Raw genomic sequence first — 114,825 nt, 5'->3', positions numbered from 1 at the left:
GCCAGCGGTAAAATACAGAGCATATGGGTTGCTAATGTCTAGTTGCACCGTGATTGTCTCAGTGTTCTGTCACTCATGGGGACACTAAGTCACCGCAAAATCTACGGGTAGAGCTCGAAAATTCAATCCCATTTGGGTGCTGCCATAGAGTTATAGTGGGAAACAAAGTATGTGAACTCTTTAGAATTACCTGGATTTCTGCAGAAGTTGGTCATAAATTTTATCTGATCTTCAAAGTCATAACAATAGACAAACAGTCTGCTTAAACTAATAACACACAATTATAATTTTTCATGTCTTTATTTATTGTAAACATTCATCGTGCAGGTTGGAACAAGTATGTGAACAGGTTGACCCTCCTTTCTCAACTTTGAGAAAGAAAAAAAAACTAATCGGAGTTGTCCCTGTGGGAGCTTGACAGCCTGCCGTTCCGCTCTGTGGACAACGAATCCCATTGTTAGGGTGGAGACACAAGCAACTCGTCATTACAGTATATCCAGTATCTCTGATGACCTCGTAATTAAAATCTGCTATCTTTATGCATGTTCTCCATTGTTATTAGACAGAGCTACTGCATGAGAGCTACTTCATGTAAAGTGCTGCTTTTCCTTTTGTAAAGAGCATGCAATATGTGATATGCCAAATCACAAATCTGTCCATATTTTAGATTTCCCCTAATGACAATCATCACCTAGAGAAATGGAAAGTTTCAATGACAGTGCCTATGACAACAGCATGAACTAAACCTGTAAACCAGCAAATTAAAGTCCTTAAGCCTGTGAAGCTAAATGGATGTTCTGTATTCACTCACAGACCAGTTAACTCTTGCTTTAAACCAATGTACTGACAGCTTGACAAGCTCAACGGCAATACAAGGATTACAAGCGTGTTTAATATGTTCATGAAATGTTCATGAAATAATTGAATTAATGTTCAATGCATTGCAGTGAAAATGTATAGATGTATTTTTTAATAACATGAATTATTTCAAATGAACCTGTAAATCTTTGAAAATTACAATAAAAACATTGAAAAGAAAATTGAGTGTATGCATTGTGTTTCTTATTTATACCAATATTCTACTGTATTTTTCCTGCAATTACACATGACTGTGCATTGTTGCTGTGTTTGACATTGCTTTTTCTTTGTCTTTGCATAGTGCTATGACAGGTTATCAAATTATCAACACCTGATGGAGATAAGCCTATGAAAGATTAATGTATAAACCTGTGAAGGGTCAAGTAAAGGGCATGTATGAGCCGCCTAGTGGCCTTCACATCTGCAACATGCTGTTTTATACAACAAGTGGGTCTAATCCTGAATGCTGATTGGTTAAAACCTCATTCCAGCCGGTGTCTATTCCACAAATTACCTCCGGTTAAATCCATGACATTTAAATGCCTATTTACTCTGTCCATCAACCCAGTCATGCAATGTATAAACTTGATCTCCACTATAAAAGCATTTAGACATTATCTCACATTACTTTTAGACTAACATTTAGTTTTCAACAGCGGATATGTGTATCTCCGACATTTGCAACTTTGTTTAAATATTTAAATTCGATCGCCAGTTTTCGCATAGTAATGAACGTGTCAGGATTCGAGATCAGACAGACATGCAGGCAGCGTTTCTCAGCCATTCGAAATCATGAATCAGCATCATTTTTATGGATATATACATAGGAATATCAATAGAAAACAGGTCAAATGAAACAAAGTGCAGCTAGTTTGCAGTCTTTCCAGCTTCACTTTGAAGTGATTATGTTAGCTGTGTTGTTGGCTAGCTCCTCTGGACAGCTGTGTTCTGACGAGAGCACATTTTCAATGCCAGGTGAAATCGCTCATTGTTATAGATGTATCCAAATAAATGTCACTAGAAAAAAGCTTAAACAAATACAAATAGAGCTACGTTGTTGTTTTCTGGCTGCACTGTCTGACATGACTATAAATTACCCGTAGTTAGCTAGCAAGCAAGGGATAAGAACGTTGCCAGCCAGTATGGAAGTAGAACATTTTGAACGAACGATTCGGTCGCGTCCATTGATACCGAACAAAAAGACTTGACTGGGTCACGTCTCTGGCAACCAAACCGATAGAACGACCATTCAGCTTGGGTAGCAACCCAAGATTTGTGTCGGGACTATATCTTGTGGTAGTAAGAATGTTTTATAAAAATATGTAAATCATTATTTGAATATGTTGGTAACCCATTATATAAAAGTGATGTGATAACGCCCTCGAAGCCGGTGTTTGGAGGAAATATTTGCAGTGTGCCGGCCCTCGAGGATGCGCCAATATATCCTCCTAACACCGGCTTCTCTGACAATGTCATTTAAATAATTCACACTAAGGTCATCAACAACTTGCTGGCATCCTGTTCCTTGAGGGAGTGCTGTTCTTGCATTATGCATATTGACACATGATAGCTTAATACAAAACACTTCAAAAAAGGTATAAAGCTTGATACATTTTTTCATATAAAATAATTACTGATATTTAATGACTGAAATGTTAGTGTTTGCCAAATAAATAAACATACATTTAGAGCATGTATAAACTTATTGCAATTAGGCAATAGCAGTGCTATCTCAGTATTTTGCAAGTGTATAAAAAAAATGTACACTGAACAAAAATTAACAAGTAACAATTTCAACGTTTTCCTGAGTTATAGTTCATATTAGTAAATCAGTCAATTCAAATAAATTCATTTGGCCCTAATCTATGGATTTCACATGACTGGGAATACAGATATTCATCTATTGGTCACAGATCTTTTTTTTAAATGTAAAGGTAGGGGCGTGGATCGGAAAACCAGTCAGTATCTGGTGTGACCACCAATTGCCTCATGCAGCGCGACACATCTCCTTTACATAGAGCCATACACACTGTCTACCATATGCCCAGTCTGTTGATTGTGGCCTGTGGAATGTTGTCCCACTCCTCTTTAATGGCTGTGTAAAGTTGCTGGATATTGTCTGGAACTGGAACACATCATTGATCCAGAGCATCCCAAACATGCTCAATTTGTGACATGTCTGGTGAATATGCAGGCCATGGAAGAATTGGGACATTTTCAGCTTCCAAGGATTGTGTACAGATCCTTGCATCATGGGGCAGTACATTATAATGCTGAAACATGAGGTGATAGCGGCAGATGAATGGCATGACAATGGGCCTCGGGATCTCCTCACGGTATCTCTGTGCATTCAAATTGCCATCGATAAAATGCAATTGTGTTCGTTGTCCGTAGCTTATGCCTGCCCATACCATAAACCCCATCGCCACCATGGGGTACTCTGTTCACAACATTGACATCAAATCTGAAATGTAAAAAATGTAAAAATCAGCAAACCACTCACCCACAAGATGCCATACACACTGTCTGCCATATGCCCAGTACAGTTGATACTGGGATTCATCCATGAAGAACACACTTCTCCAGCATGCCAGTGGCCATCGAAGGTGAGTATTTGCCCACTGAAGTAGGTTACGAATGCAAACTTCAGTCCGGTCAAGACCCTGGTTAGGACTACGAGCATGCAGGTGAGATTCCCTGAGACGGTTTCTGATAGTTTGTGCAGAAATCCTTCGGTTGTGCAAACCCACAGTTTCATCAGCTGTCCGGGTGGCCATTCTCAGTTCTTTAAAGTGACTTTGGAAGTGGCTTTTTGTAGAGAAATGGCAAAAGCTCTAGTGGAGCATGCCAATTGCACGCTCCCTCAAAACATCTGTGGCGTTGTGTGACAAATCAGCACATTTTAGAGTGGCCCTTTATTAATCTCAGCACAAGGTCCACCTGTGTAATGATCATTCTGTTTAATCATCTTGATATGCCACACTTGTCAGGTGGATTGATTATCTTGGCAAATGAGAAATGGTCACTAACAGGGATGTAATTTGTGCACAAAATGTGAAATATCAAAAGAGAAATAAGCTTTATGTGGTTATGGAACATTTGTGATATTTCCTTTCAGCTCATGAAACATGAGACCAACACTTTGCATGTTGCATTTATATGTTTGTTCAGTTTAGATGCAAGCATCAATAGCAAAATACTTGGTCAACATGTGCATTATGTCACCTTGATGTGCACATGTACGTGTGAAAATAAAAATGTAAAGATCTAAAGATACAATATGTACATTTAACAGCCTGACCCTTCCACGTTGTGACTGATGGATGGAAAAATACAGTGGGGCAAGAAAGTATTTAGTCAGCCACCAATTGTGCAAGTTCTCCCACTTAAAAAGATGAGAGAGGCCTGTAATTTTCATCATAGGTACACTTAAACTATGATAATACTGATAACAAGTTCAAACAGGTGCCATTAATACAGGTAACGAGTGGAGGACCGAGGAGCCTCTTAAAGAAGTTGTTACAGGTCTGTGAGAGCCAGAAGTCTTGCTTGTTTGTAGGTGACCAAATACTTATTTTCCACCATAATTTGCAAATAAATTCATTAAAAATCCTACAATGTGATTTTCTGGATTTTTTCTCTCTTTTGTCTGTCATAGTTGAAGTGTACCTATGATGAAAATTACAGGCCTCTCTCATCTTTTTAAGTGGGAGAACTTGCACAATTGGTGGCTGACTAAATACTTTTTTGCCCCACTGTAACCGATTTGACAAAAAAATGGTCCCAGTATTTATTTTCAAATCTTTAAACAACAACATGACGTTAGAGCGAAAGAACATATATTGATGACTATCACTGCACTGCTCAATAAATGAACCCCTGTGACATCTCGGCACCGGGCCCCTCCCTCCCCGAACCGTTAACGGGGACGGAACTGCGCGACCTAATCTCTGACCTGAAAAAACGAGTTATTTCCGTGGCTGTCGACACGGTAATCTGTCCAGTCCTCAACGAGGTTTTGGCAGGAGAGTCCGAGAAGAGCTACCTTCAGCACCTACAGTATCTCACTGGTAAGTCAAAGAGAAATCCGCTCCGCCAGGGTAGACTAAACTGCCTCCAGTAGGTCTATCTCATTCATGGAAGTCGGTCCATTAGTGCTTCTCGGTCTGAATTGAAGGATTGCCGCCACGTCCTAGAATATAGCTGGTGGGTTTTCATATTAAAAAGGTAGTTTCAACATAATATTGTTTTGCCTAATGATAGACTATTCTGCGTGTGGATGATATTCAGATCAAAAAGGCTCATAGACCTACAACTCAAGTTAAATAATGTATCTGTAAAAAGATTGAGATTGTATTACAATCAGAAAAGTGTCAAATAAGATGTTTTTAAACAGGCTAATTCGAGTGATTGCGCAGGTGATGCTGCAGCCAACTTGGTCCATCGAGCGGCTTTGAGTGCACAGAAAAAAAACACTGGATGTGCGACGTCCCAGCGAATGTCGGTCTTTAAATACAAAAGAACACTCAGTCCTCTCGCATTTTCCCACGGCGTTTTCTACCAGTGTTGTCCTTGCATTGGCCGGACTGCCTGCATCCCTAAAGGCAAAACTACCTGTGGCTTGAGTTGTTATAAACTTTCAGGTAAGGCAGTCCGCTTTAAAAAACACCGTCTGAGAACTGTCTTTAAAGTTTAAACTTACCAAGAATTTAAAGTAGCCTAATGTGATGATCAATAGATTTACAACATCCGTTTAGAGATTTTTTGTCTTATAGCAAGGATTGATACTAAGGATTGTATACTCTGTATTTATTTAATTCTGGGAAAAAAATAGTTATATTATATTTTATTCTGGAATTGTGTGTACCATAACAGATGTCTGAAGCTGCATATCTATCTTATGACATGGTATAATTCTATGTTTACGCTGAAACACTGTACTGTTCCATGGATGTACTGAACCTGCACGGATCTGGAAGTACTGATGTCGCTGCTTGGGCTGTATAATGCCCACATAATGACAACATATTGATGTGGGTAGACAGAGGACTTTACAGTGTGATGTCAGGGAGACAAAGGAACAAAAGCATGACAGGTGGCTGTGGGAGAGAGACTGAGAGGGACCAGACAGGGACAGAGCTTAATCTTTTATCATAGTTGGTAGTAGCCAGAATTCTAGACATGAGAGGAGTGGAATAGTTGTTCAACATTTTGGCTTTAGCGTATACTTAAAAATAAATAATCTTATGCTTGTCATGTGGCTACTGTATTACCTGAGTGACAGGATTTGACAGATAATTTGTCCGACAGTCTTAACAGGTTCAGAGAATTTTTCATTTGTCTACTATGGTTTTGTCTATTTGGATATCAATGGAACCGACTTCCGAAGAAGATAGTTGGGAAGGAAATGTGAGAGGTAGTGATGTCAAATTTGCTTCCTACTTTCAAGACGGTTCCCTTTGTTTGTCTAGTTTCACATAGGAAAATCATCTTGCTTGTTTGTTACCATGTTCAGGATATTGTTTTTCTTTGGTCTAACAGCTACACTTTATTTCCCAAGGGTTGTTTTACATGTGGAAATGGATTGTTAATTCTGTCAAGCGCTCTGGACATGTTCCATAAATGATTGAATCCTGTCCTTGGCTTGGTTTGCCTCTTACACTGTGACTATTCCTGGCAAGGTCAGGGTCTACGGATCAGAAGTTTGTAATCTCTTATAGAACGGAAACGAGGCAAAGCTACAGGGTAACTTGGCTGCATAAACTAGGCCTACCATAGCAGTAATCTTTCCCAAACAGTTTTGGTTGATCAGCCACGTTACCTAATTCTGAACAGCAAAAAATAAATACGTCAGCTAACCTCTGTAGATATTGCATCTACGGCTGGTTTGGATGTTCACTCTGAGTTCATCTCAGAGTAATAGAGAATAATGGATGCTGAATGATTTTACCATTGTCTATGTCAATCATCTCTCAATCAGATAACTAATGATTTAGCAGCCTTGTTAGACAGACAGCGGTGTCAGATTGTCTGGCATTATGGTGTGCTGTACACGGGCCAATGGAATACAGACATTTAACCTGTGTGGCTGCAGACAATGTGTTGATTTCTCATGACTCTGAGAAATGTCATAATCCAACAGGACATTGTGAGAGTGTATGGGTGTGGATACAGAAATTATTATTTTGGGGTTTCGCAATGGCACTGCAGAACATATGTGAGTAGGAATCTAGGCAACATTATTATACTAGATTCTGAAAACTGGTGTTTAATGACATTCCTCTGTTTTTTCCCATTGTTACAGAAATCCCTTTTAAAGAAGCAGACATGGGTCGTAAAGAAGCCGAATTTGACTGGAAGAAGACCACTGACAACATTCAGGAGGTGTTTGACTTCATGGAGGTTCTTGGATCGTAAGTACAGCCCACACCCACCTACCTACCAAAGGACCATTTTCCCTACCTCCTTAGAACATGCATGTGACCTCATTGAGGAAAGAGAGAGAGTGACCCTCATGACTATCCACTGGCTGAGGTGCATATCATGCAGTAGGTGTGATTGGATTACCACGAGACCTGCTTTGCAGGTGTCTTATAGACAAGTCACTGTGGCAGCGCTGAGGGTATCAGTCCTAGACCTTCTGATGACATCTAGTACATCAGATGGCTCATCAGATCATTTACAAAATGGCCAATAGAAGTCATCTATGGAGCCATCTTTTGCTTGATATTCATTCAGTTTCAAATTCAAAACTGGATTTTGATTGTCTTTGGTACAATCTTTACAAAATTCCACAATAACTCTTCAAAGATTTTTTCCCCAGACGTTTTTGATGGCCTTGTAGAAAATGTGAGTTATTGTAACCAGTTGTGTAAAGTACTTTACATAAAAAATACTTTAAAGTACTACTGAAGTAGTTTTTTGGGGATATCTGTACTTTATTTTACTATTTATATTTTGGACTATTTTTACTTTTACTTCAATTTGTTTTTTACTCCATACATTTTCCCTGACACCCAAAAGTACTTGTTACATTTGGAATGCTTAGCAGGACAGGAAGATGGTACAATTCACAAACTTATCAAGAGAACATCCCTGGTTATCCCTACTGCCTCTGATCTGGCAGACTCACTAAACACAAATGTTTTGATTGTGAATTATGTCTGAGTGTTGTAGTGTGCCCTGGCTATTCGTAAATTTAAAAAACAATTTCAAAAGAAAATAGAGCCGTCTGGTTTGCTTAATACAAGGAATGTGAAATTATTTTATACTTTTACTTTTGATACTTACAGTAAGTATATTTTAGCAATTACATTTACTTTTGATACTTTATTATTTAAAAGCAAATACTTTTAGACTTACTCAAGTAGTATTTTACTGGGTGACTTTTACTTGTAGTTCTCTATTAAATTATCTTAACTTTTACTCAAGTATGACAGTTGGGTACTTTTCCCACCACTGACTGTAACTAAGTAATTTGAGTAAATGTAACTAACAGTTTCAAACGATTTAGATAGTTTGTGTTGGATAAATATTTTATATGCGCAATTGATTTTGCACCAGTCAAAATTGCCTCATTTTAGTGCGTCAACCACCATGACTTAATCCATGGGGTCAATCAAATGTTCTTGACTGAGCTGTCCGGTCTTACTGAAACGGTCATGTTGAGAGGCTTAGGAAGCGGTGGTGGTGGATAATGAATCTGGGGCTGGGCCAGAGGTAAATAAAGGTGTGTAGGCTACTGCTGCCTAGAGGTCTGACATCACTGTACTGTGGGAACACAGACTTGGCTGGACCGAGGATTGGATATGCAGATATGAGAGGAAGCCATGTAGACAAACAACATGTGTGTGAACATATGTTTTGGAGATCATCGCCTCTTAACTAAGAATGGATGTTCTTTTGGAATTTTCCTGAATGGAATCTTGATGTTAAAGGAAAAAAAATGTATGGCAGAATGAAGGCACGTTGACTTATTGTTGCATGATAAGTGATGTAGGTGTAACTTGTTCTCAGCAGAGACCTACTTCAAAAAGTGACAGATCACATCTGGGGAAAATATTACAAAACAGAAACGTATAAAAATAAGTAAAATATGGGGAAAGCATAATACAAGAATAAAAGTAGCATTATTTTCTCAGAATTATACAACTCTCTTCTCTTAGGGCAGGGTGATAGCTTTGCCTAGTCAGGAGGGGTTAGCTTTGTTCTGCTGGTGTCAGGCTAAGGGTGATCAGGTGAAGGGCAGACTGACACTGATAATCTTTCTCTCAGATTGGAATAAGGATCAATGAGCAGAAAGAACAGGTAAACGGATGGAGAAAGCTTGGACAGGTGCTCTATAGATCCGATTACTGTACAGTGAAACACCTGTATGTAAACCAAGGCCCCGTGTTGTTGGTTCTCTTGTTTCCTCTCTATAGGCCTAATTTATATAATTAGCATGCACACAGAGTGGTTTCTAGACTACGGTGTTTGACGATCAACATATCACCATAACAAATGAGCGCAGAGCAGTCCCTACTGTATTTCCTTCCTATGTTCCATCACAAGGATCTATCTCGGGGAATTAGGGAGATCCATTGGATGAGGCTTTATAAAGCTGAAACCCACAGAACACAACAAAAACACAATCTAGTTCCCTGGCAATCTGACATACAGTACAGACGCTTGCAGTCTGTCGTTACACACCCGTCTCTCATGTAGATATCGTCCCTATCCTGATCGGTCCCTTTATCGTGGCTTATTTCAGCAGTTGATGGTGTATTCTGTCATTTGTGTTTTCCAACTGTACATGAGGAGACAACAAGCTGACAACGAGTCTGACAACAAGCTTACTAATAGCTGTCTTGCATCCCAATTCCTTTCCACGGATGCTGTTTGATTGATAATATCCCTTGTGGGTCATAAGGAGAATCATGGGGTTCTCTGGGAGAAGATGCTGCGTAGTTTGGGAGAACATAAAGACGTCAGCGTGTCTGACTTACGTCCTGGGGCCTACCTCTGTGCTCCATTTGAATTTAATGAGACATTATGACAGCTGTGTCTCACACTAACTCTGCCTGCGTCCATGCTGTAAGACACGTTGGGACACGTTGGGACTGTCTGCTGCAGTTGAAGCAATCTCTGCTAATTATCTTTAGAATTAAGTTGGTTCAATCATTTGACCTTGCAGTGCTCTCATCCTTATACCTTCTTCAGTGGTGTAACCCAACAGAAAGGGGGCAGCACTTTTGCGGTACAGCGTCTTCTGTCAGCCTCTCTCTCCAGGTTGTGTGTGATCCAATATATGATCTGGCCGCTGCTTGGGGTAGAGGTCTGTTTGTGATGGCCGCATATGCTCCCGTTTGTCCACACCTCAAGCCTGCCTGCCACAGTGTCTGTTGCGTAAGGGATAATCAGGCTCATCCCAGACAATGCTGAAGATAGCTCGGAAACTGTACAGAACACTTAATTGAGTGAGCCCTTAAGCCACTCAATCCCGTCTTAGGCCTCAATAGGACCTTTTTCCACAGTATTCTGTTTTGATATCCTGCACCTCTCTCTGCTCTAAAATCAAAGGGTGCATGTAGGCCACCTGATACCCGAAGAACAATAGAAACCATCAACAGTGTATTGCAAACATTTATAACCTACTGCAGGTCCACGATAACTGTAGCCTACATCACAGCAAAATGTAGCAATTTTGATGAAATTACAGAAAAGGAGAAGATTAATGTCAGAAAATACATCTCAGTATCTCATTTCACATCCAGCATCACTTCAGTTTTATAACATCACACCCATGAGGGCCTGACTAACGGTGCCCTTCATATTTTCTTCTGGAAAATGTCAATCCTCCTAATAGGGTAATAAGCTGATTATAATTATTATTATAATAATAATGGAACCAACACTTTGCCTATGTGTTTGTGTGTTCATCCAGGGGCGCGTTCTCCGAGGTGTTCATGGTGAAGGAGAGGAAGACAGGCAAGCTGTTTGCCATGAAGTGTGTGAAGAAGAAGCAGAAGAGTATTCAGAATCTGGAGAACGAGATTGCCGTGTTGAGAAAGTAGGAGTTCAAAAAAACGTTCAATTGTCATTCAGTCCCATTTCAAATTGGATGACTCTTCCATACAGCTACTGTGTGTGGTTCATTGTATTTTCATCTCACATTCTAAACATGACCTATATCTTCTCACTCCCAGGATCAAACACGATAATGTTGTTGGGCTGGAGGATTTCTATGAAAGTCGTTCTCATTACTACCTTGTCATGCAACTGTAAGTTCGACATGTTTTACCTTCTATTACAGTAGAATGGAGAAAATATTATGATAGTTATTTCTTATAAAACCCTTGTGTACGCACAAACTCCACAAATAATAGTTATTGCATATTGATTTAATGACAGCCACAATGTTCTGCCTGTCTGAGTTTGGGATCAGACAGCAACTTAGCACTCAAGTCACACGGAGAAGCATCATGCTGAATGTTCCCAATGCTGAGCCTGAACATGAGCAGAAGCTCATGGATTGAAGAGCATATGTCATCCACAAATGTTAGGCTGAGCAATGTTTCCGACAATCACTTCATGGTTAAGGTTAGGTTGAGTCAGCTTTAAGGGCTCAAGGTTAATGGCTGTTGTTCTTCTACCGGTAGCGTTGCTGGGGGTGAGCTGTTTGACCGTATCCTGGACCGGGGGATGTACTCAGAGAAGGATGCCAGCAGGGTCATACAACAGGTGCTCCAGGCTGTACAATACCTCCATCAGAATGGCATCGTACACCGTGACCTCAAGCCGGAGAACCTGCTGTATTACAGCCAGGATGAGAGCTCCAAGATCATGATCAGTGACTTTGGCCTGTCCAAGATGGAGGACAACGGTGTTATGTCCACAGCCTGCGGCACTCCAGGATATGTGGGTAAGGAAGGAGACGTTTGGCCTCTACGGATAATTAACTGTGTGTACGGGTGATACACTGGGTCAAAAGAACCACATTCAAACACATAAGGGAGACAACAAAGACATTACGAAACCTAATAGCCTGTCAAATACCATACAACACTAGTTGAGGAAAATGAACTGAACTTGGAGAATTGTTCTTACTCACTATGTTTCCCAACCTCCAGCCCCTGAAGTCTTGGCCCAGAAACCCTACAGCAAGGCAGTGGACTGCTGGTCTATTGGAGTAATCACCTATATCCTGTGAGTATTGCTCTCATTGATGACCTCCGGATATGTCAATATTGGACCAGGTCTATCTTGGAAAAGAGATGTTATCTCATTGAGAAAAACCTGTATAAATAAAAGGTAAAATCAATTTAAAACAGTCTACTGTAAGGTATAGTTGATTGCATGTAAAGACTATGTATCTGACCAGGCAAGAGTGCATTTTGGGTTTTAACCCTTGATTAGACTAACAAGCTTGATCTTTAGCATGATGAAGGCATCGTCATACTAATTCATTAGTGGCACTGGGCCGTTCCCTCAACATATACTGTTACAGTGGTGGAGTTAAAGCTCCACCTTGTGGACATTTAACACAGAGACAAACACACACACACTATAATTTCGTAAAGACACAAACTTACACAGCATTATTATTTGGTTTCTCTAGTCTCTGTGGATATCCCCCTTTCTATGAGGACACTGAGACACGACTGTTCTCTAAGATCATGAAGGCACAGTATGAGTTTGACTCTCCCTTCTGGGATGACATCTCTGAATCAGCCAAAGATTTTATCCGCAACATGATGCAGAAGAACCCGAAGATGCGCTTCACCACAGAGCAGGCTCTCAGGCATCCCTGGTGAGTGTCATGATCAACAACATTATTGCTTCATCTATTTTTGTCTGTAACATCTACAACAACATTCTCTGTGGTGTCCAGTGTGAGGTGTATTCAGGCTAGCCTGGAAACAGTTTCAGTTTCAATGACAGGAATCCCAGACTGAATTAGTGAGCTGAAACAAAGGTGAAATATAGCAGGATTTAGTTTAGATTACAAGGCTAGATTCAGGCTAAAACCTGTCAGGAGATTACAATGTTCTTTTCGGTTGTCTCTCCTTCAGGATCATTGGAAATACCGCACGGAGCCAGGATATCTACCACTCTGTCAGTGTCCAGATCCAGAAGAACTTTGCCAAGACCAAGTGGAAGGTGAGCCTTCCTCCCATACCGCTCAGAAAGGGTTCTGGCTCTCTCCCCCATTTTAGACATAATCCCAGTGTGTTGTTTGTGTGTACGACACATCTGATCTTTTTCCTGATTTAAGGGCCATGAAATACTGTAAACATCTAGGTGTTATTCAACATCTCTGATTACTCATAATCAAGTCAATATCAAGACCACTATAAAAGATTCTATGCCCAAGCTTTTCCCAAATAAAACCACATCGCCTAACTCATGATGATGGCTGTCACCTTGGGAGCGCATACAGTACTTTTTCTCTTAGCATGTTTCTCATCAACTGTTGTCGGTGTGTCGTTACAGCAAGCCTTTAACGCCACCGTGGCCATCAATCACATGAAGAAGCTCCAGCTGGCCCACTCTGAGCTGGTGGTCAAGGCGCAGACCCTCAACATGCCCACCATCCAGGTTATCGACGTCTCCTCCCCCGCCAATTCCCACAACCCCCCGGATCCCGATAGGCTGGAACCCAAAGGGAACCAAATTACCCTACCAATCAGCTCCAGAGACACGAAGAGCCACCAGCCCTTAAAGATCAGCCAAAGCGAGCCGGCACACGCCCATACCCTCGCAGAGACGGGCAAATACGCCTACCACTCTGAGCCTGCGAACCTTAATACGTAAGGACTAACCCAAACTCCCATATTTTCCTAAAAAGACAACTAGCCTCCATTCACTGTGCCTGAATGACCATTAAACAGTGGGGAATTTCCCCGATTTTAGCCTTTGCGCCATCCTCTGTAACTATCTGATGGATGACTTTGCTTCCCCTTGTTTTAGGTACAGGGCAACGGCCAACCGCAATGGCCAAGTTCTCCAGACTGGAGTGTGCTCTGTCATGTGAAGGATCTTTGGAAGGACTTTGCGTGGAATTTTTTTACTAGGTAAATATTGAACTATTACACATTGCTCTTTATTTTAGTGCTGTAACGAGGTTGCGTTATGGTAGTTTATTTCTTATTAGTAATAGATATAGATCATCTGAAGGTGGGATTGTGTTTGACTAAGTGTGTGTCCCTCCTCTCAAGGTCAGTCAGCTGACTTGGTCATGTCTGCTTCCTTCCTCTGGGCCAGCCCAGGCACTGATACTGACAAGTGGATTCTCAGGATGGCCAGTGAGATCCAGAATCCGCCGGGTTTCTGAAAATAATTCTGAACAGTGCCTAGAAACCTCCTTGAACACATTCTGGACATACTGCACACCGACAGACGTTCACACACATACATGTATATAACAAGGTATTCCACGATGTCCAGAATCCCAGGGAGGAGGGGCACTATGCTCACTAGGGACTGGGCGATGTATGTATTATACCATGAAGAAACAATTATTCACATAAGAATTTGTGTTATAACCCTTGAAGAAGGAGTTGATGTCAGGGAAAGGTTTGTTTGCGTCATGATGCGAAGTGGTGAAGTGGAGCAAAGTTGAAAGTTGAAAGACAGCTAAAGAAGAAATAGGACTACTGTGTACATGACTATAAGACTGACTTAAGTGGTTGTGCTGTTCCATGGTGTGGGGAGATGTTCGAAACAGAAGGCAGGTTTTGATGTGGAATATATGACCAAGCAGGATTTTATCCCTATGTACATTGATGGGGGAAGTTGATGGGGAACATTGAGTAACTAAACAATAGTGTTATCCATGTGCTCACTGTCAACTCATTACCAGTGTAAATACCACTCTTAATGATTTGCCAACTCACCAGCACTCATATTAATGAAAGTTGAGATTGTAAATCTAATTTATCCTTGTGCTGAAGAGATTTGGATACTATTATGATTTTATTACTGTATTGATAATATTATGTCTCCTTTTAATACAAGGAGGTGAGTTGCTTCTGTCCCAAGCTCAGCAGAGCTTGCCGTTGGTGTTTTGTAAATATTCTAGATTGGAGTTTTTTTCTCTGTAGCTTCATTGTAAATAAATAAAATATGTACACAAACACTGTCTTTGCTTTTTTCCCCTCTCTCTACGCTCGGTCATGTGACGCAATTCAGTGACCTAGGGCTTCCAAACTTTTTTTTCTCCAGCACCCCTTATAAATCTGTTATTGAGATAGCCTATATTAAATAGACCTCCAGCTTGATTTAGTTTAATCTGAAGTCTCAGAATAGATCATACAGTATGGTCGGCTGAGCTGCAGAGGATAACACCAGGGGTTATTGATGAGACTGGATCAATGGCTTAGCCAGATAACTTCATATTATGAAACAAGTCTATAAAGAGGTGTACACATTCTTATTGTTAAATTGGCTAAACTATAATTAAGCAATAAGGCCCGGGAGGGTATATGGCCAATATACCATGGCTAAGGGCTGTTCTTATGAGCAATGCGGAGTGGCCATATACTGCAAACCCCCAAGGTGCCTTATTTCTATTATAAACTGGTTACCAACGTAATTAGAATAATAACTTTGTTTTTTGTTATACCAGTGGTACATGGGCTGATATAACACGGCTTTCAGCCAATCAGCATTCAGGGTTCAAACCACCCAGTTTATAGTTATTAATTCATTTCACAGGGGCTACAAGTGAAGGAGAAAGTGGTACAGCAGCAATACAGGACACTTTTATTATCAGAAAACGCATATGAAAGATGTTATTTGTCCCTATTATAATGTCCACCAAGTCCCTCACTTTAAAAATGGGAGTTTGTGGTATATGGCCAATATACCACAGCTAAGGGCTGTCTCCAGGCACACCGCGTTGCTCATAAGAACAACCCTTAGCCATGGTATATTGGGAAATCTTGGCCAATATACCATGGCTAAGGGCTGTTCTTAAGAGCAACGCGGAGTGCCTGGAGACAGCCCTTAGCCGTGGTATTTTGGCCATATACCACAAACCCCAAGGTGCCTTTTGCGATTATAAACTGGTTACCAACGTAATTAGAACAATACGTTTGTTTTTTGTTATACCAGTGGTATACGGGCTGATATAACACGGCTTTCAGCCAATCAGCATTCAGGGCTCGAACCACCCAGTTTATAATTAGTAATTCATTTCACAGGGGCTACAAGTGAAGGAGAAAGTGGTATAGCAGCAATACAGGACACTTTTAGTATCAGAAAACACATATGGAAGATGTTATTTGTCCCTACTACACTGTCCACCAAATCCCCCCTTTTAAAAATGCTCCTTTAAAGCAGCTAGCTAATGCAATGTGAAATGACTTTTTGCCTTTCCTCTCATGTGGTACAGATGAGAAGGTCCTCACACGAGTGCTACATGCAGCGTGTTAGCTTTCTTACCCACCCTTCCACCCCACCAACCACAAGATAGTTGACTTGGAGCACAGATAGCCAAGACAGATTGCCTATTCAGGCAAAAGAGCGTGGCACAGAACCTAGAAATATGGGGCAAAAGTCCCCAAACAGTCTAGCAGTTTTCCTAAAGTAGCAAACATGCCAGTCCAAAGCCACAGCCTACTGAAACAGGGAGTCTGTGTAGTCGGTGTGGTTCTCACCTCACACGTAATGGTCTTCCTGAAAGTGTAATTGCAGCCATATTACGCACCATCACTTCAAGGAAGACTGCCACGGCCAAGAACCATAAAGAGGGGAAAGGTTGAGTCTACTTTGCAAATGGCATGAGAATACAGAACATGAGTGGGAATCCCAGGATTCCAGATAGTGATATGTGACAATGGAATTTTATAGTGGACTTTACAACCTTGGTCTGACTGGCAGTCACATTTTGAAGAATGTGAGTGAGACTGGAGTGTGAAAAGTAGCCTGTTTAACAGTCACAAAGGTCTGAAAATGTGACACGTATTTTATTATTGCCATTTCAGTATTGCCGAAATGACAACACATGGCACTCTGTGACTAGTGACCAGATTATTTCACAACAGAACCAGACGACTGCCTTCCTCCTCTTGTCCTGCTTTGGGAAATCATGTCAAAGGGCATGGTGCTTCGCACGAGCGCGCGCACACACACACACACACACACACACACACGCGCTTATCTAGAGCAACTTACAGGGGCAATTATGGTTAAGTGCCTTGCTCAAGGGCACATTGACAGATTTTTCACCTTGTCGGCTCAGGGATTCAAACCAACGACCTTTCGGAAACTGGCCAAACGCTCTTAACCGCTAGGCTACCTGTCACCCCACATCCAATTTAACTTCATCAATGTATCAACAATGTCAATATATACTGTAAATCCATTTGTTGTGGACACCCATAGGCTAAAGCACTGAAGGTCTAAGAGGCATTGGGACTTCCATAAAGCTCTCTGTACTACTTTGTTTGATTAGGAATTAACCTAACACTGCAGCCGGGGCATTCCAACCAATAAAGTGGTGGTACAGAGATAAATTGATTGAGGGGGTAGTACTCTAACATTAAATAATTCTCATTGGATACAGGTCAACCTCTCCTGATGGTGTTTAATGTACACAACACTGGGCATAAACCAACCAACCACACATGATGGTCAATGTTCAGCAACATGTGTATAGTGTTAGTCTTAGCTCTCTTTATTCTTCATTGTGGAGTTGTCAATTCCCTAATATAAAATAATAGTAGACACTTTGCAAAGACTCAGGAGATTGGAAGTGGGTTCAATACGATACGAATTGTATGATATGTTACAAATTCCAATTCGTTCAATATGTTACAAATTATGTGTACAGTATGTTACAAATTTGTAAGTGCTTAGGATCCCGGAATGGATCTTTAATAAGTATAGTAGTGCTGTATAGGCTACTGTATTACTGCAGTATTATAACGTGAAAAGCATTCATCACAATTTTCGGGGACCGTTTTGGCTCGTGAGCACGACTTTCAAAACAACTGGCTGAAATTATACAAAAGCTCTACAAAAGCACACAATTGTACCACTGTTTCATGACTAAAACACATGTGACTCACGTGATATTACTTGCACAATATATTTTGGCAAGTTGGGGTTTTTTCAGTGACCTTGCCTTTGTACCGACTCTTGGCTGTTTCCAAAACAGCCCTGGATGCCATTATAGAGTGCATCAGATATTGAAGACATTGCCTCAAAGCAGTTGACTCCAACACTGCGCTTCCTCAACACCCATCGTCATGAATATTCATAATTTGACACTTTGTGGGAGTTGATGTGGATCTCCTTGTGTATAAAACCCAGCACCTCTCATTGCATCTTTGCTTGGGGATGCTTGACTAAGACGAAATCTAAGGAAAGCATTTAACAGGTCCCTATACAGGTAAGTGCATTTAAATATTTTCAGCTCTGTTCTGTGCAGTCTTCATTCAATCTTATTCAGAATTGAAGAGTGTAATCTACATTGTCTGAATATATTATCAGTGATATATTATTTAATACATTATGATTATCATAAAATGTACAGCGGTCAGTACTAATAATTACGCTAATTCGTTTTAGTTTAATTACCACATTTGCAGAGTCATTAAACAGCCTATTAATTATGACATTTCCTTTTCCCTCAATAGACTGAACTTAAGACAATGGAGACCATAAACGAGATCATTCCATTCGCTAAGGAGATGCTGAGCCAGAGGCCCAGTCGAGGCATGATGAAGGTGTACCTGCTGGGTTCTACCCTGGCGTTTTTTGGAGTGGTCGGTGGGCTGGTGGAAACGGTCTGCATGCCATTTTGTGAACAGGAGCCATTAGATGAGGAAATGATCAAGCTGATCACAGAGGAGAAGAAGAGGCAAATGCTGGAGCCAGAGATAACCACTGTCGAGCCTGATGTTGTGGATGAGTTGCAAACAGAGATTGATGCTAAGAAGCCACTGGAAGGTCGTCAGAGGAGGGCGTCTATCAGGTCACCTGCCTGTTGAAGATGCACTGCAACAACCTCTCATGTTACACACACTAATGAAACCAACACTCAGAACACAAAATGTGGTGAAATAAGCTGTCAACCAGGCAATCAAAAGAGATTGCACTTGGTGATTTTTGTCATGATAATTTGGCCATGTTTAGGGACCCCTTGACTTATTATTAATGAGAAGAGAAGAGGCTGAATGGATGGATGGACGGATGCAACAACAAGCTACAGTGATGACTGGCTGCTGGGCAGCAGAAGCTCTGTGACTGATTGAGAATTTGTATTTTCTTTTGGCTTCCTAATAAACCTATTTTAGGTTACCACTGGGTCATGAACTGGTTAATGTCAAACAGTGCTGTGAGTAGTCTACTGTAGCCTATCTAATTATTTATATAAACCCTAGATGACCGTTTTAAAGCCACTGCACAGCTATTTTTGTACTCCATTGTAAAAAATATTTTGGAAGCTATAGAAATGCATTTATAAATGTGTATATTCGTTTTTGCTAAGTATATTCTATTACATACACATTGATGCATACCTTTCAATTGTATTATGTGAACTGAACATAAAAACCAAAAAATAAAGACATTAATAAAAACATTTTCCTTAAAGGAGTTTTTTCTACCGGAAATGATGCCAGCGTTTTGTTTTTCTGTCTGTCGTGTGCCTAGCAAGCTAGGCGAACACTTTTGTTGTCAGAAAGGTGTGACTTTGTGAAATAACGATTTGGGAACAAATAAACAACCTACCGTGCAGATGGCGGACCCTGCGGTGATGGCGGGTGGATTCAGTGCTATAGTAGGGGTAAATAAGATTGTCATATGTAAGCTAACTTGGCTACAATGTTAGCTATCATCCAGGCTAGCTTGTCAACATAACGTTAGGTTAACTACAATGGTTGTAAATCGCCTGTCTCTGTCCAAATTAAACTAGCACATTAAAACACATTTTGCCTCCTCAAATGACATCCATTAGCTAGCTAAGTTTAAACGAATGTTTTTTTTAAAGGAAAGTCGGTTAAGAACAAATTCTTATTTACAATGGCGGCCTAGGAACAGTGGGTTAACTGCCTTGTTCAGGGGCAGAACGACAGATTTTTACCTTGTCAGCTCGGGGATTCGATCTCACGTAAACTCGTACATCGCCTTGGTCGGTACAATTGCCCTTATTTTAGCGCCCCAAAAACGTAATAATTCCAGATCAACTGTAATGTCAATACCATTGTAAAGCACAATTTCTCCCCTTTCCAACATAATCAATCACATGACCTAAACGCCGCCCGTTTCTGCATATTTCAAGCAGCACTCCAATGAGCCCCATCGGGTCTTTTTAAAAATGGCGGATGGGGAAGCGAAACTAATGCGTGATAGTGAGGAGAGATGTGTGAAAAAAATGGCCTTTTTTCACTCGCCTCTAAAATGTAAATAAAACACTAAAGAGTTTATATAATGTGCCATTACATACCTATTTGAAGGTTTGTGTCGAATTTGAATCAGGTTTTTAGGGCGGTGCTAAAGTGATCGTATACGTAAACAGCGGCTTTGAGAATGATGATCGCATGCAATGATGACGAAAAAAATGACGAGGTCACTGTCCATTTCTTGTTTTTAAAGGATGATAGAAGTGCTACACCTGGTGGAGAGAGATTGTAAGACAGAAATAGTTGCTTTATGCGTGCTGTACGTTACGACATGACACGTCAAGATGTAATGGAGGTCTGTTTTTTCAACTTTTCTCCAATACTATAGTCATTACCATGTCGATCAACGCTTGAATAGAAACCTAGTTCACACCCCCGATTTTGACATCAACACACAGTCCCATTAGTTTTCTTTGTAGCCTCGTTTGAATGTTGCGGTTGCGCACATTTGTACGAATGGGGAGAGTTTACTTTGCAACCTTTCGGTTACTCGCCCAACGCTCTAACCACTAGGCTACTTCCCACCCCCGGTTGACTTGCTGTTCACAATCACGTCATGCCATTTGCAAACTGGGGTCGTTAATCCTGTATAAGCCTCTAGGTAGCTAGTTGGTTAACCATGAGAGAAAGTGTTTTCACACTGACATCTGTATGTTTTACAGCGTTCTGGGTGTGGTAAGGCGACGTCCAGCCCGGCAGAGAATTACCAGCTTGCCCGGCGTCGCACCCTCCAAGTGGTAGTGAGCTCTCTGCTGACAGAGTGTGGATTCGAGAGCGCAGAGAAGGCCACCGTGGAATCACTGACTGAGATGATCCAGAGCTGTATGTAACCATTGTGTATTGATGTTTTTGAAAATGTAATTCATACATGTTTTGGATTAAACTAATAACCCTTTGCTGGCTTGAATTAAACAACATGCCATGTCAAGTGACTAGCCCTTCATGAAATCACCACAATTGTCTGTATTACTGACCTCTCATCTGTGTCTATTCCCTGTACTTTTTCAGACATATCTGAAGTAGGTCGTTGTGCCAAGGCATACTGTGAACACACAGCTCGAATCACGCCCACCCTCTCTGACACTGTGGTCACACTCAATGAAATGGGTTAGTTTAACCTCAGGAAAGATGCAAAATAATTACAGCTTGAAATAGGATTGGGCGGTATACTGTATTTTATGATATACCGGTATTGATGCAGGGACCAGTTTGGGTTTTTACTTTACCGGTATTTGAATGTTTGGTTTGTTAAATGTGATACGCCATGTGTAATCAATTTTTATAGTTTACTTCACTACTTGAGTCATCTCTCTCCGTGCCACTTTCCACACAGACCTTGCCACGCCCCTGTCACTCAAGGAGCACTTTTGATGTTCCTCAACCATGAGATACTTGTGTTCAGTCTGCATGGTCAACGCAGCACATGCAACAATGTTGATGACAACAATGCTGTTTTCAATTTGCTTCTTAATATAAATCCACAAGCGTTCTATAATGACACTATTAGTTTGTGTTTCTTACATCAGCAAACAGCTAGTTTGTCTTTTCTTAGCAAGTTGCCCTAAATCTTGTGAGACGCTAATTGTTAGCCGCTAATAAATGTACTGAGTAAGAGCAAACGTAGCTAGCTAATACAGCTTGATAATACCAGTGATGGTGTAGACTTAAATCAGCATGTTTGTGCAACAGTATCTTCTAAATCAAAGAGAAATATGCAAAGCAAGAATATGTTAGCTACATGAAGTAGCTAAGAGAAAACATTCAATGTAGCCAAAGCTTTTAGGGTCCACTAGGAAACACTTAACACTTTAGTTCCTAACCTCTCCTAAATTCGTTGTCATCTCAAATCACAATATTCAAAGTGCCCACTTATATTCTAACTATAGAATTTGAAAAGTCATTATATTTCCATGATTCCAACAGTTTTGCTCTAATTGGCCAGTCAAATCGCAATTGCAACATTTGGTTAAAAATAAGTCCTAGATTATTTGCCCATATCGTGCAGCCCTATGTGGCAGTGTGGACCTTCTCAATTGAGCAGTGGTGTAAAGATACTTTCAAGTAGTTTTTTTTTGTTGGTATCTGTATTTTGCTTAATTTTTTAACAATTTTTGACAACTTTTACTTTACTACATTCCTAAAGAGAAAAACTGTACTTTTTACTCCATGCATTTTCCCTGACACCTAAAGGTACTTGTTACATTTTGAATGCTTAGCAGGACAGGAAAATGGTCCGATTCACACACTTGTCAAGAGAACATCCCTGGTCATCTACTGGCTCTGATCTGGGGGACTCACTAAACACGCATGCTTTGTTTGTAAATTATGTCTGAGTGTTGGAGTGTGCCCCTGGCTATCCGTAAATAAATAAAAACAAGAAAATGGTGCCATCTGGTTTGCTTAATATAAGGAATTTGAAATGATTTATACTTTTACTTTTGATACTTAAGTATATTTAAAACCAAATACTTTTAGACTTTTACTCAAGTGGTGTTTTAGTGGGGGACTTTCACTTTTACTTGAGTAATTTTCTATTAACGTATCTTTACTTTTACTCATGTATGACAATAGGCTACTTTTTCCACCACTGCAATTGAGTGCAGGAAATACAGAAATGATAAGTGCTGAAATTTGTTTTGGTTGAATTAAACAGTATAAAACAATCAATGGAGAAAGACTCATTGAAATCACTTAATGTATGCGTTGCCACCCTAGGATCACTCACTACTCATAAAGCAAATGTAGAACTTGTATTATTCATAAACTAAAAATACCGTCATACTGTAAAAAAACAACTTTTAAATACCATGATATAATATTTGGGCCATATCGCCCAGCCCTAGCTTGAATATGAAATCTCTATTTAACTGGTCTTCATTAACTTATTTGTTTCACGTACCACCACAGGTTTCAATGTGGACACTCTGCCAGGGTATGCCAAGAGATCACAGAGGATGGTTATAACTGCTCGTGAGTCTTTCCTGTTAGTAGACCCTCAAGAGGCTGGTATTTACCCTGCACCGAAGAGGCTGCTGCCCTATATACATAGACATGGAATCACTGACCACATTAATAATGGCACACTAGTCACTGTAATAATGTTTACATAGTGCTTTACTCATCTCATATGTATATACTGTATTCTATTCTACTGTATTTTAGTCAATGCCACTCCTGACATTGCTTCTCCTAATATTTATATTTCTTAATTCCATTCTTTTACTTTTAGATTTGTGTATTGTTGTGAATTGTTAGATATTACTGCACTGTTGGAGCTAGGAACACAATCATTTCGCTACACCCGCAATAACATCTGCTAAATATGTGTATGTGACCAATACCATTTGATTTAGACTACAACTGAGGACAAAACACAAGAACACTATAGAGAAAGCTAGTAACTGGTCTTAGAATGAAAGTAGAAAGACGCTTAACTGGCAATCTGTGTGTATTTTTCAGCTCCAGTGACGAATGCTCCTGTGATCCCAAAGGCCTTGATTGCTGGACAGAAACGCACTCATCCCTCCCACATCCCCAGCCACTTCCCGGAGTTCCCCGATCCTCACACTTACATCAAAACTCCAGTGAGTCAACCACACTTCTTACCGTTTTCCAAGCCAGAAACATACTTGACTTAGTATTTATATACTGACACTTTTCCGAGTGGTCTAGTGAAAAGATTTTTAAGATGAACAAATTGGTGAGTTTCCTCGGTTGTCTTTCTATCAGACGTTTCGGGAGCCTGTGTCAGATTACCAGGTGGTGCGAGAGAAGGCAGCTTCTCAGAGAAGAGATGTAGAGCGAGCACTCACACGCTTCATGGCCAAGACTGGAGAAACACAGAGCCTCTTCAAGGATGATGTCACTGCCTTCCCATGTGAGCGAGTGCTCGTTGTTGTCAAGCATGATTCTCATTCATGCTGTTGAATTGAATAATCTGCACAAAAATGCTTCTAATATGGAACAGAAGTTCTGTTCCCGTTGATCTTATTTCCTACTAGAGAGTGTTGGGTACCTGTGTTTACATGGGTAATAATACTGATGTCTTTGTGGTTGCCAGTGATCGCAGAGCGGCCCAGCTCCATCCCGTACCTCAGTGCCCTGCTGCCCTCAGAACTGGAGCTGCAGACTCTGGAGGAGACAGACTCCTCTGAACAGGACGATCAGACCGACAGCGAGAACACGCCAGTCAACAACCTCAATGTGAGTCAGGGACATGGGCCAAAGGAAATATTCAACCTTGAGTCTTTATGATCTGCAGTGCAATGTGGTTTGGCCTATACACAATGAACTTCAATAGAATAATCAAGGCCCTCCTAATGAGGGTGTTTACAAAGCCATTCATTGTTAAGAGCAAATCTATATTAAAATGTACCTGGTGTGTTGATTGCTACAAAAAAAACATTTGTGAAATTAAGTTTGTTTTCCTCATCTATGCCTTTAATCAAATTTAGGATGATCCTGGAGCTGATAAGGAGAATTCTGTGCTTCTTGCTGGGAGCGTGGTTCCCTTGGTGAAGGTCAGTGAAGAAAGCATGATTGACAACCCATACTTGAGGCCAGTCAAGAAACCCAAAGTGAGGAGGAAGAAGTGAGAGTTTACTACACTTAGCTACTAATTTGGACTTCTGTCAGCCACAACGAAGAGTGAATTGTAAAGAAGCAGTCAACAGCTCTGTGCTTCTGAGAAGTGGACCCACGTGGACATCTGAGGTCAGGGACTCCAACCTTTCAACTTCCTACATGGCAAATACTGCTCATTATGACACCCTTCACCAGTTACATTCATGAGAAAACAGACATTTGCTAAATGTAATATTTTTCAAACTTGTGGAATGGTTCTGTCGTGAAAGAAAATGTAACATTTGCTAAAATGTTATTTTTACCCATTTCCGAATTATGATTTCAGTCGTTTGTGAATAATGAACAGGAAATAAAATGTTTTGATTTGTAATTTTAACATTAATTTACCCAAATGACACATTTTAGCTTATCGCCAAATATACACTGAACAAAAAAATAAACGCAACATGTAAAGTGTTGGTCCCTTGTTTCATGATCTGAAATAAAACATGTCCCAGTTCTTCCATGGCCTGCATACTCACCAGAAATGTCACCCATTGAGCATGTTTGGGAGGCTCTGGATCGATGTGTACGGCAGCGTGTTCCAGTTCTCGCCAATATCCAGCAACAACTTTAGTATCTGGTGTGATACTGCCATTGAAGAAGAGTGGGGCAACATTCCACAAGCCACAATCAACAGCCTGATCAACTATGCGCTGCATGCGACAAATGGTAGTCACACCAGATACTGACTGGTTTTCTGATCCACGCCCCTACCTTTAAGGTATCTGAACAGATGCATATCTGTATTCCCAGTTGTGAAATCCATAGATTAGGGCCTTATTTATTTATAATGTAGTAGTTCCTTATATGAATTGTAACTCTGAAAAATCTTCAAAATTGTTCAAATCAAATCAAATTTTATTTGTCACATACACATGGTTAGCAGATGTTAATGCGAGTGTAGCGAAATGCTTGTGCTTCTAGTTCCGACAGTGCAGTAATAACCAACAAGTAATCTAACTAACAATTCCAAAACTACTGTCTTATACACAGTGTAAGGGGATAAAGAATATGTACATAAGGATATATGAATGAGTGATGGTACAGAGCAGCATAGGCAAGATACAGTAGATGGTATCGAGTACAGTATATACATATGAGATGAGTATGTAAACAAAGTGGCATAGTTAAAGTGGCTAGTGATACATGTTTTACATAAAGATGCAGTCGATGATATAGAGTACAGTATATACGTATGCATATGAGATGAATAATGTAGGGTAAGTAACATTATATAAGGTAGCATTGTTTAAAGTGGCTAGTGATATATTTACATCATTTCCCATCAATTCCCATTATTAAAGTGGCTGGAGTTGAGTCAGTGTCAGTGTGTTGGCAGCAGCCACTCAATGTTAGTGGTGGCTGTTTAACAGTCTGATGGCCTTGAGATAGAAGCTGTTTTTCAGTCTCTCGGTCCCAGCTTTGATGCACCTGTACTGACCTCGCCTTCTGGATGATAGCGGGGTGAACAGGCAGTGGCTCGGGTGGTTGATGTCCTTGATGATCTTTATGGCCTTCCTGTAACATCGGGTGGTGTAGGTGTCCTGGAGGGCAGGTAGTTTGCCCCCGGTGATGCGTGGTGCAGACCTCACTACCCTCTGGAGAGCCTTACGGTTGAGGGCGGAGCAGTTGCCGTACCAGGTGGTGATACAGCCCGCCAGGATGCTCTCGATTGTGCATCTGTAGAAGTTTGTGAGTGCTTTTGGTGACAAGCCGAATTTCTTCAGCCTCCTGAGGTTGAAGAGGCGCTGCTGCGCCTTCTTCACGATGCTGTCTGTGTGAGTGGACCAATTCAGTTTGTCTGTGATGTGTATGCCGAGGAACTTAAAACTTGCTACCCTCTCCACTACTGTTCCATCGATGTGGATAGGGGGGTGTTCCCTCTGCTGTTTCCTGAAGTCCACAATCATCTCCTTAGTTTTGTTGATGTTGAGTGTGAGGTTATTTTCCTGACACCACACTCTGAGGGCCCTCACCTCCTCCCTGTAGGCCGTCTCGTCGTTGTTGGTAATCAAGCCTACCACTGTTGTGTCGTCCGCAAACTTGATGATTGAGTTGGAGGCGTGCGTGGCCACGCAGTCATGGGTGAACAGGGAGTACAGGAGAGGGCTCAGAACGCACCCTTGTGGGGCCCCAGTGTTGAGGATCAGCGGGGAGGAGATGTTGTTGCCTACCCTCACCACCTGGGGGCGGCCCGTCAGGAAGTCCAGTACCCAGTTGTACAGGGCGGGGTCGAGACCCAGGGTCTCAAGCTTGATGACGAGCTTGGAGGGTACTATGGTGTTGAATGCCGAGCTGTAGTCGATGAACAGCATTCTCACATAGGTATTCCTCTTGTCCAGATGGGTTCGGGCAGTGTGCAGTGTGGTTGAGATTGCATCGTCTGTGGACCTATTTGGGCGGTAAGCAAATTGGAGTGGGTCTAGGGTGTCAGGTAGGGTGGAGGTGATATGGTCCTTGACTAGTCTCTCAAAGCACTTCATGATGACGGAAGTGAGTGCTACGGGGCGGTAGTCGTTTAGCTCAGTTACCTTAGCTTTCTTGGGAACAGGAACAATGGTGGCCCTCTTGAAGCATGTGGGAACAGCAGACTGGTATAGGGATTGATTGAATATGTCCGTAAACACACCGGCCAGCTGGTCTGCGCATGCTCTGAGGGCGCGGCTGGGGATGCCGTCTGGGCCTGCAGCCTTGCGAGGGTTAACACGTTTAAATGTCTTACTCACCTCGGCTGCAGTGAAGGAGAGACCGCATGTTTTCGTTGCAGGCCGTGTCAGTGGCACTGTATTGTCCTCAAAGCGGGCAAAAAAGTTATTTAGTCTGCCTGGGAGCAAGACATCCTGGTCCGTGACTGGGCTGGATTTCTTCCTGTAGTCCGTGATTGACTGTAGACCCTGCCACATACCTCTTGTGTCTGAGCCGTTGAATTGAGATTCTACTTTGTCTCTGTACTGACGCTTAGCTTGTTTGATAGCCTTGCGGAGGGAATAGCTGCACTGTTTGTATTCGGTCATGTTACCAGACACCTTGCCCTGATTAAAAGCAGTGGTTCGCGCTTTCAGTTTCACGCGAATGCTGCCATCAATCCACGGTTTCTGGTTAGGGAATGTTTTAATCGTTGCTATGGGAACGACATCTTCAACGCACGTTCTAATGAACTCGCACACCGAATCAGCGTATTCGTCAATATTGTTATCTGACGCAATACGAAACATCTCCCAGTCCACGTGATGGAAGCAGTCTTGGAGTGTGGAGTCAGCTTGGTCAGACCAGCGTTGGACAGACCTCAGCGTGGGAGCCTCTTGTTTTAGTTTCTGTCTGTAGGCAGGGATCAACAAAATGGAGTCGTGGTCAGCTTTTCCGAAAGGGGGGCGGGGCAGGGCCTTATATGCTTCGCGGAAGTTAGGGTAACAATGATCCAAGGTCTTTCCACCCCTGGTTGCGCAATCGATATGCTGATAAAATTTAGGGAGTCTTGTTTTCAGATTAGCCTTGTTAAAATCCCCAGCTTCAATGAATGCAGCCTCCGGATATATAGTTTCCAGTTTGCAGAGAGTTAAATAAAGTTTGTTCAGAGCCATCGATGTGTCTGCTTGGGGGGGGATATATACGGCTGTGATTATAATCGAAGAGAATTCTCTTGGTAGATAATGCGGTCTACATTTGATTGTGAGGAATTCTAAATCAGGTGAACAGAAGGATTTGAGTTCCTGTATGTTTCTTTCATCACACCATGTCACGTTAGCCATAAGGCATACGCCCCTGCCCCTCTTCTTTACCAGAAAGATGTTTGTTTCTGTCGGCGCGATGCGTGGAGAAACCCGCTGGCTGCACCGCCTCGGATAGCGTCTCTCCAGTGAGCCATGTTTCCGTGAAGCAAAGAACGTTACAGTCTCTGATGTCCCTCTGGAATGCTACCCTTGCTCGGATTTCATCAACCTTGTTGTCAAGAGACTGGACATTGGCGAGAAGAATGCTAGGGAGTGGTGCACGGTGTGCCCATCTCCGGAGTCTGACCAGAAGACCGCCTCGTTTCCCTCTTTTTCGGAGTCGTTTTTTTGGGTCGCTGCATGGAATCCACTCCGTTGTCCTGTTTGTAAGGCAGAACACAGGATCCGCGTCGCGAAAAACATATTCTTGGTCGTACTGATGGTGAGTTGACGCTGATCTTATATTCAGTAGTTCTTCTCGACTGTATGTAATGAAACCTAAGATGACCTGGGGTACTAATGTAAGAAATAACACGTCCTAACGTTGGTTACATTTCGATTTTTGTTCAGCGTACATGAGGCAAGAATTAGGCAACTTCACTCCCCACTTCGTATACCTTGAGATATTGGTCAATTGTGAGGCTATATTAAAGCTGAGAAATAAAATCACTTTATTTATGCTTACATCAGATTGATCTCCAGAAGAGTCAGGAGTAGAACAACTGTAGATATGCCACCCGACTTCTTTGCTTCACAAACTCCTTATCACAAAGCAGCTATGTATGACAAAAATGAAACGCATGTTATTGCTGACAATACCGGTATACATCTCCATATTACTTTGTATAGTAATGCAAAGTCAAAATTATAAACCCACCTCTGTCCTCAAGGCTTTCCTCTCTAATGTGGGCAGTCTACCCCAGTCTGGGGAACCAAATTTCATAGGCCATGACACCTTCTGGTTCAGAGTAGTATCATGAGCATATGTCCCTGGGCTGCATCATAAAAACAGATGTTAGTAGTCAATCAATTTGAAGAATGATACATGCAATATACATATATACGATATTCCTCAAACTCAACTCTGGACTTTGAAGACAGTTCCAATGCTTTTTACCCCCCATTGTTCCCCTCTAATCAGGGACTGATTTTGACCAGGTGGGTGCAATTAATAATCAGATGGAACAGAAAACCAGCAGGCTCCGAACCTCATAGTGTAAGAGTTGAATACCCCTGCAAGAGATAATCAGTGTTTTCCTATAATGGACAGTTTGGAAAGGGTGCCACTCCCAATTAGCATTCACTCACCCTGGTTTGAAGTCAGCTGTAACAGGCTTGGTCCTGAACCTCTTTGTGGTGGAGCTGAAGGGGATTCTGCCAGGAGGGTATACTTTAGACCAGGTTCTGTCCTGCTGATACCTCTGAGGGGAAGGACTGATTGTCTGGGTGGTGGGAGGAAAACATTTAAATGAGAGAAGGATATTCAGAGACCTAAAAATAGAAGTAAATGTTACAATATGCCTATAAGAAGATCATTTTTCAAATTGCTTTCAATGTAATGGCAATAGGTTGACTAATTTCTCACGTCGTTAGATAAACCTTAAGATTTTTCAAAAACAGGTTGGCTATCAACATAAATCATGCATATTCTCATAAGGCTTTAACATCATACCTGAGCACAGGGCAGAAACCGTGCAGACGTCCTTGCAGCAAGAGTGTATCCTTTCTTACTCTCAGGTCTCTTCTGTACATCATATAGAATGGTACCAACCTGTTGGAACAATGACTAACATGAAAATCCTCAAGAGAATGTAAGGATTTCCTAATGTTATTTGAACTGGCTGTTTGAGTAGCTTCTGCAATGCATTATTTATTACCATGCGGAAAATAACCAAATTGGTCTATTTGAGATCAACAGGATAACAGATCTTTATGAAGAGTGTGGATAGAAGGGCATTGAAAGAACATGACAGTAAGCTGCTCAGAAAAACTCACATGATTGTCATAGCAGCCGGGGCCACGGTGTGGGGCTCCCTCAAGTGACAGCTTATTGCCCAGCCGGTTAGGTGCACAGTGGGTCGGAAACAACTTCCGTTCCTGGCAGCTGCCAAAGGCAACGCACCGCAGGGGAGCTATAAATTCAGAGATAAGATTGGACATTTTTAATTGACGCTAATAGATAAAAACGCAATGGGTGGACGCTAATAATTTTACCTGCATCCAGTGCCGCCATGTTCCCTCTTCCTTTTGTTTACATTCTTACCGGTAACGATGGGAACCAGGTGGATGGATGTTATAGAAGGGATCCAGTTTTTGTCAAATTAACGTCAAAGGTAGATTTTTTTTGGTGCGTGGGGATTTAAACTAACCCTAAGTAAACCCTTTTCTTAACCTACTAACCTGCTACGAAAAGTCAAATCTGACGTTATTTTGACAAAAACTGGATCCTTCCAGCCATGACAGGATGGATGCGCGGTAAATTATGCAAATACTTGGCTGGAAACTTCAGGTTGACGTTAATGGCTACTCTATTCTCCACTTTCAACGAATGAGAATACTTTTGCAATTTAATAATGTGACCATAATGCAATATTCATGTGATAATTATAATCAAACATATGTTATTTGGGGGCAATGTTTGGACAGTGTGACCAGACAAATACAAAACCTGGTTACACCTGTTTAAGCCAAGTTTGTGGGACATTTTAAACTACCAAAGCAGCCGTTTTTATCTCAATATCAAATCATTTCTAGCTAACAGTTAAGTACCTTACTGTGATTGTTTTCAATAAAAATTGTCAAAAAGAAAAAATATATATATTCTTAGCAAAGAGCAATTTCTCAAGCAAGAATTTTGCTAGGACTGTCTGGGAATGTTCTGAGTGGGAGGGGAAAACTGAAAACTAGCTGTTATTGGCAGAGAGGTTTGGAACTCTATTAACCAATGATGGTGATGACATCAAGCAGGCCAAAACTCCATCCACCAAAACAGGCTGGAATTTCAGGCAGTCTTTTCAAGCAACTCTTACACTAAAAAGGCATGTATTATTTCAGTATTATTCCAACCTCATAGTGGATATATACATTAAAAAAACAGGAAAAACACTTTTGACTCTACTGGGCCTTAAAGGATAGTGTTTAAGAGGCACCTTTTTTATTCTTAATAAATTACATTAGTGGCTTCATGATGGCAAAGCATTGGATTTGAGTATACATTTGGTACTGTATGTGTAGGGGCATGAGGGTCCCTGATAGTTTTGACATTTCATGTCATTTCAGCATAACTTCACACGTATCAATAATAATAAAACACAGGCCAGCATTGTTGTGTATTGTTGCATTGTTGTCTTTTTGGAACAAAGTTATACAAAACAATTTGCACAGCATTCTGTGATCTCCAATTCATCCCACTGGCATTCCCAACAGCAATATTTAGGGTAGGGATTTGTCAATAGCATAAGTCTGCACACATACGTTCAACTTCATATGTACATGCAATTCTTTCATTATTATTGTTATCTTTTTAAATTACACAGCTGAGAAACTTACAAAGCAAGTGAAATACAACTAAATCAGTCCCACAACATGCTACAATCACATTCATTAAATTGGCAACAAAAGCTTCTCTCTGACAATTAGCAGTATTACTTGTACAAACAAACCCCTTAATTGGCACTCATTGAAACATGCGTGATCTGATAATTTATCAAGGCAAAAGAGAAGTATTGACAGTACATCACACAGTTTCCTTTGGGCAAGTGCAGATGAAGAGAGGCTATGGAATGTACCGCATTGTAAGATAAAAGGGTAACACAGACATAGAAACACATGGATGGTGTCAGAGGAACACAGGCCGTGTCAGGGGAAGGCCCTAAAAATTGTCAGACTCCAACTACCCAAGTCATAGACTGGTTCTCTCTGCTACAGCACGGCAAGCGTTACCGACGTACCAAGTTTGGAACCAACAGCTACCTGGCCTATCTGCATTGACCCTTTTTGCACTAACTCATATGACTGATCACATAAGCTGCTGCTAATGTTGACTATCTATCCTGTTGCCTAGTCATTTTATCCCTACCTATACGTACACATTTACTTCATACCCCTGCTTATCTACTCAGTACTGGTACCCAGGTTATCATTACTTGCTGTGTATTTATTCCATTATTATTTCTCTCTGCATTGTTGGGAAGGGCCCATAAGAAAGCATTTCACTGTTAGTCTATACCTGTTGTTTACGAACAATGTGACGAATACAATGTGATTTGACAAATGCTAAGAGGATGGGAATGCTCAAGGCTGACAATCAGAGAACAGGGTGGAGGTGGCTAAAATAAGTAAGTAAGCAAATGACAATAGAACATATCGAATAATTCATGAGCAAATCAATGTGGAGGGAACATAAGTTAGGGGAGTGGAGGGGTTAGCCTGGTTCCAGATCTGTTTGTGTCGTCTTGCCAACTCACATTGTTACATGGTCAATGTCACACGACAATGACCATAGGGGTAGGCAAGACAGCACAAACGGATCTGGGACCAGGCTCAGGGCCGTTCTCTTGTCTTCATTACTCCGACTGAGGCACTGAGATTGAGGGGCCTTTAGGGTCGTCAAAGCGGTCCATGGAGCGTAGCTGCATGATCATGTGCATGCCGTAGGTGAGGATTAGCAGCATCAGCAGAGAGGTGATCAGGCCCATCCAGATCCCTGGTGTGAAGAAGCCAGCACAGTCACTGGCATAGGAGAAATCTGTTGTCCTGTTCAGTATACTGAAGCCTTGGATCTAGATGGGGAATGGGGGGAATAAGCCAAATGAGTAACAAGGAATAAGAGAGTAAAGACTGAACACTTTTTGTTCAATGAACCCTCTAGAACACTGCTTATTGAAAGGCGCTTTCTTTTCCGACATTCATGCATCAGTACCTGGAAGTCGGTGAAGAGAATCCTCCACTGGGTAGCATTCGGAGTGCGGGGCACAAGCAGTGCATTACGGAAGTTGTTGACATTCTGGCAGTGGAAGGAGTACTCTGCGGGGGCGTAGATGCCCCGGCTGCCATTGTAGATGGCTGTATCGGCATTGAATAGCAGTTCCACTGTGTCCAGGGTGAACCAGTTTCGTGCAGACACGGGGTAGCGCCGCTGGCTCATGGAGAAGCTAGAGAAGATGAGACTTGGTGAGGGTCATGCTTTAATTAAGCAATAAGGCCCGGGGGGGTGTGGTATATGGACAATATACCACGGCTAAGGGCTGTTCTTATGCACAACACAACACAGAGTGCCTGGATACAGCCCGTAGCCGTGGTATATTAGCAATATACCACAAACCTTGAGGTGCCTCATTGCTATTATAAACTGGCCAATTAGAGCAGTAAAAATAAATGATTTGTCATACCCGTGGTATACAGTCTGATATACCACGGCTTTCAGCCAATCAGCATTCAGGGCTCAAACCCCCCAGTTATGACACATTTAATGTTTGTAACCACATGCTTAATATAGGAGTGAGAATGTACAGGAATTCATTGTTTATACATTGGACAGATCGATACATGCAAGAGCAAGGTGGTGTATTTTCATAGGAACTGATGCTCTGCACTTTGGTGTAATTTTTTACAATACTTGTTTTGCGTATTATCGTGATATAACTACATTATAATACTTACATGAGACGGAAGAGATTGTATGTTGGAACAGAACTTCCATAATCAAGGACAAGCCTGAGAAAGACGAGCACACGTTGTATTCAAAACATCCACCATTATTGCATTGCGTAATAGTGTCACCAATAAACAAATCCCAATTTATTAAATCAACACACAATTGGGTAATTTGATAGTGCTAAGAGATGTAACACTTGTACCATAAGACACTAATCAACAGTGGGACTATACTTTGTATAGTACCAGTCAAAGGTTTGGACACCTACTCATTCCTGGGTTTTACTTTATTTGGACTATTTTCTACATTGTAGAATAATAATGAAGAAATCAAAACTATGAAATAACATTTAGTAACCAAAAAAAGTGTTCAATAAAAATATATTTTATATTTGAGATTCTTCAAAGTAGCCACCCTTTACCTTGATGACAGCTTTGCACACTCTTGGCATTCTCTCAACCAGCTTCACCTGGAATGCTTTCCCAACAGTCTTGAAGGAGTTCCCATATATGCTGAGCACTTGTTGGCTGGTTTTTCTTTACTCTGCGGTCCAACTCATCCCAAACCATCTCAATTGGGTTGAGATTGGGTGATTGTGGAGACCCGGGTTACTTTATTGGTTAGTACATGATTCCATGTGTTATTTCATAGTTTTGATGTCTTCACTATTATTCTACAATGTAGAAAATAGTAAAAATAAAGAAAAAGCCTTGAATGAATAGGTGTGTCCAAACTCTTGACTGGTACAGTAGTACATAACAGCAAGTGTCATGTCATAGTTAAAAAAATAAATTTAAAAAAAGAGTATGAAACTCACCGTGAATTTGTTTCATTACAGAAGGACATAGCCGTGCTCACAGAGCCACCTGGAGCAAAGGTCAATGGACCGAGGTCAATCCATTCCAGGTTATTAAAGCTGACGTTGAGATTCTGGGCCCAGAGCATGATGCAAGGGCCACTAGTAGTGTTAAACATCAAAGGAGGTTTGACCTCATCAACAACCGCCTGCAGCAAGGACCGGCCCATAGAAGACTGGCCAACCATGGATGGCTCCTCAATCACCTAGGGAACAAGAAGGTAAGTAGAACACAATAACATTTTTTTTTTTTTTAAATACAACTTTATTGATAAGGCGAGTAGAACATAAAAGAACACCACATCACTTTATTTTAAGTCAGGTGAGAGACAATAGAAACTACAATGCTGAAAACGTGCTTATACACATCATGTAGATTAGAAGCATATGTTTGATTATTTTAAAGTTACTTACTCGTGAGGGCTTGAGTCCAGTGTAAATAGCAGTGTAGGGAACACCCTGGGCTTTCATGATGCTCAGAACTTTACCAATGACCTCATCTAAGCAGATAGGAAAATGCACCACTCAAACATACTGTATGACACATTGAGTCACATAAATAAGTAGTTATTGAATACATAAATACCAATATATAAAACAGGATTTGGACAAGAACAATAAATGGTCAAAACTTCAACTTACCATTGCTACGCAGGACTTCCTTACAGGACAGATAAGCACTGGAACATAAACAAAGAGCATGAATATACATGCTTAAGTTACTGTACGATTGTGAATCAATCAAATAGTATTTTTCCCAAAACACTGGACTCTAGAAACATTTGGTTGAATTGTATTACCCAGTAGAATAGGGCAGGATGATAAGCAGCAGAGTGTTGTCTGATGCATTGAGTCGGAGATGCGCCAGTGTGTCTGGGTCTACGCTGAGTGGGGAGACACCCAGCTTCTCCTGTAGCAGACCTGGGACTGCACTAGCACCAAGCCATGACAGGGCAGGCAGCACCAATGGTGAAGAGGAAGACTGTAATGCAGACTGGGAGAGAGAAAGGTCAAAGTTAGTTATCAACCTACATCTGGGTCTGAATTTATAAAGTGACTCAAAGTAGCACTGCTGATGTAGGATTAGATCCCCACTGTCCATGTTATCGTACTCATTGTGATCTAAAACCTCTCCTCTGAGACCCCCCCAGCTGTTCCCTGTAATGATCTATTCCAGAGCCAGCACACCTGATTTAGCTTGTCAACTAATCATCAAGCCATTGAATAGGTGAATCAGGTGAGCTAGTTCAGGGCTACAACAAAATTGTGAAACGTCTGGGGTCCCAGAGTAGAGGTTTGAGAACCACTGATCATACATCACCACTCCAACACTGAGATGACACTTTATGAATATGGGCACTGATCATATTAGTATCCCAATACCCCGCCTCACCTCAAAAGGATAGAATTACTTACCTCCAGGTTGGGAAAGGCACTCTCATGATTGTTTCCAAAAACGCCCCCATACCTTGTGAAGTCATCTTTGCTCAGCTATGTTAAAAAACAAAACGCATATCAACAACGTCAGTGTCACCTGCTTCAGAGTTTGACATTCATTAAAAACAGTACAATATAAAAAGCTAAAACCCTTGAGCATAGTATCATTATTACTACATATCTAAAAACGGGATGGTCTGAGAATGGGAAGTAGTAAAGGGGAAGTGGTGCTGTGGCGCATTGTCACACCAGAATGAGAAACACCAGGCCAGGGCATCACGGGCTTCATTGCATTTCCATACAGGATTCACCCGTGTTTTACCCAAAAGGCACAGACTTTTCTGTTTCCATCTATGTGGGCTGGCACCCGTGCTCACGGGGCCCATGGCTCCGGCAGACCTGCTCTCACTTCGGGCCAAAGACTGTCCCCTGGTACTTTTCAGCTGACATTTACATAACAATAGCTAACTGTGAACAATAGCTAACGGAACTCTTTACAAGTCCTCACAGTCAGCCCTAGCTATGGAAACAATTTCCCTAGTATACACTAGTGTCTACCTCTATCACTCCAGTGTCCCTGCAGATTGTAAATATGCTACTGGAATGTACTGACCCCGTATATAGTACGCTTACTTTCTCATGTTCTTCTTATTGTGTGTCTCTGTTCTACCTTATGTTATGTTTAGTATTATATTGTTATTGATTACTGCATTGTTGGGTTTAGAGCTAACAAGAAAGGCATTTCACTGTACTTGTGCACGTGACATTAAAACAACTAATTACAGTTAAAAAGCATACTGCACTTTAGGTGGCCTAGCTCTGCACTACTGTTCTCTAAAGCAGGAGTACAGTAGGTTATTGAAATTTGATATTACATACTAACACTGGCATTGATCAGGCTTCAAATAGTATTTGCCAAGTAGTAGACCATTTTTCATGGTACAACTGAATACAATTATGATTTATCTCAGGCCTGACCTTGTCCTGTAGGAAGAGAAGCACGTTGTGTGGGGCAGACCCCAGAGCAGAATTTAGGTAGGACACCAGCTGGTCATTAGATATTATGTGACCAGCAGCTGGAGATGCCATGGGTGGCAAGGTGTACCTGGAAATATGAACAAAATAGTTTTATATCAATATAATAACAAGACATCTAACTACTACAGTTGGACATAAATCAACAACTAACATGTCAATGATTAGAAATACCTAATAAAGATCCAACTTTTTAAGAAAGGATAAATGCATTTACCCTGATAACGTTATACGTCTTATAAAACTGAATATAGCTACAAGGCTAGCTAGCAATCCAGCTGGAATGGTTCGTTTAGCATGCTAGCTAAACTAGCACAGTGTTTAAAATCCCTTCGCTTTCAAACTAATAATACATATTTACCCTTCACTGGACCACATTAAAAGTGGTACTTGACTGCTGCAATGTCCAGTAGATAACAGGGCAAATAAAAGAGCAATAAAGGCCATGATAGTACGCAATTTACTTGACGACTCAGATCCTGCCATGGTAGGTTTTCTTTTCCGTAAAGTCCAAGTCACGTGGGGTAAATCAGCTGACTGTCATGGGAGTCAATTGAACACTTCCTTCCTTCTCACGCAGCCTGCTCTGACCCATCTTTTCACAAAGACCACATTGAGCTTTGATCAATTATTTACAGCGAATGGGAAATAATAACTCAATTCAATCTTAACCGTTTTCGGGGCCAAGCAATGTCACAAGTTGCAATATGCAAAGACATGTGTTTTTACCAATAAAGCCTGATATCTTGTGGCAATTTATTTAGCACCACAATTCGATAAAGATCTGTACATTATAGAATCTCATTAGGTTATGGTTAGTTTATTTAAGTCGTAGCAGATGTATAGGCCTGTGATTGTATCAACTGTCTATCTGTGAACACCTGACAAAGTAATTGCAAGACTGTTTATGCCTAATCTCAGAATGTTGGTGAATATGATGTGGGACTTTCAAAGTTAAACGGGCGCTATATTGTCCGAGAAACCTTTTGCGCTCTCCGTGGTCCTGAAACTTGAACCTGAGTAGCCTGTCAGAACGGGTTAAACGTTCCAACAATTAACTTGGCATCGGTCCATGGTGCAGATATGGGTGACAGCTATCGTGCGCATGTTTCCGGCCTTCATTTTCGGTCCATACAATGGAATAGGCCATATAGTAGGCTATACATACATAGGCTAGGCAGTTGGACGTTTTCAGGCGTGTCTAATCTTGAGGATATAGTCTATAGGGCTAAAATGAATGGTTTTTATATGCCACCCAAATCAGGTTGATGAACGATTAATAGGCTACACAAAGTAGCCAACATAATGCCTAAATCAACAAGATGAATGTTATGTAACACTTCGCACAGCTGATGTTATACACAGGCTAAATACATAACTATTTTCATAGTCTATCTGAGCTTTTTCATAACAGCGGTGTTGGCGGAGGAATACCAGTGCATCCGCAATTGCTGCACTACTTCAATGAAAAAAGGACTGAATGGGGAAATAAAAATTAAAAGTCTAATCAGTCAATAGAAGATAATTGAAAAATGTTAAACCTCCGGGAACATCATAGCATATTTATGAATACGCAAGCCTTTAATAGCATAAGCATTTAATCTTGAGTGTAGTGTGAGGAGCAGACGGAAGGGATGTGCACTACTTTCAGACGCGAAGGTATCGTTGCTGTTCCACAGCGTTCCACGGTTAGGGCCATTTTTGGTAGTTCTCGCCGGTGACAGTGTGTGGACCAGATTCCACTTATAAATTAAAACTGTTTATAAATAAATAAATACAAACTTAAAACGGCATACACTTGCTCAAAAGAAACGGAGATAAATTGCGTTCGTTCTTCCATTGGGTTTCTTTTCCTGTCAATTTCCCTGAAATTTCACAAGGCAAAAGAGGGCGAGACAGGAGAGACGGTGATACAACATGGATGAGGAATATGACGTGATCGTTTTGGGAACCGGACTCACAGTAAGTGCTTCATATTAGGGCTTGGCTTGGTGATGTTGCATACTAAACTTAACATTTATGAAGTTTGCCTATGGTCCCTTACTCATCCAATAATGCAATGGATCAGAGCAACTGCGTCCATGGCTGACTTTAAGGAAATGTGATGATAAATAGCCTATATGCACAAAAGCTGATACGATATCTTTCAATAATAAATAAAACGATATAGCTAGGCTATTTATTTGGATACATTTGTGTTGTCAATGCATTCTTCATTCGTTGTGCAGCATCTTTAGGCGTAACCCCTGTGTGATGGTGTAGTGGGCCTTCATTGAACAGTATTTGAGCAGGCCTGCGAACGGTTTTAATTAATAGAACCTCTCCGAAGAACTGTATAATGTTATCGCACAATGTGTACCGACTTTACAATGACAAAGCCGACATCTTACGATGGATGTACAATGTCATATTTTAGTTTTTGTTTTGTTTAGACAAGTTAATGACATAGCCTGAGTGAATATTAACAATATAATATCCAGTACATATGCAAAGAGAGCACAAGTTTATTTTCTTTATTTACATTCCAATGATTTGTTTTTATGAGTAGGATTATTAGTATTATTCTTATGGATGAGACATCCGCTCACGTGTGCCCACATCTTGTCCCTCCCTCCTCCTTTATCTCACTACTTCCTCTCTGTCTCTCTCTCTCACACACACACACACACACACACACACACACACACACACACACACACACACACACACACACACACACACACATTCTTTCTCACTCTTTCTATCTCTCTCTCACACACAAACACACACACACACACACACACACACACACAAAATTGCTTTTCCAATATGAATGTTGATTCATATTTTGCTTTTCGTTTAAGGAATGCATCCTCTCTGGGATCATGTCTGTGAATGGAAAGAAAGTGCTGCACATGGACAGGAACCCCTACTATGGAGGTGAAAGCTCCTCCATCACCCCTCTGGAAGAGGTAAGGGCAGGGAACATTGTGGAGCTAATGGTCATCACTTTATGTGTCAATATCTATTCAAATATTCAATCATATTTAATGTATTCCAATGTTTCACTCAACCCTCCATGGTCTATGTCAAATACTTATTCTCTTGTACTTTACTTTTATTTCTGCCCCCAGGTTAATAGTTTGCAATTTGTTAGAAAAATAATAGTCTTCATTGATGTTTTCACTCAAGCATACATTTTCCTTCCATAGCTGTACAAGCGCTTTGAGCTGACCGACAGCCCTCCAGAGTCTATGGGTCGTGGAAGAGACTGGAATGTGGACCTCATCCCCAAATTTCTAATGGCCAATGGTCAGTTGTGGGATTTGTTTTTAGTTTACACATGAGAGAGAGATACCATTTAAACCATTAAAATCATGAATATTACCATTAGCAAAACCAACCAGTACACCAACAGCCTCAATCATGACTCCTGTTGCTCACCACAAGGCAGGGATCATTAACTAGATTCAAGCCGGGGGGGCGATATTTTTCTTCAGCGGATGGTTAGGGGGCCAGACTTTGGAACAGATTTCCAAAATTAAAGTCACTTGGAGCTGATTTGATGGTGTTTTGAGAGTCTTTCATGTCCAACAATAATATAAACAAATTATATATATTTACACAAAAGTTATATATACCAGTCAAATGTTTGGACACACCTACTCATTCAAGGGTTTTTCTTTATTTTTACTATTTTCTACATTGTAGAATAATATTGAAGACATCACAACTATGAAATAACACATATGGAATCATGTAGTAACCAAAAAAGTGTTAAACAAATCAAAATGTATTTTATATTTGAGATTCTTCAAATAGCCACCCTTTGCATTGATGACAGGTTTGCACACTCTTGGCATTCTCTCAACCAGCTTCACCTGGAATGCTTTTCCAACTGTCTTGAATGAGATCCCACATATGCTGAGCACTTGTTGGATGCTTTTCCGGGTGACTGTGGAGGCCAGATCAACTGATGCAGCACTCCATCACTCTCCTTCTTGGTCAAATAGCCCTTACACAGCCTGGAGGTGTGTTTTGGGTCATTGTCCTGTTGAAAAACAAATGATAGTCCCACTAAGCGCAAACCAGATGGGATATCACTGCAGAATGCTGTGGTAGCCATGCTGGTTAAGTGTGTCTTGAATTCTAAATAATTCACTGACAGTGTCACCACCAAAGCATCACACATCCTCCTCCATGCTTCACAGTGGGAACCACACATGCAGAGATCATCTGTTCACCTACTCTGCGTCTCACAACGATACGATGGTTGGAACCACCGGGAGGCTGGCATCTAGTCAGAATTCTTCTGTCCAGTGTCTGCCTTCTAAATCTTTTCTTTTTATTGGCCAGTCTGAGATATGGCATTTACTTTGCAACTCTGCCTAGAAGGCCAGCATCCCGGAGTCGCCTCTTCACTATTGACGTTGAGACTGGTGTTTTGCGGGTACTATTTAACGAAGCTGCCAGTTGAGGACTTGTGAGGCGGCATCTGTTTCTCAAACTAGATACTCTAATGTCCTCTTGCTCAGTTGTGCACAGGGGCCTCCCACTTCTCTTTCTATTCTGGTTAGAGCCAGTTTGTGTTGTTCTGTGAAGGGAGTAGTACAGAGTGTTGTACAAGATCTTCAGTTTATTGGCAATTTCTTGCATGGAATAGACTTCATTTCTCAGTACATGAATAGACTAACGAGTTTCAGAAGAAAGTACTTTGTTTCTGGTCAATTTGAGCCTGTAATCGAACCCACAAATGCTGATGCTCCAGATACTCAACTAGTCTAAATATGGTTAGTTTTATTGCTTCTTTAATCGGAAACAACAGTTTCCAGCTGTGCTATCATAATTGCAAAAGGGTTTTCTAATGATCAATTAACCTTTTAAAATTATAAACTTGGATTAGCTAACACAACGTGCCATTGGAACACAGGAGTGATGGTTGCTGATAATGGGCCTTTGTACGCCTATGTAGATATTCCATTAAAAATCAGCCATTACCAGCTACAATAGTCATTTACAACATTAACAATGTCTACACTGTATTTCTGATCAATTTGATGTTATTTTAATGGACAAAAAGTGTACTTTTCTATATATATATATGTATATATGCACATTATATATATATTTATTTTATTTTTTCTTCTCAGAAAACTTTGGGGCCAAATCAAAATCACCCGCCAGTTGGGGAACCCTGTTACAGGGTGACCAGACGTCCCCAATTTCTGGGGATAGTCCCCAGATTTTGGTGTCCTCTCCCCGGCTAGAGCTGTGTCTGGAAATGTCCCAGATTAGCCCTCAGAATAACACAACTCTGAAGTTATATTGAGGCTGATTTTTCAATAATCAAAAGGTGTATCCAATCAGGCATGCATGTGAAAAATGTTACCTGTCCCTGCAACAAACTTTTTTGCTCCTGCAGCTTTGCCTTGGACCTCATGAGAATATTTGATAAGTGATACATTGTAACCATCACATGGACAACCATGGTCATGGCAACAAAAAAAAAGAAGCAAAGGCTAACAAACTTGGATCATTCTAAAATTACTAGATAGGCTAAGATTAAGGAAACTGTCGAGGGATAATCTATTTCTGTGTTAAAACTAATAAAACTATTTGAAAGGCCTATGGCGAAAAGTGATAGTCAAATATAGTTCCATACAAACCCCAAAATTGTTCTGCTTAGCCCCCCCGCCCCTCATTTCCAAATATGGTCACCTTAGCTACTAGCCTTAGCTACTAGCCTTACTCACCATACCCATATGCAGACCGTCACCACATCATAGGGATAAGATGGGAGATGTCAATCTTCATCTCCATCGTGCCTGTTGATGAAACACGGTGAAATCTTGGAGTAATTAAATGAAGACCACCCTTTCTTGTATGTGAATCCAATAAAAACAGGTCAGCTTGTGAAGATGCTGCTATACACCGAGGTGACAAGATACCTGGACTTCAAAGTAGTGGAGGGTAGTTTTGTGTACAAGGGAGGAAAAATCTACAAAGTGCCCTCAACTGAGACTGAGGCACTAGCTTCAAGTAAGTTTCAATGTGCTATAGATTGTGATGTGTGTTCACTATATGTACTACAAAATCTGTGATTTTATGCTTTGTGATCTTTAATTTGTATTGTTCTGCTTTGTACAGTATAGTATATTATGTCTTTGTCTTCACTACTTGTCCAGATCTTATGGGTATGTTTGAGAAGAGAAGGTTCCGGAAATTCTTAGTGTTTGTGGCTAACTTTGACGAGAACGACCCTAAGACCTTCGAGGGCGTCGACCCCAAAGTCACCACCATGAAAGATGTGTACAAGAAGTTTGACCTTGGTCAGGATGTCATCGACTTCACTGGCCACGCCCTGGCCCTCTACAGGACAGACGAGTAAGAGCACTTAAATCTATTACTAATCACTAATCTCCTAATAAGATGAGGCACTATCATCCCTATCAGGAAGTAAACTGACATTCCAATTCAACATTTATGCATTGGAATTTCAGTTTACTTCTTGAATTGAAATGGAATTGACCCCAACCCTGACTCTTATTGATCATGTGTCTCTCTCTCTATCCCCCAACTCTAGCTACCTTGATGTGCCCTGTTTGGAGACCATCAACCGCATCAAGCTGTACAGTGAATCCCTGGCCCGATATGGGAAGAGCCCCTACCTGTACCCCCTCTATGGCCTCGGGGAGCTGCCTCAAGGATTCGCCAGGTCTGTGTGTAAAATGTGTAATCCCTAAATCCTTATGGCCTGTCTTTAGTTAGACAAAGCTCTTCATGTTGAATTCTGATCACTCTGTCACAGGATAAAATGATCTAACTGACTAAATTGTAAATGTAAAATGTCTTCAATAGTGTAGAGTATTTTTGCCATATTTGATAATATAGTATAAATCATAGTCTCTCTCTCTCATATATTTTTAGGTTAAGTGCAATTTATGGAGGAACCTACATGCTCAACAAACCAGTGGAGGAGATAGTAATGGAGGATGGCCATGTGGTGGGAGTGAAGTCTGAGGGAGAGGTAAAATCGCAATTGCATCTGTTTTATAAAATCACAATCTCTTGACTATATAGTAAAGTGGTCAAGACTATTGATAATACACTGAGGGAAACATACAATTGGTAGAAGAGGGAAAATACATTATGTGAATATATTCGATTGACATTGTCTTCTATATTGTCCCTCCCCTGTCAGGTGGCTCGGTGCAAACAGCTGATCTGTGACCCCAGCTACATCCAGGACCGAGTGCGTAAGGCAGGTCAGGTGATCAGGGTCATCTGTATCCTCAGCCACCCCATCAAGAACACCAACGACGCCAACTCCTGTCAGATCATCATCCCTCAGAACCAGGTCAACCGCAAGTCAGGTGAGGAGTGGACCAAGTACAGGTTTACTAAGATGGGATGTTTCTGACTTCCTTTTGTCATGATGTAGAGATTTTCCCTCTAACAGTAAGTCTACCTCACAGAGACGATTATAAAAGCAGTTTTTGTAGAGGGGAAAAAGAGAGGAAAAGATAGTTGGAGAGAGGAATGTCCAATTGTAAAATCTGAATTGAATACTCAATGTTCTAACGTGTGTTCTCTCCTCCAGACATCTACGTGTGTATGATCTCCTACGCCCACAACGTGGCGGCCCAGGGAAAGTACATCGCCATCGTCAGCACCACCGTGGAGACCAGTGAACCTGAGGCTGAGATAGAACCTGCTCTGGAGCTGCTGGAGCCCATTGACCAGAAGTACGTTTCTTCTCCCTCTTCTTCTCCCCTTCTCCCTCTTCTTTTACCCTTCTCCCTCTTCTTCTACTCTTCTCCCTCTTCTTCTACTCTTCTCCCTCTTCTTCTACTCTTCTCCCTCTTCTTCTACTCTTCTCCCTCCTCTTCTACCCTTCTCCCTCTTCTTCTACTCTTCTCTTCCTCCTCCCTCTTCTTCTACTCTTCTCCTACTCTTCTTCTACTCTTCTCCCTCTTCTTCTACTCTTCTCCCTCTTCTTCTACTCTTCTCCCTCTTCTTCTCCCTCTTCTCCCTCCTCTTCTACCCTTCTCCCCCTTCTCCCTCCTATTCTACCACTCTTCTCCCTCCTCTTCTACCCTTCTCCCTCTTCTTCTACTCTTCTCCCTCCTCTTCTACTCTTTTCCCTCTTCTCTGATTGTCTTGTATTGTCCAAAACTGTCTTAGCTCGTACAATGTGTGCTATAACAAATTAATGAAATGAATAGCAGTAAGGACGTTTTTGTGAAATAATAACTGATGTCTCCCCTCTTTATCTGCAGGTTTGTGTCCCTCAGTGACCTCTATGAGCCCACAGATGACGGTACTGAGAGCCAGGTGAGTCAAACACATCTAGATATACACTACCTTCTATATTTCTACACAACTATTTATGAGACATGTTTTAGGACAAGGCATTGGAGTGAAAGAAAACCTGTGGGATTTTGTGTCTCGTTCAGATATTCGCCTCGTCAGCCTACGATGCCACCACTCACTTCGAGACCACCTGCAACGACATCAAGGACATCTACAAGCGTATGACAGGCAGCGACTTTGACTTTGAGAACATGAAGCGCAAACAGAACGATGTGTTTGGGGAGGATGAGCAATGAGGAGGGAGGAGCATCAGGGAAAGGGAGAGGCGGAGAGAGGAGTGAGAAGGGGTTTTTAAATAGAAAAGAGGCCATATCATAGAGGGTAGGACGGTACAAAGATAGGGCTAGGGTACTGTAGGGGTAGTGTATTAAGCTGGGTACTGTATTTGGGAGATAGTGGGGGAGTCTGAATAAGTGAAGGTTCTAGGTAGTGGGTGGTGATGGATCTAGGGAGTTCTAGGAGGTTCTAGGTTCCGTGTGTGTGGTTCTGACTCCTTTTGCTCATGTCCCTCCCTTTCCTGAGGTCTCCGTACTCAAACACGTTTGAAACACTCACACACATCGTTCCAAGACTCACATTCCCTATATCTATCACTGAAATGCAGGGTTGATATGGTCTTTCATTCCATTTTTGATTATCTATAAACTACATGTCTAAACTATTATCATTAGAGGTAGACTGATTCATTGTTGTGGCAATTTCAAAGTATTTTTCTCATATCAAGGTCAATGACATTGCAAGAATGTCTGAATTCTGATGTAAAATGAATGAATGACTAACTGTAGAAAATTTGAAGTGGAAACTGTTTTTGAAAAGACAGTTTGGTCATAAATAGTGATTTGCCTCTGCTCTGGATGTGTCACCTCTAATCGACATGCATGCATATTTTACACATAGTAGGATTGTATATAGAACATGATGACACAGCAGCGTTCTGAAGGCTGGGCCATTCTCACACTGATCATTCCATCCTGTCAACCCTGCTTTCACTCTCATCTAACTTACTGGTCTGTTGCCCATCTTACTTATTTACATAGATTGCTCCTTTTTCAGCAAATATCTCTCTCGGTCAGACAAAATGTTTAAAAATGAAAAGTTATTGATATATCAATGGGCTGTTCTGTCAAACTGATAGTGCTCACTTTGCAGTGCTGTTGTGTTCCCTGCACTAGCAGACAAGCTAACCGGTGGCTAACTACGTTTTGTTTCTCTTGTCTGTTGTGTGATGTCCAAGGTACAGTTTTGAACGGTTTACGTTTGTATTTACACCATTATGAGTTTTATTTCGTAATATTTGGTGCACATTTTCACTTGCTGAAGTTATGAAGTTTACTGAATTTGAAACGGAAACATGGACGGATACACCCCGAAGTGGACTTTGAGGTCAAACACTGAAAAAAGGTCAATTGTGGTGCAGAAAAGCGAGAGAGATTTAACTGTGAGGGTCTGTCCGGAGATTAGGCATGTTGGTGAGGTTTTATGAGTAAGTATGGAAGAGTTTGTCATGGAATGAGAGCGTTTTAATAAAAAAAAGGGAGGTCCGATCAGATCACGACACGTTGAGATGCGAGGAAGGTGATAAGAACCAATGTAGCTCGGGAATGTCGCAGACTTGAGATCAGGAAAGTGTCACTTTTGTGTTAAAGACGGCAGACTGAACTCTCGGCTTTGTCGTGAAAGGAAGCACCAGATCATGTTATGATCAAACTAACCCTTGTTGTGTATGTCACACAGAGCGACTAATTCCCTTTGAACTCCTGCCAGGCAACCTTACAGTAGCTAGTGGAGGGAAAAACTGACACTCCCAAAATGTTAAACACTTAACAGGATGCAGTATTACAAAACGTCCTGAGGCCATGGTATAAAGTGCCTCCCCAGAGTATGAACCAATATGCTTTTACTTGGTTTTAGCCTTAATTTGGGGTCTTATTCAATATGTTCGGGTTCTCTAAAAATGCGATCGTTTCATTCTATTTAAGAACAATGTAATCTGCCGATTATTCCTGTCCTTCCAGCGATAATTGATGTCAGTTGATTGACTTGATGCAGCAAATGTCCTGTGTATTTCATGACTGCTAACTGTGCACATTGTATTTCCACTAACTACTACCCACATAACTACTACCCACACATTATTACATAGAGATAGAATCTTTAGAATTCCAGTCCATCTATTCACATGGTATAATAACTCCAGTGGCCCTGTGGACTTGGCTGTGCTCCTACGTCAGTCTCCCCCCATTGTAGCTTCCCTTAACCGCCATTCTGTCTGATCCTTTGGAGTTAGCGGTGTTTTTCTTCATCTATGTTTCCATGTGTGACATTGTTTTGAGGTGTGGATCAGCGGCGTGGTTACTTATTTACAGTACAGTACATATCAAATGGTGGGCGGCAAACCTTACCCTTCAAACATGATGACAGTAACACGGTGGAAGCTAGTGTGAACGATTGCCTCTCCCTTCCTGTCGTCCCCCCATAACTATATCTCTAAACGACACAGTTATCACAAGTTCGGGGTGGCTTTATGTGTCTTATTATTATAATGGTCTTTTTTATTTATTTCATTTCACTTATTCAACGTGTTCTTGTGGTGGAAGGTTTAAGTGCAACGCTGACTCTGCTTCTCTGCTATTCATTTGTTATATTATCATAACGGAACTGATCTGAGAGGGATGCATATATGCAGATGTCATTGTTTTTGCTTTGTTGTTGTTTACTGTGTCATGTTTCACCTGATTTAGTGGTTATTATTAGTGTTACGTGGGTTAAGCATTATTAACAGGTCTTATAACAGGTTGGGATGGATAACGGTAGGACGATAGCAACAGTCTCTGGCCCTCGATCATCGGGTCCATTTCACGCTTTTAACCTTTCGGACACACGTCTGCAGACTGTGCACAGTTTACATTTTGTGTGAATTTCATTCTGGAATCATGTTATCTTGGTGATTACTGGAATAGTGTTAAGTTTACTCTGCAAGCTTATCTAGTTATATTTGAACCTTTTTCCCCTTCCTCACCACCCAGATGTTGTCTTCTCTTTTTTTTTCTTTTTTTTTAAACAAACGCCTACAATGTGGTTGTACTGTATTAATTTAAGAGTTTTTGCCTTTGACAAATGTTATATCGATGATATACCTTGACATTGACGAAAACATCGGTCAGTCTGAGTAGCAGACAACTTACAGTCCTTTGTTTGATCACTAGTATGTGAACAATGCCTAATAATGTATTGTGTAACAAACAAATAAAATTAAACTATGAACGAAATGACAGAAAAAAAATAATAAAAGCACATGGCAAAACCTGAAAAGTCAAATCCAAAGTGTCTGTGTTTCAACAGAAGTAAAGGATTTTGTGTAAAACTACTCCGATAACACCACGACGAGTTCCATAGACAATTTTTTTTAAATAAGATTTAGTCCTTTTATAACTTATACTTCACAATAAAACTGAAACAATTAAAATACAACTCTGACCCTCTATATAAAATGACACATTGCTAAAAATCAAATGATCTATTCATATATTTGTTATAACATTGGAATTATAAATTGTCCTTATGAAGCATATGATTTTTTGCAAATGAGAGTTTGGATTTAGCTGTATGTCAAGATCAAGAAGCATTTGTCTGCAGAGGTATAGAGACAATTAACATATCTAACTGTTGCCACGTTAACAGCAGAAGAAGTCTATCCCCTGTTGTTATTTCAGAAAGACATCCCATCTCCTATATTATCTTTCCATGTCTGACACCTATGAGAATTACCTCATCATTCTTTAGATTTCTTACTGGACTCAATCTCTGTCTCTCTCTCTCTATTTCTCTCGCTCTTTTGTCTTTGTTTGTCGTTGTATCTGTCTCTCTTTGTGTCCCTCTCTCTGTCTCTCTCTCATTTTCATAATCATGAACATGAATTCATGCACACTTTCAGAGGAGAGAGAGTAATAACCCACTATGTGATGTTGGTATTGAAGGCTAGCCAGCAGCACACTAGTCACAGTGCTGTTTGTCCTTGCAGAGACACTGTATTTTCCCATTGGCCTGAGCTGCCCAGCTTTGAGGTGTTGGTAGCTAGATGAGTGGCTCGGTTCCAATCTCTATACTAGCATACCACTTAGTATGAAGCAATGTACTAGGCATGTGTATTCTAAGTGGAGTGCTAATACTGGATGGACATTTGAAAAGAGTATTTACATGTTATCCACCAGGTAGCTCTGGTATGGATGACCCAACAGTTTCTCCACCTGTGCCTTGGGCACAACCCAACACCTGCCCAGGTGACGTTTCCTCACTGTGTCCTTCAGGGTCTTGTCCTGTAGGCTGATGGGTACGTGTATCGCCCCCCACCTCAGCACCCCCCTGGACAGGACCCCCTCTTTACTAGGCTGGGGCGGTGTGTCACTAGCGTCCTTCACCGGCGTCACACTGATGTCCGCATGCTGGAACTGGCCTGTTGGAAAGAGGGGACAATGAGAGAGCAGTCAATCACAACATATGTATAGTATTTCCCCATAGCCTTTTATACAGCAACACTTTAGGACCAGATGTATATAACAAGTCAAGGAAACTGGTTTAAAGACATTAAAGACAACGTACCCAGTAGGCCTTGGGTTGAAGGAGAGAGGCCTTGTCCATCAGTGATATAGAACCCGAGGTGCGCCATCTGCAGGTAGCTGGGCTGTTTGTAGTGGTGGAACAGAACCAGGAAACAAATATCCTTCGCCAGCTCGATCCGACAGCTCTGATGGATGTCATCTGTGGTGTCCACGGATACCGCCACGTCCTGCCTCGTTACAGATCCCTGCAGATTAGTGGGTAGGGTGTCCCGTCCCTCCCCTTCCACCACCACGGCGTCCAATGAGAGTGTGATCACTATGCCACCCAGCCCGCCGTGCCCGCCCATGGCAGCGGAGATGGTTATCTTGTCAAAGTAAGTGCGGGAGCGGTCATCTACGTCTTGCTTGGACGGAGCCCACATGAGATGGCCGTACACCGTGATACCTTGAGGGGAAGAGGAAGGCATGGGTTAGCTGTGTGTGTGCGCGCATGCGTGTGCGTTCCAACTTACAGAATGTAGGTGTTCTTTAATGTGATCCCATTTGTAATATACTGTATGCCTATAAAATGTCATGGTCCTTCTAAAGTAGATTATACGGCACATTTCTTAAATTCATTGACATGCCACTAATATAAGACTACCGTTCTGGACTTTTGTTTGTGGTAGTCTGTGCTGACTAACCTCTCTCTGGGTCTTCCAGCAGTCTCAGTACGTCGTTGGCCCTGCCATCCACCGTGAAACACAGATTCTGTTTCAGTTTGGGGAGCTGGACCATAAAATGAGGGTCTCCATCAACTAAAATAAAAAACATTGAACATAAAGACAAAGGTGAGAAACAGATTTTACAGTTATATGTTACATTATTGGTTATGTTATGTTACTGGTTAAAGTGTAAGCACCTTACCAGAAGAGGAGAAGACTCTGACAGAACTCAGTCTGGAGGTGGGGCCTGGCACTGGAAGGACAATAGGTACAACTGAGACTGCGTGTTATCTTTCTGAAGCACTGAAACCAATGACAGATCAGAGCCTACTAACATCTCTGAAGTACATTGATCTTATGCTAGACTACACAGAAAAACAATGAAATACTTACAAAGATTTGATGCTGATTCATCCCCTGAAAAGATACAAATTCCGAAAGCGTGTTAAATATCTGTATCAACTGAGGAACGTACAAAGTATCCCTATTGCCAACACAACTAAATAGTTCTACTTATTAGTCAACTGTGACTTACAGGAATCATAGTTGAGGTCGTAGTCTTTGTCGTAGGTTGCATCATAATCTAAAAGATCCAATCATATGGTCATCATTAGACACCTGACAGACACAGTTTAAAAAAAAAATCCTCTCCCTGAGTTGGTCTGAGGGGCTTTCATCAGAATCTCTATAGGAGGAAACGACAGCTTTGAAGATACAACAACATACATGCTGTTGCAATGAATTGGTTTGTCAATGCAGGGAAGTAAGAGAGGAACTCACCTTTATCTAGGTCCATATCTAAGGTAGAGAGACATGGAGAAAACACAGATTGACACAGTGATACACTCAAGGACTACTTCATCACTTTTTAACCTCCTACCCATTATCTCTGTATTCAAATACAGCATGTATCCCTTTCAAGAATTATATTTCAGGACATTTGTGCAACAGAGCTGAAACAGACTGATGAAATCTTCTGGTATGGTTGATTCACCTTTTCTATGGATCTGGATGGATGTGGAGACATCTGGTGGAAAGAAGAGGAACATGTCACAATTCATCCAGAAATGGTGGATTGATAGTGCCGGTGCTGCATTCAATTGTACTAATATTTACAGGTACAAGATATGGACTGGAAGTTCAATACCTGATGCAACACAATTCATATAATATGCAATACTGTTATTTAATTAAAAATGTATCCTTTAAGACAAGTATTATTCAACTTTACTTTGCATTGTAGTAGTTGACGTTCCAAGTGAGATTGACAGAGAGCGAGAACCAATCTCATAAATGGTATCGTAGCACCTGTCAACAGACTGTGGGACGCAATGACTAACAAGGAATATTGTTCTGGTGGGCTGGTTTTTGTAATTTATGATTTGGATAAATCACGATATCACAGTGGCTCACATCTTTAACATTTTGGAAGAGGAGGGGACATTTAGCCCTTACACTTGCAGAGAGAGAGAGGGATGGCGCTACCACCCTACTTACGCCCTTTTCTAAAACATCTGCCCTCAGAACTTAATCAAGCACCTGTGAGATTTTAGTTCTGGGTTTCCAAGATTAGTGGAATACCAACCCAGTAGTCCTGCAGCCTCCCACAATTTAGGCCCGTCTGTGATACCTGGCATCGGGGCAAATGTGGCAGAGACAAAGGTGGCAATCTGGTCCACATCTGAGACTGGGTCTGTGTTACGGCCCTGTGGAGCTGGAGTAGGGGCGATGGACAGAACACTGTACAGGAATGTGGTAACCTGAGGTGGATGGGCATCAGTGGCAGACATGGTGGCATTCTCCGAAGAGGAGGAGGAGAGGGCTATTCTAACTGGAGGGAGGACTGTTCTAACAGAGATGGGAAGGGGCGTGGCGGGTTTCCAAGGCTGTAGAGCAGGGGTTGGATCGGTTCTGACTGAGGTGGGGGTGGTAGTGGAGGTAGTGGTTTTCACAGTTGTAGGGACTGTAGTCTTAACTGTGGTGGGTGATGTGGTAGGGACGGTCTTTACTATGTTGGGTGGAGGGGTGGTTGTGGTTTTCCCAGGTGCAGGAGCGGCAGCTGTTTTGAGCGAGTTGGCCAGGGGGGTAGAGAATATCCTGGCGGGAGGGGCAGGGGCAGTTTTAGGAGAGCTGGGAGGAGGGGTGGGGTTTTTTCCCGAGAGAGGGGCAAGGACGGTTTTGGCGGCACTGGGGCTGGGGGTGCTAGTCTTAGTGGTTTTCTTGGGGGATGGTGGAGCCACTGTTTTTGCTGGGGTGGGTGGGGTGGAGGCCTTTCTGGGTTGAGGTGGAGGTTGGGGAGGTGGATGCTTGGTGACAAGAGGGTCTGGCTTAGCTTCGTTACTCCTGGGCTTTTTCACAAGGATGGGGGAGGCTATTTCGGTGGCAGTAGTTTGGGCAACTGTGGTTGTTGTAGTAGCTCTACTCGTGGTGTTGATGGTGGTGGGCTTGGTGGTGGTTGTGGTGGCGGGTTGAGCTGTCATAGTTGACGCTGTGGTAGGAATTTCATCTGCATCAGGCTTGACTACAACAAGGGAAGTAACAGGCGTGACAAAGTTGAACTTGAGGGAGAGGTTGGTTGCCTTCTCGCCCAGCAGTTTCTGCATGACCAGGTCGGTGCTGTTCAGTTTGGCCAGCAGCAGCTCTTTGATCGTGAAGTAAGCCCAGAGACGACGTACGAAGCTGGAGATCCCACCCATGCCGCCAGGGCAGCCCATGGAGTAGGCTGTCCCATTCTCCTCTCCTTTAGACACCAACACGTCGTTCTCGATCTTCACTTTCTGCTTAGAGTCACTGGCTGTCAGAGACACCTAAGAAGAGAATAGAAGAGAAGCAAGGAGAGGAGAAGGGAAGAGAAGAGAGGAGAGGAGAAGGGAAGAGAAATGAAGAGAAGAGAAGAGAAGCAAATAAAACAAAAGCTTTATCAATATCAATATTTCCCCCAAAATTAAATGTTCCATCAACTCATGGTAAAAACAATGGACAATTACAACATGATGTGATACCAACCTTCAGATTCCTGACCCCTGGCTTGACCTTCCCAGTGACCACCAGCTCTGAGCCCTGGAAGTAGTTAGGGAAGAGGGAGCGGGTGACGTCGAAGGCCTGGTCGTCCAAGTAGGTCAGCTGGATGTCTGACAGTAGCGGGCTGGCTACCTCATCGTAGAATCCCTTCAACTGGAGTGCGGCGTCTGTGTCCTCGTACACCATCCTCGCCATGCCACGGTTGTCCAGTGCCAGGCGCCGCAGCAAGGGGAAGTCGGCGTCGTCTCCGAAGGCCAGGCCAAACAGAGAGGCGGAACCCAGAGAGCTCTTAGCGTTGCTAAGGATAGAGTCCCCGGACGTCACGCCGATGGTAGCTTCACCGTCCGTCAAGAAGATGACCAAAGGGACCCGACGGAAGCCACCGGAAGAGGACGAGGAAGAGGCAGAGGGGTTGACCAGTTGGGCGGCTGAGAGGAGGGCCGCGTTGATGTTGGTCCCTGGAGGATGAGAGAGGGAAGGTGGCGTGGAGAAGAGAGGGAGGTGTGGAGGAGGTGGAGGAAATGGAGGAGAGAGGATGCAGAAGAGGAGACAGAAGATGGAATACAGACCGTGTTTTAGCGGTCTTGTCAGGTTGCTGCAGATATAATGCAATTCGAGCACATCAGACTCAATCCCACTCACATCCCTCGGCAATGATCCTCTTGACAAATTCCTTAGCGTCTCGTACGTTATTCCGCGTGGCCCTCACTGTGCGACCCTTCTTCCAGGTGAGGACCTTGTCTGAGAAGGTGATGATGTTGAAGTGGTCCCCTTCACGAAGATCTCCCAGGATAGTGGACATTGCCTGCTTTGTCTGGTCCACACCAATACAGAGCGAGAAGAGAAATTATCATTTTATTGATATAATGTAGTGTCAATGTTGTCATTCTTGTCTAAATGAATACCTGTACCTGTTTGATCTTGGTGCCAATCATGGAGCCACTGACATCAATGACAAAGATGACATCCTTGGGGACCACAGGAAGCCCCCGAGGTGCAAAGTAATGGGCAAAGTATCCATCAAATACCTGAGGCAGGCCAACAGAAGAGAAGAATCCCTCATTGGATTAGATGATTGCCTCGCTAGATAACGTCTTTGTACAGTATTTGTTGTGTTTGGGCCTACACAGTGTGTAGTGCTTGCGCGTATGTGTGTTTTGTGCGCTGACCTGGATGTCTCCCATGAGGTCGCTGAGCTCTACATCGTACTGGATGATGTAGTCAGCGTTGAGTCCCTTCGAGGAGACACTGCTCTGCTGCTGCAGGCTGGGGTTGTAATGAACACGGGCACAACAAGGGTTCTGCTGGATCTCAGTGGAGGCTGGGGCTTCTGTCTCACCTGGATGGGAGAGGAAGACCAGAGAACACCCATGTCAATGTGCATGTTTGAGGTGTACTACATATACGTTGCATCCTACTATACAATACCTACTCATTACTGTGATCCAGATGAGTGATCATGCAACTTGCCTTGTTCAAACGGATCCCCTCAAACACGCTGCTTGTGTCAAAACTAGCACTGCTTACTTTGACGATAAACAATAACTGCTGCCTTTTCCTATGTTACCTGTGACAGTGTTGGAGAGCCGTCGGCTGAACTTCAGCGGGAGGACCTTGACGAAGCGGAGTCCCGTCCTCTCTGCTATGCTGACATCCAGGGTGAGATTAGTGACCAGTCCTCCAGGCCTCAGGCCCAGGATCAGTTCATAGCGACCCAACCTGCGGGGCAGCAGCTCCTCGTAGGACAGCGAGAAGGAAATCCGGCTCCCTGAGGGAACACTCACCGCCATGCGGAACTTCTCGATCTCCCTCTCCCTGAGATGAAGACACAGCAAGAGAGAGGTATTGGAGTGGTGGCGGTGGTAACTGGTGAAAGAATGACTTGGAAAACCGTGGTGAAATGGAAAGAATTTGAAGCAGGAAAGTACAACTGATCTGAGTAGAAGTGCTAAAAGATTTAAATGAGTGTGGTGGGTGACGGGTGTTCATACGTCTACAATACAGATGCGTTGTTGTACTTTTCCCCACATAAAACAAAGAAATCCGAAATAAAACACATATCAAAGGTGGATTGTGGTATGAAATACTTTCTCAGACTGACTTGGTGGCAACGAGTCCAGCTGTTTTCCCTTGCTTCTTGGCTGCGTCATAGATCTTCCTGGCCACACTCCTCTCCTTCACCTGGGCGATGTGCACTTTGCCATTGGAGGTGCTGGGGGCAGAGGGAAGGATGAGGTAACACGTGTAACTCGCAATGGTCAGACTATGTTAAGGAACATGCATTGGCCTCATGGACGGAAAATATCTAGGTTTATTTGCGGTAAACAAACCTTCCTTGACGGCAACTACTTACACAATTAGTCACACGTTACAAGGCAACAGCGTACTTCACCGCATTTGTGTTAGATGGAGGACAAACGTGTATCGTGCTGGTTCACAGATTAAGTTCAAAACATGCTAGAGAGGAAAGGTAGGGTGAAGCGAAGGGTGAGAGGAGGGAGTCATTCCCCTCTGAAAATAGGAGCTCTGTGAGCTCTGGTCCATGATTTGGTTGGGAAATGGTTCGGTGTAGGTTCTGCGGAGGCCATGAAAGGGTCTCAGGGCGTTATAATATCTCTTTTCAGTAACCATTTTTGCATCCCAAATGACACCCTATTCCATATAGTAGACTACTATGACCGTTATGTGTTTGGATAGGAGACGCACTCATGATAACTGAAAAATAACACTCGGAAACCCCCTCCATGGCCCCTGGAGAACCTACTCCATACCCAACCGTTCCCCAACCATTTCCCAACCAAACTGGACCAGAGCTCACACACCCAAATCCACACCATACAGTTCCTAAATTCTCACCGCCTTTCTGTCATCATGTGATGAAGTGCTAAAATAAGGTCATGTCCTTTGAATTTTTTTTTTTTAAATAAAAACCAACAGGGACCAACCAAAATAAATCTCCAGCCTTGAAGCAGGTCTTGTTCCGGACACAGAGCAGAAGGAAATGGTGGGTTTAGCAGGGTGGAAAATAGAGGGGCCTGTATGTATGTGTGGCTGAGAGGGAGTGGGAAATGGGAACGGCTGCACATGAGTGACCTACACACAGAACACAAGGCCCCTCAGTCTCACGTTGTGAAACGCCACTGAACTAAAGAAACACATTCACCACAGTTATTTTCCTTCTGGGTTAATTGGTGAAGTGTCGTGTGTGTGTGTTCCAGCTTGCACAGAACTTTCTGAAAAACCAAAAGTTTCTTAGAGCTTGATGAGAGCGTGGTTGTCCTATGCTAATGATCCAGATAGTCAACTAGTCTAAAGAAGGCCAGTTTTATTGCTTCGTTAAATCAGGACAACAGTTTCCAGCTTTGTTAACATAATTGCAAAAGGGTTTTCTAATGTTCTACTAGCCTTTTAAAATGCTAAACTTGGATTAGCAAACACAACGTGCCATTGGAACACTGGAGTGTTGGTTGCTGATAATGGGCCTCTGTACCCCTATGTAGATATTCCATTAAAAAAACAGCCGTTTCCAGCTACAATAGTCATTTACAACATTAACAATGTCTACACTGTATTTCTGATCAAACCCTAACCCTAAGTGACCCCAAACTTTTGAACGGTAGTGTACATTCCCACAACTTCCAAGGAACTGTGTGTGTGTGTGTGTGTGTGTGTGTGTGTGTGTGTGTGTGTGTGCTCGTACGTGTGACAGAGAAAGATGTGTGATATTATATGCATGCATCAGAGAGATAGTCCGCATGTAAAACTGTCTATTTTCAAGAGTTTACATCCCCCATTTGATTACATGTAAATGGATACGTGTGTTGGCTATGTGTGTCAGTATGTGTTTGCATGTTTGTGCGTGCAGGTCTGCGTAGCATGTGTACCTTGGCTTGTTTATATGTACCTTGGTAAACTTCGCAGGCGAGAGAGGGGGGGAAACAGGGCATGCTTCTGTCATTTTCTCTACTAACATTTTGACATATTTACAAAGCATGGTATTCATCTGCTTTTAAGATCCCCCAGACTCCTCCCTCTTCTGACCCAAACCCAACCCCAGGTTCCTCGTTGGGTCTTTAATGTTGACTTATTTATCTTGTTTATATTTAGCATTTTGGCAGAGTGGTTTCCAGCCTTCTTAGTAATCAAATTATTTGTCTCCCCTCCACACCGAACGGTATGTCAGTTCCTGACATAATTCCTCTGAAATTTTTATTTTGGGGAGTATGTCCGGAAACCGCAGACCTCACTGGCATTTGGGATTTATTTTGTTTATTTACTACCAAGCTTTACCCTCCTTTTAATTTAAAAAAAATCTAGGACCCCTTATCTTATACTTTACCCCCCTTCACAGACCAAAATAAATGTATTTTTGACCCTGAAGAATATTAGCCCGAGTGCCATTCTGTTTGTGCTATTATGCCAACTCCTTGTCACTCATCGTCAAGCAGCAAGAGTTGGCAAGAGCGAAGAAACTGGCGCCTAGGATAGAGGGATTACATCATTCCAAGGGAAGGAACAATTAATTTGATTATAGGCCCACTTCCTGGGATGAAGTGACTAAAAGAAAAATAGAGGAGAGAGAGAGAGAGAGAGAGAGAGAGAGAGAGAGAGCTGGCTGGTTCTCACTCATAGCCTCTCCTGCTACCTGTGAGCTTGTGTGAGTGAGGGGTACAAAAAACAAAATTTCCTCCTCTTGGGATAATAAAGTAAACTTCACTTGACTTAAAGTGTGTGACTGACTCACATTGTGAAGTTGGAGATGAATGCTGCTGAGGGCAGGTCCACCTCAAAGGCTGCCTCCTTGGTGACAGTTAGCTGGTTCCACACAGAGCTCTGGATGGTGGTGTGGGAGTAGCGAGACATGACAAAACACCTCACATGGTAGTCTGTCACCTTCAGCTGGGAACAGATGAATCCAGCAAACAGTCAGCAAAGAACATACACATTTGATCTGATGAAATCGCTATATAGCTACCCAAGTACAAAGCCAATAGCGACCTCATCAAGAGGTTTGGACCTCTTGGTGTAATTGCTAAGCTTTTGTAAATGAAAATCCAAGTATTACTAGGCTTTTTTTAACCAGACTTCAGTGCCTTGACAAGTTTAGACAAATGTTACAAAGCCACGCTCTGCAAGATATCCCTCCCACCCCGTTGTTTACTTGGATAATTCTGGGCCCTGCTGGGACCAATCTGGTCAGCTGGGCCACATTACTGCCAGGTCGGGACACAGCCAGACCTGAGCTACTGAGAGACTAACAGACCTGTTTCTAGATACTTACCAGTATCAAAGACAGTGGACAAGCTTTCTGATACAACGGACACCGATTGCTTGATGATCTACAATCTATCATTGGCAACATTCAAAGCATCAAATAAAATGATGGCTCCACTGAGATACAGTACTACTGTAGGGTTTCTCATTCTGTGTGGCACACAGGTTGAAAATACAGATTGCAATGAAAGTGATAGCTAGATCTACACTCACAGCATGATTTCCTGATAACCTAAAACTGGCATGTTTGATCATCATGTTTCTAACCAGATGTCATCAATGATGTCATTAAAGTCCCAGGATTGGCTTATTTCAAAGGGCTTAATGTGAAGCGTTTCTTGTATTGCTAGTAAAACAATGTAGGCTTGTCTTCTCCCTTATGGGCATACAACTGGCAAAAAATCATCTCTAGCACACATGGAGGTTAATGTCAAATCAAATCATATTAGTCACATGCGCTGAATACAACAGGTGTTGACCTCACTGTGAAATCCTTACTTATGAGCCCCTAACCAACAATGCAGTTAAAAAAGAATACAGATAAGAATAAGAAATACAAGTAACAAGCAATTAAAGAGCAGCAGTAAAATAACAATAGAGAGAGTATATACAAGGGGGTACCGGTACAGTCAGTGTGTGGGGGCACCGGTTAGTTGAGATAATATGTACATGTAGGTAGAGTTATTAAAGTGACTATGTATAGATGATAACAACAGAGAGTATCAGCGGTGTAAAAGAGGTTTGAGTGGGGGGGGGTAGCCATTTGATTAGATGTTCAGGAGTCTTATGGCTTGGGGGTAGAAGCTGTTTAGAAGCCTCTTGGGCCTAGACTTGGCTGTCCGGTACCGCTTGATGTGCGGTAGCAGAGAGAACTAGGGCGTTCCTCTGACACCGGGTGTTCCTCTGACACCGCCTGGAGGAGAGGTCCTGGATGGCAGGAAGCTTGGCCCCAGTGATGTACTGGGCCATTCGCACTACCCCCTGTAGTGCCTTGTGGTCGGAGGCTGAGCAGTTGCCATACCAGGCAGTGATGCAACCAGTCAAGATGCTCTTGATGGTGCAGCTGTAGAACATTTTGAGGATCTGAGGACCCATGCGAAATCTTTTCAGTCTCCTGAGGGGGAATAGGTTTTGTCGTCACCTCTTCACGACTGTCTTGGTGTGCTTGGACCATGTTAGTTTGTTGGTGATGTGGACATCAAGGAACTTGAAGCTCTCAACCTGCTCCACTGCAGCCCCGTCGATGGAAATGGGGGCGTGCTTGGTCCTATTTTTCCTGTAGTCCACAATCATCTCCTTTGTCTTGATCACGTTGAGGGAGAGGTTGTTGTCCTGGCACCACACGGCCAGGTCTCTGACCTCCTCCCTATAGGCTGTCTCATCGTTGTCGGTGATCAGGCCAACCACGGTTGTGTCATCGGCAAACTTAATGATGGTGTTGGAGTCGTGCCTGGCCGTGCAGTCATGAGCGAACAGGGAGTACAGGAGGGGACTGAGCACGTACCCCTGGGGGGCCCCGTTTTGAGGATCAGCGTGGTGGATGTGTTGTTACCTACCCTTACCACCTGGGGGCGGCCCATCAGGAAGTCCAGGATCCAGTTGCAAAGGGAGGTATTTGGTCCCAGGGTCCTTAGCTTATTGATGAGCTTTGAGGGCACTATGGTGTTGAATGCTAAGCTGTAGTCAATGAATAGCATTCTCACATAGGTGTTACTTTTGTCCAGGTGGGAAAGGGCAGTTTTGAGTGCAATAGAGATTGCATCATCTGTGGATCTGTTGGGGCGGTATGCAAATTGGAGTGGGTCTATAGTTTCTGGGATAATGGTGTTGATGTGAGCCATGACCAGCCTTTCAAAGCACTTCATGGCAGGTTACCTTAGTGTTCTTGGGCACAGGCACCATGGTGGTTCTGCTTAAAACATGTTGGTATTACAGACTAAGTCAGGGAGAGGTTGAAAATGTCAGTGAAGACACTAACCAGTTGGTCAGCGCATGCTCGCAGTTCACGTCCTGGTAATCCGTCTGGCCCTGCGGCCTTGTGAATGTTGACCTGTTCAAAGGTCTTACTCACATCGGCTGCGGAGAGCGTAATCACACAGTCTTTCAGAACAGCTGGTGCTCTCATACATATTTCAGTGTTATTTGCCTCGAAGTGAGCATAGAAGTACAGTTGAAGTCGGAAGTTTACATACACTTAGGTTGGAGTCATTGGAGTCAACCCCTCCACAAATGATTTGTTAACAAACTACAGTTTTGGCAAGTCGGTTAGGAAATCTACTTTGTGCATGACACAAGTTATTTTTCCAACAATTGTTTACAGACAGATTATTTCACTTATAATTCACTGTATCACAATTCCAGTGGGTCAGAAGTTTACATTCAGTATGTTGACTGTGCCTTTAAACAGCTTGGAAAATTCCAGAAAATTATGTCATGGCTTTAGAATCTTTTGATAGGCTAATTGACATCATTTGAGTCACTTGGAGGTGTACCTGTGCCTCTTCGCTTGACATCATGGGAAAATCTAAATAAATCAACCAAGACCTCCGGAAAAAAATTGTAGACCTCCACAAGTCTGGTTCATCATTTGGAGCAATTTCTAAATGCCTGAAGGTACCATGTTCATCTGTACAAACAATAGTATGCAAGTATAAACACCATGGGACCACGCAGCCGTCATACCGCTCAGGAAGGAGACACGTTCTGTCTCCTAGAGATGAACGTACTTTGGTCCGAAAAGTGCAAATCAATCCCAAAACAACAGCAAAGGACCTTGTGAAGATGCTGGAGGAAACAGGTACAAAAGTATCTATATCCACAGTAAAACGAGTCCTATATCGACATAACCTGAAAGGCCGCTCAGCAAGGAAGATGCCAAATGCTCCGAAATCGCCATAAAAAAGCCAGACTACGGTTTGCAACTGCACATGGGGACAAAGATCGTACTTTTTGGAGAAATGTCCACTGGTCTAATGAAATAAAAATATAACTGTTTGGCCATAAAAAAACATTGTTATGTTTGGAGGAAAAAGGGGGAGGCTTGCAAGCCAAAGAACACCCTCCCAACCGTGAAGCACGGGGGTGGGAGCATCATGTTGTGGGGGTGCTTTGCTGCAGCAGGGACTGGTGCACTTCACAAAATAGATGGCATCATGAGGTAGGAAAATTATGTGGATATATTGAAGCAACATCTCAAGACATCAGTCAGGAAGTTAAAGCTTAGTCACAAATGGGTCTTCCAAATGGATAATAAACCCCAAGCATACTTCCAAAGTTGTGGCAAAATGGCTTAAGGACAACAAAGTCAAGGTATTGGAATGGCCATCACAAAGCCCTGACCTCAATCCTATAGAACATTTGTGGGCAGAACTGAAAAATTGTGTGCGAGCATGGAGGCCTACAAACCTGACTCAGTTGCACCAGCTCTGTCATGTGGAATTGGTCAATATTCACCCAACTTATTGTGGGAAGCTTGTGGAAGGCTACCCGAAACATTTGACCCAAGTTAAACAATTTAAAGGCAATGGTACCAAATACTAATTGAGTGTATGTAAACTTCTGATCCACTGGGAATGTGATGAAAGAAATAAAAGCTGAAATAAAAAATAATCCATGGCTTCTGGTTGGGGTATGTACATACGGTCTCTGTGGGGACGACGTCATCGATGCACTTATTGATGAAGTCAATGACTGATATGGTGTACTCCTCAATGCCATCAGAGGAATCCCAGAACATATTCCAGTCTGTGCTAGCAAAACAGTCCTGTAGCTTAGCATCTGTTTCGTCTGACCACTTTTTTATTGATCTAGTCACGGGTGCTTCCTGCTTTCATTTTTGCTTGTAAGCAGAGAATCAGCAGGACAGAATTCTGGTCAGATTTGCCAAATGGAGGGCGAGGGAGAGCTTTGTATGCGTCTCTGTGTGTGGAGTAAAGGTGGTCCAGAGTTTTTTTTCCTAAGGTTGCACATTTAAAATGCCGATAGAAATTTGGTAAAACAAATTTATGTTTCCCTGCATTAAAGTCCCCGGGTACTCGGAGCGCCGCCTCTGATTGGGCATTTTCTTGTTTGCTTATGGCGGAATACAGCTCATTCAATTCTGTCTTAGTGCCAGCCTCCGTCTGCTGCGGAATATTCACCACCACACATATTGATATGATTTAGAAAGGGATCCATGTTCAGTGAATGCTATCCAATATTATCACAGCCCGTCTACACAGGCAGTTGTTGCGCGTGTGAGAAGCCGTACCAGTAAGATATCTTACTGGTTTCGGTAATGATACATTCCACTAGGACATTCCATGAAGCTCATACTCACCAACGGTTTTGCTGGTTTGCTCTGGCGTCTCACTCTCTGGGGAGAAAAACAATACAGAGAAAGTTAATAAAAGTGTAATGAATCCTAACTATAGGGTTGAGCACAGCAGAGTTTGGGCGCAGCAGAGCTATAGGGTTTGAGCGCAGCAGAGCTAAAGGGTTTGAGCGCAGCAGAGCTATAGGGTTTGGGCGCAGCAGAGCTATAGCGTTTGAGCGCAGCAGAGCTATAGGGTTTGAGCGTAGCAGAGCTAAAGGGTTTGAGCGCAGCAGAGCTATAGGGTTTGAGCGCAGCAGAGCTGTAGCGTTTGAGCGTAGCAGAGCTAAAGGGTTTGAGCGCAGCAGAGCTATAGTGTTTGAGCGCAGCAGAGCTGTAGCGTTTGAGTGCAGCAGAGTTACGAAGTTTGAGCGCAGCAGAGCTATAGTGTTTGGGCACAGCAGAGCTATAGGGTTTGAGCGCAGCAGAGTTACGGGGTTTGAGTGCAGCAGAGCTATAGGGTTTGGGCGCAGCAGAGCTATAGGGTTTGAGCGCAGCAGAGTTACAGGGTTTGTGTGCAGCATAGCTATAGGTTTTGGGTGCAGCAGAGCTGTAGGATTTGAGCGCAGCAGAGCTAAAGGGTTTGAGCGCAGCAGAGTTATAGCGTTTGAGCGCAGCAGAGCTATAGGGTTTGAGCGTAGCAGAGCTAAAGTGTTTGAGCGCAGCAGAGCTATAGGGTTTGAGCGTAGCAGAGCTATAGGGTTTGAGTGCAGCAGAGCAATAGGGTTTGAGCGCAGCAAGCGCAGCAGAGCTATAGGGTTTGAGCGTAGCAGAGTTACGGGGTTTGAACGCAGCATAGCTATAGGGTTTGAGCGCAGCAAGCGCAGCATAGCTATAGGGTTTGAGCGCAGCAAGCGCAGCATAGCTATAGGGTTTGAGAGCAGCAGATCTATGGGGTTTGAACGCAGCATAGCTATAGGGTTTGAGCGCAGCAAGCGCAGCATAGCTATAGGGTTTGAGCGCAGCAAGCGCAGCATAGCTATAGGGTTTGAGAGCAGCAGATCTATGGGGTTTGAACGCAGCATAGCTATAGGGTTTGAGCGCAGCATAGCTATAGGGTTCGAGCGCAGCAGAGCAGAATACAAGGTTGTAGTTTGTTATGTACACACCAGGGCCCTGACAGAAAAATATTGCTGGACTCCTGTAGTTTGGAAACATTTAATTAAAACAAGCTGATTTAAAATGTAGTACATTTTGGTCATTATATAATATAAGAAATTGTATTTAAGCGGGCAACTTGACTTGGAAAAGTAACAAAATACTACCAAGTACTGTAGTCAGTTTACAAAATCCTCTCCTTTTAAATTAATCTCCAGGATCTATCTATGTGTGGGGTTGGGTCAATACTTCTGTGTCAAAATAGGCTGAATCAAAGCTATTCATGAATGAAGGAGGGACTGGAAATAAATGCTGTCACTGTACACAGAGGGATAGTGAGGTGCACAGTGCACAGGCTCAGTTTCAAATGTTCCTTTTGCTCACAAATCACTGCTTTGTCAATCCATTATCACATATCATGGACATACAACGCAAACAAATAACATTAGAGGGCGACTGCACTTCTTGATTTGGCCTCGTTTTGAAGATTGCCTGTTAAGAAATGCAACCGGCCATGACTAAAGCCAAAATGTGAGTTATCTCGGGGCTGTGGTTTGATGTGTTTGTGTTATGTTCGCATATCGTACACTGGCAGGTACTGTTGTTTGTCCCTCCTGAGTCACCGTAGCAACAACATAGCTACTTCCTCAAAATAATCACTTCCTTAAAATAGCCAGAATAAAAAAATCTGTAATTCATTTAGATGTTTTTGCCAATTTTACATCTACTGTAGCTAAGGTATTTGGTGCAGTATTCCTCAAGTTAAAAAATGTGCATGAAAAACTAGTCAGTGCACTGCGTACAGTTGAGTGAGTAAAGTCTGGCTGCTCTAGCAATCACTGTCACAAAGCCACACCAGCCCCACTCGAGTTAGTTCAGAGCAAGAAAGTGTAAGCTATATAGAAATAATGACTTTAAAATTGAAAAATCATTAAACTAAATAATGACTTATAACATCCTAATCAAAGGTGTAGATTTCATCTCACAAAGGGAGAAATTTCAGTGCCCACAAAAACTGCATTTGAATTCAACATTCTTCCTTCTGTTTTCCTCTATGAAGTGCGGGACACGTTAAAAGGGAGTGTGACAAAATGTTTTATTTGGCCCCCATAAGAATATAGTTTTATACCCCTGTCATAGCCCTTCTAAGGATAGCTTTTCCACTTCCTATTTAATCTTGCTCTTGTGACTGACTGGGTTTGAACCCGGATCTCCTGCATGTCACAAAACTATTAGTCTACTTAGCTCAAGTCCATAGGGATGAGTTCAGGAAGCTAACACAAATCAAATCAAATCAAATTTATTTATATAGCCCTTCGTACATCAGCTGATATCTCAAAGTGCTGTACAGAAACCCAGCCTAAAACCCCAAACAGCAAGCAATGCAGGTGTAGAAACACAGTGGCTAGGAAAAACTCCCTAGAAAGGCCAAAACCTAGGAAGAAACCTAGAGAGGAACCAGGCTATGTGGGGTGTCCTCTTCTGGCTGTGCCGGGTGGAGATTATAACAGAACATGGCCAAGATGTTCAAATGTTCATAAATGACCAGCATGGTCGAATAATAATAAGGCAGAACAGTTGAAACTGGAGCAGCAGCATGGCCAGGTGAAGACACAAGTCTTCAAGTCTCCAGCAAGGTTACTCATCAAAAAAGCGTGGACCTCGGTTACATTTCACCCTCTTTTGACTCACATTCACGCCTTGAAGGAGTGATCTCCTTGACCCAGAATCGCCCAGAATGCACTGCGCGGCCCATTGACGACACTGTAATGGAAAACTGTAATGTATACGGTAATTGTAGGTGTCATCAACAGTAAAAAAATAAATAAAAAACTCTGAAACGTTTTACTGCAGTATACTATAAATGATGGTCATTGTGGGAAAATTGCTGTATTTCGACCCCACAGGTTGTACCATACCGTATCTTGGGAGCGCCAAAAACCTTTTCACCATTAGTGGGTGCATGGCATTGTTGTTTCTGGTCCATTAACATATTTTGAGGCGTGTCTTGTAAGAGGCTATATTTGTTGCACCCGTAAGTGAAGGCCTGGATTTGAACCGATAATCTCTAGTGGCACAGCTAGCACTGTGATGCAGTGCCTTAAATCACTGCGCCACTCGGGAGCCCGGAGGCAGCTAGTCTTAAAACTGAAATGGTTCAGCATTTTGCCATGTCCTTTTGGTCTGTTTTTCCTGTAGTTGCTGCCAGTTTGGAAGCCTTTGTTAAGGCCTCTAGAAGTGACAGTAATATAAAACCCTAAATATGAATTAATACTGTAATGTGTAAACACTTTACCTAGCAGCCAACCTGCTTGCACCAATCCCTTGTAATTACAGTAACACACTGTGAAATACAAACTCTACCCTGAATTAATATCATCCATTCATTCAAACTATGGTAGCATAGTTTTTTTTTGGTAGCACTTTTTATCAGTATAATACAGTCAATTCTACGATATTGTGCTGTGTGTCAGTACACAGTACATGCTTTGATACCATATACTGTATATTACAGAATGTATACTGTAATATTAAATACGTAATTTTACTTGTCACCGAGCTGCCTGTAAATTACAGTCAAATTCATGGTAAACCCTTAACTGTGGACCCATGGGTAACGTATAATGGGAGTAAATACGATTCAAATTGAGTTTCCCCATGTAAAGTCGTAATCTATACCCAACCCTCCAGTAAATCATAAGGAATTTACAAAATGCCGTTTTGATGATCAAAAGTATGCTATTTACACTTTGTAGTGAATTTTGACTCTAGGCTATTAATCTTTCTGACTCATATCGATGCCACATAAATCGATTAAAACCAGAGAAGTTGGTTCGAAGCGGCAGTTGATCTTTATTAAAGAGAGGAACACCTTTCAATGTGCAGGGGTTCATTCTGAAGTTAACATTTTTTCTAGATTTTTTTTGGTCATTTAAACTTTATTTTTAATTCATGTAAATGTAGACTTTACTGTATAGTGTAGGCTATATCATGTGTTTGTTTCCAATGCGTAATTGTATTCACATCTGCCATCCATCCTATAGCAACGTGCAGTCCTGTACATGTTCTATATAGTTTACCCCTTTATTGAGTGCAACAAATACATATTGCGTGCAAAATTGAATGTAGCCTTGTATGAGGAATACATTTTTCGTTGAACAGGGATAAAACTTTTTTTTTTTTAATTAAACATGATTTTGTGCGGCTGTCATGAGTATGTTATATTTTTCCAAGAGTTTCCGATATTACTCGTCACAATAGGAAGATAGAATCATTCGCACCTGTATTGGTATTTCTTTTGCTCCCAGGCGTGCTCCGTATTCCTCTGAAAATCCCCTCTGCACTGAGATTACGAAGAAAAATAAAACACACAGGATTTTTAAATCCACTTTCCCCATGTTCATTATACTTTTTAGTCTCCCGAGATGAAAAACGTTATGTTGCCAGTGGTCTCAAATTGCCCAGTCAGTTAGAGAGATCCAGTGCAGGTACGCAGGACGAGGTAGGACAAACCTCACATTTTACTAGTTCTTTTTCAAGAGGCAGTCGACTCGTTCATCTCCCTCCCCTTTATTTTAATACATTTGAAACCTCGTATATAATAACAGAAAATAAATCGTAGAATTATAATTTATATCTGACAGACAGATAATCAGATGAACATTTTAAAGAATATCAGTGCGCGCAGAATTTGCAGGAGTTGAGTCCCTGTGAGTTCAATAGGGTAGCCCTCCATACGTGTACATACTGGACATTTCGCGGACTGTTGCCATCGGTTAGTGAGCATGAAGAGAAATGACGAATTATTCACCAATGAATGTCGACAATTTGAAAGAAAAACATTCCAATCTCTCTTTGCTGTCGCCCCTTTCTCATTTCCAAAATGGGACCGTATAATATATAGGATATCCCACCCCTGACATACAAATGAGACAGATGAGAAAAATAACTCTTTACCATTTGACTAAATGATATTCCAACATAGGCTACCCCACTCGTTCTTGAATAGTCAGAATATAACATCTCAAGTGTGACCCTATAAATTATAGCGTCAATTATCTGCAAAACAGATCTCTAAAATTGGTTATGGAATTTATTTTTTCATTTAGGTTAATAAGCTCTTTGTCTTAACAATTGTGCTATTTTATACGTTTGTCACAAATATACTTATTGTCAACATGTTGACTCAAAAATATGTGACCAGTACAGTGTTGCACATCTAGCCAAGCCAAAGGACTCCTGCAGAAAAGTTGAATTGCAACCAACATTGTGTTTGTTTGGGCGCTGTGTCCATGGTTCTGACACCTAGCTACCACATAAGTATCATCAATAATCACAAAATGTCTCCAAACATAATATTTTTTTATTCATTTAAAGGCCCAGTACAATCAAATGTGATTTCCCTGTGTTTTATATATTTCCACATTATGAGGTTGGAATAATACTGTGAGATTGTGGAAATGAGGCGGCAGGTAGTCTAGCGGTTAAGAGCGTTGGACCAGTAACTGAAAGGTCGCTGGTTCAAATTCCTGAGGTGACTAGGTAAAAGATCTGTCGATGTGCCCTTGAACAAGGCACTTAAACCTAATTGCTCATGTAAATTGCTCTGGAGAAGAGCATCTGCTAGATGATAATCCCCTTTTAGTGTAAGAGCTGTTTGAAAAGACTGCCTGAAATTTCAGCCTGTTTTGGTGGGATGGAGTTTGTCCTGCCTGGTGACGTCTCCAGGTGGCAAATTAGTTAACAGACCAATAACAAAGCCCGTTCCAAACCTCTCTGCCAATAACAGCTAGTTTTCAGTTTTCCCTTCCCCAGTCAGACCACACACAGACAGTCCTATCATCATTCTTGCTTGAGAAACCGGTCTTAGCTAAGAATCTATTTTTGTTTCTTTAAAAAAATGTTTTTAAACAATCACAGTAAGCTACATAAAAAACTAAAAACAGCTGCATTGGACCTATAACACTTCACTAGAATGGATTACCTTTTGAGCTTTACTTTCACTTAAGTATGATCATTTATCCTGCAGCCTAATGTAAGAATTGCCTGAGAAAATGTTTGATTGACAACATGTTGGGAAACTTTCACACTATGCCAAACTACATCTGACGCCACCTGTCTGAATGCGCTTCACTAAATGTCTGGTATGAGACACCAGGGTCAGAGTGAGCAGACCGAGGCATATTGCTTGTACATTATAGGTCAATAAACAACACCTGCTCATTCAGTACTTGGCTTTAGCCTATGTTGCCACAGAGGAGGAAGAAATCAGTCAATTTTCCCCCTCAGTGTTTCCATATGCAGTGGGGTTTGTCATATTTGATCTTGTATTCATCCAGTCTTCTCCCTTGTCTTTTTTCCCCCCTTTGCCCCTTGCTGCCTTTGACAAGGTTTACTCTGAAAAAGTACACAGTCATAACTGATTGAAAATAAAGTTAAAAGCATCATTATGGTTCTAGAGTCCATATCCTCTAAATCAGGGGTGGCCAACTCCAGTCCTCGATGGCCTGATTGGTGTCACACTTTTTCTCCATCCCTAGGAAACACAGCTGATTAATCAAATTTCATTCTAAACTGAAGATCATGATTAGGTGATTATTGGAGTCAGGTGTGTGAGCTGGGGCTGGGGCAAAACTGTGACACTAATCAGGCCCTCGAGGACTGGAATTGGCCTCCCCTGCTCTAAATCATATTCAAAAGTGGTCAGGAATAGTCTTCAAGGCCTCTTCTGGGTCTCTAGATACGTCCACATTCTACAACAACAATAACACAAATGGAGTCAGTGTTAGATTTGTGGAATCTATTATACATTTTATTTTATTTTATATTGTGCTTGCAATAAATGTACATGTTTTGTAAAGCTCACCCCAGGTCTCTCTCTGTGCGTGTTGACTGCCTCAATATTTAGGAAAACATGCTCCACTTTACATCCTGTATCAGGAGCGAAAGAGCCATGAGTGAAATTGAAATTCTGAAATTATTCATTTGACAACAACTTACCATAGGCCACCGGTGTAAGTTTGAGCGCCGTATGAAGAGGACATTTTAGGTATGGCAACTCATCTGGGGAGAGAAAAGGATGTACGTCTTAAGACCTAGTCTCTCCTGACAGCCAGCGCACATGCAAGATTTGGTTCTGGGTGCTGAGGTCATCTTTGACCTGACAAGCGTCATTATCTTAAGACAATACCAAATAAACCCATGTGTTGTTGAACTGTTGTCCAACTGTACCTGAGGTTTTGTCTAGTAAGTAGGCCAGCAGACAACGCATGACAGCTTGGTGACACACAACCAGCACATTCTCCTGTCTCTCCAGCTCCATAATCACTGGCTCCAGACGGTGGACCAGGTCTTCATATGACTGTAGTAGAGAGAGGAAAAAGAATCGGACCAAAAAAGTAATAATAATAATTTTTCCCACTATTGCACCAACCTGAACCATACCATGCACTACATTTTCTTTCTTGCCTTTCTAGCTCGGCTTGGCTCAGCATTATGAATCAACCCAGAGACAGAAAAATATGGGTATGTTATGAATTATCTTCCCCAGTCACTCAGATCCACAATCCACCTTCCACCAAGTGTCACCTGAAATATTTCATTACAGTATTGTTGCAAATTGGAATGATAGCCCTGACCGGGACTCGAACTCAGTGGGTTCCTGCAACTGTCAGTCCAACACCTTAGCTGTTTCACCGGCAGATTCAAATCTCTTGACAAGGTAGTAGCTAGGTGTTGTACTAAGATCGCTAGGGTCTGTACAGTACTAAGGTCGCTACAGTATGTCTGAGAGTAATGTACAGTGTATGTATGTTTTGTGTGTATTTGGTGAGCAATGCAATGTGTGGTGAATTAAGACGGGTCCTACCTCACCCTTGGGGTAACGGTAGCGGTACTTGTCCTGGTCTCTCAGTGCAAACTCCTCTGGGTGGTTGTCCTGGATCTCCTCATACGTCATCTCCTCACACACACCCTGACGAGGAACGGACGGTGCAAGGAAGTGGTCAATGAGTGGTACAGGCACGCACTATGATGAGTAACCTATCCTGAGACCCGAAAACTTCCGTTAGCTCATCGGGTTAATTCCTTATCTTTAGCTCAGTAGGCTACTACATACAGTCTTGTGGTGTACAGGTGACCCAATGGGTCACACATTCACTGTGAACTGTATATACACGTGCGGTGCACACTCACATAAAATGTATGCTTAAACTCAGAAGTAAACATTGACTTACTGCATCAATCTCGTTGAGAGCCTTCCACTGCTCATAGGGGATCCCCAGATGCTCTGCAGTCTGGATGGTCCTCTTCATATGACTGGTCCACACCTTCAGATCCTTTATATGCTGGCTCTTGATGAAGGTTCCCAGGGCAGTGGCATACTACAGGAGCAGACCATGTTCACAGGGGATGGGGGTGATTGTTTACATAATATTTTGCTTTATTGTCCATTTTCTTTGCGGATAATAAAACTGTATCTTTGTTCTTTCAACCCAACTCTCTTAGACATATTTTAAATGTCACATGCACCATACTTTATGGCTTTCTCTTGTCTACTCAAGGGTGGGACCAATACATTAAGGCATTGGGTGGAACAATAGAATTACAGTGAATTTGGAAAGTATTCAGACCCCTTGACTTTTTCCACATTGTTACGGTACAGACTTATTCTAAAATGGATTAAATAACACATGTTCCTCAATCTACACACAATACCCATAATGACAAAGTTAAAATAGGTTTTGACACATTTTTGCAAATGTTTTAAAAATAAAAAACAGCAATACCTTATTTACATAAGTATTCAGACCCTTCGCTATGAGACTTGAAATTGAGCTCAGGTGCATCCCGTTTCCATCGATCATCCTTGAGATGTTTCTACAACTTGATTGGAGTCCACCTGTGGTAAATTCAATTGATTGAATGTGATTTGGAAAGGCACACATCTGTCTATATAAGGTCCCACAGTTTACAGTGCAATATCAGAGCAAAAACCAAGCCATGAGGTCGAAGGAATTGTCCGTAGAGCTCCGAGACAGGATTTTTGCTGAGGCACAGATCTGAGGAAGGGTACCAAAAAATTTCTGCAGCATTGAAGGTCCCCAAGAACACAGTGGCCTCCATCATTCTTAAATGGAAGAAGTTTGGAACCACCAAGACTCTTCCTAGAGCTGTCCGCCCTGCTGAACTGAGATATTGGGGGAGAAGGGCGTTGGTCAGGGAGATGACCAAGAACCCGATGGTCACTCTGACAGAGCTCCAGACTTCCTCGTGGAGATGGGAGAAACTTGCAGAAGGACATCTCTGCAGCACTACACAAATCAGGCCTTTATGGTAGAGTGGCCAGACAGAAGCCACTCCTCAGTAAAAGGCATATGACAACCCCCTTGGAGATTGCCAAAAGGCACCTAAAGGACTCTCAGACCATGAGAAACAAGATTCTCTGGTCTGATGAAACCAAGATTGAACTCTTTGGCCTGAATGCCAAACGTCACGTCTGGAGGAAACCTGGCACCATCTCTATGGTGAAGCATGGTGGTGGCAGCATCATGCTGTGGAGATGTTTTTCAGTGGCAGGGACTGGGTGACTAGTCAAGATCGAGGGAAAGATGAATGGAGCAAAGTACAGAGAGATCCTTGATTAAAACCTGCTCCAGAGCGATCAGGACCTCAGACTGGGGCGAAGGTTCAACTTCCAACAGGACAACAACCCTAAGCACACAGCCAAGGCAATGCAGGAGTGGCTTCGGGACAAGTCTCTGAATGTCCTTGAGTGGCCCAGCCAGTGCCCGGACTTGAACCCGATCGAACATCTCTGGAGAGACCTGAAAATAGCTGTACAGTGATGCTCCCCAATCTACTTCACAGAGCTTGAGAGGATCTGCAAAGAAAAATGGGAGAAACTCCCCAAATACAGGTGTGCCAAGCTTGTAGAATCATACCCAAGAAGACTCAAGGCTGTAATCGCTGCCAAAGTACTGAGTAAAAGGGTCTGAACACTTATGTAAATGAAATATTTAATTTATGTATTTATTTTTTGCACAAAACTGTTTTTGCTTTGTCATTATTGGGTATTGTGTGTATGTGTGTATATTGATGAAAAAACATTTAATCAATTTTCGAATAAGGCTGTAACGTAGAAAAATGTGGAAAAAGGGAAGGGGTCTGAATACTTTCCGAATGCACTGTATATCTGGATTAAAACAATAATGTCATATTAGTCTATGGTGACAGCCTTAACATTAGAATGTTCGCTGATTAGGTTCTGGGGGGCGAGATGAATGTCATAAAGACAGAACCTGTGTGGCCTACTGACCTTATGACCCCTGGGAGAGAGTCCGGAGTCTCCCCCAATGCGACCCAGCAGGTTCATATTGCTCTCCCCGTGGCGGCTCAGGTAGATGGAGCGCGGCGTGACGTGGATGTTCATGAGGTAGTAGACTATCCGGCTCTGGATATGGTCCCGCACACAGTTCACCAGGTACCTAGAGCCCACGTTGAAGATTTTGATGTAAGACAGGCGCCTTGGTAGGGGAAATATAGAGAGAGCCACATAGGGAGACAATTATTCTCTCCGACAGTTGCATGACACGATTACATGTAGGGGAAATATAAGGAGACAGAAGAAGAGATGGATTTTTTGTTAAGCAAGTCTTTTTTTCAGTTTAGTTCTTACTCTTTCTCTAATTCATGGAGAACAGCTGTTAGCGTAAAGCTTGGTCCCAGATTTGTTTGTGGCAATGACCATACAGGAGTTGGCCAGACAGCACAAACAGATCAGGGACCAGGCTGGTTGGCATAATCTGTGAAGCATCAAGGACAGAACTCTACCTGTCTTTCTCATCGTCCAATGGCACGTAGGTTTGCTTGTAGCACTCGATACGTTTCAGGAAGTCTGCCAGTGCCTCCTCCTTGTCACAGTTCAGATAGTCTGGGCTGCTCACCTTCACATCCTGGGACAAAGGTCAGTGTCACAGTGTAGAGTTTAACATCTTGTAGAGTTTAACAGCTTAGAAACAGAGAACCCTCTGCTATTTGAGAGTGAAGTTTGAGAGGAGACTTTCTCACCGCGATATTCTGTGCAATGATGTCTGGATCATCACAAATGGACTCCACAAAAAATACCTGTGAGGAAAATTCAGTTGTTCAGAGAAAGTGAGCAGTGTTCCTTATTCCAAAAGCTTTTTTTTTTCTAGAGTTCAAAATTGAGGTTTAATGTATATCACCATCTGAATATATATTTAGCTGGTGCAGTTGTAGAACAGTTGTTTATTAATAATATATTAGTAGCAGTTACAGGACTGCCTGCACCTGAACCTGCCTTATAGCCTTTTTCCTTGGCAAAGCTCACAATGGAGACCCTCCTCTCCCGTGTTGTGTTGGTGGCATCAAACACCTGGAGGGAAGAGGACATTCCACTCACTGTTGCAGAACTTTGTGGCCTCTGATGCTAGGAGGAACTCTGATGCTAGGAGGAACAGTGGGCACAGTGTATATTTATTTAACCATTATTTCCTCTGTAACTCCCATAGTGGTCATAATCCCTTTTTACCCAGGAGGACCTTGGGAGTGTACAGTATTTGATGTCCAGTGTGTCTGTACAGTATGCGTGAAGTTCAATGCCCTGAGTACTGTAATTTTCACTCATATGAGGTATGGTGTGTGTCTATCGACTGTCAGCTCAGAGGGACAGTTTTAAGTTGTCCTCTTACTTACAGCTACTTGTCCATGTTCCTTCGAGAAGTAGATAACTACATCTTTAAGGGCATTTGAAGCACAGGCCCTGAGAAAGAAAATACAGGGCGAAATCATTGGATTAACAAACCACAGAAAAGGTCAATCGTACAACACAAAAGGACATAGCAAATCAATTGTTACATAATACTACACACAAACCACCACAGTCTTAAGGAGCCTTCCTCTGCCCAGGCGTTGCTGATGCATGCCAGATCTTACAATACCTGGACAGGTATTTTATGTATCAGCTAACCACATCATATGTTATAGCAATTTGTCAGTCGATGACACAGCTGATGACGTAGCACTGCAAACATTGGCCGGTGCAGTAGGAGAACGCTGCTATAGACTGTGTCCGAATTGTCACACCACAAATTTGAGATCAGAATTTTAACAACCACAGTGTCAGAAAGCCTGTTTCCTTGCACTCAATGATGACGTCCCAGCTATCACAGGCTGGCAGAGTGTTTAGTGCATTACCAAGTGCAGCTCGCCACCTACTGCTGTGAACACAAATTTCAGTTTTGGACATTATTTCCTTTCTGACCAATTTATTCATCATTGTGCGCGAGTACCAAAACTGTAAATAAAGGTATACGTTTCCCCCTGTATTACTGATGATAGTTGTCAATAGTTTAAGAATATGTTCATCATTATTACAGCATTATGTGTCTCGTTTTTATGCTAGCTTTATTTTCGCCTGTAATTGTTAGCTGGTTAGTCTAATGTTGCTAGCTACTTGTATTTTAGTTTCAGTCATTGGATTATTATAACAGATGAGTTGTATCTTGTTTGTTATTGCTAAATGAATGTGCCTCATCTTAGTATTGATGCCATTGTATTCATGTTTATTATTTTCAAACCACATCTTGTATGGATACATTTACATTTAATTGGATAATCACAGCTGAGTGACATGGCACAAAATTGCAAACATTGTTCATCTCCAATCAACATTACAGAACCCTAAACTGAGGAACTGTCTCTTTCACCGTCTCTCTAATAGTGTAATGCCCAATGCAGGAGATGAGAAGCAGGTACAGGGAGTGAACCATTTAATATAGACGGACATGCAATGGAACAAGAACATCGCCTGGACAGAAACACGACAAAACAATGCAACTACAGGGAACACAGAGGAGCAGACACACTACCGTTCAAAAGTTTGGGGTCACTTAGAAATGTCCTTGTTTTTGAAAGAAAAGCACATTGTTTGTCCATTGAAATAACATAAAATTTATCAGAAATACTGTGTAGACATTGTTAATGTTGTAAATGACTGTTGTAGCTGGAAACGGCTGATTTTTTTATGGAATATCTACATAGGCCTGCAGAGGCCCATTATCAGCAAACATCCCTCCTGTGTTCCAATGGCACGTTGTGTTAGCTAATCCAAGTTGATCATTTTAAAAAGCTAATTGATCATTAGAAAACCCTTTTGGAATTGTTAGCACAGCTGAAAACTGTTGTGCTAATTAAAGAAGCAATAAAACTGGCCTTCTTTAGACTAGTTGAGTATCTGGAGCATCAGCATTTGTGGGTTCAAAAAAAGGCTCAAAATGGCTAGAAACAAAGCACTTTCTTCTGAAACTCTTTTGAGGATCTGGTGACCCATGCCAAATCTTTTCAGTCTCCTGAGGGGGAAAAGTTTGTTTTGTTCCTTCTTCACGACTGTCTTGGTGTGTTTGGACCATGATAGTTCGTTGTCTCGACCCGCTCCACTACAGCCCCGTTGATGTTAATGGGGCCTTTACCTGTAGTCCACAATCACTTGTACTTCCGGCGCCGACAGAGATGGCCGCCTCGCTTCGCGTTCCTAGGAAACTATGCAGTGTTTTGTTTTTTTACATGTTAATTCTTACATTAGTACCCCAGGTCATCTTAGGTTTCATTACATACAGTCGAGAAGAACTACTGAATATAAGATCAGCGTCAACTCACCATCAGTATGACCAAGAATATGTTTTTCGCGACGCGGATCCTGTGTTCTGCCTTTCAAACAGGACAACGGAATGGTTCCCATGCAGTGACCCAAAAAAACGACTCCGAAAAAGAGGGAAAGGAAGCGGTCTTCTGGTCAGACTCCGGAGACGGGCACATCGTGCACCACTCCCTAGCATTCTTCTCGCCAATGTCCAGTCTCTTGACAACAAGGTTGATGAAATCCGAGCAAGGGTAGCATTCCAGAGGGACATCAGAGACTGTAACGTTCTTTGCTTCACGGAAACATGGCTCACTGGAGAGACGCTATCGGAGGCGGTGCAGCCAGCGGGTTTCTCCACGCATCGCGCCGACAGAAACAAACATCTTTCTGGTAAGAAGAGGGGCGGGGGCGTATGCCTTATGGCTAACGAGACATGGTGTGATGAAAGAAACATACAGGAACTCAAATCCTTCTGTTCACCTGATTTAGAATTCCTCACAATCAAATGTAGACCGCATTATCTACCAAGAGAATTCTCTTCGATTATAATCACAGCCGTATATATCCCCCCCAAGCAGACACATCGATGGCTCTGAACGAACTTTATTTGACTCTTTGCAAACTGGAATCCATTTATCCGGAGGCTGCATTCATTGTAGCTGGGGATTTTAACAAGGCTAATCTGAAAACAAGACTCCCTAAATTTTATCAGCATATCGATTGCACAACCAGGGGTGGAAAAACCTTGGATCATTGTTACTCTAACTTCCGCGACGCATATAAGGCCCTGTCCCGCCCTCCTTTCGGAAAAGCTGACCACGACTCCATTTTGTTGATCCCTGCCTACAGACAGAAACTAAAACAAGAGGCTCCCACGCTGAGGTCTGTCCAACGCTGGTCCGACCAAGCTGACTCCACACTCCAAGACTGCTTCCATCATGTGGACTGGGATATGTTTCGTATTGCCCAGATAACAATATTGACGAATACGCTGATTCGGTGTGCGAGTTCATTAGAACGTGCGTTGAAGATGTCGTTCCCATAGCAACGATTAAAACATTCCCTAACCAGAAACCGTGGATTGATGGCAGCATTCGCGTGAAACTGAAAGCGCGAACCACTGCTTTTAATCAGGGCAAGGTGACTGGTAACATGACCGAATACAAACAGTGCAGCTATTCCCTCCGCAAGGCTATCAAACAAGCTAAGCGTCAGTACAGAGACAAAGTAGAATCTCAATTCAACGGCTCAGACACAAGAGGCATGTGGCAGGGTCTACAGTCAATCACGGACTACAAGAAGAAATCCAGCCCAGTCACGGACCAGGATGTCTTGCTCCCAGGCAGACTAAATAACTTTTTGCCCACTTTGAGGACAATACAGTGCCACTGACACGGCCTGCAACGAAAACATGCGGACTCTCCTTCACTGCAGCCGAGGTGAGTAAGACATTTAAACGTGTTAACCCTCGCAAGGCTGCAGGCCCAGACGGCATCCCCAGCCGCGCCCTCAGAGCATGCGCAGACCAGCTGGCCGGTGTGTTTACGGACATATTCAATCAATCCCTATACCAGTCTGCTGTTCCCACATGCTTCAAGAGGGCCACCATTGTTCCTGTTCCCAAGAAAGCTAAGGTAACTGAGCTAAACGACTACCGCCCCGTAGCACTCACTTCCGTCATCATGAAGTGCTTTGAGAGACTAGTCAAGGACCATATCACCTCCACCCTACCTGACACCTTAGACCCACTCCAATTTGCTTACCGCCCAAATAGGTCCACAGACGATGCAATCTCAACCACACTGCACACTGCCCTAACCCATCTGGACAAGAGGAATACCTATGTGAGAATGCTGTTCATCGACTACAGCTCGGCATTCAACACCATAGTACCCTCCAAGCTCGTCATCAAGCTCGAGACCCTGGGTCTCGACCCCGCCCTGTGCAACTGGGTACTGGACTTCCTGACGGGCCGCACCCAGGTGGTGAGGGTAGGCAACAACATCTCCACCCCGCTGATCCTCAACACTGGGGCCACACAAGGGTGCGTTCTGAGCCCTCTCCTGTACTCCCTGTTCACCCACGACTGCGTGGCCACGCACGCCTCCAACTCAATCATCAAGTTTGCGGACGACACAACAGTGGTAGGCTTGATTACCAACAACGACGAGACGGCCTACAGGGAGGAGGTGAGGGCCCTCGGAGTGTGGTGTCAGGAAAATAACCTCACACTCAACGTCAACAAAACTAAGGAGATGATTGTGGACTTCAGGAAACAGCAGAGGGAACACCCCCTATCCACATCGATGGAACAGTAGTGGAGAGGGTAGCAAGTTTTAAGTTCCTCGGCATACACATCACAGACAAACTGAATTGGTCCACTCACACGGACAGTCAGTACAGGTGCATCAAAGCTGGGGCCGAGAGACTGAAAAACAGCTTCTATCTCAAGGCCATCAGACTGTTAAACAGCCACCACTAACATTGAGTGGTTGCTGCTAACACACTGACACTGACTCAACTCCAGCCACTTTAATAATGGGAATTGATGGGAAATGATGTAAATATATCACTAGCCACTTTAAACAATGCTACCTTATATAATGTTACTTACCCTACATTATTCATCTCATATGCATACGTATATACTGTACTCTATATCATCGACTGCATCCTTATGTAATACATGTATCACTAGCCACTTTAACTATACCACTTTGTTTACATACTAATCTCATATGTATATACTGTACTTGATACCATCTACTGTATCTTGCCTATGCTGCTCTGTACCATCACTCATTCATATATCCTTATGTACATATTCTTTATCCCCTTACACTGTGTATAAGACAGTAGTTTTGGAATTGTTAGTTAGATTACTTGTTGGTTATTACTGTATTGTCGGAACAAGAAGCACAAGCATTTCGCTACACTTGCATTAACATCTGCTAACCATGTGTATGTGACAAATAAAATTTGATTTGATTTGATTTGATTTTTGTCTTGCTCACATTGAGGGAGAGGTTGTTGTCCTGGCACCACACTGACAGTTCTCTGACCTCCCTATAGGCTGTCTCATCGTTGTTGGTGATCAGGCCTACCACGGTTGTGTTATCCGCAAACTTAATGATGGTGTTGGAGTCATGCCTGGCCACGCAGTCGTGGGTGAACAGGGAGTACAGGAGGAGACTAAGTACACACCCCTGAGAGGCCCCAGTGTTGAGGATCAGTGTGGCAGACGTGTTGTTGCCTTCCCTTACCACCTGGGGGCGGCCCGTCAGGAAGTCCAGGATCCAGTTGCAGAGGGAGGTGTTTAGTCCCAGGGTAGCTTAGTGATGAGCTTCATGGGCACTATGGTGTTGAACGCTGAGCTGTAGTCAATGAACAGCATTCTCACATAGGTGTTCCTTTTGTCCAGGTGGGAAAGAGCAGTGTGGAGTACGATTGAGATTGCATCATCTATGGATCTGTTGGGCCGGTATGCGAATTGGAGTGGGTCTAGGGTATCCGAGAGGATGCTGTTGATGTGAGCCATGACCAGCCTTTTACAGCACTTCATGGCTCCAGACGTGAGTGCTACAGGACCGTAATCATTTAGGCAGGTTACCTTCGCTTCCTTGGGCCCAAGGACTATGGTGGTCTGCTTGAAACATGTAGATATTACAGACTCAGTCAGGGAGAGGTTGAAAATGTCAGTGAAGACACTGCCAGTTGGTCCGCGAATGCTTTGAGTACACGTCCTGGTAATCCACCTGGCCCCGCGGAATGTTGACCTGTATAAAGGTCTTGCTCACATCGGCTTCCGAGAGCATTATCACACAGTCATACAGAACAGCTGGTGCTCTCGTGCATGCTTCAGTGTTGCTTGCCTCAAAACGAGCATAAAAGTCATTTAGCTTGTCGGGTAGGCTAGCGTCACTGGGCAGCTCGCGTCTGGGTTTCCCTTTGTAGTCCATAATAGTTTTCAAGTCCTGCCACAGGGTGGCAGAGTAGCCTAGTGGTTAGAGCGTTGGACCAGTAACTGAAAAGTTGCAAGTTCATATCCCTGAGCTGACATGGTACAAATCTGTCGTTCTGCCCCTGAACAGGCAGTTAGCTTTGTATGCATCTCTGTGTGTGGAGTAAAGGTGATCTCAAGTTTTTTTTTCTTTTTCTGGTTGCACATGTGCCTACTGGTAAAAATGTGGTAAAACTGATTTAAGTTTCCATGCATTAAAGTCCCCGGCCACTAGGAGCATCACTTCTGGGTGAGCATTTTCTTGTTTGCTTATGGCCTTATAGAATTGGTTGAGTGCGGTCTTAGTGCCAGCATCGGTCTGTGGTGGTAAATAGACAGCTACGAATAATATAGATGAGAACTCTCTTGGTAGATAGTGTGGTCTACAGCTTATCAAAAGGTACTCTACCTCAGCGAAGCAATACCTTGAGACTTCTTTAATATTAGACATCGTCACCAGCTGTTATTGACAAAAAGACACACACCCCCACCCCTTGTCTTACCAGACGTAGCTTCTCTGTTCTGCCGGTGCACGGAAAATCCCGCCAGCTCTATATTATCCATGTCGTCATTCAGCCACGACTTGGTGAAACATAAGATATTACAGTTCTTAATGTCCCGTTGGTAGGATAATCGTAAGTCATCAATTTTATTTTCCAATGATTTCATGTTCGCAAGTAGAATGAATGGCAGTGGGAGTTTACTCGCTCGCCAGATTCTCAGAAGGCAGCCCGACCTGCATCCTCTTTTCCTCCGTATTTTCTTCGCGCAAATGACGAGGATTTGGGCCTGTTCCCGGGAGAGCTCGTTAAAGGAAAAAGCTTCTTCCACTTTGTGGTGAGTAATCACTGTTCTGATGTCCAGAAGTTATTTTCGGTAGCAGAAACATTATGTACAAAATAAGTACAAAAATAAGTTACAAACAATATAAAAAATAAATAAATAGCACTAATGGTTAGGAGCATGTAAAACGTCAGCCATCCTCTTCGGCACCATCTTAACAGTGTCTCCTTTACACTCCCCTGGTGTTGGTTCCCTAACAAGTTCAATTAACACTTTTAGAGTTGATGCTGTTAGACGTTCTCAGTGTTATGATATTTTTATGTTAGTGAATGTGAATATATATTATACATTTCATAAGGCCTTTAGTTATGGCCTAGTTATCCTCAACATTGTGGTCTGAAAATCCTGGCTTATGGGCCACATCAGACATGCAAGTCACAATACACTGGTTTGTGAAGTGATTAGTGATTCCTTTTGAAATCCAGGCAGAGGGAGGATATTCAACAATTGGAATATTTTATCACCCACGACCTGCATTCAAAATAGCTGCTGTGGTGAAGGACTTGACAAACAAGATTACCCAACCCATCTAAACTGAAACAACCATCTCGGTAACAATAACTCCAACCCCTACACATTGTATTGTTTAATATCAATTAATAAATCAATGTGCATGAGGAAGCACAGATATTAAAACAAATTATTATAAAAGTAACAAAGCATGCTGGGAAATATGATAATGAAGACCCTCCCATGAGTTTTTAAAATTTAATTTAATTTATTTAACTAGGCAAGTCAGTTAAGAACAAATTTGTATTTACAATGACAGCCTAGAAACAGTGGGTTAACTACCTTGTTCAGGGGCAGAACGACAGATTTTGACCTTGCCAGCTCGGGGATTCGATCCACTAGCCTTTCGGTTACTGGTGCTCCAACACTCTAACCACTAGGCTAGTTAACGGAAATGAACTTAACACAGTCGAGTAATAACACCATGCAATGTTGATTCCACTGCGATTGAAAAAACACTTCATATATTCACCGCATGTGGTGTCAATTTCAATCCCCCTGGTGTTAACCCCACTAGAATCAACACTCAGATATTGCACTCACAACAATTTTCACCTCAACACCGAGATTTGAACACTTGCAAATTTGCTGTGAACCCTTTTCCCTATATGCTGTTGTGCACTGCTACTTTGACCACGCACAAAAGGTAGTGGAAAAGTCTAGCAGTATAGGGAAATAGGGTGCCAGTTCAGACGCAACCATAGCTTCATAACATAGATAGAGCAACCCGTCAAACCTGCAGCATCACGTACTTGCGAATCTGCATGGCCTCCTCATTGTCCGGTCTGAAGAACTCAAAGCTCTTGTAGCTCTGGACTTCCCTGCGATACTGGCCCAAGTTGAAGACTAGACGATAGATAATAGACAATAGGGGCCGGAGAGCGAAAGACCATCAACTCCAGTCCTCAGTGACGTGCATGGGCATTCAAGCACCCCTCAGATCATTGAACTTGGCTAGTGTGTGTAAACTGACCTTTTGTGGGAACCCCTATCCAGTTGAGGTAGCGGGTGAGCTTCTTGGATATGTATGTCTTCCCCCTGGCAGGCAGTCCAACCATCACAATCAGAGTGGGGGAGTTGGTGAACTGGGGCACGGAGGCTGGGGATAAACAAGACAAACACCATAGGAATCTATTGTACATGCCTGGTGGGTAAATAGAAGGCTTATCTATGAACACTTTGACAATGGTGGGAGTAAACACTACATTCAAGTGTGTGTGTGTGCGCAAACATAATGCTCACCATCTCATCAAGAGAGAGGGCACCAGGGGAGAGATAGCTAAAATATCAGCTAACCAGGGCACACCTATCAGATCTGCTCCTGAGTGGAGGTGCAGTCTAAGGCACTGTATCTCAGTGCTAGAGGCGTCACTACAGACCCTGGTTCGATTCCAGGCTGTATCACAACTGGCCGTGATTGGGAGTCACATAGGGCGGTGCACAATCGGTCCAGCGTCGTCCGGGTTAGGGTTTGGCTGTCATTGTAAATAAGAATTTGTTCTTAACTGACTTGCCTAGTTAAATAAAGGTTAACTAAATAATAATACAAATACAAGATCTCCCAATGGAATTGATTGAGTCATCATTGTTACCATGCTATGTCTTACCAGAGGTATACAAATGTGTTCTGCATAATAATCATGGCCCAAGTAATTGGTCAACTCCTTTGAGAGTGTAGGCCTACCTCACTATACCCTGAGCACCACAGAGTATCCCATGCAGCCAGTCACATGGGTGACAGTACAGTACCAGCATCTTGTTCAGCATGCGATTTCATCATAGAAACACAAAAACTGGAACAGAAGCATTCCACGGGATATATTAGACCAGTCAATAAAGTCAAGCTCAAACTGCATATATCCATAAACTCCAGATATAATTTCTCATTTCAGAAATTTAAGCAGCTCCACTTACTCTAGCCTACTAACGGTCGATACTAATAGTGGCTAATATTTAACATGATAGAAATAGGAAACAGAGAAAGTCTGATAGCCTAGAATAAATAACATTCGAGAGTGCCCATTCCTGCAAGTTAAAAGGGCCGTACAATTTAAATTCTCTATAATGTCACAGCATTTCATAAACTTTACTGTTGGAAAGTTGATATGATATGCTTTAGTTTGCTGCCATAGGACTGATTTCACATTTGTCTCTAGTGATTAGAAGGTTAAAGAGATCTAAAACAAGTGTCATCTATGTCTACAATTCCCTATCCAAACGGCTTACTCATTAACCAAGCTCTTATCAAGTTGTAAATTATATTGCATGGAGAATGGTGTAATTTCTATAAAAAAAATATGAAAAAACATTCATTATTTCCTCTCGCAGAAAGGTGGTGGAATTCTTAGGGAATTAATTCAAGGTCAGAATACACATCTCTGCCACACCTTCATTTCTTAGATCTCCACCCCGAATGAATAGCGGGTGAATAGCATGCTATTCTCATGCTTAAATTCAAGGTCAGAATACACATAATGAGAGCATTTGGGACCATTGACATACGCTTCACCTGGGTCACAATCGGCCCAGTTGTTTTCTGGAGGGTATCTGTAATAAAAATGTACCTCACTAAAGAAGAAAATAATGTACTTTCTACTTTTTTACATACATTTCCCCTGACACCCAAGTAAAAAATTGTCCCAGTCGTGCACTTATCAAGAGAACATCCCTGGTCATCCCTACTGCCTCTGATCTGGCGGACTACCTAAACACAAATGCTTCATTTGTAAATTAATGTCTTGAGTGTTGGAGTATGCCTCTGGCTATCTGTAAATAAAATTTGAACAAAATGTGTGCTGTCTGGTTTGCATAATATAAGGAATTTGAAATGATTCCTTCTTTTACTTTTGATACTTAAGTATATTTAAAACCAAATACTTTTAGACTTTTACTCGAGTAGTATTTTACTGTGTGACTTTCACTTGAGTCATTTTCTATTAAGGTATCTTTATTTTGACCATTTTAGTACTTTTTCCACCACTGACAGTATCCATGCCAATGGTGCCATCCATGCAAGTCACGGGACAGTGTTAAAGTAGGACAGCAGAGAGCAGCACTGTAATCCCAAGGCCCACTTATTCCATTGAGAGACAGATGCCTGCCATCGGCATGATGAAGTTTATTCTCACGCACAGGGCATGGGGAGGAGAGAAGGAAGCCATAGAATAGATCTATGACTGTCACAATATGAAACAATCAGTCTTAACTTGGCAACAAGAGCAACACTTGAACACTCATCCACCTGTTGTTTCAGATAACTTTCCCATGACTCGTACTAATGAATGAATTAAGAAGTTGAGAGGAAAGAAGCGAGAAAACAGCACAGACAGACAGAGTCATGCAACACAGCACAGTCCTCCAGGCCCTGTGCAGCGGAGCGAGTGTGAGCGAGGGAGACAAGAGGAGCAAGACAGAAGCTTGTTTCAATGAATTCTTGCACAGTCACCTGACTGTTGCCAAGGAGAACGAGGGGAAGTGGGAAGGGGAGGACCTCTGGGATAACGCCCCAAATGGCCCCCCATTTCTCAATAGTGCACCGTTTTTTTGCCAGGACAAAGGTGCCCTGAAGTAGTGCACTATGTAGGGAGCATGGGGGATTTTGGGACATGAAATATAGCTCTGTAGCTTAGCCTTGCTGTTTCACTGCTACTCAGCTGTTAGTGAGGTACATGGCCAGAGGAAACTCCAATCTCCAGCCAGTAGGGAGGAGGAATCACACAGTCACACACATCTGTGTTGTGGTGGTGACATGGCACTAAAGCATTAAATATATCAGCCCTTTTGAGAACAAGCTCATGAAAAATGAACAGTTTAACCAAAGTTAACTCTCACTGTATAATGAACTGATCAGAACATTTTATGTTGTGATGCTATGGTTGATCTATTTCACTTGACAACACGCTGTATATATATATATATCACTTGCATTTAGAGACAGTGCGGTGTTACTCAATTATGCCACAAGGTGGCAGTTGGAAGTCAGAGTTCACAGCTCCCCTTGGAAACGTTGATCTAAAGTAGAGGAATGATCAACTGGCTCTGTTACTGATAGTGCCATGTCACCAGATGTGTGATTCCTCCTCTCTATTGGCTGGAGTTTGTAGTTTCCTCTAAAGTAGTGCCCTCTGGCCCTGTTCCTCACTAACTGCTGAGGAGCAGTGAAACAGCGTGTCTAAGGTACAGAGCTAGTGTACATCCCGAATGGCAACATATTCCCTAAACAGTGCACTACCTGAGAGCCCTATGGGCCATGGTCAAAAGTAGTGCACTGGTATATTTAAGCAATGAGGCAGTGTGGTATATGGCCAATATACCACGGCTAAGGGCTGTTCTTAGGCGTCACGCAACGCAGAGTGCTGGGACACAGCCCTTAGCCAGGGTATGTTGGCCATATATCACAAATCCCAAAGGTGCCTTATTGCTATTACAAACTGGTTACCAACGTAATTAGTGCAGTAAAAACTCTGATATACCATGGCTGTCAGCCAATCAGCATTCAGGGCTCGAACCACCCAGTTTATAATTACATTTCGAAACAGTGTGGTGTTCATTAATTATGCCACAAGGTGGCATGTGAAAGTCAGAGTTCAAAGATAAACTGGCTCTATGGTTACTGACTCACTTGTCTGTAGCCTGCAGCAGCAAAAGAAACAGACAATATGTTTGCTGCTGTCTTTCAGCTCTGGTGCAATCATTCTCATTCAGACAATATCTGGTTTTGTTGACAGTAGTTCAACAAGTTGCTAAGGTAATAAGGCAACACGCTCTCACAGTCTCACGTTAGAATTTGACGTTCACCCATGTTTCTCAAATGACACATTTCGAAGTTGTTCCAAGTGTCAAATTTCAAAGTGTTTAAGATTAAGTTTAGGCAATTAACTCCGAATGGTTAAGGTAAGGGTTAAGGTTTGGGATAGGCTTAAAACAAAAATATCAAAAACAACTTTCTATCGCTGGATTCAAACATGCAACCTTTTGAACCAGAGCCAGATGCTTGCGCCCATCCACTATCCCCGTCCACAATGCCCTGCCAGTATCATGGGTGACCTGCCTGAATAAAGTACTAACCAGATTAAAGAATTAGACAGCCGACAGCCTTATATGAGACATGTGCAGTCCCTGATCTGATCTCATTACAACTCAATTACTCATTTACAAGCATTTTGCTACGCTACACCCGCAATAGCATCTGCTAAAGAAGTGTATGCAACCAATAACACTTGATTTAATTTAATCCAGTGGAATTTTAAAGGGAAGAAGGATTATGGATTAGATCATGTGATAAATAGATCATATATCCTGCCAGCAGGCAGGGAAAATTGTTTGAAATGACTTCATGACAACAAGATTACAACCAGTTGTAAACTGACATTTTCAACCAGCTTTGCCTATATCCTCTGGCTGCTTATATATACAGTATCTTACACCTGACAGTTTTGTAGTCTTACATTCAGTGGCAACATTATTTGGATCATTTCCACTGTGGGATTTGCTGTAACGATTGTGACTTACAACTTATCAAGGCTGAAATGGGCATAACAACAGGATACTTTTCAATAAAATGTTGTGGTCAAATTCTAACAGAGACAGACAGACAATTAGTTTGTAAATTAGTCTGACAGCATCTTGGCCTGTGTCAGTACTCCCAAACAGGTAATGCCAAATCAAATAAAATTTTATTGGTCACATGCACATGGTTACCAGATGTTATTGCTGGTGTAGTGAAATGCTTGTGCCTCTAGTTCTGACATTGCAGCAATATCTAACATGTAATCTAACAATACCGCAACAACTACCTAATCCACACCTATAAATATATGGATGAGCAATGACCGAGCTGCATAGGCAAGACGCAAAAGATGGTATAAAATACATTATATACATATGTGATGAGACATTATTAAAGTGGCATTACTAAAGTGACTAGTGATCAATTTATTGAAGTGCCCAATGATTTCAAGTCTGTATGTAGGCAGCAGCCTCACTGTGTTAGTGATGGCTGTTTAACAGTCTGATGGCCTTGAGATAGAAGCTATTTTTCAGTCTCTCGGTCCCAGCGTTGATGCACCTGTATTGACCTCGCCTTCTGGATGTTTACGGGGTTAACAGGCAGTGGCTCGGGTGGTTGTTGTCCTTGATGATCTTTTTGGCCTTCCTGTGATATCAGGTACTGTAGGTGTCCTGGAGGGAGTAGTTTTGGTACCAGGCGGTGATGATTCCTGATAGGATGCTCTCAATTGTGCATCTGTAAAAGTTTGAGTGTTTTAGGTGAAAAGCCAAATTTCTTCAGCCTCCTGAGGTTGAAGAGGCGCTGTTGCACCTTCTTCACCACACTGTCTGTGTGGGTGGACCATTTCAGTTTGTCCGTGATGTGTATGCCGAGGAACTTAACTTTCCACCTTCTCCACTGCGGTCCCATTGATGTGGATAGTGTGGTGCTCCCTCTGGTGTTTCCTGAAGTCCACGATCATCTTTTTTGTTTTGGCGTTGAGTGAGAGGTTGTTTTCCTGACACCACACTCCGCGTGCTTCACCTCCTCCCTGTAGGCTGTCTCGTCATTGTTGGTAATCAAGCCTACTACTGTTGTGTCGTCTGCAAATTTGATGATTGAATTGGAGGCGTGCAGGGCCACGTAGTCATGGGTGAACAGGGAATACAGGAAGGGGCTGAGTACGCACCCTAGTGGGGCCCCAGTGTTGAGGATCAGCGAAGTGGATATGTTGTTTCCTATTTTCACCACCTAGGGGCGGCCCTACATGGTCTGTGGACCTATTGGGGCGGTACGCAAATTGAAGTGGGTCTAGTGTGAAAGGTATGTTGGAGGTTATATGATCATTGACTAGTCTCTCAAAGCACTTCATGATGACAGAAGTGAGTGCTACGGGGTAATAGTTATTTAGTTAAGTTATATAAGCCTTCTTGGATACAGGAACAATGGTGGCCACCTTGAAGCATTTGGGGACAGTAGACTGGGATAGGGAGAGATTGAATATGTCCGTAAACACGACAGCTGGTCTGTGCATGCTCTGAGGACGCGGCTAGGGATGTCGTCAGGGCGAGAGTCATCCGCGGAGAAGGAGAGCCCACAGTCTTTGGTAGCGGGCCGAGTCGGTTGCACTGTATTATCCTCAAAGTGGGCAAAGAAGGTGTTTAGTTAGTGTGGAAGCAAGACGTCGGTATCCGTGACGTGGCTGGTTTTCTTTTAGTAGTCTGTGATTGTCTGTAGACCCTGCCATATACGTCTAGTTTATGAGCCATTGAATTGCAACTCCACTTTGTCTCTATACTGACATTTCGTTTATTTGATTTCCTTGTGGAGGGAATAACTACACTGTTTGTATTCGGCCATATTCCCAGTCAACTTTCCATGTTTAAATGTAGTGGTTTGCGCTTTCAGTTTTGCGCAAATGCCGCCATCTATCCACGGTTTCTGGTTTTGGTAGGTTTTAATAGTCACAGTGGGTACAACATCTCCTATCCACTTCCTTATAAACTCACCCCCCGAAACAGCGTATACATCAATATTATTCTCTGAAGCTACCTGGAACATGTCCTAGTCCGCGTAATCAAAACAGTCTTGAAGCGAGGATTCCGATTGGTCAGACCAGTGTTGAATAGTTCTTGTCACAGGTACATCCTGTTTGAGTTTCTACCTATAGGAAGGGAGGAGCAAAATGGAGTGGTGGTCAGATTTGCCGAAGGGAGGGCGGAGGAGGGTCTTGTATGCATCGCGGAAGTTAGAGTAGCAGCGTGAGTGCTGCAATCAATATACTGATAGAATTTAGGTAGCCTTGTTCTCAAATTTGCTTTGTTAAAATCCTCAGCTACAATAAATGCAGCCTCAGGATATATGGTTTCCAGTTTGCATAAAGTCCAGTGAAGTTCCTTGAGGGCCGTCGTGGTATCTGCTTGAGGGGGGATATACACGGCTGTGACAACAATAACGAGAATTCTCTTGGGAGATATTATGGTCAGCATTTGATTTTTAGGAATTCTAGGTCAGGTGAACAAAAGGACTTGAGTTCCTGTATGTTGTTACAATTACACCATGAGTCGTTAATCATGAAACATACACCCCAGCCCTTCTTCTTCCCAGAGAGATGTTCATTTCTGTCATCATGACGCACAAAGAATCCCGGTGGCTGTCCCGACTCCGGCAGCATATCCCGAGAGAGCCATGTTTCTGTGAAACAGAGTATGTTGCAATCCCTAATGTCTCTCTGGAAAGCAACCCTGGCCCTAATTTCGTCTACCTTGTTATCTAGAAACAGGAAATCAGCGGGTAATATACTCGGAATCGGTGGGTGGTGTGTGCGCGCCTCCGAAGTCTGACCAGAAGGCTGCTCTGTCTACCTCTTCTGCAGCAATGTTGTTTTGGGTCAGCCTCTGGAATCATTGCCCGTAACACAGCTGGACATTCTTGTATCTTTAGTGTCAAACCTCATACCAACTGTTACCGATTTTCCTAGTCGGCTACATTCTGGGCAAATAGAATTGTATGCCTATTGTCAGTTGGCATGTTAAAAAAGGTTATGTAGCAAACGTAATATTCTGCAGTAGCCTACAGACAGTGTTTATGCCTTTCAGTAATGATCACAGTGTCTAGATCTGTTTTTGTTAGTAGAGCCCAGGAGAGAGAGGAACATGCTATCCTTGCCGGCTGAGAGTTTGGCCTATTAGGAATTTAGTCTGGCCTCCCTGCTCCAAATAGAGTGACAGGGATAGACATTACTGTAGCAGCTGAGCTATGATTGGGCAGCAGCTGTAAACCACAGCTAAGTGCAAGTGTGTTCCTGGAAACACTGGGACCTCTCTCTCTCTCTCTCTCTCTCTCTCTCTCTCTCTCTCTCTCTCTCTCTCTCTCTCTCTCTGCTGTCTTAGAAAGCCTTTCACAACACACTGTTCTGAAGGACCACCATTGAAAAGTGTTTCTTTGAGTGGAGAGAGAGAGGGGAGAGAGGAGGATGGAGCCATAAGGCATACTTAAGAATGCTTAAGTATCCATCATGATGTTTTAATGCACTTCAACACTTTGATATTTACCAGATCTGACTTCACTAAGTCCTGTGGATAAACTCTCACATTTTGCCAGTGCTGGAGTTTCAGAGGCTGACAGAAACAATCCTAGCCTGGGGTGGCAGGTAGCCTAGTGGTAAGAGCGTTGGGCCAGTAACCAAAATGTTGCTGGATTGAATCCCCGAGCTGACAAGGTATAAAAAAAATCTGTAGTTCTGCCCCTGAACAAGGCAGTTAACCCACTGTTCCCCAGTAGGCTGCCATTGTAAATAAGTAATAATAAATAATAATTTTGTTCTTAACTGGCTTACCTAGCTAAAAAGAAGAGAACCCAAGATTAGAGCCATAGAGAGGAACCACCATTTCCACACGTTGGACAGACACTGTGGCAACACACCAGTCCATGTGGATAGAGGAAAAGTATGTCTGTATAATGTTGCATGTTCATATATCTTTCCCAGTGAGAAAAACTGGTCACAATAACATCAAAGCAACCTGGTTTCTGGTTGTAATGACATTACAGCCAGCTTGCTGGGATATGACTTTACATACGTCTCTGGTGTATTTGCTCTAATATTTGCAAATATGTGTGTGTGTCTCTGTGTGCAAAGTGTGTGTGTGTGTGTGTGTGTGTGTGTGTGTGTGTGTGCACAGACACGTGTTCATCCCAGGTCTCTAAAGAGGAGACAGGCAGGTGTCAATATCTCCTCTGTGGCGTCCAGACCTGACCATTCACCGCGCCCCCCCGTCCCCCTCTCCCTAGCCCAGAGGCAGCCTACCTCATGCTCTGGATTCAGAGCTGGTACCCACAGCGGAAAAGTCTCATTGGGGCAGCTGCCTGCTGAGGCAACATGGGGTCACAACGTTCTGTTCCCATCTTGCGTCTCACATTTCTGGGTCCCATACTGAGTTGTCATCATAACCTTTGGATATTGCTAGAAGGGGTTCCGACATGAATTTCACATCTATTTAGTCCTGAAAGATATTCTGCTGCTGTGTTGCTCTCCCTTCTCGCATGTGTTGCCTATGACAGACTGCAGGCTGAGCTGCTTGGTGTGGGGCTGATCTCTCTCTCTCTCTCTCTCTCGCTCTCTCTCTCGCTCTCTCTCTCTCTCTCTCGCTCTCTCGCTCTCTCTCTCTCTCTCTCTCTCTCTCTCTCTCTCTCTCTCGCTCTCTCTCTCTCTCTCTCTCGCTCTCTCTCTCTCTCTCTCGCTCTCTCTCTACCTCTCTCTCTCTACCTCTCTCTCTCTGTCTCTCTCTCTCTCTCTCTCTCTCTCTCTCTCTCTCTCTCTCTCTCTCTCTCTCTCTCTCTACACACACAAAATGTTTACTTGGAACATAATGTACTTAAGGTGGTTGAGGTTCCATTCCATATGATGGCACGAGGTATAAGGATGGCAAGAGGGTTCATAACATTTTGCAGTTGGTTGAGCAAGACAGACCGTCCCAGGACAGGCCCCAATGATCTGATCAGGTTCCATACGGGGAAGCATAAACATGTTTCCAGTGAGCTTGAAGGGTCCTGGTTGGGAAACTGGCCAAGTGCTGCTGACTAGCTTCATTCATTCACAGATAGTCTACTAGCATACTATGCCAGTCCCGGACCATGTTAAGCATACTGTATGTCAACAGAGCACAGGACCAAAACTAATACTACTGGGTAGTTCAATGAAATTAGTGCATTTTGCATCCCTTTGATATTTTGAGTAGAAGTTGTGCACCATTATTGCATTTTAAAAGCCTGTTATATTGAATGAAGTTCCCTTTAATATTGACCACATGGAGAATTTAATCAATCAGCTTTTTAATATGAATCTTGACTCGTTAAAATGCCAAAATTCAGCAACCCTCTGTGACATAGTCAGGTCATAGTGTAAAAGCAGGTGAGCTGGTTCTACTCTTTTTGTCCATTTTGTGTTGTGGTGGAAAACTGAGCGGGTCGAGCATAACCCGTCAACCCTGTTAACCCATACTGTACGTACACAGGCTAGAAATATTTTAACAATTACAGTTTTTTTGTGTGAAGCTTGCATTTAATTGCCACTCCCTGTTGCACACAACAAACTTCCATTCCCCCTGTCAAAATGGGATTCATGGCTTATATTTGGCATTTGGGTCAAATTTGGTTGAGATGTTGATCAATGAGATTTCAACTTTTATTCACCCACTCAAAATACAGACAGAAATTTGTTGAATTCCCAAATGTGTTATCACAGCGCTTTCAACCATTTAAAAGCACAACAAAGTTCAAATGTGAATACAACATCAGATATTTTGTATTTACTGTATTTAACAACTTACTGTGTTACTGTCTAATATCAGAACCAAATGACCTGGAATGCAGTTGAGATAACATAAAAAATACATGGTGCAAGTGACCAATGCTGTTCAAGCTTCTGGCAGATTATCATAACAATTGTGAAGATCTCCGAAGACCTGCGACCTTTGCATGCTATCTTGAACATGCACGCTTTCTATGATTACATAAGTAGTTACAGTGGGCTAACCTCAATGTGACTTAGCCTAATAAATCATTTATGTTGGATTCACTTCTCCATCACAACCAAAAATCTACGTTAAAGAATATGAGTAAATCAAACCAAACTTAATTTAAGTCCGTTTAAAGTTTGATTTAATTTAGTCCTATTCTTTAGCAAAAACAAATGGTTGCAATGGAGAAGTGTATCCAACATATCAATTATTAATTTGTAGACAAATGGGAATTAAAGCCTGACTTAAGTCAGAGACACAGATGGGATGATCCAAGCAGAAGATCTCCTTCAAATGTTGATATTTGGTTGCGTTGACAACCAAACACAATTCAATATCCAGTTTTCCTACAAATTAATAATCAATATGTTGGATTCACATCTCCATCTCAACCAAAAAAATGTAAGTTAAAGAATAGGACTAAATCTATTCCAACTTTAAATGCACTTTAAATTAAGTTTGATTTGATTTAGTTTAGTACTATTCTTTAACTTACATTTTTGGTTGAAATGAAGATGTGAATCCAACATATTAATGATTAACTTGAAGATTACATTTGAAATTAACCAAAGCTTGAAAACCTAGGCCTTTATTGTCTATTTTTAGTTGAAGCCTGGGTTGAACTGAAACAATACCTGTTGATGACTTTACAAATGCTATATAGGCCTAAATAGTATTATTGATGATGACTTATAAAGTATGGTTGCATTTCATTTGCTCTGGTTAAACCTACACTTTGGAATGACTTCGATAGCAACAGTGAATATGTTTAGTTATTAAGAGATCTGTGAATAATGATTTTCACGATAGTGCATTGATTGTAGTCAGTGACAAATATAAAAGCTAAGCAGGGCTGTTTTTTTTCTGACAGTGGATATAACGTTGAAGCTCTGACGTTGTTTCAAAGGTGAAAATTAAACATATTTTATAGGTTTGTTTATGTTGACAATTGGTTACAATGATGACAGTAACCTGTGGTTGAATTTTTTTTTAAATTTAACCTCTTGAGATGGGAAAACGTGTTTTTTTATGAAGTTAAACATGTGCTCTTAATGGCAGAATGTTAAAGTCAGGTGGAATCAAGTTACACTTCTCAAACGGCACCGAATTGGTGGAACAACCCTTGGGGAAACAACAGAAGATAACAGTTACCAGAGGGACAGACCTTCCCAAGTCCTTTCCCATTTGGTCTGTGAGTCCATTCTTTTTCAATTCAGGCGGCTCAACTTGAAACCCAGAGAACACGCTGTCCTGTCTGTTGTCCTCCTGTATATTGTACTGTGTGCATCACAGGGTGCACCAAGTCTAATTTTACTCGCATGCACTTCTGTGCTGCTGGACTCAATCCCCTGAACAACATGTGCTCATAACATGTGCATAGAAAACACTAAGCCAGCAGAGTAAAGTTGGACTTGACTATACTATCTCAGAGCTTTTACTACTCCTCTCTCAAAAGAGATATTGCTTGTTTTTCAATGATCGGTCTCACCTGCACTGTCACAGCGGCGCCTCATCATGTATTCCATATTGGGCAGTTCCATCCCTGCCAATATTCTCAGTGTGTCTAAGAGCAGAGTGCACGGTCTGAAGAAGACTGGCGGGTGGCTATGGAGCTGCTGCCAGATGCTCTTCTCAATGTAACCAAACCTCTCTGCCAAAGCCTTTTCTCCCCCTTCACCCCCTCCTCCCTCTTTCTACGACACATGGACATATGATAGTGGCACTGGGCTTGTCCTTTTAATGTTTTCCAAGCCTTGGGTTCACAGTTCACAACCTACAAATACAGACACATTACACACAGCCAGGGGAGTGAGCTCATAACAGGGGCAAAGGTCACCAAAGGGGTTTTAACCTTTTCAACTCTGTCGCTCCATTTATCATTCTGACCTGAGTTGAAATAATAGTTGAGATCTTTTAAATACTATTAGCGTTTGCTTCAGCCTGCCTGTAGTGCCAGGTGGGTGTAACGGGTGTCGTCGTCTGAAGAGGAATAATTGTACCAAAGCGCAGCATGGTAAGTGTTTATGCTTTCTATTGAAACTGACCACTATAACAAAATAACAAAGGGAATAGCCGAAACAGAAACAGTCCTGTCAGGTGCAGAAAACACTAAACAGAAAATAACTACCCACAAAAACCATGTGGGAAAAAGCTACTTAAGTATGGTTCCCAATCAGAGACAACGATAGACAGCTGTCTCTGATTGAGAACCATACCGGCCAAAACAAAGAAATAAAAAAACATAGAAAAAAGAACATAGAATGCCCACCCAAATCACACCCTGACCAAACCAAAATAGAAACCTAAAAAGCTCTCTAAGGTCAGGGTGTGACAGTGGGAGGGGTTTACAGTTCCGTGACTATTCTTTTGGTTCCATTGCACCAGGCAAGCTCAATCAAGCCCAGCTAGCTGACATATGGAATTGTTTTAAGATGGTCATACTATGGATCATTTAGCTATTTAGGTTTAAAAAATGTACTCAGGAAAATATATATACAGTGCATTCGGAAATTATTCAGACCCCTTCCCTTTTTCCACATTTTGTTACATTACAGCCTTATTCTAAAACGAATTAAATAAAAACATGTCCTCATTAATCTACACATAATACCACATAAGGACAAAAGTGAAAACAGGTTTTTAGAAAAAATTTCAAATCTATTTTTTTTTTCAATATACCTGTGTATCTTATTTACAGTACATAAGCATTCAGACCCTTTGCTATGAGACTCGAAATTGAGCTCAGGTACATTCTGTTTCCATAGATCATCTTTGAAATTTCTACAACTTGATTGGAGTCCACCTGTGGTAAATGCAATTGATTGAACATGATTTGGAAAGGCAGACACCTGTCTATATAAGGTCCCAGAGTTGACAGTGCATGTCAGAGCAAAAACCAAGCCATGAGGTCGAAGGAATTGCCCGTACAGCTCCAAGACAGGATTGTGTCGAGGCACAGATCTGGGGAAGTGTAACAAAACATTTCTGCTGCATTGAAGCTCTCCAAGAACACAGTGGCCTCCATCATGGAAGAAGTTTGGAACCACGAAGACTCTTCCTAGAGCTGGACGCCCGTCCAAATTGAGCAATCAAGGGAGAAGTGCCTTGGTCAGGGAGGTGACCAAGAACCCGATGGTCACTCTCACAGAGCTTCAGAGTTCCTCTGTGGAGACGGGAGAACCTTCCAGAAGGACAACCATCTTTGCATTACTCCACCAATCAGGACTTTATGATAGAGTGGCTAGACAGAAGCCACTCCTCAGTAAAAGGCACATGACAGCCCACTTGGAGTTTGCCAAAAGGCACCTAAAGGACTCTCAGACCACCAGAAACAAGATTCTCTGGTCTGATGAAACCAAGATTGAACTCTTCGGCCTGAATGCCAAGCGTCAGGTCTGGAGGAAACCTGGCACCATCCCTAGGGTGAAGCATGATGGTGGCAGCATCATACAGTGAGGATGCTTTTCAGCTGCAGGGACTAGTCAGGATTGAGGGAAAGATGAACAGAGAAAAGTACAGAGATCCTTGATGAAAACACTCAGGAAAGCACTCAGGACCTCCGACTGGGGCGACGGTTCACCTTCCAACAGGACAATGACCCTAAGCACACAGCCAAGTCAACGCAGGAGTGGCTTCGGGACAAGTCTCTGAATGTCCTTGAGTGGCCCAGCCGGTGCCCGGACTTGAACCTGATCTAATATCTCTGAAGAGACCTGAAAATAGCAGTGTAGCGACGCTCCCCATCCAACCTGACAGAACTTGAGAGGATTTGCAGAGAAGAATGGGAGAAAGTCCCCAAATACAGGTATGCCAAACTTGTAGTGTCATACCCAAGGAGACTCGAGGCTGTAATTGCTGCCAAATGTGCTTTGTTGCGGATACAGGTATTCTGTGTGTGTATCCTGTGTGTGTGTGTTTCTTTTCTCTCCTTCTCCCCTCACAGGTGGCAATCATCATTCCCCAATCAGTCGCTAATCAGAAGACACACCACCTCCTGTTTCCATTACCCTATCACTTTCCCTTGGTTTAAAAACCCTGTCTGTTTCCTCTAGAGCTCAATCTCTCTGTCAATGCCATCTGTCTGTTGATCTCTTGTTTGGTTTTTGCAACTACATATCACTTTGTCCCCACCTGTGAGTATTGTTATTTTGTTACGGTGTTTGTTTGATGGTGGGAAAAGGGGGAACCAAGACAAGTTGCCCATGGGCATACACTACCCGTAGGACTACTTTGTCTAAGAACACTAGGTAGAACTGGGCGGACCACCCACTGTATTTTTGGTTAGTTAGCTGTTGGTGAAGTAGGCTAGTCTAGCTTAGGGGTATTTTGGGATATTTGTTTCTTTCCTTGGGTCCAGCTCAGCACCTTTTCCTGCTCCTCTCATTACCGTGTGTTATCAAATAAACCATGAGTGTTTGACGGTAATTTAATTGTCTGTGGTTATTCCGTTCTCACTCTTACTTTTTCACTATAATTTGCATGAGTTATGTTATGGGTCTCGTTACCATCCCCCCCTAGACTGTCGGGCCAAAAGGTATTCGTAACATGCTTCAACAAAGTACTGAGTAAAGGGTCCAAATAATTATGTCAATGCTGTTTTTAATTTTGAGGGAAAAACAACAACGGTTTTTGCTTTGTGGGGAGGGGAAAAAACAAGGAATACTTTCTGAATGCACTGTATATCATTTTTTGATACATATTTAACCCCTTTTTTTGGTAGGCACAAAACTACCTTCATACTTCCATTTGTTTAAAAAAAAAAAACGGTACCAGTTACCAGAAGACAACACTTGTGGGGGTCGTAGAGCAAAACGGAGAACACCATTTTTTTTTCGTGAGAGTCTCCCCTTTCCATAGAGTGGTAATAATTTGTAGGTCAAACTGTTCGGATGCTACAGACGTTTTACGTGAGAAGACCGATTTTCGGAATGTCTTATGGTCTGACAAACTCAGCTCTAGCTCTGCCACATTTCACCACAGAAATGTGACACTGGTGGATTCAGACGCATCCAATGCAAAAAAAAGAAGATTTCTCTAGTTTAAACTGATGAATTTTGATGGTGATTTCTTTCTTATGTAACTTAGATTGACCGCACTGCTGCATCAATCGACTCTAGGGGTTAACCTGTCTCCTCCCCTTTATCTAAACTGATTGAAGTGGATTTACCAAGTGACCTCAATTACTTGGATTCACCTAGTCAGTCTATGTCATAGAGAGAGCAGGTGTCCTTGATGTGTTGTGAAATCAGTGTATGTCATACTGCGTTATACAGCATATTACTGCGTTATACAGCATATTACTGCGTTATACAGCATATTACTGCATTATACAGCATATTACTGCATGCACATTGAAATGCATAGGCTACCATTAGCTGCATGTGTAACGTCTTCCACAAAAGCATGGTATTTCTGCAGCAAGTAGCATACACAAGCTATATTCTTGATGTGAGGCCCCAAAATAATCCAGTGAAATTTTACCGATATGCAGTGGTAATGCAGAGAGCAAGGTACGGTGGTTTAGTTTTGCAGGAAAGCAAAACATCGAGCCATGCCTAGCTTTATAACCAAGACCCAAATATGCTGCTCCTATTGTAAATAGTTTAAAGTATTGGCTTTGCGTTATGTTAGCCTTTTGGATTAAGAACAGGCCTTTTTCTTCACTAAACATGTCTGTCTTCGTTTGTCAACATCACATCTACCAACATCCCCACCTCCCACACAGCCTTGGATGGTAGCCAGGAAAACTAAAGTGTATCATCATAGCTCCTCTGGTTTTCCAAGAAAACTTTCTGTTGATCAGACATGCAGCTATGTAACAGAACATAATTTGTTTGATTTTAATCCCAGTTACACTCAGTACTCACTCAGGAATTTGCCTCCCTAATCTCAATAAGACAGTTAGGTGTATTATGTTGTAATGACTTGCTGGCTGCACAATGTGTTACTGTACTGTAATGATCCCTTGGGCCACCACACAAGTATTGACATTAGATTTGATTCAATTCCATTTGGCGAGGGTTTGAGGCGATGGAAAGATATTCTTTATTCTTTGTTTGGATCCCCATTAGCAGACACCTTGGCGACCGCGAGTCTTCCTGGGGTCTGAAATATATATCAACAGAGAAACTAAGAAGAGGCCCTGGGTTTGGAAATGTTGAAGTCTGAAGATTAGAGTGAAACCTTTTCAAAACAACATCCATCCAAGAAAGGAAATGAGAGTACCAGACAGAAAGAAAGGCAGAGGAGAAGGGAAAGGGAGAGAACAACTGATGGGCTGCTATGTGCTCTCTGACCGTTGGATCTACTGACTGGGAGTACCCTCATCAGTGACGGACTTGACTGGCCTGAACGAAGTGCAATGATACAGTTAAAGTATTCTTAGGGGAATTCATAGATTACATATTCCCTTTCAGTGTAGTTACTCATTCACTGTGAGTGAGGCTCAGACAGGATAGCTGTATGGTGGAGAAGAAGCAAAAAGATGGATTTTAGAGGTAAGGATTTACTTTGCTGTTCTGTATTTGTAAATGATCGTTTCCATTGGAATTCCATTATTTCCAAAGCCAAATAATATTCATCCAAATACTTGAATGGCTGATAATGCTTGAATGACTGATGGTAAGTCCTGTTGACCATGTAGTTTGGGTCATGTAATATTTTAGCGAGATCTTTTTTTGTGATATCCAATCGGTAGTTACAGTCTTGTCCCACCACTGTAACTCCTGTGTGGAGCAATGCGTCATCCGAAACACGACCCTGCCAAGCCGCACTGCTTCCTGACACTGCTCGCTTAACCCGGAGGCCACACCAATGTGTTGGAGGGAGGACACACCGTACAACTGGCGACAAAAGTCAGCGTGCATGTGCCCGACCGGCCAAACCCTCCCCTAATCCTGACGACGCTGGGCAAATTGTACGCCGCCTCATAGGTCTACCTGGTTCGCGGCAAGCTGCGACACAGCCTGGGATTGAACCCGGGTCTGTAGTGACACGTTTAGCACTGCGATGCTAGTGCCGTAGACCGATGCGCCTCTCGGAAGGTGAGATCAAAGTTCTTTGTACATTACATTACATTTTGAAATGTATTAGAGCCAATCATTTGTTTAAAATGTCAATCATTTTACTAAAATGTTGCTTGTATCTGATCCTGCACATCTCTCTCTAAATCAGGTGGTTTGTGTTGAAACTTAATCATAGTGTCCAGTACAGTAATACCGTGCGTCATTAGATATAGTTTGGAATAAGGACATATCCTGCAGCATAAAGAGGTCATGCTCCTATCTGCTGCTGAATGACTGGTAAGGAATAGAGTGGGGTGTACTTTACACAATACTTACTGAGGACTACAAAACTCTTCTTGGCAGAACAACTGTGTCACATCAAATTAATTTAATCTTTGATCTGAGGCTGGGCTGGTCTTAGTTTTTTGGGGGCCCTGAGCAAAATTTGGCTTGGGGGCCACCCACCTCACGGGTAAAACATTTGAATGGTCCCCCTCTTGAGGTCAGAGAGACGAAATTGAAGTTTTAAAGCACATTTTCTGCAATTCTACACATTTTGCCATCAGGTGGAGAAAGAAGTTGCAGGTTTCAAACTAATTTCATGCAATTCTACTCATTGTGCCATGCAACAGGCAGAAACCGTTTCAGTTTTAAAGCAAATTTCCATGGGGTGGAGAGAATTTAGCAGTTTTTAGCACATTTTTCATGCAATTCTACTATTTTTTTCCTTGAGGCAGGGAAAAAAATATGCAGTTTTAAGCAATTCTACACATTTTGCCATGACTTATTCCTTGATCATAGATATCTGAGTCAGAGTGACTAACAAAATCAATGGGGGCACCCTGAAGGTCAGGGCCCCTGGGAACATGCACTGCGTGCCTGATCAGTAATTCTGCCAAGAATACTGCAAGGTGTATTTAGCTATCAAGACTAACTTACCAATTTAAAAAGTGTGAGGTGACATGGGCAAGACATTACAAGAGAAAAACTGCTGACGCGCTAACAAATTTCAAAATTGCACCTTGTGTATTCTACGACTCTAACACTCAACAGTAAGTTGAGACTCCGACTGAATTCCTAATATGTATATATTTTTTTATTAAAAAAACAGTTTGTCGCTTATGCCAGAGCAAAATGTGAAAAATAACTATGGTGTTTAAAGTACATTCTTAGTTTATGGATGTCAATTTACTCATTTTTACTGTTGTGTCCCAGTTAAGTGTATTTCAGTGTCTTTGCAATGTACAGTGTTTTAGTGTATTTACAGTGTATCTCAGTGTATGTCAGTCTGCTTACCCCACTGTCTCTCTCCACAGTGATGGGGTCCTGTGTGGCCTTGGTGCCTGTCCTTCTGCTCCTGTCCTCCCTGCAGCACACCAGTGAGGCTGGAAGGGTCCTGGTCTACCCTGTCGACGGCAGCCACTGGCTCAACATGAGGATACTGGTGGAGGCGCTTCACACCCAGGGTCACCAGGTCATTAAGCATGAGACAATCTCATGATATGAGAACAAAACAATATGTACATTGGACTTTTTTTTAAATGTACTGCAATACTATTTATCACATGACTGCCCATAAAAAATACAGTTGAATTAACATTAATATTAGGATTTATGATTTGCCATCGTTGAGAAACCTTTGAAATGTTGTTCAAATAAAAATACAAATGCAGAGGAATGTACCGAACCAAGAGCTGAGTGTACTGTCTTTCCCTTACAGGTGACCATTCTGCGCTCCTCCACCAGCTGGTACGTGGCTGAACACTCCCCCCACTACACCTCCATCACCGTGCCCCAGGCTCAGCCCCAGAACATCGAGAGTCAGGAGTTCATGGCCCACTTCCTGAAGAGGTCGCTGGAGATCCAGCGGGGGAAGGGCTCACCCTGGGCCTTCCTGCAGTTCTGTGGGAACCTCTTCAGGTACAAATATAGCCCAAAGGCAGGACTAACAGAGCCAAAATTCCTCCCCAAAGCAATGGAATTGATGCCAATTTGCATTTTTGCACAAGCTAGTTCATTGTTTAATGCTGATACATGCCTGATGTTTAAATTGTGTTTTTTACGGTTTACTTTGATTGATCTAATCTGTTCAGCATGCTGAGGCAGAACCAGGAGATGGTGGCCGAGCTGGTCGTCACCATGTTTGAGAACCAGACTCTGATGACAGATCTGAAAGAGGCTGAGTATGACCTGGTCCTGACTGACCCAGTGTTCCCTGCCGGGGTCCTGGTGGCCCACTACCTCCAGCTCCCCCTGGTTCTCAATGTGCGCTGGCACCTCAGCGGGGAGGGACACTTTGCCATCGCTCCCTCGCCACTATCCTACGTCCCTCAAATATTCTCCCGCAACTCTGACCTGATGAACTTTGCACAGAGGCTGAGTAACATATTCTACCACTGTCTTAGCTACTACATGTATCGTTACGTCTCCAACCCGCCTTACCAGGCCGTGTGCGACCGCTACTTTGCCCCTGATGAGGTGGACGTCATATCCCTTATCCAGGGAGCTGATCTGTGGCTGATGAGGGTGGACTTCGTCTTTGAGTTCCCTAGACCCACCATGCCGAACGTGGTCTACACTGGTGGGTTCCAGTGCAAACCCTCCAAGCCTTTACCTGCAGCTTTAGAGGAGTTTGTCCGGAGTTCTGGAGAACACGGGGTGGTGGTGATGTCACTGGGGACTCTGTTGGGTGGACTGGGTCCAGTATTGACAGAGGTCATAGCCTCAGCCTTCGCCCGGCTGCCCCAGAAGGTGGTGTGGAGACACCTGGGAGAGAGGCCTTTGTCTCTAGGCAACAACACCCTGCTAGTGAAATGGCTGCCTCAGAACGACCTCCTGGGTCACCCCAAAACCAAAGTGTTCGTCACACACGGGGGCACCAACGGGATCTACGAGGCCATCTATCACGGAGTCCCATTGTTGGGTATCCCTCTCATCTTTGACCAGTTTGATAACATGGTGCGCATGAAGGCCAGAGGAGTGGCAGAGGTTATAGAGGTTACAACGTTAGAGGTGGAATCCTTAACACAGACTCTGATGGGCATTCTGGATGAAGAGAAGCCCTACAGTGAGAATATGAGAAGACTATCACGGTTGCACCACGACCGGCCTATAGAACCTTTGGACAGCGCCATCTTCTGGCTGGAGTTTGTTATGCGACACAAGGGGGCAGCTCACCTACGTACAGAGTCCTATAAGATGCCATGGTATGTCTATCATAATGTGGATGTTCTAGCACTGCTGCTGGGCTCTGCTCTGCTTGTTTTGGTGTTGCTTGTGGTTTCCTGTATGTGCTTGGTAAGAGGATTACAAAAGAGGAGAAAGTCCAAGTTGGAGTGATTATGTTACTTATGGCCTACTTACTTAGTTATTACACAGCTTACAATCCAAGCATAGAGTAGGTAGATATGGGGAAAGCAATTGCAAAAAAACTGAAGGTTGTTATAATGGGATTTCCAAAGTTTGTCTGTCTCTGGAATTTTATGTAGAGAACCTTCCTAATATATCAAAGATATAGGTTACATATATTTATTACATGGACTTTTTGAATCAAGGTTTTATTGGGTTATTATGATGCAATCCTGCATTTGCCGTGTATTTTCACTCATGTTATCAATTTTATAATATACAGTGTAAATGTTGACAATTTTTTGTTTTTAATAAAACGAGAATATGTTCAAATGATGCGGAATAAACAGCGAAAGTCTTCTTGATAACTTTGCATTTTCACGTCAATACTTCACAAGCCACTTTTTAAAACCTTATGGTCAGGTATGCATCAGATGACCACACAGGAAATCTTCACGTGGTGATAACTCTACATCTTGAAAGCAGATTTACACCTTTTGTGAAAACAACGTTTCCTGTTCTTCTGCAAATGCATTCACAGCACTTTGTGTTTTCACATGGCTCTTATCGTATCCTTAATACAAGGCATCATAAACCAATACAGCCTACTGTGTGCTTAGTTGCAACTGTCTGGCAAATATTATACATTTACAACATCTTTACATCTATCCGTTGAATATACTGTATATTTACAATATATTTACATCTCTTAGATACAATGAATAACCAGGAATGTACATTCATGCAGATGACCATGCAAGGAATACAATGTACTTTCCATATCAGCATATTTATAGTACAGATCAGTAAACACAGCAAACACACAAGAGACCTATAGAAATCTGGGAACTGTACTTTGAACTTCCCTATTCAAACAATAATATGCACCGTAATAAACACATTAGAAATTGCTGAAAGAAAAGCAGAACGACTCTCAAGAAAGCAAACAAAGCTACACTGCTATTTCAATGTGAGTTCATAACGGTGGGGTTTGTGTCTGGATGCGATGGTTGAATAGCAGAGGCACAGACCGACGAGCTCGTTCCCAAAGCCTGGTGATATGTACGAGCAGGTTTTCATTACTGTGGATGTAAACCAATGGGTTGATGGCACTGTTTAGACACACAAGTGATCGGCTGACTTGGTGAGCAATGTAGATGCCAGCAAACCAATCCTCACACGTGCCTTTGATTTTCAAAATCCTAGTCTTCAGGTTTAGATTTCTGAATATGTGATACGGTATGTAGCAAACTGAGAAGAGTAAAGTCACAATGATCACCAGTTTTAGGCATCTCTGCTTCATCACTTGGTCAATGTTGGGGTTGTTAAAGAGGACCACAGCCACGTGTCCATAGCAACCCAATATGATGAGCAGAGGGATGAAAAATCCAGATACTGTCCACGCAATACTGTAGTCCAGGTATTCCTTGGTAGAGAAGTTGAAGGTGGTGTCAACGCATTTGACTTTCCCCGAAGAAGAGTTGAGTAATGTTTTGTCAAAGAACAGATCAGGAATAATCTCAATGCAGACTAAACCCCAAACTACAGCTGTGATGACTACAGAGTGGCCCCTTGTTATCCTGCCCATCACTCTCAGTGGGTGGACGATGCTCAGGTACCTGTATACACTAATACATGTGAGGAAACCAATACTGCCATACAAGTTCAAATTGAAGCAGAATCTTGTCATCTTGCAGAAGACCTGTCCAAAGGCCCAGTGACTGCCTGCTGAGTAGTACGCAAACAGAAATGGAAGAGTGAGCAAATACAGAATATCTGCAACTCCAAGGTTCAGAACAAAAATGTTGATATTTCCGAATTTCTTCCAGTTCGCAAACAAGGATTTTAGTCCCCAGCAGTTACCAACAAGGCCGACAATAAACACGGACATATACACTGTAGGTAAGAACGTGTGAGTAAAGTCCATGTTAATGTGTCCACAGGAAAAGTTTGTCTTCATTTTCTTTCCTCAACAAAATATTTGATTATAAACAGGTCGGTCTTGCCAAAGATATATCTGGATGAGTATAACCTGTATAAATAAAGGTCAAGTTGAATGAAGTCAGATTCTCGGTTTCCTAGTACTCCTCAGTTCTTCTCAGTGCTCCGCGTCAGTGTTTTCTATTTAAACTTGTTTGACATTTCCTTGTGGTCTATGTGACAAACTGTATCACTGACTCATACATTAGAATTATGAGATCAATAGGGGTTGCTTTCCTGTTTCTCGGTAGGCATGCAGAAGAGCAGACACACCCAACTACACACAGGAAACACATGTACGTCTACACACACACACACACACACACACACACACACACACACACACACACACACACACACACACACACACACACACACACACACACACACACACACACACACACACACACACACACACACACACACACACACACACACACACACACACACACACACACACAATGATAAGACAGCCTATAGGAAGGTTAGAGACCTGGCAGTGTGCTGCCAGGACAACAACCTCTCCCTCAACGTCAGCAAGACACAGGAGCTGATCGTGGACTGCAGGAAACGGAGGGCCGAGCCACGCTCCCATTAACATCGACAGGGCTGTAGTGGAGAGGGTCGAGAGCTTCAAGTTCCTCGGTGTCCACATCACTAAGGATCTATCATGGTCCAACACACAACAACACAGTTGTGAAGAGGGCACGACAACGCCTCTTTCCCCTCAGGAGCCTGAAAATATTTGGCATGGACCCTCAGATCCTACAGCTGCACCCTTGAGAGCATCTTGACTGGCTGCATCACCGCCTGGTATGGCAACCGCTTGGCATCTGACCGCAAGGCACGACAGAGAGTAGTGCATACAACCCAGTACATCACTGGGGCCGAGCTCCCTGCCATCCAGGACCTCTATACCATGCAAATTGTCAAAGACTAAGTCATTTATTTTATTTTTTTTACCCCTTTTTCTCCCCAATTTCGTGGTATCCAATTGTTGTAGTAGCTACTATCTTGTCTCATCGCTACAACTCCCGTACGGGCTCGGGAGAGACGAAGGTTGAAAGTCATGCGTCCTCCGATACACAACCCAGCCAGCCGTACTGCTTTGGGAAGCTACGTCGTATATTGTGGATGTTGAAAGCTATCAAATATCAGCACCCAAATCACTAATAAGTCATAAGGAGTTTTAAGGGAAAGTTACATCACAAATTACAACAATCGAATCTCAATGTAGTAATATCATTAATGAATAATATGCAATATACAAAGGAGCTCAAGCTTTACATAAAAAGGCATTGTGAATGGAAAACAGTTTGGACAAAGTATAAAATCAGTGATACAATTGTACAATATTTCAAAAAGCAATCGAATAGTTTATATTTACAGCAACATTGAAAATAAGTGCAATTTCATCTGACTAAGAACACAAAATAGACACATTTATAAACAAACAAACAAACAAACAAACTGATATAACAGATGGCATTTGCATGTCAAGATACAGTATCTATCAACTCAAAGGTTGGTGTCACTCTGCAAAATAAATTCACTCAAATCAAAGTAACAACACTTGAGTCTTATCCACTGAAACTAAGTCAGGTCAAGTGGTCAGGAGAAAATCTGGGGCCTAAAATGAGTCAAGAAAGACAACAAATGACTGTCACCTGGTCTTCTACATACAGCATAAGACTACAGTTGGTCAATTAGTCATAAATGCATTTGTTGTGTGACAGTATTTAACTTACATATGCTAGATAGAGGCTAGTATTTTTCTGCACTCTTGCCAACTCCTCGTGGAGTTGCCATGCCTAATGTTTGGCTTGACAATGACTCTGTTGTGGAGAGAAACCAGGCTAATATCTGGGGTCAGGGTAGCTAACTAGGGTTCCCTGACCTATTCTTTTCCCCATGAGGTCACCTTATGAGATGTGATAAGAGGGGAATAGAGTGGGAGGTCTTAGTGCAGACGGAGCTTGTCCATTCATATCAGGGCTTTCTTCCCCCGACTCAGTCACAGCTTATCACCTGGAAGATCTTTTCACTACCCCTATCTATCCTATGAAGTGGGCTACACCTGCTGGATCAAGCCATGATAGACAGAGGCTCTGTTCAAATAATCATACTGGTATACCACTTAGAAGGAGTGCACTTGTATGGACATTGGAACACAGCAAAGGTGTTGCTCGCAGGTCCTTTCTGGACAGGTCTCAGTATGAGCGTGTCAGTACATGGAGAGGGGTAGGATAGGAGGTGAAGAGCCATGGTGGACGCTCCAGGTTCTCAAGGAGGCATAGGGCCCAGAGGATTGACTCGAACGTCAAGTCTAGCCCCACACGGCAGGGCTCCGGTGAGAGTGTGCGGAGCCTGAGTAGGGTGCAGCTGCATAGGGTCCTGTAGCGGAGTAGGGGCAGTTGTAGTGACAGACACAGGACTGGATCATCATGACTGCCCGGTGAAGACGCCTGCCGGTGGGGCAACGGAAGGCCACCATGGCCGTGCTGATCTGGTAGGGGGTACAGCAGCGGGCGTCGGTGCACTGGCCGCAGTACCGGGGCCGGTAGACCCGTGTGCTGTAGCAGCCCTGGTGCACCAGTCTCACTGGCACCACTGACCTGTAGCTGGGCTCACAATGCCGGGCCCACTGGGAAAACAGATCATCAACGTTAGGCTGCTAGATGAGCTCATGGTTGCTGAGAATAGAGGTTAATGTATGTATTATTAGACTGGGAATGAACTCAAATGTACTTATTGAAGAAAAACAAATTTACCCTAATACATCTACATTCTTATATTTTTTCCACCTCAAGCATTTTCCAGTATGACCATTTCACAGACGGAGCAATGGGCACTTTATACCAATATAGTAGAGTCTAGGTGACAGGAACACACATTTTAACACATACATGAGGCTTACGTATAGCTCCTGTTAACATAACCTATTAACCCCAAATTACACTTAAGGTTGGGGTAGACGTGGAGTTAGGGTAGGGGGGGTAAAGACGTGGGGCAGAGAGTCTGGGAAGATATTAACTCACCATGGGGTTCCTGTGTGGCTGGAGTGCCTGACAGGGCCGGACCTTACAAAGACGGCTCTGCATCTCGAGCCGACAGGCTGGGTTTTTGTTGGAGACCCGCGTGGAGACCCCAGCGCCACAGGTTTGGGAACATGCACTCCACTCTGTACTCTGGTCTATACAGTTAGAGGGACCCGACAGGCCTGGCCACAAACTGGAGGCTGGAGAGAGGAGGCCAGGATAGAAATGAGACCGAATGGTGAATTTCCTGAAGAAAACTTGAGCACTTCCTTCAGCTGTCTAAAATAAGAATAATAAGTACGGGGAATAACAGTAGTGTGCTTCGAGCAAACACACTAATGGGACAATGAGGAATGAGTGACTTGTCATGAGATCCAGCTGTTAACAACTCAATCAGAGCCAAGCTAACTCATCTGCCATGACTTCCCTGGTTAATAGGTTTTTATCAGAGTGTCTCAGATGTCATAATGTCTCTTAATGACTCAATTGGCCTAAACTTGTACAGGAACTTCCTGTCTTTTCGTAGCACAGAAAAGCAGTGCTATCTGGATGGAGATCAATCCCTAAGATAGCATCTCCAGTCGGATCTGAGTCATAATAATCAGCAGTTTCTTTGGCATTGTTTCTGTAACACAGCACAAAAAAAACGTCTAGGCTTTGAATTCAAGAACACTTTGAACAAAATGTTCCATTGCTATTGACATAGCTTGACTGTGTGACAGTGTCAGAAATTCCAGATGTTCTTTTTTTCCTTAGCGGTTTTATTTTCCTAACCCGTTTTTGGGACTATTTCAGACTCCTTGGGCTTATTGTGTTTAATTGTTGCGTCGCCTAGCCATGGGTCTTGTTATGAAACTAGGCATTGGTCCCAAAATGGCACCATATTCCCTATTTAATTCACTACTTGGTCAAAAGTAGTGCACTACATATGGAATAGGGGGCCATCTGGGATGCAGCTTTGGAAACAGGGTCGGTGTTGGAACCGGGCTTGTTATTTTGACAATAATGTGCATTTTCATCTGGCCAGACTTTTCCAATGAAATGCGGGGGTTATATTTGGACATTGTGCCTTTTCATTTGGCCAGACTCACCACAATAAAATGCAAAAGATCCCTCAATAAAAGACCTCAGACTATGAGCGTCAGTGGCAGAGCTCATGTAAACGTGGGAAGCTAAACATTGCCCTACAGCTTGATCCAAGGAAAAACATTTGTCATTCTTATATTCAATTGTGTGTAAAAGTGCTATGTATAGTTAGCTAACATCTAAGCTGGACAAACACCATATTCTTCATGACTGTCAAGCTAACACCAAAAATAATGGTTTAGGATTCACAGGGAAGCATTTTATTGGTTCCCTCTCAAGATGGTCCAATCGAAATACGTAGCAGAAACCTGTGTCAGAACAGAGGATGACTAGCCTGGTACCAGATCTGCATATAGTAGCTAATGCCAACCACCATAGGGAGTTGGCTATACAGCACAAACATATCTGGAACCAGGCTAGAATATGATTGTTAAACTAGACTGATGTCTCAGTTACCTGTGATGGCATCCTGAACGACTGTGTTGTCCATGTTCTCACAGACCCACTCCTTGCAGCACCTCCCAGGCAGCTGTACCCTTTGGGGGTGTGGGCAGTCTGGGTTGGGAAGATTGACGTCCTCAGGGCACAGGGGCACGCAAGTTAACCCTCCCCCCAGGCAGCGGCACTGAGTGGCACAGGAGGGCTGGAACACCTGGCCATCCTGATAGGAGACCCCGTTCAGCTCACAGCCCAACTCCTCCTGACCTGGAAGGGTGGAAACAGAACAGACCTGGTTTCAAAAACGATTTGCCTGCCTGGAGTGCCAGATGGGTAGGGTTTGCATTTTGGAACTATTGGATTACTTCATCAAACCATGCAAACTCAATCAAGCACAGATATTTGAAATGATTTAAACTATTATTTGAACCCAGGTCTGGGAACAGGACAGAGAGACCCTCTTAGAGGCTCTTTACCCTGGACTGGCAGCCCCACCCTATCCTTAACCCTAACCCATACACATACCCTGCACCATGTACCCTGCTCTGTTCTGGACTCTGGAAAAAAATACAATTACTCACAGAAAGAGAGAAAGAGGGAAAGAGAGAGAGCGAGAGATTGAGAGAGTGACAGAGCTTGTGTAAGAGTGAGGTAAGGAAACAAGAGGATAATGTCTACTGCCAAGACTCTGGGTTGTTATGTGATGTTATGGGAAACCATGCGTTCCCAAATGGAACCCTTTCCCCTATTTAGTGCACTACCTCTGGTCAAAAGTAGTGCACTATGCAGGGAATAGGGTGCCATTTGGGATGCACCCCAGTCCTGAGGAGACTGAGGAGTCTGTTTTCCAATCCGTGTGTGTTGTCTCGGCAATGTATCATTCTCGATGGGCAGTCATCAGAGGAAATGTGCCAACACCACCACTGAAAATAGAGGTTCAGATGTTTTGGAGTACAGTCAAACTCAAGCCCCTGCGCTCTGCGACTGGCTGGATCAGTATATGTCCTAAGCAGATTGTCTGTTTGTCCCTCTCATACAAACAGTCAGACATAGACTTCAGCTCCATGTGCCATCCCTTTCTGTGTTTTTTTGTCTGCTAGCCTGGTTGTTTAGAAAAGGGTGACCACTGTGCAGAACCTGTGGTCCAGTGGCAACACTTCCGGCACAAGCACATGTGTTATGACCCTGGAGACCAGGCAGGATTCAATCCCTGTGTCCACCCTTCCCACTGTTTATCCTTCTCATCTACCCCCCCTTCTGTTTACATTACTGTCGGTAATAAAGCCTAAAAAAACAGGAGGAAAAGGCTGGCACTCACTGACACACTCTCCAGGGTCGCCGGGGAAGCTGGCGCTGTAGTCACACTGCAGTCCTCTCTGGCTGTCACACACATACAGGTCGCTGCAGGCCTCGCCCTGCTGCCGGGCACACACCTGGCAACACTGGCAGCCGTCCAGAACCAGAGGGACTCCTGCTGGGCACTGGGGCACGGGGTTGGGGCACTGGCATGGTCCCGGGCACAGCTGACACCACACCTAGAGTAACACAGGGAGCAGAGGTTAGAGGTTAAAGCAGGCTGAGATTAGAGCAAGAGGAGTAGGAGGTCAATTGGTTGTTGTTGTTGTCATTGTCATCATAGTCTTCATCATTACGACCATTATCGTCATCGTCATCATAATCATCCTCATCACCATAGTTGAAAAATGCTGCCGTTATGTTCTGAAATAAAACAGCCTTTCCTTGACCAATTGTAAGCACATTAATATTTGGTAGAAGTACTTTGTTTGGGGAACACTATGTCCAACACTGTCTGGTCAAAATAGTCCTGTCTTCAATTACATACAGTTAATGGAGCCAAGCCACAGCAGGCAGCCTATGGACATACTGGCCTCAATTATTCACTGGTGGAGCAATGTCATGCCCCCATGGACTCAAAAACATAATTTGTCATCTCTACCGCAACTATGCAATGCAACATCAAACATTCATCATTCATCAATATTTCTAAACATGTATCATTAATATTCATGATGATCTGTATAAAGTGTAAAAAACATTAAAAAAAAAAAAAGACAATTTCTAAATGATAAAACACAAAATAATAAAGTACTTAGCAGTGTACAATACTGTTACATCATGCCATGAATAGCTAGCTACTTGTACATATATTACATATTGGCTATGCAGTAAGTTACAAATATGGTCAATTGACTATGGAGTAAGTTACAAATATGGTCAATTGACTATGGAGTAAGTTACAAATATGGTCAACTGACCATGGAGTAAGTTACAAATAAAAAACAACAGCAATAACATAAAAACAAAATCAGTTCTATCAAAACAATCTTCAACCACAGCCACCTGAAAGCTTCTGATAGATCTTTCCGTGGAATCAATGGAATCGATCAATGGAATGCAGTTTCGTTGATTTCCACAGACAGTTCACCTCCTGAGCAACAGGTGTAAGCTACAGGTACAGTTCACCTCCAGGTACACACAAATAGAAGAGCAGAATAGTCGTTTGGCCTCACCTGCAGTGAACCCATACAGAGCAGCAAAGCCAAGGCTATCACACTGTCACTGAGTTGTCTTGAAATTTCCATTGGAACGTCTGTAGGTTGATTGAACTGCTCTGTTTGCCCGTCTGTCTAACCTCTTAAGTGTGATGGTAGTGGTGCTAGCTAGCTACCAGTGCTGCTTGCTGTTTGCTGACTGCTCATTCCTCTGCATGGCTGACATTTATCGAGTCTCTGCTGTGATGTCACAGGCTGACCGCCGTGTAAACAGTCACTGGAGCAGGAGCAGAAATGCTTCACATTCCTACTCCCTGTTGCCCATTTCTACTTCCAGACCTTTTTCTCCTCCTACCTCCCTCCCATCTCTCTCCCCCTCTAGCTGTTATAGATTGAAACAGGGAGTTTGTTCGTTATTTCCTAATTTCAAAACCGTATCAGATGCAACTGAATTCAATGACATATTCTAAGTCAACCTGCAGTTGTAATAATGAGCCTCTTATAATTCCAACCTCGTCGTCCTCTGGTTGCCATGGTGCTGCAGCAGCATGTCTGATGTGAGGCTGAACTTGAGTTGATGTGACCAGTCCCATTGTGAAAGAGAGGAACTCAAAACAGAAACACTAGAGTAAAGTAAAGTGAAAGTAAACACTGTCCGAGAGTTCCATCCTCAGAGACCATGAGGACACAAAATGTGCTTCTGAAATGACACCCTAATTCACTATAGAGTGCACTACTTTTGACCAGGGCCCATGGGGCCTCTGGCTAAAAGTAGAGTACTATATAGGGAATAGGGTGCCATTTCGGGAAGCACCTGAGGACACGTGCTAAGTAGAATTGCCCAGCAACCACAGCAAAGAAGCAGAAAACACTAACATCTAGCCTAAATTAGAGGCTGTTATTATGACTGGAGAGAATATTTGGGGCGGGTGAAAATTATTTCTGTAAAAGTCTAGATTATTTGCTTCTTT

The 114,825-nt window shown here is 42.6% G+C and overlaps 11 protein-coding genes across 25 annotated transcripts; 5 read left to right on the top strand and 6 right to left on the bottom strand.

Moving 5' to 3' along the window:
- The first annotated feature begins 4,714 nt into the window (after positions 1–4,714).
- On the top strand, positions 4,715–14,980 carry camk1gb (calcium/calmodulin-dependent protein kinase IGb). 4 transcript variants are annotated; one of them, XM_024384096.2, is made up of 11 exons: positions 4,715–4,928; positions 7,163–7,271; positions 10,784–10,909; positions 11,046–11,120; positions 11,499–11,761; positions 11,970–12,045; positions 12,458–12,649; positions 12,912–12,999; positions 13,333–13,649; positions 13,810–13,913; positions 14,104–14,980. In XM_024384096.2, exons 1-10 carry the CDS (start codon positions 4,730–4,732, stop codon positions 13,871–13,873), a joined length of 1,509 nt encoding a protein of 502 aa, XP_024239864.2. In that variant the 5' UTR covers positions 4,715–4,729; the 3' UTR covers positions 13,874–13,913; positions 14,104–14,980. The 4 variants fall into 4 exon arrangements, with proteins under 4 accessions (XP_024239864.2, XP_024239863.2, XP_024239865.1 ...); XM_024384095.2 differs by having other exon boundaries at positions 14,058–14,980; XM_024384097.2 differs by lacking the exon at positions 4,715–4,928 and adding an exon at positions 5,285–5,501 and having other exon boundaries at positions 14,058–14,980.
- Positions 14,981–18,126: 3,146 nt separating this feature from the next.
- On the top strand, positions 18,127–19,146 carry LOC112221777 (G0/G1 switch protein 2). The gene is made up of 2 exons (XM_024384094.1): positions 18,127–18,235; positions 18,483–19,146. The coding sequence occupies exon 2, from the start codon at positions 18,498–18,500 to the stop codon at positions 18,834–18,836; it is 339 nt and encodes a 112-aa protein (XP_024239862.1). The 5' UTR covers positions 18,127–18,235; positions 18,483–18,497; the 3' UTR covers positions 18,837–19,146.
- Positions 19,147–19,302: 156 nt separating this feature from the next.
- On the top strand, positions 19,303–25,286 carry LOC112221776 (transcription initiation factor TFIID subunit 8). Of its 3 annotated transcripts, none has more exons than XM_024384090.2 (8): positions 19,303–19,633; positions 20,912–21,071; positions 21,258–21,356; positions 23,157–23,219; positions 23,709–23,833; positions 23,979–24,126; positions 24,310–24,452; positions 24,704–25,286. In XM_024384090.2, the coding sequence occupies exons 1-8, from the start codon at positions 19,586–19,588 to the stop codon at positions 24,842–24,844; spliced, it is 927 nt and encodes a 308-aa protein (XP_024239858.1). In that variant the 5' UTR covers positions 19,303–19,585; the 3' UTR covers positions 24,845–25,286. The 3 variants fall into 3 exon arrangements, with proteins under 3 accessions (XP_024239858.1, XP_024239861.1, XP_024239859.2); XM_024384091.2 differs by lacking the exon at positions 19,303–19,633 and adding an exon at positions 20,524–20,544; XM_024384093.2 differs by lacking the exon at positions 21,258–21,356.
- A 3,806-nt stretch (positions 25,287–29,092) lies between these two features.
- LOC112221404 (protein pitchfork) lies at positions 29,093–31,026 on the bottom strand. Of its 2 annotated transcripts, XM_024383553.2 has the most exons (6): positions 30,800–31,026; positions 30,581–30,717; positions 30,258–30,356; positions 29,894–30,027; positions 29,463–29,580; positions 29,093–29,361 (listed from the first exon to the last, which is right to left on the bottom strand). In XM_024383553.2, the coding sequence occupies exons 1-6, from the start codon at positions 30,816–30,818 to the stop codon at positions 29,293–29,295; spliced, it is 576 nt and encodes a 191-aa protein (XP_024239321.1). In that variant the 5' UTR covers positions 30,819–31,026; the 3' UTR covers positions 29,093–29,292. The 2 variants fall into 2 exon arrangements, with proteins under 2 accessions (XP_024239321.1, XP_024239320.1); XM_024383552.2 differs by lacking the exon at positions 30,800–31,026 and having other exon boundaries at positions 30,581–30,793.
- A 665-nt stretch (positions 31,027–31,691) lies between these two features.
- LOC112221775 (V-type proton ATPase subunit S1) lies at positions 31,692–38,099 on the bottom strand. Its single transcript, XM_024384089.2, has 10 exons — positions 37,931–38,099; positions 37,513–37,639; positions 36,514–36,588; positions 35,898–36,091; positions 35,740–35,777; positions 35,512–35,597; positions 35,059–35,303; positions 34,247–34,300; positions 33,507–33,738; positions 31,692–33,366 (listed from the first exon to the last, which is right to left on the bottom strand). Exons 1-10 carry the CDS (start codon positions 38,053–38,055, stop codon positions 33,151–33,153), a joined length of 1,392 nt encoding a protein of 463 aa, XP_024239857.1. The 5' UTR covers positions 38,056–38,099; the 3' UTR covers positions 31,692–33,150.
- Positions 38,100–39,247: 1,148 nt separating this feature from the next.
- Positions 39,248–49,239, top strand: LOC112221774 (rab GDP dissociation inhibitor alpha). The gene is made up of 11 exons (XM_024384088.2): positions 39,248–39,531; positions 40,413–40,520; positions 40,761–40,860; positions 43,453–43,587; positions 43,734–43,932; positions 44,132–44,263; positions 44,476–44,575; positions 44,750–44,921; positions 45,149–45,293; positions 45,828–45,882; positions 46,005–49,239. The coding sequence occupies exons 1-11, from the start codon at positions 39,487–39,489 to the stop codon at positions 46,155–46,157; spliced, it is 1,344 nt and encodes a 447-aa protein (XP_024239856.1). The 5' UTR covers positions 39,248–39,486; the 3' UTR covers positions 46,158–49,239.
- Positions 49,240–49,322: 83 nt separating this feature from the next.
- On the bottom strand, positions 49,323–68,846 carry LOC112221772 (inter-alpha-trypsin inhibitor heavy chain H6). The gene is made up of 18 exons (XM_024384087.2): positions 68,210–68,846; positions 63,798–63,833; positions 58,950–59,104; positions 56,307–56,417; positions 55,773–56,020; positions 55,375–55,544; positions 55,117–55,233; positions 54,848–55,019; positions 54,191–54,663; positions 52,770–53,991; positions 52,179–52,211; positions 51,965–51,982; positions 51,720–51,767; positions 51,578–51,601; positions 51,387–51,437; positions 51,164–51,277; positions 50,521–50,925; positions 49,323–50,374 (listed from the first exon to the last, which is right to left on the bottom strand). The coding sequence occupies exons 1-18, from the start codon at positions 68,330–68,332 to the stop codon at positions 50,115–50,117; spliced, it is 3,780 nt and encodes a 1,259-aa protein (XP_024239855.1). The 5' UTR covers positions 68,333–68,846; the 3' UTR covers positions 49,323–50,114.
- Positions 68,847–70,496: 1,650 nt separating this feature from the next.
- Positions 70,497–96,105, bottom strand: LOC112221771 (6-phosphofructo-2-kinase/fructose-2,6-bisphosphatase). Of its 5 annotated transcripts, none has more exons than XM_024384082.2 (14): positions 95,937–96,105; positions 83,916–84,041; positions 83,695–83,788; positions 75,645–75,711; positions 75,250–75,324; positions 74,997–75,053; positions 74,760–74,881; positions 74,245–74,452; positions 72,164–72,310; positions 71,797–71,901; positions 71,160–71,289; positions 70,929–70,991; positions 70,795–70,859; positions 70,497–70,681 (listed from the first exon to the last, which is right to left on the bottom strand). In XM_024384082.2, exons 1-14 carry the CDS (start codon positions 95,986–95,988, stop codon positions 70,622–70,624), a joined length of 1,371 nt encoding a protein of 456 aa, XP_024239850.1. In that variant the 5' UTR covers positions 95,989–96,105; the 3' UTR covers positions 70,497–70,621. The 5 variants fall into 5 exon arrangements, with proteins under 5 accessions (XP_024239850.1, XP_024239851.1, XP_024239852.1 ...); XM_024384083.2 differs by lacking the exon at positions 95,937–96,105 and adding an exon at positions 92,737–93,027; XM_024384084.2 differs by lacking the exons at positions 83,695–83,788; positions 95,937–96,105 and adding an exon at positions 92,737–93,030.
- Positions 96,106–96,360: 255 nt separating this feature from the next.
- LOC112221769 (UDP-glucuronosyltransferase 2A2) lies at positions 96,361–105,135 on the top strand. Of its 5 annotated transcripts, XM_024384077.2 has the most exons (6): positions 100,456–100,944; positions 101,145–101,490; positions 101,621–101,748; positions 102,768–102,925; positions 103,172–103,371; positions 103,545–105,135. In XM_024384077.2, the coding sequence occupies exons 3-6, from the start codon at positions 101,742–101,744 to the stop codon at positions 104,788–104,790; spliced, it is 1,611 nt and encodes a 536-aa protein (XP_024239845.1). In that variant the 5' UTR covers positions 100,456–100,944; positions 101,145–101,490; positions 101,621–101,741; the 3' UTR covers positions 104,791–105,135. The 5 variants fall into 5 exon arrangements, with proteins under 5 accessions (XP_024239846.1, XP_024239845.1, XP_042159650.1 ...); XM_042303716.1 differs by lacking the exon at positions 101,621–101,748; XM_024384078.2 differs by lacking the exons at positions 100,456–100,944; positions 101,145–101,490; positions 101,621–101,748 and adding an exon at positions 96,361–96,461.
- Positions 105,136–105,573: 438 nt separating this feature from the next.
- On the bottom strand, positions 105,574–107,124 carry LOC112221770 (P2Y purinoceptor 1). The gene has a single exon (XM_024384081.2). The coding sequence runs from the start codon at positions 106,757–106,759 to the stop codon at positions 105,776–105,778; it is 984 nt and encodes a 327-aa protein (XP_024239849.1). The 5' UTR covers positions 106,760–107,124; the 3' UTR covers positions 105,574–105,775.
- An 828-nt stretch (positions 107,125–107,952) lies between these two features.
- On the bottom strand, positions 107,953–114,138 carry ccn5 (cellular communication network factor 5). Its single transcript, XM_024384073.2, has 5 exons — positions 113,873–114,138; positions 112,660–112,876; positions 111,360–111,608; positions 109,818–110,017; positions 107,953–109,423 (listed from the first exon to the last, which is right to left on the bottom strand). The coding sequence occupies exons 1-5, from the start codon at positions 113,942–113,944 to the stop codon at positions 109,106–109,108; spliced, it is 1,056 nt and encodes a 351-aa protein (XP_024239841.1). The 5' UTR covers positions 113,945–114,138; the 3' UTR covers positions 107,953–109,105.
- Positions 114,139–114,825: the final 687 nt, after the last annotated feature.

Source organism: Oncorhynchus tshawytscha, linkage group LG22, assembly GCF_018296145.1.
Source record: "Oncorhynchus tshawytscha isolate Ot180627B linkage group LG22, Otsh_v2.0, whole genome shotgun sequence".
NCBI lineage: Eukaryota > Metazoa > Chordata > Actinopteri > Salmoniformes > Salmonidae > Oncorhynchus > Oncorhynchus tshawytscha.
The sequence above is the reverse complement of the archived record's forward strand: the minus strand, read 5'-3'. Positions and strand labels throughout refer to the sequence as shown.

What these genes read in the sequence shown, in the direction of transcription:
- LOC112221769 (XM_042303716.1), top strand. An exon ending in TTCACACCCAGGGTCACCAG is followed by an intron (nt 102,926 to 103,171) that starts GTCATTAAGCAT and finishes TTTCCCTTACAG; the next exon opens with GTGACCATTCTGCGCTCCTC. An exon ending in TTCTGTGGGAACCTCTTCAG is followed by an intron (nt 103,372 to 103,544) that starts GTACAAATATAG and finishes TAATCTGTTCAG; the next exon opens with CATGCTGAGGCAGAACCAGG.
- LOC112221771 (XM_024384082.2), bottom strand. Translation starts at nt 95,988, where the DNA reads ATGGAACTGCCCAATATGGAATACATGATGAGGCGCCGCTGTGACAGT. An exon ending in CCAAGGAAAAAGGCTATAAG is followed by an intron (nt 75,054 to 75,249) that starts GCAGGTTCAGGT and finishes TTTTCCTCACAG; the next exon opens with GTATTTTTTGTGGAGTCCAT. An exon ending in CTTACTAGACAAAACCTCAG is followed by an intron (nt 70,992 to 71,159) that starts GTACAGTTGGAC and finishes TTCTCTCCCCAG; the next exon opens with ATGAGTTGCCATACCTAAAA.
- LOC112221776 (XM_024384090.2), top strand. Translation starts at nt 19,586, where the DNA reads ATGGCGGACCCTGCGGTGATGGCGGGTGGATTCAGTGCTATAGTAGGG. An exon ending in GAGGATGGTTATAACTGCTC is followed by an intron (nt 23,220 to 23,708) that starts GTGAGTCTTTCC and finishes TGTATTTTTCAG; the next exon opens with CTCCAGTGACGAATGCTCCT. An exon ending in CGCCAGTCAACAACCTCAAT is followed by an intron (nt 24,453 to 24,703) that starts GTGAGTCAGGGA and finishes AATCAAATTTAG; the next exon opens with GATGATCCTGGAGCTGATAA.
- LOC112221772 (XM_024384087.2), bottom strand. Translation starts at nt 68,332, where the DNA reads ATGAACATGGGGAAAGTGGATTTAAAAATCCTGTGTGTTTTATTTTTC. An exon ending in CAAAAGAAATACCAATACAG is followed by an intron (nt 63,834 to 68,209) that starts GTGCGAATGATT and finishes TTTTCTCCCCAG; the next exon opens with AGAGTGAGACGCCAGAGCAA. An exon ending in GGAGGCTGCAGGACTACTGG is followed by an intron (nt 52,212 to 52,769) that starts GTTGGTATTCCA and finishes TCTTTCCACCAG; the next exon opens with ATGTCTCCACATCCATCCAG.
- camk1gb (XM_024384096.2), top strand. Translation starts at nt 4,730, where the DNA reads ATGAACCCCTGTGACATCTCGGCACCGGGCCCCTCCCTCCCCGAACCG. An exon ending in TTCATGGAGGTTCTTGGATC is followed by an intron (nt 7,272 to 10,783) that starts GTAAGTACAGCC and finishes GTGTTCATCCAG; the next exon opens with GGGCGCGTTCTCCGAGGTGT. An exon ending in TACTACCTTGTCATGCAACT is followed by an intron (nt 11,121 to 11,498) that starts GTAAGTTCGACA and finishes TTCTACCGGTAG; the next exon opens with CGTTGCTGGGGGTGAGCTGT.
- LOC112221404 (XM_024383552.2), bottom strand. Translation starts at nt 30,745, where the DNA reads ATGTCCAATCTTATCTCTGAATTTATAGCTCCCCTGCGGTGCGTTGCC. An exon ending in CCGGCTGCTATGACAATCAT is followed by an intron (nt 30,357 to 30,580) that starts GTGAGTTTTTCT and finishes TTGTTCCAACAG; the next exon opens with GTTGGTACCATTCTATATGA. An exon ending in GGAAAGCCTTGAGGACAGAG is followed by an intron (nt 29,362 to 29,462) that starts GTGGGTTTATAA and finishes TGTCATACATAG; the next exon opens with CTGCTTTGTGATAAGGAGTT.
- LOC112221777 (XM_024384094.1), top strand. Translation starts at nt 18,498, where the DNA reads ATGGAGACCATAAACGAGATCATTCCATTCGCTAAGGAGATGCTGAGC.
- LOC112221774 (XM_024384088.2), top strand. Translation starts at nt 39,487, where the DNA reads ATGGATGAGGAATATGACGTGATCGTTTTGGGAACCGGACTCACA. An exon ending in GACTGAGGCACTAGCTTCAA is followed by an intron (nt 43,588 to 43,733) that starts GTAAGTTTCAAT and finishes CTACTTGTCCAG; the next exon opens with ATCTTATGGGTATGTTTGAG. An exon ending in GCCCTCTACAGGACAGACGA is followed by an intron (nt 43,933 to 44,131) that starts GTAAGAGCACTT and finishes CCCCAACTCTAG; the next exon opens with CTACCTTGATGTGCCCTGTT.
- ccn5 (XM_024384073.2), bottom strand. Translation starts at nt 113,944, where the DNA reads ATGGAAATTTCAAGACAACTCAGTGACAGTGTGATAGCCTTGGCTTTG. An exon ending in CGTTCAGGATGCCATCACAG is followed by an intron (nt 110,018 to 111,359) that starts GTAACTGAGACA and finishes TCCTCTCTCCAG; the next exon opens with CCTCCAGTTTGTGGCCAGGC. An exon ending in AGCCACACAGGAACCCCATG is followed by an intron (nt 109,424 to 109,817) that starts GTGAGTTAATAT and finishes CTGTTTTCCCAG; the next exon opens with TGGGCCCGGCATTGTGAGCC.
- LOC112221775 (XM_024384089.2), bottom strand. Translation starts at nt 38,055, where the DNA reads ATGGCAGGATCTGAGTCGTCAAGTAAATTGCGTACTATCATGGCCTTT. An exon ending in GGAAGTCCTGCGTAGCAATG is followed by an intron (nt 35,598 to 35,739) that starts GTAAGTTGAAGT and finishes CTATCTGCTTAG; the next exon opens with ATGAGGTCATTGGTAAAGTT. An exon ending in TGTAATGAAACAAATTCACG is followed by an intron (nt 34,301 to 35,058) that starts GTGAGTTTCATA and finishes CGTCTTTCTCAG; the next exon opens with GCTTGTCCTTGATTATGGAA.
- LOC112221770 (XM_024384081.2), bottom strand. Translation starts at nt 106,759, where the DNA reads ATGAAGACAAACTTTTCCTGTGGACACATTAACATGGACTTTACTCAC.